The following is a 144179-nucleotide window of genomic DNA, read 5'->3' as shown; positions in this document are numbered from 1 at the left end:
GGAATTCATTAAATTAAGATCTCAATATAAAAAACGCTTCCGAAACTCACTCGCTGAGCTAAATCAAACATTAGCAGCACTGGAACAATCCAACAAATCCGCCCCATCTAAATCCCTATCTAGACAAATAGCCAACACTCAGGAATTGCTTCGCCAATTACATGCTCAACAATACAAAATTAATGCACGTAAATTGCAACAAAACTATTACCACATGGGAAACAAAGCAGGCAAATTACTAACCAACAAATTGAAATCTAAATATCTTCAGACGAAAATCCCCTACATTATTTCTAAATCGAACTCAAAACTTTACAACCCCAATAAAATAGTGGACGAATTGTCCTACTACTACGAAGACTTGTATAATCTACAAACACACACAGATACCCACACGCCCAACACTGACGAAATCAACCACTATCTAGCACAGATAGATCTTCCACAAGTCACGCAACAACAAAATGATTTGCTATGCGCACCCTTCACAGAAGAAGAAGTAGCAGCAACCATTAGATCCCTCCCAAAACACAAAGCTCCAGGTCCGGATGGACTCTCTAACTACTATTACATTACTATGGCACAGCAGTTAATTCCCCACCTCACAAAAATTTTCAACAAAGTTCGAATTTCTGGATCATTTCCGAGAGAAATGCTAGAGGCGTTCATAATAACCCTGCCCAAACCAAACAAATCACCAACAATTTGCAGCAACCTACGTCCTATATCGCTCTTGAACGCAGATATTAAATTATATGCAAAACTAATTGCTAACAGATTGAAACCCCTGTTGCCCAACCTAGTCTCCATAGAACAAGCAGGCTTTGTCCCTGGTAAACAAGTGGGAGACAATACCAGATATTGTATGGGTTTATTAGAATGGGCATTCAAAAATAAAAAGAAAGGTACTTTTATGGCTTTGGACGCTGAAAAGGCTTTTGACCGCCTGAATTGGTCATATATGGAACACACACTATCAGCGTTTCAATTCTCAAGCCATTTCATTAAGAGCATAAAGGCCCTTTACTCGTCACCTTCCGCTAGAGTCTTCAATACAGGATTTACCTCCCGTACTTTTTCCATAAAAAATGGAACAAGACAGGGTTGCCCCCTATCACCCCACATTTTCATCCTATGTCTGGAACCCTTGGTTAGACTTATCAAACAGGACGCCTCAATTCCTGGCCTTCTTACACCAGCAGGGGAAAAAAAGTTAGCGCTTTTTGCGGATGATATCATGCTATTTCTCACTGATCCATCACGATCAATCCCCTACGTGGTAAATACCTTGAAGGCATAGGGTAGAATATCGTATTATAAAAACAACATCACTAAAACACAAATACTCCCTTTCAATTTGGACTCTAATACGCTTGATGACCTTAAAGCCCTATATCCCTTTGAATGGCGAAAAACCTCGATCTCCTACTTGGGGGTCAAAATAGCTCATTCCCCGAAACAAATGATCACAGAAAACCACGTAGAGGCCTTAGTAAAACTTTCCAAACAAGTGGAAACATGGGACAAAGCCAACGTGTCTTGGCTAGGTAGAATTACTTCACTCAGAATGATGGTAATACCTGTCATACTATACCTGTTTAGGACGCTGCCCATCGCCCTTCCTAATGCACTCCTAAAACGTTTCCAGAAACTATTAAACGCTCACGTCTGGAAGAAAAAACCCCCGCGAATCTCCTTCAAGTCCCTATGGTACCCTATGGATAAAGGTGGCCTGAACATGCCTAATATTAGAAACTACTATATAGCAACGGTTCTGGCTCAGGGAATCGATATAATAACGTACAAATCCAGCCCAGTATGGCTACATCTCGAGGAAAGATGTGGCGATATACGGCGCATTTCGTATGCTCTGTGGTCCACCCAATTCCCTACGTCGCCAAACATGTTATCAGCTTCTAAATTTTTGCTAAAATCATGGAAATCTTGGAGCCCCCTGTTATGTCCGGGTACAGAACTGCTATTTTCAGCTCCATTACAGGCACTCACGGCTATATCCCCAGATTTGCCCATACAACAATGGGTTTCCAAAGGTATATCACATATTCACCTATTATACTCAGTTAAGGGGTTACTTCCCTTTCCTACTTTACAAGCGAATTTTGACCTACCCTCGAGGGACCTTTTTGTATACTTAAGAATCAAAAACATCCTGCAATCTAGATCTATAAAATACATCCACTCTCTAGCAATGAGTAAATTGGGGCATATATGCTTCACAGCTCATAAAAAAGCATTTGTTATAAAACCTCTTTCTTTTTGCTACTCGAACCTGTCGATGAACGAGGAAAATGTTAATGATAAGTTACCCTATATGCTTAGATGGGAAAAGGATCTAGACGAAACATTCCCTATGGCTAGTTGGATAAATGCTATAACTCATACTAAACAAGCATCTAAATGTGTTACTCACTGGGAAGCGTTTTTCAAAATATTAATGAGGTGGTACATGACCCCGTCCAGGTTAGGCAAGATTTACCCAGGTTCGAAAACGGGTTGTTGGAGATGCGAAGACCCTAATGGGACATTGAAGCATCTATTCTGGGATTGCAAAGCCCTACACTCCTTTTGGTTAAAAGTTCAAAGATTAATCACCTCACTCAGTGGTCACATTCTCCCACTGTCACCCGCTTCCTACCTCCTCCATTTGACACCTGAAGTACATAATTTCTCCTCCAGGGCGGCGGTATTAAATATCCTCATAGCAGCCAAACTCAGTATTGCGGCCCACTGGAAAAGCAATATATGCCCTACTGTTCGGGAGGTAGTGAGACGAGTCCACACCACCTACATTTTTGAGAAAGAATGGGCACATAGGGGAACCAATCCAACTTTCCTCAAACTCTGGAATAACTGGGAAGCCGTTGCAGCAAACGTCCAATAACGTTCTCTTCGTAAACTCTGATACATGGGTTATTTAACCTTCCCCCCATCCTCCCCTTCTCCCTCTTTCCCTGTTTATAAAATTACGTAGTTTTCCCTACACTTTTGTAATACTACTTTGGGAGTTTCACTTATATAATTATGGTTCAGGATACTATTCATTTGTATGGTGTTAGATTGTCAAGCTCTATCATTGCACCTTTAAGTGAAACAACACAGATAATAGGAAAAATTTTCTTATAAAACATCCATGCAAACTGTATTACGCTACTCCATCTCCCCAAGAGGTTAAATATGTGACGAGTCCCTTGTCAATGTGCTCTAGGTGTGTAGCTACTAAAAATTGTTAAAATTATTGTGTATTAGGATGGACTGATGAGTTCATTGTCGTTATCACAGTAAATTTCAGGAGATAATTACGGGCATTTTTGTCCTATGTTTCTCCTTTATATATCACCAATGTGTAAAACTGAAAGGCTCACCTTTCTTCCTAATAATCTGATGTACCTACTGAACCCTGTTATACCATGATATATTTTACGTGTTTAAAAATGATATTTGGATGTGATGATTTCAAATTTAAGATGGTGTATTATGTATTGTTTATTATCCTGTACAATATACTGCAAAACATAGCATTTGCTGTTCTGTAACCTATTATATGTGTTCTCTCCCACATTTTTTTGCAAATCAATAAAAAATATATATTGGAAAAAAAAAAATTCATTAACTAACTATTCCCCACTCCCAGGCCAAAGGTAAGCAAGACGTAGTGGGGAATAATGTATTTTTTTTTTAATACCTCACTCCCACACTACAGTACCACAACATACCCTACCACCCACCAACACACACTAAAGCCCCTTTAGTGTCCTCTATCTCACCCTCAACACACACAACAGCCACTGTCTGCCCCAACAGACAGAACAGCCACTACACTACAGGAAGGGAGGGGAGCATTGAAGAAACTGGCCATGCGGCAAACCCTGACTATAGATAGGGAAAAATAAATTGTAGTTACTACTATGATCACTATTACCATGAACATTCAAGTTTTATTTCATTCTCTATCGCACACCTAATTATCATTATTACTTATAAAGTGTCTAAAAATTCTGTAGCACTGTACAATATGTGGACTTCGAGACATGGATTTGCAAGAAGATGTGCTGGCGCACAGGAACAGAGGGTGTTGAGGGCCCTGTTCAAACGAGCTTACACTCTAGAGGACAATGACAACTAATTGCAAACATTTCACCATTTTGGAAATAGCATAGTAAATCTGGACTTGCCTTGTGTCAGGATTCGAACCTGGGAACTTGGCAGTTCTGGTGCTTTGTCTTACCTCTGAGCCATCTCTCCGCTTCACTGTTTCCTGTATCTAGCCCTGTCTAGTATCTAGTACTAGAAGCTGGACATTCGTTGGAACTACTCCTGCCACTCATGTTACACCTGAGCCTGATGTCTCGTTAGCCAGGTATATAACACTGCCTTTCCCAGAAGGCAGTGTCAGTTCCTTGACTCTGGTGATCATTCTGCTGTTTTGTGTTCTCCAGTTTATTATTGACCTCTGGCTTGTTACTCCGATTATCCTGACTTCTGGCTTCCTCTGACCCTTGGCTTCCCTCGACTATTCTCCTGGTTTATTGTTCCTGTACCGCGATTTGGATTTACCTTGCACAGCCCCCGTGCACCGACTCACAGGTCAGGTGAATTCTTGCCTGACCACCTTGGCCTGTGTTTTCTTGCAAGGGTGAGCATACTTCTCTGCCTGCCGGACTCCCAACCCAGGTAAGACCCTGACACCTTGATTATGTATAACAAACATACATAGTTTATGGCAGATAAAGCCAAACTAACCCATTTAGTCTAGTATTTTTTTTTATTATTTTTTTTATCAAAACACACATCTTTTAATCTTGATTTTGTTTTATACTCAAGACAGCTGTATATCGTTCTATGTTCTTTCAAATGTTCTTGAACAAACAGGCACGGCCTATCTTGAGTCCTTAATGTAAACCGAGTCGTGATTGCAGGTGATGAAGGCCAATCCTCAATTAACGCATTGCAGCATTTAGAGGAAGTGATCTCAGATCACAATATCCCAACAATTATGAACCATACCCCACACTAGAGTAGAGCTACCTGCAGCAGCTATTGCAGCTCCTGCCCTTGACCTGTACCTGGGAAGCCCGGTCCCTAATGAACCCCAGGGAAGTCACCCACACTGCTAGATAAACACAGAACTGCAGAATAAGCCTCAGATTATTCACCTGATATAAACAGTCCACACACACAGTCCCCACAAATGCAATGCAGTGGTTATAGTGTTTGGAGTGTACCTTTAAGTAAGTGCGTATGTTCACGTGTGGCTCAAAGTTTTACTTATATATCTCAATAGGCTATGTTACCTAAAACTCTAGTTAATTATTTTAAAAAAGTACAGCAAATGTATTTTCCACATTTTTCTAAGCAAATCTGTGTTTCTACATTTAACATATATATTTCAGAAATGTGACATTTTCAGGAATGACTCAAGATCTTTCTTTTGGCTTCAACAAGACCTATCATGTTTAATTGTTAAAATCCTTATAAAAACCTGCCTATATGCTGCATTGGTATTTTACCGAAATACCTAGAAATGCTAAAGGTATACATAAGATGTGAGGGAAAATAACTCTCTAGAAGAGTGGGAATACCAGGAGCTGGCTCGGTGACTAATGGCTAAAATACTACTAAATAGAGAATAAAAATATAAAAATATAAATATGTGGTACTATGCCTTTAAATCTGGAATAGACAAAGTATCCCTATAAATGTGCAAAAATGTGAATAAAGGTGCTATGAGTGGAGATCTCAAATAAACGTAATATCCCTTTAAATGTGCAAAAATACAAAGAGAATGCTGCTATACCTTTAAATATCCTTTAAGAATGTGCAAACATGCAAAGCAGTGCTATATAGGGGGGTGATAAAAAAAAAAAAAAAATTTTTTATATATATATATATATATATATTATATATATATATATATATATATACACACAAAAAGGAAAAAATGAGAGACCAAATTCTCTGCTGGATGACCAACAAATATGTATGAAACTGGTGTCTATATCCCAAACAACATGAGGGATAAATGATACCTGTTGCAAATAATATACTTAGTAAAAGATAGAAGTAACAAATAAGCTATACAGTACAAGGAACTGTTAGCTTTAGGCAATAAAAACAATATATCGCTGGAAAACTGAAGCATAAAACTGGATCACTTCATATAAAAAATGCCAGTTTATTGAATATATTAAAATAACTTGGAAAAAGTTAAATATAATAAAAATACAGGTCACACTAGATTCAGAAGTGCATTACCAGACTGATGCATAGAAAAATAACAGCAAGGACCTTCGGATTGTTAAGGATGGATACGGATTGTGATGATTCAATATACAGCTGCCGGTGAGGATGGCTTGTGTCTGTGAGCACGTCCCGAGCAGGAGCCTCACTTCAGGGGACGTGCAGGACAGATGCCTCCGGTGGCGGTACTTTCCAAACAGGTCCTGCGTATGGAGATTAGTGGTGCTGCTGGTACATGCGTCTGATCCCGTGTGTTGCTGGGACGCCTGTCTTACGCGTTTCGTAGGGAATGGGCCCTACTTCATCAGAGACATAAGTCACCGAGCCAGCTCCTGGTATTCCCACACCGAGCCAGCTCCTGGTATTCCCACTCTTCTAGAGTTATTTTCCCTTGCTCTATATAGGTTTTTAGTGAATCCCTATCATTACCAGTTTTCGAGCAGCTTAGTGCTAGTCCGTCTCCCTCTCTCCTGTGTGGTACATTAGGTACACCAGAACCGTTCTACATACATAAGATGTGTATCCCTTTTAGTGAATCCCTATCATTACCAGTTTTCGAGCAGCTTAGTGCTAGTCCGTCTCCCTCTCTCCTGTGTGGTACATTAGGTACACCAGAACCGTTCTACATACATAAGATGTGTATCTATGCTTTCGGTAAATGGCACAATCTTTCATCTTTGCATCAGCCATTGTTAATAGTGAGTGCGCTGGATCTTGTGTATTGCATGAATTGGCCCCCGCGGCACCCCATTTATGCATGTTCAGGTGAGTGCAGCCCCTTTTTTTGATATATAGATAGGAGTCTAGCCAACTCCTTGGTTTTGCACCCCTCCCTGTCACATGTGCCTCATTCCAGGGCTCATTTAACCTTGTACTGCAGAGAACCCCGGATGGAAAAAAAAATCCCCAAGTAATTGGGTTAATCTCATAGGAGCAGACATTAGGCTGTCAGAGTAGGACCTGCCAAAAATGGGGTACATTGACATTGTGGCAGGCTTATGCAATGTATGATCATATAATGTAACTAAACCCCCATTATTTTTGCCTAGATTAGGGGTTTAAAAAAAAAACCTAGTAAAATCTGCGAGCTTTGAAGTTGCTGTACGAGAGTACAGGCTAAAACGCGGAAGGCACCCAGACCACTTCAGCTTAATGAGGTGGTCTGGGTGCCAGGTCCCTCTAGGATTAACCCTTTTTTTAAATAAACATACTGAGGGTTAATCCAGCCTCCAGAGCCTCTAGTGGCTGTCTCATTGACAGCCGCTAGAGGCGCTTGCGTGCTTCTCACTGTGAAAATCAGTGTGAAGACGCCAGCGTCCAGGGGAAAGCATTGTAAATGCTTTCCTATGCGACCGGCTGAATGCGCGTGCGGCTCCTGCCGCGCATGCGCATTCAGCCGATGACGCGAGGAAGGAGGAGAGGAGGAGGAAAGCTCCCTGCCCGGCGCTGGAGAATGGTAAGTGTTTAACCCCTTCCTCTCTCCAGAGCCCGGCGGGAAGGGGTCCCTGAGGGTGGGGGCACCCTCAGGGCAACTATATGTTTTCCTGGCACTATAGTGGTCCTTTAAGGAGAGCAAAAAGAGTGCAGGAGAATACCGAGAACAGACAACAGCTCACATAGCTTGCTCTTTGGTGGGATCCTGCTCAGATCTCAAGTTGTTTTTAGCTCATCTTGTCCCATTACCTAGACCATTTGCATATCAGACTGATCCCACCCAAAAAGGCAATCCAAATCCAAAATGCAGGCCTGCTCTCTCTACATGAGAGATAAAGCATGATTGTTTGATTGTTTGAGCCTTGTTAGGCCTCGTCAGTGGGATATACATTTTTAGTTATCTCCGCGGCTCTATTCACCCCAGTCAACAATGAAATAGCATTTACTGGGTTGAAGAAATAAGAAACTGCACTTCTCTGGAAATAAGAGTTTCTCTCTTCTGCCTATAAAAAAAAACTAGCAGAAATAATTTTAGCAGACTTTTAAGTCTATATTTTCTACATGTGTTCCATGTTTGATTTCAGTTTTTGCTGACTTCCCCGTGCCCGCCTGCTGATCTCACATAAGGTGTGCACAACTGTACATGTCAAAAGAACAAGTTGGAGATGTCAGATATTGAAAATTAAGTAAAACTATCCCTGTTTTACAAATGAGGATCAGGGGGAGGCTGATTGCTGTGGTATTTTTTGAGAAGTGAGTTATTTGTCACAATGAGAAGTGAAAAACGGTTCAGGTCTTCACTGCACCATAATCTGTGCGACGATCCAAAGTTATCGCTCTTAGAGAGACTTTTTTAAATGTCCCTTAACTAGTATCTATAAATACCGGATAATGAGGATATAGGTCCATCTGGGGTGCACAGGCAAAAGGCTCTGGCAAAAACGGTAGAAAAGGAGTCATGCAATGTCCCGGGCTTAGTGGTGTCAAATAAATGGGTGATAATTTTCAGCCCCACTTGGCCATTATCAAACCTGCTAAGGCACTGAAAACACACTTCTAGGAAAGAGATTCTTAGATGATGCGTTTCTCATTACAATTGCCCTTAATAGTTTCCTGACCTCCATAGCCCAGGTCGCTTTCTGTCCTACCACTGTACGATTTTTTTCACACACCATTTCTACTACTAACACAGGCTTTTTATCCATCAATCCCTATGCCCCTCTGACGTTGTCATTTCTCTTGTGTGTCTTTACCCCTTTTACATAAATTGCATCTTATCTTCCATATGTAAATTACTTGTTAGATATACCAATTTGAATGCACTGCGCAATATTGTTGTGCTAAATAAATGCTAATAATAAAAATAAAGTAAGCTAAAGTTGTTTTGATGCTTAGAGTATTCTTTTAACTGGCAATAAAACACATAGAATGGAAATAATTCAGCCTGGAATCAGTACAGTTGAACATCTAAAATAATAAAATATATAAGACATATATTGTCACTTTATTAACATGTATGCAATCTCTTTTGAAATAATAAAAAAATTAAGCATTTGATAGTGTTTTGTGTTTATATTTTCGTCTGGTTAATTCAACTTTGCCACGATGATATCATAACATTTTTCTAAATAACACCTACACAAGATATGAGTCATGACTCCTTTGCAAGATTTTCTATATGAAATAAAAAGCATTGGAAATGGGAAATGCTGAAATGTGATTATCCAGTGGAAAATTATCCTGGGAAACATACTTAAAAAAAAAAAAAAAAGAAGCCTATGTGAGAAAACACTTCAGGATTCTAAGACAAGGGGAGCATTCGGGGACTTCATTAGATAAAATGAAAAGAGCAGATCATGACTACATTGTTTACAGAGTCAAAGTAAGTAATTATTTTAAGAGGTCGCTGAATCACATTCATGTGCTGAATCCAGTGGGATACTGCCTACATTGAAACTCCTGTTCTGTTGGCCTGTTTTTTTTGTTTTGTTTTTCGCTGGTGTTAAGTCTTCTGAGAACACCAGATAAAAGGCCCCGAAAAGTGCAGCTTTATCATGTATTTGCAATGCGCAAAACCCAATCCAGTGCATTCAATTTCCTGACCATGCAACAGGATTAGTAGTGCTGTTGACTGTGTAGATAGCACCAGAAAATTAAGAAAAAAGATGGTGGTGCGCAAGAAGGAATGCTTCAGATACGTTTAGCTCAACTCAGCTGCACCCCAGGCCCCATACAGCTGGCAGACGTCACATAAGGGGATTGTGGACCAGGCAGGGAGGAGGGATAATATATTTGTATAATGTTATCATATCCCCTCTCAGGTGACGTTTTTCTAAACTAGAGAGGTTTAAATTTGTTAACCTTTCTTCATAGCTGATATGTTCCATTCCTTTTTATTAATTTTGTAGCCCGCCTCTGCACTTTTTCTAGTGCCATAATATCCTTCTTTAGAACAGGTGCCCAAAATTGCATAGCATATTCAATATGTGGTCTTACCAGTGATTTATAAAGAGGCAAAATTATATTCTGATCCCAAGAATGAATGCCTTTTTTCATGCATGTCATTGCTTGTGCATTCTTTAGTTTGACAGTTATTGGTTTATTGTCACCTTCCACTGCCTAATGTGGGTCAAAAACATATGTATATGCTCTGATCAGCAACAACATTAAAACCACCTGCCTAATAGCGTAGATCCCCCTCATGCTGCCAAAACAACATGATCTGAAACAGGTGGTATGTGTCAAAGTAACATCCACATGAATGCCAGTACCCAAGGTGTCCCAGTAGGACATTGCCCAGAGCATGACTGTGTTCTTTCTATAGTGCATCCTGCTGCTATCTGATCCCAAGGTATACAATGCACACGCACCTGCTGAGAAAAATGCATCCACCTGATCTAAAAAAAAGTGATTCATCAAATAATCCAACCTTATTCTATTGCTCCACAGACGAGTTCTGACACTCACATTCCCATTAATGGCATTTTAGGTGGTGTGCACGGGTCATCATGGGCACTTTGACCAGTCTGCGTCCCATACGCAGCTAACTGCAATGCATTCTTTGTCCTGACATCTTTCTATTAAGGTCAGCATTAAGTTTTTCATCAATGTAAACTACAGTAGCTCTTCTGTGTGATAGGCCAGCCTCTGCTCCCCGCATGCCAAAGTGAGCCTTAGGCAGTCATGACTCTTACACTGGTTTACCGGTTGACCTTCCTTGCACCACTTTTGGTCGGTACCAACCACTGCATATCGGAACATCCCACAAGACTTGCCATTTGGAGATGCTCTGACCCAGTCGTCTAGCCATCACTCTTTAGCCCTTGTCAGAGTCACAGATCTTTTTGCGTGCCCATTTTTCCTGCTTCCAACACATGAAATTGAAGAACTGATTCACTTGCTACCCAATATATCCTACCCCTTGACAACTGCCATTGTAATAATAAAATCAATGTTATTCACTTCACCTTTTAAAGGTTTTAACGTTGTGGCCAAAGCAGTTAAATTGAAAGCAAAAATAAATTCAAATTTTTTTTCCAGTTCGGCTATTTTGATATTAAATTTGAAATTCATTTTGAATTCTCATTCTCAGTAAATGATTCTGATACACACACACACACACACACACACATTCACATCATTTAGTTCCTTTACAGTATTTTCACACAAAAAAACACAATCTGCATTATATAGGGATGTCCATTATACATTGAAAGAGTCATACCACACCAATGTTAGTCTCTTGTCAGAAAGCTAAAATGCATGTAAAAACCACATACCTTTTTATTTCTTGGTAGGGTGACAGTATCTGGACAGTTTTTAAATAAAAACCTGGAACCCCCAGCCATTACCTCAGGTTAAAAGGATATGTTCAGTGATTGTAATGTCGAGATAAGAGCATCTTTCAAACAAACAAAGTGGGTCGGAGTATATGTTTAACTTGTAAGTCTGGAAAATTCCTGAGATCCAGGGGTTGAAGCATTATTCTAAATCAGAAACTGGGGCATATGATAAATCAGCTGCTGGGAAATGCAACTCACACAAAGCTTGCAGATCACTGTTTAGATGAGCTTTGTCAGCCCTGGAGTCCAGATCAGCTAGCGAGCCATGCTTGCATACTTACGTTCTCATGATAGAGTACACTGCTAGCTGATCTAAAGCACTCTGTCTTTGTACCTGGGAATTAAATAGTTACTTAGCGAGCTTTTTGTTTTCCAGAACCAACAAATAAAAGTAATATATAACGCAGGGAGAGTTCTGATATACTTGTGCATGCGTTTTGTGTGAGAACAGATACAATCTTTCATGGAGTAAAGCAAACATTTATAATGTTTGTTTATAATAAACAAGACAGAAAATGACATATATAAAGGAATGCAGACCTCTATTAACAAATTTATACATATGTCTCCTATTTGTCTTTTCTTTAAGTGTTATTCAATAAACTGTGAATTGCATAGAACCGAACGTGGTTTTAAAGTGAATTTTAGACTATAGTAGTCAATTTGGAAAATCTCCTATGTCTGATTTCCTGTAAAGTGTCTGCATCTCTCTCCAGTGTTTTCTATGTGTCTGCCTTTTGTTTCATTTCAGTGTTGGCTTTGTTTACCTTTGGTTTGCAGGTTTGCTTTTCTGACTTTGTCCTATACTGTATCTGCCTTGTCAATCTTTTTTTCTGACTACCCGGTTTGACCTTGTTTAGAGACCCTTGAGCAGTATGGGAACAGATACATTTTCTAACACTCAGTCCTCATTCTCCTTACTTCTGCTCATTGTGCTTTTCTCAAAGTACTTACTCATCTGAGCAATGCTCTATCTTCTCCTCTTATCCCCTCTCCCCCAGCATCAAAATATCTCATTACACCCACTTCCCTCAACAACTCAATGACATCTACATTAATCCATCTTAGCTACACTCTCCCCTTCTCTCATCTCATGCCCCGCACTCATTTCTCAATTTTTTCTCTCCTGCTCCCACCCAATCTCACCCTAGAGCCAGTCCATATAAAACCCATTCACACCTGCTGTCACTCTCTCCTCCTACTTGTGACATCTCTCTTCACCTCATCTGTTCAGGGCCGGCGCCAGCAGGAGCTTTACTGCTCTGCTTGTTTGGCTACCCCTCTATGTTTTAATAATTCTACAAATTGTGCTGCCAGCCATGTTACCGGGTGCTGGTCAGTAGACATGTAAGTGTCCCTAGCACCCGGTTACATGGCTGGTGGCACGATTTGTAAAATTATTAAAACATAGAGGGGCGGCCAAACGAGCAGAGCAGTAAAGCTCCTGCTGGCGCCCCCTTTAAGCAGCGCCCTAATTGTAACACTGGTCCGGCGGCATCTACTTCAGCCTGCTCAGCCAGGCCCCCCAGAAGCACTCCCATTACCGTGGAGGAGCTTCAATTCCTAGCTCTCGCCCCTTACCCTGTACGTGGGGACAAGTGGGCGGGAGCATAGCAGGGACGGGGCTGAGACGCAGTGAAGGTGGCCAGGCGCAGGGAGGCGGCCAGGAACACGTGACAAGTAATCAAATATTAACAATATATGTGTAATGTGTATAACAATAAAAGTGTATGTAGGTGAATACACATTTCTGTAAGTTTGTAGTATGTGTGCATTTAATATAATGCGTTAGTTCAAACCTAGGTTAATACTCTTGGGTAAACATGAAAATGTAATATATTGAAAATCAAAATGCAAAACCTAGGCAGCACTAGTCATGAAAGATTGTATCTGTTCTCACACAAAACGCAGCACTAGTCATGAAAGATTGTATCTGTTCTCACACAAAACGCAGCACTAGTCATGAAAGATTGTATCTGTTCTCACACAAAACGCAGCACTAGTCATGAAAGATTGTATCTGTTCTCACACAAAACGCATGCACAAGTATATCAGAACTCTCCCTGCGTTATAGATTACTTTTATTTGTTGGTTCTGAAAAAAAAAAAAGCTCGCTGAGTAACTATTTAACTCAGTTGATGAAGTTTTTAAAGTCATATATGTTTGTCTACATTTTGCAATTTAGCTTTCTGTTAATTACATTTCATTATTTATATTACGAAAGATGAAAAAAATAAACCTATTTTAACCCCTTAAGGACGGCGAGCATTCTATGCCGTCCTTTTTAGGGTGGCTCTAAACTCCATAGAACGTCATAGAACGTCGGCGGGGGAACGGCATAGAACATCCCCGCTGTTCCCCGGCCAGTGATCAGTGTTGCTCCCAGTCTGAAGGGACTGCCTGACAGCCCAGACAGTTCCCCCTCGACAAAGTAGGCCCCCGCGGGCCATGTAATCGCTCAGAAAGTGCTGTCTGCAGGGGGACCGGCAGTCTTTTCTGCTTCTGTAAAATAAAATAAAAAATGTTAATAAATCAAAATATAGTGGAAAATTTATTCATACTTACCGTAATTTTCTTTTCCTGGCTATTATTCATGGCAGCATATACATCATGGGTTAGCTCTGCCCATTACAGCTGATAAGACAGGAAAAACACCAAAGGCTTTAAAAGGAGGCTCCATCCCTAAGGTCCTCAGTCATTAGCAAGCTTTACCTTTTGGGGGCGTGGTTATGATAATAACGCCCCCAATCATATAAAAGCCCAGTCTGCCCTAAAAACAGTGCCCTGTTGTGGTTTCTAGTGTGCCTTTTGTCCCTAGTGTCCCTTTAGTGCGTTCCTGTATCCTTTTGTGATAGTTCTTCGGTATTGACCTGGCTTGCTCTTGACTATTCTGATTTCTGGTTTCCCTGTCTCGACTTCGCTCCTTGTTATCGTGTATTTCTGGCTTTCCTTGACCTTGGCTTGTTTCTGACGTATCTTGTAGTTATCTCTTTTATCCAGCTATTCTAAAGACCAGCTTAGGGACTTTCTTTCTGTCTCTATTTCTACTGGTGGTTTTCACTCTGCATGTTGGATTAAGTATTACACTGATACCCTTAATTACAGGTAGAGAATGGCATTAATAAGCTTTCCCCTTAGGCAGGATCTCTGGTGCTAAATGCAAGACAACCATATCCTGTTGAAAATTAGGGAATGGGGGTTCACAGGAGAAAGCCCGGAGTTCACACATCCTCCTTGCTGAGGTACTAGCCACCAGCAACAGAACTTTTCTGTGCTAACATCATGGAAGCTCTTGCTAGAGTTTTGAATGATGGTTTAGTCAGAGCCTGTAAGACCAGTGGAACATCACATATTGGCTTCAACACTCTCAGTGGAGGCTTGAGTTTAATTGCTACTTACATGAAGCAAAGCACCAGGGGCTCTAATGCTCAATGGGTACCCTTCGGTACAGGTAGAGAAGGGCATTGATACGTTTTCACCTTAGGCAGGATCTCTTGTGCTAAATACAAGACAACCATATCCTGTTGAAAATTAGTGAATGGGGGTTCACAGGACCAAACCTGGAGTTCACACATTCTCTTGCTGAGGTACCAGCCACCAGCAACAGAACTTTTCTGTGCGAACATCATGGAAGCTCTTGCTAGAGTTTTGAATGATGGTGTAGTCAGAGCCTGTGAGACCAGTGGTACATCACATATTGGCTTCAACACCCTCAGTGGAGGCTTGAGTTTAATGGCTGCTTACATGAAGCAAAGCATCAGGGGCTCCAATGTTCAATGGGTACCCATCAATGTGGAAAGTGAAGATATGTGCTCCTCTAGAGTGTTATAACTCTAGAGGAGCAGGCCCGACTGAGGAGTAATTCCAATCTCTATTCTTGAGACCAACAGACAAATGCATACCAAGTTTTGTAACTGTAAGGACTGTAAGAGGATATTAATGACTGTTTCAGGGATCCCTATACTTATAGAGACTCCCGCATCAACACCAGAACTTGAGGATCTTGGTGTATCAAGGGACCTTGCAATAGGTCTGGATGTACTGGAATTTCCCTTGAAGGTTCCAAATTTATCTTACTCATTTTGAATTACCTTGTTGAAAACATCCGTACATCAGACTAAAATTCCAAATTTAGAGTCAGCGTATCTAAAATCTAGAAAAATACTTCTGGACCTGGTAGTTCCGAGAAATGGCCATCAGATCTACGTAGGGTATCAGTCAAATCTGAGTCAACCCTGAGGATACATCGGGACATAGTTTATATTCCACCTTGTCCACAGTTACTCAGCTCAGGTAATCTTCCATTGTATTCTGAGCCCCTGGTTGTTCTTCTGTGCCCTGATCATCATGGGCTATAATTCCCTCATCAATAAGTGGCTGTGAGACCCACCTTGATGATTGATATAGGATACAGTCGAAATCCGAGCTTATAGTTGATCAATGAGGTTCTATATATGTATTAAGGCAATTTTGCCTGGATTTGTGGGAGGTGCTGGTTTCCACTCCTAGCCTACTTAAGGCACTCCCCTTACCTTGCTCCTTACCGTTCGAGGTCCGCGTTGAATGAGGATCCACTTCCGGGTTTTCTTACCCACGAGTTTCTCCGCTGCAAGCTGTGTCCAGGAATCCTGTTGCAGGCCTTTTCCGTCCGTCCAGCTTCTTACCCCGCTCTTCGTCGTAGATCGCGTCCCAGGGACTCCTAAACCATAAGTCAGACCTACCTGTCACGCCAGGATCGGTTCCCACGGCGCACGGTACAGCACGGGTCCTCGCTTTACGTTTTTCTCTCTGCTATATCGCAATTACACAAGCCGTTTCACGGCTTCATTTCGTGCGGTTGTTCGGCCAAATCAGGCGTATTAAGTGAAGTGATCATTTCGCACAAACTGTTCCCTTGCTACACTGAACAATTATCATTTCGGTGGTGTTTTCCGTTCGGCACTTTATTCATGTTATATTTAAGCACGCTTGCTGTTTGCATAAAAAAGGGCATACGTTTAAACTATTCGTCCTAGCTTCTGGTTCCCTTCATATTGAGTTCGGTTATTCTGCTATGTATTACGCATAGATCTTTTTCGTGAGTTACATTTCATCATTTCATGTATATACATTCGGTTAAATAGTTGCTTGTTTTAATAGACAGTGTAGTGGAGAGCTGATTTCCCACAGCCTAACTCCACCAATATATCCAGAGAATGCAGAAACAAGTAGTAAATTCCAGAGAATATCCAGCACAGTCAGCAATCAAATCCAATAATATCCCATCACCTTTCCCAATCACTGGACGACACAGTATCAGAAGTAGAACTCAGGTTTAATGACACACACTCTGCTTTTATGCAATTCTCCCCTGCAAGGGAGACACCCACATACAATTATGAATTGCCCAATCACACAATGGTTACATCCCACAGATTCCCTCCCCTTAGCCTGAGAGGTAACCCAATTATACGTACAGTTTAAACATACATTTTACCCAACTTTCATAACTCTAAAACCATACATCCAATATTAATAACAGTTTCATATTCTTAATCAGCACATTACAAATACAAACATACCCAAAAATCATTTGAATCCGTTCAGCCGTTCGGGAGATAGGTATAAGCCACTTTTGACCGACCGCAGGCACCTTTTCATGCCCAAAACAGTTCCATGGATTTGGGCTGTGCGGTCGGTCTATTTTACACCGTGAAAATGACTAAGTCCCATTCAAACGAGCGTTCGAATCTTCGAAAGGGACTTAGTCTCCAGCCGCAGTGTCGAAGACGGTACGGGTCAGCGGTGTTCGTGCATTTGGGTAGCCACAAACTGTTCCATAGATTTGGCTGCACACATCGCTGGCCGCATTCGAATAAGTTAAAATGGCCGCCGCCACGTGTTCGTCGAATGGCGGCCACTTCGACGACTTTGGCACTTCGACGACTTTGGCACTTCGACGACTTTGGCACTTCGACGACTTTGGCACTTCGACGACTTTGGCACTTCGACGACTTTGGCACTTCGACGACTTTGGCACTTCGACGACTTTGGCACTTCGACGACTTTGGCACTTCGACGACTTTGGCACTTCGACGACTTTGGCACTTCGACGACTTTGGCACTTCGACGACTTTGGCACTTCGACGACTTTGGCACTTCGACGACTTTGGCACTTCGACGACTTTGGCACTTCGACGACTTTGGCACTTCGACGACTTTGGCACTTCGACGACTTTGGCACTTCGACGACTTTGGCACTTCGACGACTTTGGCACTTCGACGACTTTGGCACTTCGACGACTTTGGCACTTCGACGACTTTGGCACTTCGACGACTTTGGCACTTCGACGACTTTGGCACTTCGACGACTTTGGCACTTCGACGACTTTGGCACTTCGACGACTTTGGCACTTCGACGACTTTGGCACTTCGACGACTTTGGCACTTCGACGACTTTGGCACTTCGACGACTTTGGCACTTCGACGACTTTGGCACTTCGACGACTTTGGCACTTCGACGACTTTGGCACTTCGACGACTTTGGCACTTCGACGACTTTGGCACTTCGACGACTTTGGCACTTCGACGACTTTGGCACTTCGACGACTTTGGCACTTCGACGACTTTGGCACTTCGACGACTTTGGCACTTCGACGACTTTGGCACTTCGACGACTTTGGCACTTCGACGACTTTGGCACTTCGACGACTTTGGCACTTCGACGACTTTGGCACTTCGACGACTTTGGCACTTCGACGACTTTGGCACTTCGACGACTTTGGCACTTCGACGACTTTGGCACTTCGACGACTTTGGCACTTCGACGACTTTGGCACTTCGACGACTTTGGCACTTCGACGACTTTGGCACTTCGACGACTTTGGCACTTCGACGACTTTGGCACTTCGACGACTTTGGCACTTCGACGACTTTGGCACTTCGACGACTTTGGCACTTCGACGACTTTGGCACTTCGACGACTTTGGCACTTCGACGACTTTGGCACTTCGACGACTTTGGCACTTCGACGACTTTGGCACTTCGACGACTTTGGCACTTCGACGACTTTGGCACTTCGACGACTTTGGCACTTCGACGACTTTGGCACTTCGACGACTTTGGCACTTCGACGACTTTGGCACTTCGACGACTTCGGCACTTCGACTGCATTCGAAGTGCCAGTTTAAACGTTGTAACACTGCTCCCAAGTATTTAAAGGGCCAGGAACAGCATACAAAAATCCATTGTGCCCAAATACACTTCTTAAAGGGTTAATACACCCCAGGGCCATAGTCACGGGGCAGGAGGCTAGCAACCAGGCTTCTCCAGTTCACAGTGGCGAGGTTGGATCCGCCACAGACAGACTATTTTCATTTCTATTTAAAGGTATCACTTATGCTATCAAAGTGCATGAAACCAGCTAACATTTCTCAATGGATCATTTTGACTCCCACGCTTCCATTTCAATTAAAATTGACTCAGCCTACGTTACAGGCCTCATTTCCTTGTTGTTAATTTTACCACATGACAGGAGGCTTCATATTTGCATATCTTTCTTTACTGAAAACTCCAGCAGCATAGAAACAGTAACAACCAATCAGAGAAAAGATATGGTGCCCATAAAAGGCCCTGTCTATGACATCACTTCCTCTTTCTTTGCTGCTCCAGCCATCAACAGGTCAGAGTAATCATTACTTCTCTATCTATATACCTGTCTTATCAATTATTCCATAATGCTATTGTACTTTATTCTCACCCTGACTACCTATAACCTGTCCCTTTCCTTTCCTATATCCAGTCCCCTGTTTTTCATCGAATTTGTCGGATTTATTGTTTAAGTGTATTTATATGTTGTCTCCGTTCGGCGGTCCGCGGGCGTCACGGCTGTCCGTGCCACACTCGCCGCGCGGACCTGCTCTCTCTACATACAGGGGGCCGGGTGGGGACGGGTGGGGGGTAGCCGGGGTTAATTTTGCTGTTTGCCGCGTTTCTTCTTCCAGCCCGCTCGCAGCCGCGAGCGGGCAGTTCTTACACACGCGGCCGGCGGCCATCTTGGATCTCGCGGCTCGCGAGATCCGCGACGGCCGCCCTACCTCACACACGGCAGTTCGGAAATCACCCGACCGCCGCAACGCACTAGAGCTGCTCCAAGACTTGTTATTGCAGGAGAGTGAATGCACAATAATCATTAGCTCCTAGTCTGTTAAGCTGTGCCTGTCATAGGGATAAACTGGAATTTATTATATTTGAAGGGACACTAAGCTCCTTGCGTAGGTTTTGGTGGAAGCAGGCTCAGGGTCCTACATAAAGGATTGCTCTTAAGGCATTCTTTTCTGCCCCAATTACTGACTCACTTGCAGTTTGTATACCAATATCCAATATATAAATATATACCAATATATAAATATCCTTCCACAAGCCATCTAAGGACCCTTTTTTCTATACGGAATCTATGTGAAGGATGTAAAGCATGCACTATTTATGATTTATGAAGGCTGTGGAGTGTATTGTTGTACACATACTATTTAAAGGATCCCTGCAGGGACATTTAACACATTACACCTCCCCTCAGGGGATCTGGTATTACTATACCCTTCTGCACTGTGATTTTTTTCCTCAATGAGTTCAACTCCCCTGTTCAGCAAGAGTTCAACCTGCTGTGTAAGTACACACTGGCTAGAGGATCGTGTGCTGATATTCTTTAACGTTTCCCTGTTGCGATTTTTTGCCACAGTGCCTGCCAACAGTGTCTGCCAAACATATATTTACATGCAGGCATTAAAGGAGACACAATGTTTTTCCTATACCTCAGGATCTTTATGTCTTTGTACCTTACTCAGGGTCATTCTATATTACTACACCCTGCACAGGGTTCTACTATATCACTATACCCTACAGGAATTACCCGATCACCGCGCCCTGCATCTGGATTAACCCCTTCAGGGTTTCCCCTCTCTGGGCACTTTCATTTATGGATACAGTTATAATTATTTACTCTCATGGATATATCTCTCATGGTGCCTTACAATGGATGATTATATGTTGAGCACACAATCTATGTATTATTGTGAAGCCATACAATATCGCAGTTGTTATACTAAACATATACTGTACCTATAACAAGATCTACTATATCTCTGTACCCCACAAAGGGCATTTTGTATTACTGTACCCTACAAAGGGTCATATTATATTACTGTACCTGACGGTGCAAATCTATGTGGGTGTCCTCTGAGTATTCTTTCATGGCACACCACCTGGGGTGACCCCCAGATATGCATGCAAGGTCATTCATAGACCATTACGTTGATGTGGATGCCCTCTGGGTATTTTTCATGGCACTCCACCTGGGGTGACCCCCCAGATATGCATGCAAGGTCATTCATAGACCATTACGTTGATGTGGATGCCCTCTGGGTATTTTTCATGGCACACCACCTGGGGTGACCCCCCCAGATATGCACGCAAGGTCATTCATAGACCATTACATTGATGTGGGTGTCCTCTGGGTATTTTTCATGGCACACCACCTGGGGTGACCCCCCAGATATGCATGCAAGGTCACTCATAGACCTTTACGTTTATGTGGGTGTCCTCTGGATTACCACGGCACACCACCCGGGGTGAACCCCGATAGAGTGCACAAAGTTCTACGCCTCAACTTTATCACTGATTACTGCATACATATATGGATGCTCAAACACTGCCTGGCAGTTTTACATTAAAGCATCAGTACCACCTTGCTGGATACGATTTGCAGGCAGGATCATGAGTGTACTGAGTGTATTGCGGAGTACCCTTCACAGGGATACATATCCGTACATTTACTGTACCTGGCGTAAATATTGAACGTGGGTGTCCTCTGAGCAAATTTTCATGGCACACCACCTGGGTGTGGCCCCCAGACATGCATGCAATACTTGCAAGGTGCCAACAACAACTATAATGTGGGTGCCCTCTGGGTTACCATGGCACACCACCTGGGATGACCCCAGTCGTATACACGTGGACCCTGCGATTGCAGACCTTATGGGGGCAGGTCCCACGCGCTTCTATAATAAGCCAGTATAGTTACATCCGTGCTTACAGCTCTGGCGTGCATTTATGGTGCACCCAGCTAACCGGACCAGCTCTACCGGTCAATCGCGCCTACGCCACAGCTCCCAATAGCCGGATTAAACTAATGGAGGTGACCCCTCTACACTTGACACGAGTATTTCATACGTTCAGACAACCTGATGCAGGCAATTCAAGCCGCTTTACCTGGGTGACCCCCAGTGCTACCGGGAGTCTAACACCCCTACGGGCTGACCCTCAAACACTACTCCCACTGACTACTATCTCCCAACAGGATGAGAACGGGTCATGGAGAACACTCTCAACCCCCTAGGACTTCTAGCCTACTCAATGGAGTATGTTTTTTCTTGTTAGGAGCTCTGCCCCAAACTGCTTGCTGGAGACCTTCATGTCCAAGTAGATATCCACCACGCACGTTGGACATAATAGATCACTCACACGAAGACAACTCGCCATCTGAGGAAGTGGAACGTAAGATCGACTAGTATTCGACCCAGAAGCACAAGACCTACTATTTGACGGTGGGAACTCACCCACCACACTAACTTTAGCCCACACCTCCCTGAGGCAAATCCTCCACACCCCTTCGGGGAAAGGTGTCTTTTTTGGGAGGACTGGTCGGTAGCGGAACCGAACCACCAACCGCTTCATCTACTAGTGAGTCAACCTATCATCAAGGGAACTCCTACGTGGTATACAAACGCTTCAGGATAGGGAAAATCTACCTTCTTCTAGATCTCCTGAACGATAGCGACTGGTTTACACATCGGGACCCTGAGGACACATACTTGTCAATATCCGCTACTCTAAACTATCTAGTTTTCCTCCGATCCCAGTGATGAGGACTAACACAGCAGTTTACGACGCTGTGGTACCCACAAAGCTACTGAAGCCGGTGAGGGCTCACATCCGCGAATTTGGACGTGCGATGTCCCGTGTACCTGGAGGACTTGCTGACCCCTTGCGAATCCAGACTACGTTTGCAGTCAAATTTGACGTTCACGTTCTGGACTTCACGGGTTTTTTGTTTGGTAGTACGCAGACAATTGCTCCCCCATCTGTGTCGGGTCAGTTCCTCGGTTTCGACATCGGCTTGGAGAACTACGTTACGCGTCGGTCCCCAACAAGATCACCCCTATACGGTTGGATGTCGGACACGATCTAAGGTTGGATACGATTCCTCTCAGAATATTCACCGGATTGTGGGATTCCTCTCCTCCTCTCCTCCTCCATACAATCGATATCCCCTGACCCACTACGCTACGGGGCCATACAACGACTGCTGGTTAGATACGCACACGCCGGTCACTCATGCGACCACTGTCGGCAGAAGTGAGGACGGAATTTCGATGGTGACTACTTCACTTGCAAACTTGGATCGGCGAATCAATCATTTACTCTTCCTCCGGATGCGTAGTGGTGGATGAATCCATTCAAACGGACCCAACCGCTCTCCGCAATGGCAAGGGTTATTTCGATACACACGCACACACAGGATATCGCTCCTGACACTCCTCGGACAATGCCAACCGTGGTTCCCGGATCACCTGGGGACATCTCGCGAGGACCCTCTACCACTCCCTACCTTCCCTCTATTTTGACGGGACCTCAAGGGGAAGCCCACTTCTTTGTCATGGAAGGACGACTGGCACTAGTGGACTGAACGATTTCAGGGCCTCCTGAAATGTCCACGACCTATTGCATCAACTAAAGACCTCTGATGGGACTCAGGCCCCCGGCACCAGGAAATGCTATATTTCTGCCTGTCCGGCCTGGAGTGTATGTTGGGTGGAAAGGGATTCCGATCCCTTTACCGCACCTACCCCACCGATCCTTAACTATCTGTCACACCTGGTCTCGTTGGGGCGGTCATATCGGTCCCTCAACGTGATCGGATCTGCCATATCGGTGGCGCACGTTCCGGTACAGGGCGGACCAGTAGGTCAAGATCCACCGGTTTGTCGACTGATACGGGGTGCCGAATTATCGAGACCCGGCACCCAAGTATTCACACCTCTGGCAGGTGAATGTGGTGCTGTTATTCCTTGGGGGAATAGCAGGACAATCCTTGTTTGTCACGGAAACAACTTTCAGCCAAAGTAGCCCGCTTGTTATGCTTCGCCTTATTTAGACGGGTGACAGACGTTAGGGCTTTCGATATGGATGGTTTCCTCTATCACACCAGATGGGATTACCTTTACCATAGCGAGACGAACTAGTCCAGTTCATCTTCGGTGTCATACCCATACTTTGTGTCAGACACCAAACTAGGTGTGGTCGGAACGCTAATGGGGTGTACCGAAATCATTCCCCTTCGTATTCATGCGACGGGTCTACTCCTGACTTCTTACGTGGAATCTCATGGAGAGGTGCCTACCACTGCACTGGCTAGATGGAGCCGCGGGCTATTGCATCTAACGAGCGTCGAACCTTGTTTCGGAGCCCACTCGGTCAAGGGTGCGGTGGCCCCACAAGTCCTTTTCGGCCGACGCTTCCCTAACCGACATTATACGATGCGCGGTTTGAGCGCGAGAGGGTACGTTTAGAACGCTCTATTTCGGCAAACATCTCATACTTCCTTCACACTGGTCAATTCTAAGCTTTAAAAATGCAAATATGAAGCCTCCTGTCATGTGGTAAAATTGAAGATTATACTAGCTTTAGTGTACTAATAATCTTAATTTTAGTAATGACAGGAGGCGAATATTTCCCACCCTATAGGATCCCTCCCATGTTTTTCTCGTGTTTAACAGAATATGCCCTCTATGTTCAGGAAGGTAAGTACGTTATGGTTGTATGTTTGCTACTTAGATATGTGGCTTGAGAGACTTGTATAGGTTGAATAATTAGACATGTACCTTGAATTATGTTGTGTTTACAGATTCTTAAATATCATTGCTTTAGAATTAATATATATTGATATGTTACTCATTCTAGTATCCATTGGTATATCAGATTCTTAATGTTTATTGTATGCGGACAAGCTACCACGCCAGAGTCCTTTCACCTTTTTCTTTTTCTTACAGCGTGAACGTCTTCTCATCAAGACAAAGACTCACCTTCCATAACTCTACATCACGGAACTACTGGAGTTGATTATTCTAATATGTTGTGGAACTGTTGACGTAATATGATTATGTTTATTGTTGATATTTATTGTTTCGCTTCAAAGAAAGAGGAAGTGATGTCATAGACAGGGCCTTTTATGGGCACCATATCTTTTCTCTGATTGGTTGTTACTGTTTCTATGCTGCTGGAGTTTTCAGTAAAGAAAGATATGCAAATATTCGCCTCCTGTCATTACTAAAATTAAGATTATTAGTACACTAAAGCTAGTATAATCTTCAATTATGACACATACATAAGGATATAGTTTCCTTTTTCATGCATGCTCGGGTTGAATCACACTGATCCAACCAATCATACGTCTTCTAATGCACAGTAATATGCATATATATATATATATATATATATATATATATATAATAAATACACAAGATCCAGCGCACTCTCCTATCTACTAAACAGCAACTTCAATGTCGACAGACTTTATTAGTCTGTAAAAGTTTTTTTTAAAAACACCTAATCTAGGCAAAAAAAATGGGGATTTAGTTACATTATATGATCATACATTGCATAAGCCTGCCACAACGTCAATGTACCCCATCTTTGGCAGGTCCTACTCTCACAGTCTAATGTCTGCTCTTATGAGATTAACCACTTACTTGGGAAAAAATTCCATCTGAGGCTCTCTGCAGTACAAGGCTAAATAGGGACCTGAGATGAGGCACCTGTAACAGGGAGGGGTGCAGAACCAAGGAGTTGGCTAGACTCCCAAATATATATAGGAAACATGGGGGGATGGTTGCACTCACCTAAACATGCTTAAATGGGGTGCTGCTGGGGGCCATATTATACAATAAATACACAAGATCCAGCGCACTCTCCTATCTACTAAACAGCAACTTCAATGTCGACAGACTTTATTAGTCTGTAAAAGTTTTTTTTAAAAACACCTAATCTAGGCAAAAAAAAATGGGGATTTAGTTACATTATATGATCATACATTGCATAAGCCTGCCACAACGTCAAGAGAGCCTCAGATGGAATTTTTTCCCAAGTAAGTGGTTAATCTCATAAGAGCAGACATTAGACTGTGAGAGTAGGACCTGCCAAAGATGGGGTACATTGACGTTGTGGCAGGCTTATGCAATGTATGATCATATAATGTAACTAAATCCCCATTTTTTTTGCCTAGATTAGGTGTTTTTAAAAAAAACTTTTACAGACTAATAAAGTCTGTCGACATTGAAGTTGCTGTTTAGTAGATAGGAGAGTGCGCTGGATCTTGTGTATTTATTGTATAATATGGCCCCCAGCAGCACCCCATTTAAGCATGTTTAGGTGAGTGCAACCATCCCCCCATGTTTTCTATATCTATATCTATATCTATATCTATATCTATATCTATATCATCAATTTTATGTTTCCCTTACACACTGTTATTATAACACATATGCTATTTATACATAGGCCACGGCCTCCCTCAACCCTTCCTCTTATAGATGTTTTTATTAAAGCCACGGCATCAGTTTTCCTGGGCAACATATTTTATATTTCCATGGTATATCACAACATTTCATTTTATAAGTCATACGCCAGCAAGCTTTAACACATCGCTGGTACAGGCTACAAAGACTGTTTCTTTCCAACAATCCACACTCATCATACTACTCTCTTTTACCCGTTTCAGGCTGTCAAGCTTAAATATATTTGCACCACATGGTTTTTCCTGTGAGATTTGTCATACTACCAGGTACGTACACCTGCTCATATGTTATTCTACCATACATTTAATTTCTTCCCCCCTAGGTTAGAGTACTGGCAATAGGGTCATAGGCTTCCCAATAGGTATTTACCCCTTCTTGGCAGTCGCCATCAGATAGTGGTCCTGCGAGGCCAACACCCCGCCACAACGTATCAGAGGCAAACACCCATCGGGCCACACGTTAGCTAGCCGCCTCGCATGTTGCATAGAGAGGGCCTCACCTGTCACTCCCTTCCCCTGTTTTTCTGTCTTACAGTCACGAGAGGCCTAAAACTCCTACCACTACGACGAGTGGCCTCAAATCCTCTCGCGACAACGCATAGATAGAACCTCTCAAGCCGCTTGGCAATTAGCAGGGCCTCACCTGTCACCAAACAAGTATAATGCTTCGCCATCTGGCTTAGCTAGTCTGCCAGTACAATTTGGTGGTTTTCATACACTAATAAATTGTTTTGTTTGTAGTATGTCTCAGGAAGGGGTAGAGGATTTCTCCCTGCCTAGCACCCCGGCTAGAGCTGTCACTCCCACACAAGGAGGAGAGCTAGCTAGTCCAGTATCTATCAGATCCTGGACGATCCCTCGTATAACCACGGAATTGAGGAGACGGCAAATCCCCTACCCCGCTACAGCAAGGAAAGCAGAACTTTTCAAACTGCTACGTACATCAACTAACAACATGGATGCCGGGGAAGGACCTAGCCAGTCCAACCCAGGAGACATACATTCCATGTTGTCTTCACTCATGGCGTCCAAGAGCAAGGTCAACAGAGACTCATCATTGATTTGTCGGCTCCACACTCATCGGCCAACCCCAGTCTTAACTCCCTCATACCCTCCGAGGAATTCTCCGTGCAATACACCATCTTAGATCACGCTATTACCGCTATCATACAAGCAGGGGTTGGAGCCTGGCTTAGTAAGACCGACATTACTAACGCCTTTAAGTTACTGCCAATCCACCCCACACTGTGGTACCTGCACGGCATCAAGTGGTCTGGGAAATACTATTTTTTTTTTTCTCCGATTTAACTTTTGGGTCCAAAAGTAGCCCAGCTATTTTCAACACATTTGCCGAAGCATTGTGCTGGTTACTATTGAACATAGCCAGATGCCCTACGGTATTACATTACCTGGACGATTTCCTACTGATCGAGGAAAATACTTCCCCTCCAAGTAGTCTCAAAGCTACCACTAAGCTATTTGAGCAACTAGGTGTACCTATCTCCCCTAAGAAAACAGAGGGGCCAGACACGATTATCACTTTTCTGGGTATTCAATTAGACTCAGCCACAATGCAAGCGAGCCTACCACACGACAAGATAGAGAACATTCTTACTTACATCAACAGATACCTTCAGCTCGGTACTTGCAACCGCAAAGACCTACAGTCCCTGCTGGGATCACTAAATTTTGCTATGCGTATCATACCTCAAGGCCGCTCCTTTATATCAGGACTATTGCATCTTTTTCCACTTTTCCTACATGACACACACAGGTTGTCCTTAGATACCCAAGCTACGGCAGATCTAAACATGTGGAAGAGATTTTTAACCACTTGGAATGGTAAAAGTGTGTTCCTCCCTCAATTGACTGACTCATCTCCTACCATTTGGTCAGATGCGGCATCTACCACAGGTTTTGCAGCAATTTTTGGGAACGATTGGCTTTGGGGCAGCTGGCCTTCAGCAGTTCAGGATTTGGAAGGTTTTTCCACTACCTCAGCTCTTTTTGAGATCTATCCCATCGTGGCAGCTGCCGTAGCATGGGGTAATTTATGGGCTAATATGCCAGTTCGTTGTTACTCAGACAACCAGGCAACCTGTCACATCATCAACAAAGGTCGTTCCAAATCCCTTACGATCATGAGATTTCTGAGGAAACTCACTTGGTTGGCAGCTTGTCATAATTTCTTTCTATGTTGTTTCCATGTTCCAGGTATATGTAACACAGCTGCTAACAATTTGTCTCGCTTTAAATTTCAGGCTTTTAATCAAGCACTCCCGTCAGCTGCGCCCACAGTCACCACCACTCCAACATTTCAACAACTCATACTGGACTAGAAACCATCATGCAGCATAGCAGGACATTGTCCCAATTAGCACTATCAAAAAATACACACAAAACATACAACAGGGCTTTTACACTATTCAAAAGATTCCTTCTGGAACATAATATCATGCAACCATTTGTTATGACATCTTTTTGGGGTTTTGCTTCTTTTTGCCACCTTAAACTTAAAATGTCATATAACACCATCAAACTCTCTCACTGGCATTCAACACCATATGCTAATCTTACACCCAAATAACAATAGTTTCATGGCCTCTCACCAGATCAATACCATACTCAGAGGCATTCAGGAATCAGAACCCACACATACAGCACAGAGGCTACCCATAGATAACCATATCTTCAAAGCATTGTCTAACCTGCTTGATTTAAAACCGTTTGACACAATACAAATTCTATCATAAAAACAGCAATATACATAGCTTTCTATGGATTTCTAAGACCTAGAGAGTTCCCTACAACCACCACAACCCCATCTACTCCTATCCTCCTCTATTCCCACTTTACAAAACACATGGATCATTACATCCTGACTTTACCTCACTCCAAAACCAGTCAGCACATACCAGTAAACATTCCGTACTATCCCACACACAACAGATGGTGTCCCGTCAGGGTTCTTGATGCATACATACAGCATCATAACTTACTACCCTCACAACCATTACTACAGTTACAAGGTTCAGTACTCACCACTACAACCTTCATGACCTACGTAAGGTCCTTGCTCACTCAACTGGGCCTCAACGCAACTAACTACTCAGGGCACTCCTTTCGTATAGAAGCAGCATCCACAGCTTCCAGTGTCAACATTCCAAGTCATGTTATAAAAACACTGGGGCACTGGAAGTCATCCGCTTATTCACGGTATATTCCGAAACCAGTACAAGAATTAAGGGATGCTTTCAAAAACATGTCTGGTTGATAAATGTATCTGTATTGGTTGTCTGTAATAAATTTGATTACTTAATTTTTGCCCTCTTCTTTCTCAGTCCTACCTCATCGCCGGTTCCGGCACACCACAACCGACTTGCTCTTTTTACTATCCTACATTAATTGTGGTATTTCACACTGTACTATCTTAAGCACCTAACACAAGTATTAAGGCAATTTTGCCTGGATTTGTGGGAGGTGCTGGTTTCCCCTCCTAGCCTACTTAAGGCAGCGTTGAATGACCCTCCCACCACACCACATTTTACCATTTATTTCCTTTCTATTTCTTTTCCTGGGTAGGCCCTCTTCTATCTCAGGCCTACCTCATCATCGGTTCCGGCACACCACAACCGACTTGCTCTTTTTACTATCCTACATTTAATTGTGGTATTTCACACTGTACTATCATAAGCACCTAACACAAATATATATATATATATATATATATATATATTTTTTATTTATTCTCTCTTTCCAGTTACCAGGTAAGGTGTAACTCCAATGATGATGACATCGTCAGTGGCTGGCTCCAATTCATCTTTCTCTTGTTGAACCAAGAAAGGAAGGTCGTTTGAGGAATCCTGAGATGCCTTTTGGGCCCATCTGACAAGTCTGATGGTGGAAGCCATGATTCCTAGTAGTTGCATACACTTTCTTGTTGTTACCAAGCGAAAATGAAGAAACTAGAAAATAAGATTTCCATAATCTGTGGAACTGTTCCTGAGAGAGGGGAAAAAGCAGAGTATAGTATTTTCCACTCAGAAATGTCAACCTCTGAGCTGGTGTGAAACTGCTTTTCTTGATATTCATCAAGCAGCCAAACTTCAGGAGTTCTAAAAGAACTATATCCCTCTGTGTGCCTGCCTTCTGTGGGTCTGCGGCTACCAGAAGTAGATCATCTAGATAATGGAACCAGGTGGTGTTCTAGACTCTCAATATCACTATAAGTACAACCAGTACTTTGAGAACAGGTTATTGGGGCTGCAGAGAGGCCAAATGGTAGGGCACTAAATGGGAAGTACTCTTCTGAGATAATGCCAAAGATCTAGGTTATGTGATAGTAAGCATCCTTGAGATATATAGAGATAAGGAAATTGTTCTTCCAAATTGCTGGAGATATGGAGCTGATTGACTCCATCCTGAAGACTCTGACATTCAGCCTTTTGTTGGCCTTTTTAGGTCCAGTATAGGCTTCCATGTGCCTTTTCTTTTGTCATCAGAAGAGAGGTGAATATTGTCCCTGGAACCGCTCTAGTTATGGGATCTAGGAAATCACCTCATCGCCCAGAAGGTTTCTTACATATTCCTTCAGTGCTATATCTTTTGATTCATCTGTCTATATCCATCTGGACTATGGATACCACCCAAGTCTCTATAATGTGACGAGCCCAGGTATGTCTGATCAGAAAAAATAAGTCTCCTACTACTGGAGGACACAAGATCATTGCTGAAGAGCAGAATGACTGCTTCATAGCTCTATTACAACCTTGAAAGGCAGGCTTACCAACTGCCATGAGTTACCTCTGGAGTATTCCCTGCAGGGTCAGTAACTCCATGTATCTCCAAAATGCTGATCACTGGTGGTTCTCCTGTCCGACCATGAGGAGCTGGTATTCTTGGATCTTCAGTCCTGAGGTACAAATACCTTGCAGTCCTCAACCGCCTTTATAATGGATTCATCCAAAGCTTCCAAACAGCAGCTCCATAAAAAAAGCAGAGTTGTCAAGCAGTTGCATCGTCCCACAGGCTACTCTGGAAATCGGTGCATCCATCTTAGGTGGTGTAGTCCAGGGGGTAGAAGTACCTTCCTCCAAAGGGTAAAGTTTTGCCTCTTTTTCTTACCTCTAAGGCCTCTGAAATACCTTGGAACTTCCTTTGTAAGCCATGCCCGCATGGCATGTGGCTGCAAAGGTAAAGGTGATGCTAAAGCGGCTATCTTCTGGAGACAGCCAGTGCATAACTGTTTTCCTTCCAATGCTTTCCCATCAAAACAAGAACATGGTGTGGATTCAGACAATACCTTGCAACTTCCTTTGTAAGCTATGCCAACATGTCCTGTGGCTGCGAAGGTATAGGTCATGCTGAAGTGGCTACCTTCTGGAGACAGCCAGTGCATAACTGTTTTCCTTCCAATGCTTTCCAATCACAATCAGAACACGGTGTAGATTCAGACATCAAATAAACAATAAATAAATCGAAAATAAATATTACCTGTGGCAAAGTACTAAGGTAAAAAGGCACTATCAAATTCTATTACCAAGGAACCAGTCCAACAGATTTAAAACTAGCTGAAAACAGCATTTACCCATGTCTGGAGACCCTGCAAATAGTTTCCAAATAAGTTTGGGATGTTTACTGAAATTTCCCCTCCATTTTAGGTACTCTCTGACAATTGCCCTTATCCAAGATGGCTGTAATTATGGCCATAATTCAAGTCATTGGTATTGGGCCCTTTAAGGCACAAGCTGCACATGCACGGGCGTCTTCCGAGTGCATTTGCCATTTAGAGACTGGGGAGAGAGTTCGGTCTGCAGCATACATGGCCGCTGAACACCCAGGGAACTGGGAATAAATCTCCGGGACTGAGAGGAAGCATAAGACATAAAGTAAAAGTACCTGCAAGGTGATTAAAAGGCAACAAGGTGCAAAAGTCAAAGTTTAAAGGCACCACATCCTAAGGCATCATAGTATAAAAGGCATCACAGCCTAAGGGACAGCTGCATAATGCACCACAGTTTAAAGATATCACAGTTTAAAGGGACACTTCAGGCACCCAGACTGGTCTGGTTGCCAACTCCCACTACCCTTAACCTTGCAAGTGTAATTATTGCAGTTTTTTATAAACTGAAATAATCACCTTGCAGGGTTAACTCCACCTCTAGTGGCTGTCTATTAGACAGCCACTAGAGGGCACTTCCTGGATTATAGCACAGATTTTCTGTGCTAGAGCGTCGCTGGACGTCCTCACGCTGTGTGAGGACCTCCAGCGTCGCTTAATTCCCCATAGGAAAGCATTGAAAAGCATTTTCAATGCTTTCCTATGGAGAGCTCTAATGTGCATGCGCATTAGGTATCGCCGGTGGGCGAGACTGATGAAGAGGAGTAGCGGCAGCGGAGGAAGTGACTGAAGGAGTTTTCACCCCTTCAGCAACCGGGGATAGGAGGTGGGAGGGAGAGGGGACCTGCAGTGCCAGGAAAACTGTTTTCCTGGCACTGGAGAGTCCCTTTAAAGGCATCATAGTATAACGTCATTACAGCATAAGGAACAGCTGCTTAATGCCCCACAGTTTAAAGACATCACAGCTTAAATGCCTCACAGATTAAATGCATCACAGTATAAAAGCATTGCAGCATAAGGCACAACTGCATAATGCACCACAGTTTAAAGATATCACAGTTTAAAGGAATCACAATATAAAGGCACCCTAATGTAAAATACACCATAATATAAAGGCACCCTAATGTAAAATGCACCATAATATAAAGGCACCCTAAAATAGCAAAAACAAAGTAACGAAGAGAAAAAACATACATGTCCATAAGTGAAGGGAGAAAATCGCTCACATCCTAAGGGCTGTAGGACAGAAAAAGACTGAGGACCTTAGAAATGGAGCCTCCTTTTAAAGCCTTTGGAGTTTTTCCTGTCCTATCGGCTGTAAGGGGCGATTTAACCCATGATGTAGAGAAAGAGAAGACTGGGATGGGTTAACTAAACAGCACTCCCAAAACTCAGTCCCAATACCCCAGTGAGAGCTGCTCCATTAGTGTCAGGCAATAAATTACTAGTTAAGGAGCATGGAAAGGACTGTAATTAAAATAAAAATAATATATCTTTATTAGTCCCTATTTAGGGAAAAGGTCATAGGATAAAGTGAAAAGTGTTTATACAGTGTTGGTAACAGTAAAATAGGATTGCTTGCTAAATTGCAAGGTTTACAAGAATCACACAAAATAATGGCCACCTAAGTGGTCGTTTAGATACTGGTAACAATTGCTATATACTGTTGCTACAAATTATTTGCAACAGAGTATCGATAGTACCCTGAAAGTATAAATAGAGTGGATAGTGTAAACGCTGAAGAAAGCTAAATACAACCACTGATATAATGGACTAAATATCTCCTTGTGCAAAATGCTCACATCCTAAGGGCTGTAGGACAGGAAAAAGACTGAGGACCTTAGGAATGGAGCCTTCTTTTAAAGCCTTTGGTGTTTTTCCTGTCCTATCGGTTGTAAGAGCGAATTAACCCATGATGTATATGCTGCCATGATTAGCCAGGAAAATAATATATGTATGTGTGTATATATATATATATATATATATATATATATATATCTATATATATAATGTCATACTAAGTGTATTTTTATATTAATATATTCATATATTAATATAAAAATACACTTAGAATTAAATTACACACGTATATATAAATAATATATAATAACTATTATATATATATATATATATATATATATATTTATCTCAAAATACACTTAGAATGAAATTATATATATATATATATATATATATATATATATATATATATACATATACACAGTCAGGTCCATAAATATTGGGACATCAACACAATTCTAATCTTTTTGGCTCTATACACCACCACAATGGATTTGAAATGAAATGGACAAGATGTACTTTAACTGCAGACTTTCAGCTTTAATTTGAGGGTATTTACATCCAAATCAGGTGAACGGTGTAGGAATTACAACAGTTTGTATATGTGCCTCCCACTTTTAAAGGGACCAAAAGTAATGGGACAGATTAACAGTCATATATCAAACTTTTACTTTTTAATACATGGTTGCAAATCCTTTGCAGTCAATTATAGCCTGAAGTCTGGAACGCATAGACATCACCAGACGCTGGGTTTCATCCCTGGTGATGCTCTGCCAGGCCTCTACTGCAACTGTCTTCAGTTCCTGCTTGTTCTTGGGGCATTTTCCCTTCAGTTTTGTCTTCATCAAGTGAAATGCATGCTCAATCGGATTCAGGTCAGGTGATTGACTTGGCCATTGCATAACATTCCACTTCTTTCCCTTAAACTCTTTGGTTGCTTTTGCAGTATGCTTCGGGTCATTGTCCATCTGCACTGTGAAGCGCCGTCCAATGAGTTCTGAAGCATTTGGCTGAATATGAGCAGATAATATTGCCCGAAACACTTCAGAATTCATGCTGCTGCTTTTGTCAGCAGTCACATCATCAATAAATACTAGAGAACCAGTTCCATTGGCAGCCATACATGCCCACGCCATGACACTACCACCACCATACTGATGAGGTGGTATGCTTTGGATCATGAGCAGTTCCTTTCCTTCTCCTCTTCCTATCACTCTGGTACAAGTTGCTCTTGGTCTCATCTGTCCATAGGATGTTGTTCCAGAACTGTGAAGGCTTTTTAGATGTTGTTTGGCAAACTCTAATCTGGCCATTCTGTTCTTGAGGCTCACCAATGGTTTACGTCTTGTGGTAAACCCTCTGTATTCACTCTGGTGAAGTCTTCTCTTGATTGTTGACTTTGACACACATACACCTACCTCCTGGAGAGTGTTCTTGATCTGGCCAAATGTTGTGAAGGTTTTTTTCTCTGGTCTTCCGGGTCTTTTGGTGTTGCTAAACTCACCGGTGCGTTCCTTCTTTTTAAGGATGTTCCAAACAGTTGATTTGGCCATACCTAATGTTTTTGCTATCTCTCTAATGGGTTTGTTTTCTTTTATCAACCTAATGATGGCTTGTTTCACTGATAGTAACAGCTCTTTGTATCTCATATTGAGAGTTGACAGCAACAGATTTCAAATGCAAATAGCACACTTGAAATGAAATCTGGACCTTTTATCTGTCCCTTGTAAATGGGATAATGAGGGAATAACACACACCTCGCCATGGAACAGTTGAGCAGCCAATTGTCCCATTACTTTTGGTCCCTTGAAAAGTGGGAGGCACATATACAAACTGTTTTAATTCCTACACCATTCACCTGATTTGGATGTAAATACCCTCAAATTAAAGCTGCAAGTCTGCAGTTAAAGCATTTTTAACTTGTGTTGATGTCCCAATATTTATGGACCTGACTGTATAAATAAATAAAAATAATACAAAAATATATATTTATCCATATATAATTACATAAATAATTTCATAAATATACGTATATATATTTAAATTGTATGTGCATATTTATGTAATATTTTTCCAAAACTAAGTAATTTTATTGATTGCAATTTGAGAGACCTGCCTGACAACTCAGGTCGTAAGTCCAGATAATTTAATTTGCTAGCACTATATTCAACCCTGTAACTTTCCAAGACCTGTACATGGGAGGTACTGTTTTACTCGGGAGACTTCACTGAACACAAATATTAGTGTTTCAAAACGGTAAAACCATCACAGCAATGATATTGTCAGTAAAAGTGACGTTTATCGCATTTTTCACACACAAACGGCACTTTCACTGATATCATCTTCAGCATCTGGCAACGATACAGTCTCAAATGAAACATAACCAATCTGGCAATTTTCAATACGTAGAGACTGAAAACTGAAACATGCTATATTTGATCCCGTAACTTCCCAAAACACCATAAAACTTGTACATAGGGGATACTGTTGTACTGGTAAGACTTTGCTGAATACAAATATGTGCATTTTATTGCAGTAAAAGCTAACAGTATTATGCCATCCACAGTTAAAATGCCACACAGAACTAAAAGATTTTTTCAAAACCTTAATCTCTCACTTTTTTTTTAGATTTGATTCATAATGAATTATGTTTCATATATGAACAGTTCATGTGAAATGATAGCCCTGTTTCTCCTGAACAAAATTATATATAATAAGTGTGGGTGCACTTAATATGAAAAAGGTGAATTATGGTTGAACAGACATATAGCACAAATTCCAGTTTTTGTTTGTTTTGTTTTGATCATAACGCGTACAACTGGCTCAGTCCTTAAGGGGTTAAAGGAGTTCATTACCTTCTCCACATAGCTTTGATAAAACAATTACATTTCAACATATCATTTTCAGTTTATTAAGTATTTATTTTACATGTATTAAACAAGGAGATCATGTACCCCCTGCCCCCCTTCCCCCCCGCCCCCCCAACTCCACTCATTTATTTATTTTATCCTACACAAGTGGTTTCATTGTTCATTTGTTTGTTTTCAATCAGGTACTTATCTTTCTCAAATGTTTTTGTTTGTTTTTTAGCCCCATCACCAGGGACTTCCACTCCAATGAACATAAATCAGCACTTGGATAGTTAAGGTAGGTCCTCCGCTCCCAGGGATGACTCAATTGTGGCCAGTTACGCCACGCGCTGCCGTAATCTAAAACATTACACATACCGATTGAGTTTTCCATCTGTATTTTATAGTCATTGGTATTTAATTTGCAGGATGAAAGTTCTAGAATATCTTTTTCTTCTTAGTGCCCCCTATGCTCTCTGCTGCTTAATAGGAATGATAGAAGTATAGGAGCTATAGTCCTTATGGGCAGGTCTGCTACAGGTCAGAAGATGCTATTTCATCCATTCTACAAACAATAGAAGGGAAGGCAAAGTTTATCTGTTTGCGAGAACTTGATCTCTGAGTGGGGGTTTTCAGAAAACGGCCAGACCATGACTTCATCCTTTTCTGCAGAGCCAAGATTTCTTTGTCTTTGTAACTATTTCAGCCCTGTTTGGTCTAACTAAGCAGGAAATAAATCCCTAAACACTTAAAGTCATTGATGTCCGGAGCACCAAAACATTCAGAGCCCAATTTACATCCCTTTAGAACTATAATCATAGTAATAGCCTAAAGTTTGAATGCATCCTAAGAATGCTGTTTCAAAAGTTTTACGAACTTTTCAATGTTTATGGTTTGGGTTTGTTTTTTTATGTTGGGTGGGATGTCCCTTTATTGTACCTTGCTCACACATCCTGCTTTGATTAATCAATATTTTACTGTAGACACCATAGTCTGACCTTTTGACATTACTCTTTCAAAAAAAATAAAAAAAAATAAAAAATCAGTTAAACATTTTTCTGCACCATTTTCAAAACACAATTAAATGTTCACATTTAATTGGTACATGTAATGAACACAGTGTTTTCAAACACATACACCTTGTGGCGGGACCGCTGCCTTACTGTGAATTGCCCTCTCCTATGTGTGGATGTGCTCTTCTGGAATGTGTGTTTCCCTTTTGCAATTTTCCCCCTTTCTGTAATTTTAACCTTAAATCATGCAAATTACTTTTTAAGCACACTGATACCCCATTTTAAATGTTTAGTTGTAATTTTCACACCTACGTAACGAAGTGTGAAAACCACAGACCGCAAGCTTCAACCACGTGGGGGTGCTCCGGCGCACGGAGCCCCTGCGCCGGACCCCCTGATACTCCATTTAGAACGTGTAGTTAGAACGTTAAACCACAGACCGCAAGGGAAACAAGTGGCGCGTGCTTCCCCTGGGTGGCCGCCGGGTGGCCAATGCCATTAAGAAAAACTAACTTTGGGTTGTCCTGATTCCTGAATATCTCTCTCCACTACTTGCGGTTTTGTCCTAATGAGCCTCTACAACAAATGCCATAGAAGATTGAGTGAGATCTACCCTGTGTTTTTTTTTGGTTTTTTTTACAATTTTCAAGGTGTTCCTTTGCATATATCTTTGTGTTTTTAAGAATAGCCAATATTGGATATCAGTTGGTAACAGCGAACCTATTTTCTATTTATGTATTTATTACTTTTTTGCTATATACCATTAGGAGGTTTCCCATTCAGCAATTTCTTTGGATGAATGGACAATTGATTATAATATTTTTTTTCAAGATTTATCTGGAAACCTTTATTATTGTATTAATTAACTTGTAAAAATCATCTTTTCTGCATTAATCTGGGTTGTTGGACTAAGATATTGTTTTGTTTTCGAGGCTTCCCTGTATGCAGCATTTCAACAGTATTTATTAAATTCTTCGTTGCCTGTACCTCTATCAATCTATATGATATGATGATTGCTATGATATATGTACCAGAAAGGATTCCCTAAATGCACTTTGATCCCTGGTTGTTTGGCTGTCCGTACATCCCCCGTTCGTTTACCGAACCAACTCTGTGTGGTCCCCTTGTTAGCACCTCCTTATCACCAACTACCGCTGGCTGTTAACCACAAATGAGCAATTAGTTCAAGTGCTTTCCCTGTGTGGCCACCGTTTGTATAACCGAATCCACATTCTCCAAGAACTGGCGACCATTTTGTCTCCTGAACGCAGGTAGCGGTACATGGTCATCCATGGCATAGAACTGTAACTCGGATACATGACCCAGTGAACACCCGGGAAACTTGTACCACTGCCTCGCGCAACTTCCTGAACAGTTAGGAGAACGGCGTTCGGGAGGCATGAACTACCGAACGGGGGATCATTCTCTCCCTAACAGCCAGGGGGAGCATTAGTTGGTGTTCGTGTGAGAACCCCCGAAAGATGACCGGTCATTGCCTTGTTTTCTGTGGAACTATTTGGGGGCATCACCTCGTGGCCGACCAGTCAAAACTTAATTCGAATGGCGTTTCTAAACCACCAAATGGATCTGAGTGCTGTTTTGACAGAGTGGGCGCTCAGACCCCAGCTATTCACTGATATATCTTTTGAGGGGTTCCTATGTTCTTATAATGTTTTTTAGGGTGATTTATGATATGTTCTGTGTTTTCCTGTAACTGAGAGATAATTGAGTTACAGTTTTCTCACTCAATTATCTCTCAGAAACAAAGACTCCTAGTAAGAAAACCCTTGTATTTTTGATGTGGAAACCCCATGATAGCGGTCAGTGCATAAAAGTCGTGTGTGGCCAAAATTAAATCAGTTGTCTCCCAGAACTATGTGTCGTCTAGTTGCTGGGGAGAAAAGGTCTTGGATTATTAGTGCTTCTTTCACCTTTGAGGAAGGAATAGCGGAGATACCTAGTCATGGTATCGGAGCTCCGCTACAATATACTTTACACTGTTGATTACATTATAACCTTGAGAGCTTGTTGTTAGCTCTTTGTTTTTTGTTGTTGTTTTTTTTTATTCTTTATTTTGAGTTTTTCAAAGAAGATACAATTATTAGGTGGGTGCACCATAACAGGGAGAAGTAACAATTCATCACAGAGAGTGGGGTAAACAAACAAAGGGGGTGTATAACAAAATAACAGTGTATAGTACAATTTGATACGGTTGTGTGATCGTCACACAGTTGGATTGCCATTTAGCCATATTTGCACGGCATTGGTGTTGGGTGAATGTGTACTGCCTAAGTATCGGGCAGCGTAGATTGTATGGTCGTCATTTGGTTAGTGCGGGTTAGATGTAACCATTGTTGGTGACAGTTTTGTGAACGTGGTGTTCTCTCGTGGCTGTTTGCATGACTGTTTCCTTTCGCCTGGTATAAGAGGATTTTACGTGTTGCTCAGTTTTGGGGCGTAGGAACTGGTCTTGTATGTCATATTGTACATATTTTGTTGTTTTGGTTTTGTCCATGGGTACCTAGTTGGTTGTAAGGTGGGCAGAGTATACCTTTGGAGGCCATGAAATGTGTTGGGTGGGGTTACGCCAAGGGGTACACTGTAGAATTTTGTGTCCGTGTGTCACTTTAGCCTTTGAATTTTATGTATGTCATATGTATTGGTTATGCAGAGTGCACCCTGAGCTCTTTGTTCTTTTATTGTATTTTTTTTTTTTTTTCGATTCACCCATATTGGTTTCCTGTACGGTCCCGATACATTTGTTCTAGTACCCTTAGTTTCCCATTAGAAATTTGTAACCCACCTGTCCCCATTATTAAGTTACTGGCCATTTAATTTCTTTTTAATAGAGTGGAATAATGCAATATTACACTGGGATACGTTCCAACATGGTGTTGGAACGTAGGAAGCAATGGACATTCACAGTCATGTGATCGCGAGTGTTGTTTTTTGTCCTTTTCATAGATGCTTAGCTGAATCCCTAATATCCTGTATATTTTGCTGTTTAAGAAGGGTGATAAACTGGGGAAAACCACCTGGGAAGCTGCATCATTTAAAGTTAAGTACCACTATATGTGGGAATATTCATCCACTGTCAAGGTCAATTTTTATTTTTTTTGTTTTCTAGTAACCTAAACATTGCATTTTTTTCTGCATTTTGTGTTCTCATTCTTTTATTCTTTTCTGCTATTTTTATATCAACCCTTATAGAGTGGTTTTGACTGTATCTAGCGCCCAGTGCTTAAATTTCGCTTCGGGAAATGCAGTTTAGTATATGTAGTTTGGGTTTTTTTTTTTCAATAGAGATCTCAAGACAAAGTAGACCTTACTTTGTTTTATGTAATTTTCCTACTGTTGAAAAATCTTGACAAGAAGGAGCTACCGCTGTTAAGCTTTGTCAAGCCCTCAGCTGTCACTAGTAAGGGCTAAGGGGAAAAATACTTTGTCTATGCAGTCCCCTGTGGTCTAGCGGAATCCTGCACACACATCAGTGTTGTATTCTCGAGAGTCCGGCACTGATGTTTGGCTCCTGGCAGATGAATCACCAAGAGCTGAAGAAGATTCACTGAAGAAGATGGCGGAGGCTGCAAAGGACAGGTTCAGGTAAGGAAAGCTCACTTTCCCTACACTCCAAGGGCAGAACACTGCAAGCAGCATAGTCACCATCGGGGTCTTTAGAAAATATGCAAAGACCACAGAAGGTGACAAAGCATGTTTATAGAACATAATTCCTGACATCTTTTGCCACATTGCATTTAGGGTGTTTAAAAATATGTGCAGACACTGTTGTGTGAGATTTTCCATGCTTTGCAGCTATTATTTTACTGGAAAGTAAATAAGGACAAAACGTTAAACTCGTATAAATTTGGCCCTATTCAAGGTTAATTTGCCTTTTAATGACCACACACATATTACAAGAAAGTGATTGTTCAGGCAACAATCTCACAAATGGAAGCTGTAATAAATCCTTTTTAGAGCTGCAAAAATATTGTAGGATTTAATAGCAAGGCTTTAGACACTAAAGAGTAAGCAGCACATGGCGCGTGCCTCATAACCAGGCAGGATGATTGATTTTCCATCCCACCACTTCCATCCATAAATAGGGGCAACAGGGTCGAAGGTGCATTTGCCTTTTTGTAATAACCTGGATGGTTTTAGCACATGTTGGAAAAAACACGTCTTATGTCTGTCTATATACAGTGTGTTTACTAGTTCTGCTAGCACACCTGGGACTTAGACATCTTTATTCCTAGACATGTATATTTGAAGACTGGTGGAATGTAAAAAAAGTGAAAATGTGTGTGTACTCAACCAAGACTCTGAAATTATAAATCCTAGCCTAACTCAAACTTTCTTGGCAAATGTGAACCTGCATCTGAGAACCTCTCCTGTCTTTGACTACATGAAGTTCACCTTCAAATAAGATTTTCAGTAGTTTGTAATTTGGGCTTCATTCACTAAACCTAATAAAAAATAATAAGAAATTATAAATTATACTCAACCTTTTTCTCATCCTCGTACCTGTCCACATCTTTGTCTCCTGATTCTTTTTATTCTTATTCATAAAACGAATTAAAAAAAAGTTTAGGACAAAGCTAATAGTAGTTGTGGCACTTTGTGACCACTTAAGTACATTCAGACATGAAGATCGCAGATTGGCCTGCAGTGTACTTGATTATCTATATTTTTTCTTTATCATCCCATGTACGAGACAATGCACCACTGATTAAATGTATTGTATTGTGATGTTTGTCACTGTAATATAACACACTATGCTCTCTTACTTCTGTACTGCAGTATCCTTGAACACATAAAAAATAAAAAAAATAAAAAAATTGAAATGATAAATTATAGGCAAAAAAAAATCAATTCCATTATCAGACATCCCAAATAAGTAGTTTAGTAAAAAAAACAAATTATTTGGCAATGTTGCTGTGAACTTTGGAAATCGACACCCCCTAATAAGGTTATAGTTCTTAAAGGCTCAAGACTAAAGCTTGCTGTAGTGGTGACGGTGACCATCCCTTCATCATAAGGAGTTAAAGGCACGATCCACTACCCAAATTAGAAAATAAATAAATAATTAAAACAAAAAAAAATCACTATTTAGTACCTGTACCCCCAAAACATGTATGCGTTTAATTATGATTTTTTTTCCATTGGGTATATTTAAAGATAGCTGGATTGGAATGATAGATGGACAGGGATGGAAGGATGATTTAGAGTTATGGAAGGACACCTGGGGTGAGCCAAGGGACTGTTACTCCTAAATATGAGATTTTGTGGCACACATGTGGATGTTGTTTTAATTAGTAACTCTGTTACACACTCCTTTCATATGCCCTCCTCTTTCCCTTGTCTGGGTGGGCATCAATTGTAAATGTAGCCCTCGTACATTTAAGTAAATATGGTCACTAACAATGATTATTAACTACAACATAGCAGATATTTGTGGACTACAATTTCCAATAAGACAAACCAGCAAAAAGAACACATTCAGGAATTGCAGTTGCGTTCGGACAAAATATTCCAAAATGATCAGCCAGCCTACCGAAATGCAGTTCTGTACCTTGTGTGTGACTCCATACATATGTTTAATATGTATTTGTAACCCTTTGGGGTTTATTCATTGAACACTGAGTTGTAATGAATGGAAATCCTAATTGCTAAATTTAGAGAAAAGTATCCATTTTGGCAAATTCTCAAACTCAGATATAATCACTTGTGTGTGTATATATATGCTTAGTAATTGGAATGTATTCATTTTAATTCAGTGAATAATCACCCTTATGTAATTTTGCGAATATAATGTGTGTGACGGCATATTGAAGCTGTGAATGTGAACCTGTGTGCAATGTATGTGGCAGGGTAGGATTGGCAGTAGTAAGTTACTTGGTATGTTTCTGAGAATGTGTGAAAATGGAAGGGATCTAGACTGTGTGGTGACGGGGAATGTAACAGGGTGTGTGAAAATTAATTGAGAGTGACATGGGGATTATGTGACTGGGTCGATGGGGGTTAGTGATAGGTGAGTGTAAATGTTTGGTGTGTGGCAGGGTTGAGGTGGTGGTTAAAGGGACACTATAGTCACCCAGACCACTTCAGCTCAATGAAGTGGTCTGGGTGCCAGGTCCCTCAGGTCTTAACTCTGCAGATGCAAACATAGCAGTTTCAGAGAAACTGCTATATTTACATTTGGGGTTATGCCAGTCTCTAGTGGTTGTCTTCCGGACAGCCACTAGAGGCGCATCTGCGATGCTGGAGGCATATTTTGCGTCCATAGGAAACCATTGAAAAATGCTTTCCTATCGACAGCTTGAATGTGCGCGCGGCACTTGCCGCGCATTTGCATTCGGCTCTACTAACGTCGGCAGAGGGAGCTGACGTCGGCGGGGGGGGAGAGGTCACCAGCGCCGAGGGAGCCCGGCACTGGATAAAGGTAAGCTGCTGAAGGGGTTTTAACCCATTCAGCGCCACGGGAGGGGGACTGTGAGGGTGGGGGCACCCTCAGGGCACTATAGTGTCCGGAAAACCGCATTGTTTTCCTGACACTATAGTGATCCTTTAATAACAAAGTGGATAGGACATGAATGAGAGGTAAGATCGAGGTTAATTATATGGTGTAAATGAGTGTGTGTGTGTACTTTTGTGTGTTTGTGAATGAATGGGGGTAAGAGGGTGATAAATGACAGGTGGTAGGTGAGTGTAAGTTATTTATGAGAGGTGGGTGGCAAGTCACAGGGTTGATTTTTAAATGTACATTAATTAAAGCCAAGGTGGGAGTTAAGTGACAGAAAAAAAGTCTACATGGGCTGCATGGTGATCTGGTGGGACTCTCTGATGTAAGGTGTCAGCAGACCTTTAAGACTGATGGCAACATTTTTCAGGTAGGGACTATGGTCTTCAAAATCTACCAGGGAAATAGTTACAGAAACTGGCAAAAGCTGATTTAACATGATCACTGAGTTTTTTTTACTATAAACCTGTGAGGTTCTGGGCTGGTCCATGCCACAGAGGAACTACGTGATGCACGATAAGCCTTTCACACGTTAGAGAGGGGTCTGAATTTATGATCCTGCAATTTAAAGTTGCTGCTAGCTCACCCAACCTGTTTGAAGCAACCACTCAATATTTATGGGTCTATCATAGTACACAGGTCAGGAGCAGCAGCTTCATCAGATGAGAAGTCAAGCCATTTAAAAGAGGGGTTTTACTTCTTCTGATTAAGGTGTTTGTGGGGGCAGGTATGTTGTTTGGAGTGTTCTTTCAACAGTTACATAAACATTATTTACAATAAACAAAAAACGTCAGACCTCGCAACTGTCCCAGGTTTGGCAGGACTGCCCCAAATTGAGGGTTCTGTTACACCATCCTGGGTAAGCTCCCTGGTGTCATTCAGGGATACCAGGAAAATGTCCCCAGTCATTACACCTATCAACCCATAATTGGAAAGACATACTACTCCATAAGAATAGCGTATATCATGTTATGATGACATAGAAGAATAAACTGAAATAAGGGCCAGAATAACAGAGGAGCTTTTTGTGAAGCAGTTCTAGACTGTTACAGGGATATACCCTAACACGCATAGTCTAGGACAGGGGTAGGCAACCTTCGGCTCTACAGATGTTTTGGACTACATCTCCCATAATGCTTTTACAGCTATATTGCTGGCAAAGCATCAAGGGAGATGTAGTCCAAAACATCTGTAGAGCCGAAGGTTGCCTACCCCTGGTCTAGGATATCAATAGCAGACGTATTATAGGACCTTAGAGTGGCTTAAAGGGATACTTTAAGTGCCAGGAATACAAAGCTGTAATCCTGGCACTATAGGCGTCCCTTCCCTTGAACCTCCTCACCTGGGTGTATAACAGGCTACAAAACCCTTTATTTACTTACCTTATCCCAGCACCAATGTTCCTCAGCACTGGGTTGCGGCTCCTCCTCCTTCTTGGCAAATGCATTAGACTTCCTCATAGGAATTTAATTAATGCTTTCCTATGGGGAAAAATCTGAAGCTGGATGTCCTCATGTAGAGCATCATGTCAGTTATCGGACCAAAGGTCTGTTAAGATCTAAGGCAGACTTAGTGCTGCAACGCAAACATTGCAGTTTAACTGGAACTGCAATGTTTAACATTGCAGCACTAAGTGCAATAGGGGCACCACACCCAGACCACTTCAATGAACTGAAGTGGCCTGGGTGCCTAAAGTGTCCCTTTAACGTACAAAAGAAAGAAATCAGTCAAATACAAGCCTAGGTCAGGATAAATGTATAAACTAGCCAGATAAGGGTTACAGAAGTACTCAGAGTCAAAAACTAGCCACGGTCAAAATCAGAAAAATGTAATAGGAACAACGAACACACTAAACGTGTAGTAAGAACAGAAACCACGATCAGGCACAGTAAATGGGAGCCAAAAAAACATATATACTGTTAGGTCTGATTTGATTTGTCCACGTCACACCTGCATGAATGGGGACACTGGAATGACGTGGGCAACGTAGAACTGGAAATTATGTGGTTCCCCCTTGTGTGTCTAAGAATGCTATGCTCTCAAAAGGCAAGCAGCATTTGCTTCTTTAGAATTCGGGCAGTGCCAATGGCTTACCAGTTGTGAGCGTGCAGCCAGCACGGAACATTGGTTAGTCGCACCAACTGGGTAAGTAATGCTACATAGATCTAGGCTTTCAATTAGGCCCAATGCCCTGTGTCATCCAATCACATTTCCTGTAAGTAATTTTGTAGCACTGATTTGATACATTATATTTTTTATCTATTTATGGTAAAATTAATTAGATTACTGGCAATACAGCGACACTCTAATCATTATGTATCAGAACTGTCTTTTTTTTATTTATTCATAGCTTCTCAATTGCTGTTTAGTATTCAGTCTGTAGTTTGCTAGGTGGGTAGATTTCATGTTGTGTGTGCAGCCTTAACACCAGATCTGGAACATTGCCATTGCATATGAGGGAGAATCCAGAGGCTGTGTGGACCAGTACTTGGATTTCTATATGTCACCCACAGTCAATGACAACTACTATAATAATGGACATGTAAACTCGACTTCTGACATTAGACCCATCAACATAATCAGTTACATGGATATGGGAGGGGATAAACACCTGGTCGCGCAGACTCGTCTTTTGTCTTTTTTAATGTTTTATATGTATACGGGGGACATAGAGTAAGATCATATATAGATAGTAGACAGATTTATAAGTATTATATGCCCTACTAGATGCATTATGTCTATATGAGTTGTTGGCTAAATATATCGAAAATATGATTTTATCAATTTTTGGATACCCAAAACATGTCCCTGAAGGATTAAATAACATGTGTATGTTGTCCAGGCATTGCATTTTAATGTTATAAGTGCATTCTAAAATTACATACACATAAAATGATGTTATGATAAGCCAGCTTGGGTTCACCGGAGCATCGAAGGTTCATTGGTTGATTGCAGTTCACAGTTTTCTTACAATAGAGGAAATAATGCATTTTCTTGAAAATATGATTTGTATTGTGACCAAACAGTATTTTTTTGCATTGCACATGAAAACATGCTATCACTTCCTCAAATGAAAGGTTATAGTGGAAGGCGTTTAACAAAGTAATTTGATTATGTTGCATAAATGACAATACTAAATATGTGACTTTTTTTTTAATTCAGTGCTTGTTCAGATGTCACCGTTTATTAAATTTTTAAAACCTAAACAAAAATCAACCATATCTGCGTAAAAACACTCTCAGGGTCAGTCACTAAATGGTGATTTGTCAGCAATTCAAAGTGAAATGAAAATTTTAGGCTGAAATAGTGAACATGGAGAATTGTAAAACTCGCTGAATGTCCAGTTTTCATTCTGAGGGACTTTCTACCGTCAAGCTTTGGGGGCTGGAATTCCAGGGAGCCATCTTACCATATAGTGTTAAACCATTTAATACTTAACCCTAAAAGGGACACTATAATGACAGGAACACAAACGTGTGTTTCTGACAGAGTTCTAAAACCATTGTTTAGGTAGTTGGCCCCCCCTTACCTCAGGTTAAAAGGGTGATTTTTCCTTTTTCCAGCATTGCGCAAGGCTCGTCACGTCTTACCTCATCACAATTGATGATCTCAGCCAATCACAATGATTTCCCTAGGAAAGCATTTGATTGGCTGAGATTATTAGTTTTGATGATCTCAGCAAAGTAGGAGGTTGAACGCTGATAATATATTTGAACCATTTCACCAATGGATTCAGTGAAACCTGTTAAATGTTAGCAAAACCTATAATAACCTCTCCCATTGTAAGTTTCTGAAGAATTGTGCAGTATGGGTAAAACATATAATGTACAATCTGATGTATTTCTGGTCCTTTATTTGTGTTTGCTGTTAGCCAGCAGATGAAGAAAGCCTGGTCATCCTTAACACCTCTTGGCTACCATAGCGAATGGAGCCTCTGGAGGTTTTGCCATAGCCGTTTTTGCTATTTAGGGGCACTGGGCCAGAAATGGCCTGTGAGGGTAGGGGGGGGGGGGGGGGCAGGCAGACAGCCTACTTCCTTTCTACGATCTCTGGGGGGCATGGGGGATGGCACGGTCCCAGATCCCTCCCTTTCCAACCCCTCTTTTTCCCTTCTATCCCCGGCAACTTGTAACATGGTTACAAAGCACAGCATTGATACAGGGATTGTTGGAGTTGGGCATAACCAAAAACCTCTTTAACCTACCCCTCGGCCACCTGAGACTCGGATTAGCTGCCAAGTCCTAGTTTTAAATGTTTGCTTGGTTCTTCAATGTACATTTGCTTCGAATCACGACTCATGCTCGATTTCTACTTGTCTAAAATGTATTGTTGCATGTCCATACTCTGTTTCAATTATCTTGCTGGTTGGCACATACATATCTATTATTGTTATTTTCTCTATGGATAATGCTGACTATGTATTATCGTCTGCTTTAAGATTAATAAAAGATACCTGAATGGCAAAACCATAAGTAGAGTGTGCGTTCAAGGGGATAGAACAGTATAATATAAGCAGCAAGAAGAATAGATTGATAAAATTACTCAGCATGTGTAATAAATCTAAGAGGAGCAGTGGAAAAAGTTAATCGGATATGTCAGTTTTATATAAATTATAAAAGAAATCCAAATACTGCCAATGTATGAAAATGTTGCATAAAATGCGAACGTGGGGGAATCCATATGGGAAGACAAGGTGCTGTATGACAATACTGTATACCTGTAGAAATGTGGTATGCTACATAAAAATAAATAGTTTAAAAAACACACCTCTAAATCAGGACGGAGACCAAGTTCTCCCTGCAGCCAGACCTGCATTCTATGGCATCTGAGATCACTTCCTCTAAGTGCTGCAAAGAGTAAATTGATAATTGTCCCTCACCACCTACAATCACTGCTCAGTTTGCAGATATCTATAAACCCACTGGGACTCATGTGAGGCCAGAGCCTGCCTGTCTCGGGCAGCCTTGAGTGCAGTGGAAAGGCACCTCAATATCCATGCATGGCACACAGGGCCGCCATCAGGGGGTGACAACCATAACGGTTGTCACGGGCCTGGGGGGCCCGGTCGCCCGGGCCCCACGCCCCACGTGTAGCGGCGGAATTGCCGCCGGTGCAGTTGCACCGGCGCCCGCACGCTGATGGGGCCCATCGGGTGGCCCATGCACTTAGGGCCACCCCATGGGCCCCATATCTTTAGGGGCCCGGTCAGCGCTGTGGCCGTGGTATAGCGCGACCGGGCCCCTTTAAAAACTAAATTGCCGCCGCAGCACAAGTGCTGCTGGGAGGAAGTAGTCACTTCCTCCCAGCTCACTCCGCGCGGGAGGAGGGAGCGCCCGCCCGACAATGAAGAGGGAGAGCCAGCCGACTGACAGTCCCATCAGGCCCAGCCAGCCACCCTCCTGCAAAGACAAGGTAAGAAACAGGAGGGTGGCTGGAAAATGAGCTCTGTGTGTGTGTGAGTGTATATCTGTGTGTATGTCTGTGTGTCTGTCTGTCTGGCCTGTGTGTCTGTCTGTCTGGCCTGTGTGTCTGTCTGTCTGGCCTGTGTGTCTGTCTGTCTGGCCTGTGTGTCTGTCTGTCTGGCCTGTGTGTCTGTCTGTCTGGCCTGTGTGTCTGTCTGTCTGGCCTGTGTGTCTGTCTGTCTGGCCTGTGTGTCTGTCTGTCTGGCCTGTGTGTCTGTCTGTCCTGTCTGTATGCGTGTGTCTGTGTGTGAATGTCTGTCTGTATGCATGTCATTATGAATGTGTGTATGTCTGTCTGTATGCATGTATGTCTATGTGTATGCATGTCATTATGTGTGTGTGTATGTCTGTCTGTATGCATGTATGTCTATGTGTATGCATGTCATTATGTGTGTGTATGAATGTCAGTCAGTGTCTGTATGCATGTATGTATGCCAGTATGAATGTATGTATGTAACTATGTATGTCTGTATGTATATCTGTATGTCTGTCTGTCTATCTGTATGCATGTCATTATGTGTGTATGAATGTCAGTGTATGTATGTCTGCATGTCATTATGAATGTGTGTCTGTATGAATGCATGTATGCCAGTATGAATGTCTGTATGTATGTATGCATGTATGTCTATCTGTATGCATGTCATTATGTGTGTATGAATGTCAGTGTATGTATGTCTGCATGTCAGTATGAATGTCTGCATGTCAGTATGAATGTGTGTATGTCAGTATGAATGTCTGTGTGTATGTCAGTATGAATGTCTGTGTGTATGTCAGTATGAATGTCTGTGTGTATGTCAGTATGAATGTCTGTGTGTATGTCAGTATGAATGTCTGTGTGTATGTCAGTATGAATGTCTGTGTGTATGTCAGTATGAATGTCTGTGTGTATGTCAGTATGAATGTCTGTGTGTATGTCAGTATGAATGTCTGTGTGTATGTCAGTATGAATGTCTGTGTGTATGTCAGTATGAATGTCTGTGTGTATGTCAGTATGAATGTCTGTGTGTATGTCAGTATGAATGTCTGTGTGTATGTCAGTATGAATGTCTGTGTGTATGTCAGTATGAATGTCTGTGTGTATGTCAGTATGAATGTCTGTGTGTATGTCAGTATGAATGTCTGTGTGTATGTCAGTATGAATGTCTGTGTGTATGTCAGTATGAATGTCTGTGTGTATGTCAGTATGAATGTCTGTGTGTATGTCAGTATGAATGTCTGTGTGTATGTCAGTATGAATGTCTGTGTGTATGTCAGTATGAATGTCTGTGTGTATGTCAGTATGAATGTCTGTGTGTATGTCAGTATGAATGTCTGTGTGTATGTCAGTATGAATGTCTGTGTGTATGTCAGTATGAATGTCTGTGTGTATGTCAGTATGAATGTCTGTGTGTATGTCAGTATGAATGTCTGTGTGTATGTCAGTATGAATGTCTGTGTGTATGTCAGTATGAATGTCTGTGTGTATGTCAGTATGAATGTCTGTGTGTATGTCAGTATGAATGTCTGTGTGTATGTCAGTATGAATGTGTCTGTGTCTGCATGTCCTTATGCATGTGTGTCTGTATCTGTTAGTATGTGTCTGTCACTATGTACGCCTGTGTGTCTGTATATGTGTGTATGTCTCAGTATTTCTGTGTCAGTATGTATGCCTATATGCGTATCGGTATGTGTGTCTGTTAGTATGTATCAGTCAGTGTGTGTGTGTATCTGTGTCCTTTTGTATCAGTAAATGTGTTTGTGTCTGTGTGTGTGTATTCCTGTGGGCGGGATTTGGAGGCGGTCTCTGGGGGCGGTTTTGGAGGCGGGCCCCCAGGGGCCCAGACCCTGAGCTCAGTTAGGGGCCCCAAAATTTCTGGTGGCGGCCCTGATGGCACATGTGCCATAGATTACTGTCCCAGGTTCTATGGCATCACTCCCGCTCACTGCAGGATAAGGAATGTCACAGAGGCAAGGCTGAGAGCAACACAGAGAGGGAACCATGCCACCATTGGACGTCTGTTGCTAGTATCTTGTGTGTGCTGCTGAAAATGTTTTTTTTTTTTTATATATACACATTTAACTCTCATTTTGGTATAATAAATGATAAAGACATGTATAGTCTTGGTGCCGAAGGGGTATGTGCAGTGATTCTTAATGATAAACTTCACATACAGGATGCCTGTACCAAGACCACTTCAAGCCATTAAGAAGTCAGGGTGCGTGGAATAACCGTTTAAGCATCTTAGAAATTCATAAAGCAATCTCAACAACCTCCAGATTGTAGTATAATGAAATCCAATTCCTTAAATGAAGCGAACATAGCTAGGTTGTGATTACAGCTGATTCACTAAACACCAAATTGTAGTGAATTAAAACCTAAATGACAAAATTTTAGTTAAATTAGCCAAGGTAAGACTAAAACTGAGCTGGTGATCTTATTTTCACAAAGTTATTTATTTTTGCAATTCAGATTCAATTTCACTACAGTTAGTAATAATGTGATTAATCCTGTATGGCTACTATAGTCCCCCAAATCCTCCATTTTAGCCTACAATTCACAGTTTAGGTCATTGAACAAACCTCAACATTTTCAGTAATTTACACATGAAGTATACCCATCTCTGCATAGTTTTGTTATCATGTCCAACCCATTCAGTATAGCAATTCATGTACAGGCATACCTCGCTTTACATACACTCGTGAGTACAGACATACCCGCGAGTGTACGTAAAGGTGCCTCGTGAGTACAGACATTTCCGCGCCTCTTCTGTTTGCGAGTGAACATTAAATGGAAGGTTCTATTCTCGCCCAGTGCAGCTCAGTTCAGTGTCATTGTAATGCCTACTCCTAGCTGAACATATATATATATTTTTCTGCTCATACATTGTCCATATTGTGCAATCGGCGCCATCCAGTGAAAGGGTTTACCCTGCCATTTTCTAGAACTATGACTTAGTAGCTTAGCTGCATTAGTCACAATTCTGAGGATTCAAAGTTAAACCATAAATGCTGAAAGCGATGAAGAGGTGTTTCTAAACAAAGTGTGCAACTAAGCTGCTAACAAATACAAATTGGCACTGTATTGACAGAAAATGGCCCAGTGGGCAGGTTTATTTTACTTTTCCTCACAGTTTAAGGTTGTCAGATGAGTAAAACATTAAAGATAAATGGTACAAACTGGAATGATTTTTTTTTTTTTTTATTGTTTGTTTTCACTGAATAAAAGCCCACTGGGGGTACAGACATACCCGCGAGTGTACGTAAAGGTGGCTTGCGAGTACAGACATTTCCGCGCCTCTTCTGTTTGCGAGTGAACATTAAATGGAAGGTTCTATTCTCGCCCGGAGCAGCTCAGTTCAGTGTCATTGGGTCAAGAACTTTTCACACCTTCTGACATGGCACAGGTTAATCATCTCAAATTTATAATGTCGACTCCTAGCTGAACATATATATATTTTTTCTTCCCATACATTGTCCATATTCTGAAATCGGCGCCATCCAGTGAAAGGGTTTACCCTGCCATTTTCTATAACTATGACTTAGTAGCTTAGCAGCATTAGCCACAATTCTGAGGATTCAAAGATAAACCATAAATGCTTAAATGAATGATGAAGAGGTGTTTCTAAACAAAATGTGCAACTAAGCTGCTAACAAATACAAATTGGCACTGTATTGACAGAAAATGGCCCAGTGGGCAGGTTTATTTTACTTTTCCTCCCAGTTTAAGGTTGTCAGATGAGTAAAACATTAAAGATAAATTGTACAATCTGGAATTAGATTTTTTTTTTATTGTTTGTTTTAACAGAATAAAAAACTGGAAATCTGCAGTTGCAGTATCAGCTATGCCTGTAAATGAATATTGCAATGCAGTACTTACATACATTGGAAAGTGAAAAAAGGTTCACTGGAAGTACATTTTCTTTTTACACACATGCATTGTGTACTGAAAACTTGGGTGTGCCTGTATTAGCAAACAGTCCCATATACCAGTGATTTCCAATCAAAGTGCCATAAAGACTTGGACTTCAGGGCAGCAGTAAGTTGAATGTTTTTCATAAATCATATTTTCTTAAATAAATGCCAGCATGAAAATAATGACTTACATCAGGCAATCAATCAAAATGAACAAGTCTAACTGTCTACAGGTAAGCGCATCCCTCTAATAACGGTATAAGTAACGGTGATATTGCTAAATGGTTAGAAAGTATTATAAACGCAAAAATAAGTCGGGGTGTGTTGGCCCAGAGTATGTGAGAAGCTCCTCAAACTGTACATTATAGCGCCCTGTCACTACTCACTCCGTCCATCCCTGTCTGCGGCAAAGTCCGGCGCCCTCCCTCTTTTATACTGGGGGGGCTGTGCAAGCCCCTTCGGTGACGTCACGGCCCTGGTTCAGCCAATAGAGGAGCCCGCCCACTATCAGTCCAGCGCCCCCCACGCTGTGTGCTGTGTGTCGGTATATATACAGTGAGCGGCAGGGTTCGCTCTCCATCCCTAGCTCAGCACTGCACCGCTTGCTTCTCCTGCGCTTTATTGACTATCCCTGCCAGACTCGCTACTCTCCCCCCGCCCAGCTCCTGCACCAAGTCCTGTTTTTTTTATTTGGGAAATGTTCCAGTGAGCGGGCACTGCTCAGTCCTTCATTTATTATTACCCCGTTTTAAACACCGCAAAGATGCTCCGGGGGACCCTGGTCAGGCTGCTCCTGGCTCTGTGTGTGATATCTGCCCTGCAAGCAGCCCCAGCCAACGAGAGGCGCAAGAGCCGCAGACAGGCTCAGTCCCAGACTGCTGTGGAGACATATCAAAGTAAGTAGAGGGGCTGGGAGGGGGCACTCTAATTCATGGACCCAGGATGAACACTATAAAATCATGGGGGAAAAGTCGTTTATAATTCTGGAGCTCAGTAGGAGAGTACTTCAGTATTCAATGGAGCAATTGCTGTGAATGTGTTTTTTTGTTTTATTTAATATAGTGTGTGTGTGTGTGTGTGTGTGTGTGTGTGTGTGTGTGTATATATATATATATATAGTTTTTCCAACCTCTACACACCAGTTTCGAAACTACGCTACTTTTGATGCTCTGCCAGCCTGAGGTTGGCTAAGCATCTTGGGTGGTGGTGTGTTTTGCAGAGACCAGGCATTGCTGATTTAAAAAAAAAAAACTGAAGAAAGAATAAATAAATAAAATATATATATATATTTTAATGTAAGCCTTACAAAACCAGCAGTTCCAGTGAAGCCATAAGGAGGCTACTGTTGTGTAACTAAGTTGTTAAACTTTCTTGCATGCTTTTACATTGTTCATCCTGTTATTGTCATCCCTTCTGCCAGTGGCCTTCCATCCTCAGATTTGTTCTTGAATTGAAAAGGTAAAATTATGTTTAGAAACTGGGCAAAGTCCAGACAAGTAAGCCCCTGCTTTAGAGTCCCCATCAGTGTTACTGTATTCATGGTTTTGTAAGATCTTTTGTGTTATCGGGATTCGATTAAAGACTTTGTTGTAGGGGCTTTGTCAGTGGAGATCTGCATTTTGTTTTTAATTTTTTTAGTCTGTTTTAACTTTTTGTAAATAGTTCCCTACCTAAAATTCTTAATCTTGTTCTCACTGGTCATTCTTTTGAGTCCCAAAGAGTTAAGGCAAATGGATCAAGTAACGACTCACTAAAGACCATCTCTGGATCTAAACTCCATCACTTGCAAATTGGTATGCGTCATCCTAAAGGATTTCCCTTTGTTTCAAGTTACTTACGTTCTCCTAAATGTGAGCTCTTGGTAGATTGTGAAATAGAAGTCAGTGTTTTTTTCTATATGGGGTATAGTCTGCGCCATATACACAGTTCTTCACCAATTACATTTTAGGACAAAATGGCTAAATTTGGAAATCTCTCACAAGGCAGTTTTTTTTTTTTTTTTTTTTTTTTTTTTTTGTAAATTTTGAAAATATACTCTAAACTTTTAATTTATTTTCATTCCATTTTGTGAATAAACTTTTTTGAAAGGATGTATAGAAACATAAAAATCTGGTTTGTGAAAAGACTAAAGGCACTGCCCTGAAAACTGATCTATCCTAATGCTGCTACACTTAGTGTTTTTACTTTACCTGCATTAATAAAACAAAAAAAATCAGTATTGATTAATAAGATTCTTTTGGTAATTTTGCGACTGTGGATATATATATATATTACCCTCAACAGTGGAGCAGTCAGAAACTTCACTTTATTCTTTGATTATCTCCTACATATCCTAACCTACACCAACTAATACATTTTTGTCTCGTCAATAAAGGACTTCTTGGAACCTACAGATAAAGCTTTAAACTTATCTTGGACTGGCCCCACGCTAATAAACACTCACCGTAATTGGCAACGCCGCTTTAGTCTCCTTGTATAGCTTATTCTTTTGCAGCTCATTTAATGATGGTCTAGGTGATAACAATGTTTTCTTTTCCTCCCATCAGTGGACATCAAGTAGTGTAGACAATAGGTACTGTGGCATTAAAACTCTCATGATATAAACTTATCATGGGATTTGCAGCTCTACTTCAGCCAGAGCCAATTATTTAATAAGCCTGTAGTAGCCCCCTTGGACTATATTTAATTGGTGCCAGAGAAAACAAAGGGTTCGGAACAAATCGTTGGATAGCTGTAACTAATTTTTTGGATGCAATTGTTTTGCCCTATATGTATTCTCTAGAATTGTGTGTAATCTATTTTTTTCATTCTAATGTTTCCTGTTCAATATGCATTTCTAGAAATTACTCCAATGTTCCATTTGATTCACAAGTTACATCTCCTTATGCATTTGCCACTTGCATAGCCCAATTTACTGTACTTAGCATGTCTAGGGCTTGTTGTATAATTTTTTTTTTATTTTTTTTTTTACTACTGCCTTGTGTGCTGTCACTCATGTGGATTTGTTACTATTAAATAAAAAAAAAAAATAATAAGGTTTTATCTGCACAATGCAGTGTTACTGTTACATCCCCTGTGGTTTGCTTTGACATGAACTAGAGCGTCAGAATAAGTTGAAAAGTATATACCCAATGGCTAGAAAAACATCTAACATCACAATTGTGTGATCTTGTGCCATGTTGTATGGTTAAAACACCACTAAATTGCAGGTTCCCATTAGAAAGTATTTTTTAACTCCTTTCTTGTGGTACATCCACACCAAATGAATTCCACTAAATGTCATATCTTTGCAGTTCCCCCTTGCCAGATGTAATAACAGTAATGTGTAATTCTGTTTCTGGAGGGAGGAAATTAGTTTTCCAGAGGAAGAGAGAATATCCATTAACAGGATTGTAAGCTCCTAAACTCATGGGAAAAGTTCTGCTGTGTTCCCACGTAGGGAGAAGAATTGGAGTGGGTTTGCCAGTTGATCTCTTGTTCTGTCACTGGGTTTGTGTAGCCTGAGGGAATCTAAACACTTTTTTGTTTTGTTTGTTGTTGTTGTTGTTCTGCTCAGGCACACTCTAAGACTGCTTGTTGGGGGATGCTGGATGTCATTATTTGTGCTTAAAATAACCATTTATGGGAATCTGTCTCCCTTTCCCACTACAATAAATGATGCGATTGGTTTGTGCTGTAAATTTTTTTTTTTTTACTTTTTTTTTTATGATTTGTTTTCTGGGCCTTTCTTTTGAATGGTGGAAAAAAAGCCTCTTGGCATTGACTATAGTAATGCCATCTACTATTGTACGTCAGTCAGTGCATTAAAAATATCTAAAATTGCACATTGGACTCTTTGCCATATAGAATGTGTAGAATTCACTTGGTCAAAAACACTTTCCAGTCTAGCTGAGATCAGTCTACTACCTCCATGGCTAACTATAGATGTTTATTAAAGCTTTAATAGTACATTCAATTGTGACTATCACTGGAAAAAGCTTAAGAGGAGATTGTAAAGAGCCACAATTATGAAAATCAAAGTACTTTAAGTGGCCATATTACTAGTGCCACTGGCATGAATAGTCCCCAGAACCTTCCCCATTCTTGAAAGCAGTGATAACTTTTTTTTTGTTTTTACTCTTTCTAAATGGGTTTTGTTTAAAATACTAACTGTTATCTTAAGTCTCTAAAGAAAACAATTAGTATTTTAAACACAACCCCTTTATAAAGATAAAGTAATGTGTGGCATTATGCCTGAACATCCCAATGAGACTTTGGTGTAAATGTCCAAATAAAAGTGTATTTGTGATCTGTAGTGTCCCTTTAATTGCAAAAATCTTATTATTATTTTTTTTTAATAGCTTGATTTATTTTGATAGGGATTCCTGCAACACTGCAATGTTAGATTCTGGTGAAATTTGACCTAAAGGGTTTTTATAAAAAAAACTGAATGTTTTGAAGAAATTTCTAGAATAGATTCAGAGCACTGGTTCTGTATTGTGTTTGGGAGGCTTGGATTTATGGTACCTTTTGAAGGCACGCATGCTGTACCCCTACACACTCTTACACAACTTGCATTGCTTCTAACATGCAGTCGCGCACATAAGTACCATCTCTGGCTCCCATAGACTGTGTGGACAAGAGGGGGCTTAGAGAGGTAGAAGCAATTGGAAAGAATCTGCCATCACCAAGTGCAGGGGCAAGCAACCCCTGACACTCCAGATTTTGTGCACTTCTTTAATCATAATTCTGGCAGAATGACATGGGAGCTGTAGTCCACAACATCTGGACTGCTGAAGGTCGCCTATCCCTCACCTAGTGTAAAAATCCTTGCACCAGCCCCTGGCTCTACAATATGAATGGATCAGACTGATTAAATTGCTGTGATTGTGTATTGCAACATAGAAGTCAGACTTCAATAACTGCACACTCCAGGCACTGTGACGTTGGCTTGTTGATTAGACTAGAGTGCAAGGAGAGCCCTTGCACACAATTGATTGGAACTGCAGCAAAATTAACAGCTGATATAAACCTGCCCCTCTAAGTATCATATGTAAGAGGAGGAAGCTATACTTCCTCAAATGCTTGTCCTAAAATTTGCATGGGGTGGGCATTCTGTACAATTTCCAAGCTCTTCTTCCGGCTCATTCACAGCTTACTTTGAGAAGGCCTGAGCCACGATAGCACCCCACTCACAAAACTGTATTACACAACAAATAGAGCTGTGAGTAAAGTGGCTCTCAGACTGTTAGCAGTAATTTTATTCATTACGTAGAGTGAACGGAATAGACTGCTGAATTACATACTCATAGATGCGTTAATGCTCTACTGAACCATATGTAGTGTCTGCTACTCCGCTTACCGTATATTGCATCGATGCTTGTAACTTGTTAAAAGTAGGAGTCTATATTGCACAGTTGTGTTTGCAACTTTGTAGCAACAACATAGTGCTCTTGGGGTTATTTATTATTATTTTTTTTGTTTGTTTGTTTAGAATGACTATTCCTAAGAGTCTCTATGCAGAATAGCTTTGAATAGTAAGAGTGAATTTGACAGGCTTTTTAGAGGGTTCTTAAAACTTCTCTAAAAGAGTCGAGGCAGTATAGCATTAAAACTACAGATTAATGCCCATGCTTTTGGCAGTAAATGTTCAACCAAGTGTCATCACCATATAGCGTGTGGCTATTTTTTTTTTTTTTTTTTATTCCTGAACCCTTATATCAGTTTGAAAAGTTCAAAACTGGTTGGTGTAGGTATCCAGTCTTGTGCAAAGTTAAATGCATGTCAACAATCCTACCCCAGTTCCAGGTTTACTTTAAGATTGAATTACAAGACGCATGTTTTGTGTTTGGCTGCAAACATTATTTTTGAGGCTATTGTCCTGGGGCTTGGCATTCTTTGTTTATGAAATGTGGATTTGTAACTTCCTTTCTACAGTATCAGATGTTTCTTTAGTATCGTGAGATTAGTGGGGTATTTTTTTTTTTTTTTCCAGCAATTGTTCACTTTACTAGTTACTATGGCTCTTAAAATATAAAAAAAAAACACCCCTATATGTTCTGATGTGTTTTTTATTGTTTTACCACAATTAAACTGTTAGTCCAGGGCAGTCTCCTGTCTGCAAGTCTGAGGACACAGTGCACATATTTAACAATTGCTGCATTCTGCCAGTCTGTCACATTATATGAGAAGCACTGAATCCAGTTTCTCACATAGAAGCATTGGATGAACACAGCACCTGCATTCTGACACCAGACATCAAACTCCATTATAAATCCAATCTATTTTAGTTGAAAGCCCCTAGTGCATGTCTGCATTTTGCAGTTTTACATGCCTACTTGAAGCTGACAGTGTGGTTTCTTTGAAATACCACAGATTTCTCTTGCAAGGTTAAAGGGAAAGTATCTATTTTCCAAAATAACTTTCAATTTTTTAATTAAGATCAACGGATTTTGGTGTTTAAACGGTCTCCTTACAATGTATTTGCTGTGCTGATCTTGGCAGATAAATTGAAAAGGAGCACGATATGGGAACCATTATATTCTCAACCACAAACATTTTAGACTCTTGGCCCATTCAATTTATTTTTTTTATTTTTTTTAACCAAGCCCATTACTACGATCTGTGCATAACCGTTTTTGCACTTCAGTTTTCCCTTGCAACTTTGTGAGAATTTCCTGTAAACACCTACTGGCCTAATGGAATAAGTTATTATACGCCAACAGTTGCTAATTTGGTTGAAATAACCAAATCCTTTTGCTTACTACAGACGGCTGTTACGATGGTGGGAAACTTTATCAGGTTAACCAACAATGGGACCGAGTTTACCTGGGCCGCACACTGGTGTGTACCTGTTATGGTGGAGGCAGAGGCTTCAACTGTGAATCTAAGCCCGAACGTGAGTCCATACCAAAAGACTAGAGACTCTACAGATGTCACAATAAATTGCTTGGTTTAAAACTCCTTCTATAAAACTGCAAATCAATATGCTTTAGAGTACACAGATCATAATCTCATTGCATTGTCAACCCCTGTCCAGTTACCAAAATTATGCAAATGTGTTGCTTAAACAACTTGATCTCAGATGCATATCGTTTCTTTATAAATCTTTAAAGCAAGCCCTCCTCAACATTTTGTAGATTTTTAGTGTTTCCAAATTTTGATTTAGTGTATGTTTTATTACCCCGCCCACCCCCCACATTTCTCAAGCAGTGTTGGACTTTACTCTTGGTATACACCTTGGAAAGTGTAACTACTATTAATACTACTTCCCTTAAATATATGTATTTTTCAGGTTTAATCTCTTAAAAAACAAACAAAAAAACACTTGTAAATTTTTTTTTATAGACACTTGTACTGTAATTGAGGTTCTATTTATGTCAGTGACATTTTCTTATTGATTCCAAAACAGCTGAAGAAACCTGCTTTGATAAACACACTGGCGTAACTTACCGGGTTGGTGAAACATATGAACGTCCCAAAGACAACATGATCTGGGATTGTACCTGCATCGGAGGTGGTAGAGGACGAATCAGCTGTACAATTGCAAGTAAGGCCCTTAGAGTGCAGTTAATCCTCTAAATTTTGTCTTGCACACATGGTTTATTGTGATGCATATACATTACTCTTAGATGCCTGACGTGCTTGATGTTGAGATTGAAATTTATTTTTTTGCAAAGAAAATCTACATCTGCTTCACATAAAGAGCTTATCATCTGTATTTTGCTTTCTGAGAAACCATTATGATAACTTCATATCTATCTCCCAGAGTGTTTTTGTTTTATCTTTGTATTAGCACCTTGCCATTTGGATAACTGACTTCTCTGTGATGTGTAATTTCATGTTTTAGTATTCTAGTGTGATGCAAATCAGCCCTTTTGTATAGCCAGGAGGCTGAAGGTGTTAATGTGCTATTTCATGGGGTGAAGCCAGATGTTCCTTCAATTAGTGGAGGATGTTGCACAGGATATTAAGTCTATGCTTGCATGCCAAGAGCAAGGCTTTCTGCAACAACAAAATGTTTACAGTTTAAGATACTTGATTGATCTGTGGTGGCTACCTTTTGGCACTTATGATCAGTCTGACATTGGTGCTTTAAACTGAACCTAAAAATAAGAATGTCATATAATGGCACTTCAGTCTGCCTCTGTTTTACAAAGCTGAGGAAATGCCATTGTGACACACAAATTATGGTATATTCCATTATTGTATGTTTTCTGTTATCCTATGTAACAGCTAGTTTAAATTATTTTTTTTTTTTTTAAAGATTGTTCAATTTGCTGTCTTTCTCCTGTCCTTGTAGATCGTTGTCATGAAGGCGGGCAGTCTTACAAGATTGGAGATACCTGGCGCCGACCGCATGAAACTGGTGGCTATATGCTTGAATGTGTGTGTCTTGGCAATGGCAAAGGCGAATGGACCTGCAAGCCTATTGGTGTGTACTGGCATTAATCTTCTTCAGGAATTGCCTTTTTATAAAGTTTTGACTGGTGCGCATGTTTGCTTTGATTGAATATTTCTGCCTGTAAATGTTCTTTCAAGTCATAAAACTGAACCTTGCACCTTAAAATAAGGCATGGTTATATAAGAAATGCTGAGACAGCCAAACCTGAATATGAATTTAAATGTATTTTTATTTTTTGTCCCCTTTCTGCAGCCGAAAGGTGTTATGATAACACAGCTGGAACATCTTATGTGGTAGGACAGACCTGGGAGAAGCCATATCAGGGTTGGATGATGGTGGACTGCACGTGTGTAGGAGAGGGCAGCGGGAGAATTACATGTTCTTCTAAAAGTAAGTAGTTAACTTGAACTAGACATACACAGAGATCTAATTTTGTAGAGCATTTTATTTATTAAAAACATTCTTGAGTTTAGCCACGCAAGTACAGATAACTTTTTATTTTTCCATTAAAGACCGATGCAATGATGAAGATACTAAGACCTCCTACAGAATCGGGGATACTTGGAGCAAGACTGACAACAGAGGCCACTTGCTACAATGTCTCTGCACAGGCAATGGACGTGGGGAGTGGAAGTGTGAAAGGCATTCTTCTGCACAAGCAACTGGTAAGGCGTAAAATAGCTTACTCTGCATTCTGTGCATTGACTGGTTTTTGAGGATCACATGGCTTACAGGCAAAGCAAACTCACATTGTGCTGCAGGACAACCCAGATTTGGTTGATTTGCTCAAGATTTCACTAAACATTTGTACACTGAATTGCAATTTGCTTGTAATCTATAGTTTTTTTTGTATTTTCTTAGGAACAGGCACTCATGTCTCCAAAGACTCTGTACATGCTACAATCTACCTAACTGAAAAACAGAATGAACCTCATGGCCACTGTGTCACAGAGAGTGGCCTACTGTACTCTCTTGGCATGAAATGGGTCAAAGCTCAAGGCTCCAAACAGATGATCTGTACATGCCTTGGCAATGGAGTTAGCTGTGATGAAACTGGTGAGCAGCATTATTTTTCATACGTTTAGTGGACTACTTTTAAAGTCTTTTTATCCACGTTTTAAATTGCGTGTGTCCGCCCAGAGTGAATTCAAATCTTTGTTTATATTTATCTTTGCCAGTTGCTGTTGTTACATACGGGGGTAATGCAAATGGTGAGCCCTGTGCCATTCCATTCACACATGGTGGAAGGACCTATTATTCTTGCACAACTGAGGGACGTCAAGATGGAAAGCTATGGTGTGCCACCACCTCAAACTATGACCAGGACAAGAAGTATTCCTTCTGCACAGACCAGCGAGGTAATTTCCACATTTGCAGCTATAAGGGCTAGTCTGAGGACTTTCCACAAGAGTTTGGAGTGTTTCTGTGGGAATTGTTGCCCATTCATCCAGTAGAGCATTTGTGAGGTCAGGCACTGATGTTGGACGAGTCTGGTTTGTAATCTCCATTCCAGTTCATCCCAAAGGTGTCTGATGGGGTTGAAGTCAGGGTTGTGTGTGGGCCAGTTAAGTTCTCCCACAGCAAAAAAAATCCAACCATGTCTTTATGGGCATTGCTTTGTGCTCTTGGGCACAGTCATGCTAGAATATAAAAGGACCTTCATCAAACTGTTCCTACAGTTAGAAGCCTAGCATTGTCCAAAATGTCTTGGTATGCTTAAGCATTAAGATTTCCCTTCACTGGAAGTAAGTGGTCTAGCCCAACACCTAAAAAAACAGCCTCATACTATTATCCTTCCTTTACCAAACTTTACAGTTGGCACAATGGAGTCAGGCAAGTAACGTTCTCTTGGCATCCACCAAACTCAGACTTGTCCATCAGACTGACAGTGTAATTTATATTTACACTATTAGGGTCCACTGGCAGCAGGCTCCACACCACTAGATCTGATGCTTGGAATTGTACTTGGGGATGTGAGGCTTGAAGGCAGCTGCCTAACCATGGAAGCCCATTCCATAAAACTCAGTTGAAATTTTATGATATTCAGGCCATTGGAAGTTTAAAACTCTTCAGTGATGGAATCAGAGCGTTGGTGACCTTAACACACAATGTGCGTCTGTATTTCGTGGCCACACTGACCTTTTTGTGGTCTTCTGCTTTGTGGCTGAGTTGCTGCTGTCCCTAAGTGCTTCCACTTTCAAATAATACCACTTGGCGTTGACTGTGGAATATCGAGCAGGGATGAAATATTATGAACTGACTTATTGTAAAGGTTGGCATCTTATAACAGTACCATGTTTCAATTCACTGTTTCTGAAAGACCCATATAAAAAAATAAATGTTAAGCAGTTAGGTTAGGTGCATGATTTTAAACACCTGAGGCAATGAGTCTGCCAAAACACCTACATTTAAAAAATGTAAGGTGTGTGTGTACATTTCATGCATGTCTCTATCACCCGAATTAATGTCTTGTTTTATATAGCTATAATTTAACCATGGAGTAAATCCGATGAATCATTCTATGGTACACTAATACTGCTAAATTTTGTTGTTGTAGTACTGGTACAGACCCGAGGCGGTAACTCCAATGGTGCTGTTTGTAGTTTTCCATTTTTGTACAACAACCGCAACTACACAGACTGTACTTCCGAGGGACGTCGTGACAACATGAAGTGGTGCGGTACCACAGCCAACTATGATGCAGACCAGAAGTTTGGTTTTTGCCCAATGGCAGGTAACCAGTGCTTAAAATCTGTCAATTAAAATGTTTTATGTTTTGTAATATGAATATCTTTGACCCTTTAACCCCCAAAATAAAAATGTCCTATAGTAAAGCATTAGGCTATTGCGCATAAGCGGTAAAATGCCATGCTGCACCAAATTGCATCTTTTCATAGAGATGCATCTCTATGAAGAGTGTTCAGCATCTCAATGCAGTGCATGGAAACTCTGAACATCTGAGTAACTGCCTCAAGAGGTATTACTATGCTGTAATGTAAAAACTGCCTATTCTCTGGGGCAGGCTGTAGACACCAGAACAACAGCCTTAAGGTATCTCTACATGATCACAGGAGAGGATCCTTCCATCATTGAAGCATTCAAAGTTCTGACTATTTATTACAAAATAATGTTTGTTTGTTTTGGTTTTTTTTTTTAAACCAAATTTTCTCTGATAGCTCATGAGGAAATCTGCACAACAAATGAGGGTGTTATGTACCGTGTGGGTGATCAGTGGGACAAGCCACATGAGCAAGGTCATATGATGAGATGCACCTGTGTTGGAAATGGACGTGGGGAGTGGACTTGCATTGCATATTCCCAGCTTAAAGGTGACAACCCCTGAGATTTTACAATGTAATGTGTGGTTTGTGTGGTTTTTTTTTTTTTTTAATTAATTTTATTTTTTTTATTTGTTTAGTGGGGGTTTTTCTATTTATTTATTTTATGGCGGTTTCAAAGTGCAAGATGGTTAGAACTTTTTGAATTGGTCTGTTCGAAATCAGACACGTTATTTATTTAAGAAAAAAAATAATTTGAGGGGGAAAAAAATGCATGTGTTCTAATTGAGAATTCTTAATTTAAATTGATATTCCAGTCTGGATTTAAAAAAAAAAAAGCGTTACTTTACAACAACTCGAATGCAGACAGGTCTTAATTACGGTCAATCCTACCTAAATGATTCGACAAACAAGCACACCCCCGAAGTGCATCCTATGTGATTTTATAACAACCCTGTAATCAAGTGAATATTGAAAAATGACAGCATAAGAGTTGCTACTAATAAACCCTAGAATGGGGTAGAATCCTAGTTGGGTGCCAGGACCAATCCTCACCAATGCCCTTCTCTGCCCAAGGTCTGCAGTCCTCACCAATGGACGTTTCTGGCTCTGTTGCCACAAAGGTTTCAGGTCAATGGGGCCAATATTAGAGACTAAGAATGCGAAGAGTAGCCTCCTATTGTTAAAACTGCACATACCAAGATCTATTGAACCATTGTTACTGATGTAATAATGTACTTGATGTTAATCTCCCAAGGTGTATGAATGTCTACTGTGATTTCAATGCCTTCCCCTTCCTAGCCCACCCCTTTCTCTCCGTTCTGTACCCCTACCCCATGTTTTCTCAAACCATATAAACAAAGTTGGGGGAAAAAAGTTTACTTTTTAGCATCAACCATTTTTAGCTTGTTTGGTTCAACACTTGATTTTAATATGCCACTTCACGAAGTATTGGTTTGGTGGTGAGTGGATCTGCTATTGGGGATATGGTCTTAAAGTTCAAATGAAACCTAAAGGTGAACATTTGTTTGTGTGTATATAATGTGTATACAATTTTTTTAAGATCTGCATTTAGAATTCTTGCATGATCTGCAGACTTAAAACTTTGCAACGTCTGAAGTGTGTTCTTACCATCAACAACACTTTTAAAGCAGGAGCTCAGATTAAAACATCCATATAATCTTTTTGGGAAAACAAGTTGGTGGAGAATTGAATATTCACATGTACATATGTTTGCAATCTTGTCTCATTAGTTTTTGAACAGTGTTTCTTTCCTCTTAACAGATCAGTGTATTGTGGATGGTATTGCCTATGATATAAACCAGTCTTTTAACAAACGTCATGATGAAGGACACATGATGAACTGCACATGCTTTGGACAGGGGCGCGGAAGGTGGAAGTGTGATGCCGTGGGTAAGTAAACTGTATGCATTAATACATGCATTTAATGTGTAAACTAAGTTTGGACGCTCCAGCACTGTAGTACAAATTCTCAACACTTTTTATTTTTTTTTTATTTTTTTTTATTACATTGAAGGGGGAAAAAAAATCACCCAATACTGGCAATTCTAAAGACCCCTACTAAATAGACTATTGGGCAAGTGATGCATGTTACGGCCTTTAATGGCTGCCTGTGGGATTAAATATTCCCTACAAGTTTTAGTACTTGGCACCAGATGTTGTGGGTTAAAGTTACCCTTTTGCCATCTAAATAGTGTGAATTATGACTACTTGGAGAATATTGGTTTCCCATAGTTTAACCCCTTAAGGACACATGACATATCGGACATGTCATGATTCCCTTTTATTCCAGAAGTTTGGTCCTTAAGGGGTTAAAGGTTTTGGTTTTTGTGCTCCTTATCCCAGGTTCTAAATCTTTATCTAGAATACAATCTGTTTCTGAAAGGCAGCCCCATCCTAAATTCCAGCTTTGTGCCATTCAGAAAATATTGTTTCAAGAATTGCGAATTCACTTTTATGTTCTTTGTCTCGTCTCTTGTCTGCTTTAACTCAAGACCACTGTTCTTCTTTGCATATGCACTTTGTATATGTGGCATCCATTTGTCATAATGTTTGCAACTGTTGCCTTTGAAAATTCAAGGTTTCCTCGTCTGTGACTGATTCACTTTTTTATGGCCTCCTTTAATCCCAATGTGTACTAGTAATACACTATGTGCTGTTTATGCAGGTCAATACCAGAGAATTTGTCTGTTTTCATTGGCAATCCTTCAGAGACTCTTAGGACTCAGTGTAAACATAGCTTCAGTGGTCTTTTGTTCCTAACCCCTGTAAAACCAGTACTATGGATTATAAACTGACCAAATGTTACCTGGAGCTCACAGTATCTAATAAAAGTGTTTAAAGTACATTGTACATGTTCTCGGATAATTTCAAGCCAAACATTGAGTTTTGAGGGGGAATTTGTTTTTTTGTTTTTTGGTGTTTGTTTTTGTGCTCACTCTAAAAAAAACAAAGTCCAGTGCAATGAAAACTTTATGTATCACAACTGATGGCAGACTAAATTAATAAACCTAGAATTTCTTTAACTTTAAATAACCTTGATTTCACTGGAGCCATCTTGCGTTTGCTTGCACTGGATACACCATGACAAAAACCTAATTTAAAGCGCTTTTTACACTGGTAAAAGGACTTGTGTATGTCTTATGTGAACAACTTGCTTGTGTACAGGTTTTATCTGTGTAAATTTAGGGCCTCACAATTGTCAGCTATTTTTTATTTGTTTTCTGCCCAACCTTCCTTTATTGAAATTTTTTTTTTTAACAAAATAATCTTTATTTCTATATTTTATTTATGTATTTTTTATTTTATATTTTTTTTTCGGACTTGACTATTGTTTTTAGACCAGTGCCAGGACAAGGAGACTCTCCAATTCTATCAGATTGGTGATTCCTGGGAAAAAAATGCAAATAACGTGAGGTACCAATGCTACTGCTACGGCAATGGAATGGGAGAATGGCATTGCCAGCCCCAGTCTTACCCAGGTACACATTACATTATTCTATACAAGAACACTATTAAAATTGTATATATTTAGAATAATTGCATTCTTATTGTAAAGGGGGTGTGTGGTTGTGTTTTTTTTTTTTTTTTTTTTGTATTTATATTTTTTTTTTTTGGGGGGGGGGGGTTATAATGCTGTAGCCTGTTATGCATCACTTGGATATGGCTGCTGACCTATTGTTTTATTATCCATTGTACAGCACTGCAGAATTTGAATTTGGTGCTTTTATAAATGGTTATGCATATTATTGTCGACATCCAGAGTTCTTTTTGTAAACTGGATGGTTCTTGTGATGCAACCAAAGAACAAAGTTCGTTCTAAGGTCCATTCTAGCCATCCCTTTCCAGGAAATTGCAAAGCAAACAGTGATGCCCTGTGTATGCCCCTTCTTTACCTCCCACTTTTGATTGGAATGAGTTAAAAGGAAAATAGTTAACCATTAAAATTGGCAACTGTTGGAATTTGAACCTCACCTTTGTACAATAAATATGGCATCACTATATGTGTTAAAGGATTTCTATAACTAAAATGCAAGTGTTTCTAGAACATGATTCTGGTTTGCACCTAGTAGTTTTTGGTAATCTGGACAAACAATTGTTTAATGGGATTCCTTGCTAAAGGTTTTGCAAACCTGTAAGCGCTGGTAACACAGTACTGTAATGTCCCCAATTCCTTTCTTTTCTGCTGTTGTGTAACCAAACTGTGTACACTAGGGGTACCAAAAAAGTAGATCCACAGATGTTGTAGAACTAAAATTCCCATGATGCTTTACATGGCTTTAGAATGCCTTTTTATAAAAACAAAGCATAATGGAAGCTGTAGTTTTAAATCATCAGGAGGACTACCTTATGGGCACCCCCCCTGGTTTACACGATCAATTCAATTCTATAGTCACAAATTCAAGGAAAACAAATGGTAATGTTTGCAAGAACGAAGGAGATTTTATCCTCAAAAGTCTGTTCACACAGGCTCTGCAAATAAATGGAAAATGTGAACTCCTCTCTTGTGCCAAGTTGTTGGTGTTTTTAAAGATCTGTTAAAATACCAACTTGGTGTTCCCTCTCGCCATATTTTAAAACTGGTTTCCTACTGTGTATATCCTGCACTTTTCCAAATTAAAATGTTTAAATGGAAGGCAACCTATATAAATAAATAAATAAATTGCAGCATGACCCCAAGTCAGAACGTGAAGTTAATCGGGGTCAATGAGACCCACAGAACAGTTGTAGCTTTCCACAAATCTTGTAAAGCAGATATTTCAGTTGAGATACAATGTGTTGAACACCTTTTTTATCCTACAGACTTTTGTGAAATAGCATTTGCATTCCAAAGTAATCCAGGCAAAGCAGCATACAGTTGGGAGAATGACCAGAGAGTCTGCTTGCAATATGTTTGTCCTGAGCTTTTTGCTTACTCAAACAGCAGTGTTCCTCTCAAGGACAGACTGTCCACGCCAACTTGACATTGCATTTTGAAACCAGTGCAGAGTTCAACCTTGTATTGGAGAGAAATGTAGATCTATTCTCCCTCCCCTCCCCCCCTCTCCCTTAATCTGCATATAGCTGAAACATAGCAGTATGAAAGCGGTTTGTGTATGGAGTCACTCCCTCCCCTGCTATATTATGTGCATAGCAGTTCTCACCTTCCTGTTGCTTTTCCAGGAAGTGGTGGGCTTCCTCAACATTGTTGGCATACTGTATGTTGCGGCAATTATACTTTAAAGGAACATTGTAGCATTAGGAATACAGAGATATTCCCAACGTTACCGCCCTGATGCCCATTTTCAATTCAGTCCCCCTTCCCCCTGTGAGTGTGGTTTAAAAAAAAAAAAACAACCTTTTTTTTTATTTTAATTACTCCCATTTTCTGCTTCTGCAACCTCCGCCTTGGGTTGCGTCATCCTGGAGACATGCATAGAGGATGAAGGGGCAATCCAATGCTACTCCTAGAGGAGAATTAGGGGACCTTAGGAGCTTGTGAAGTACTTGCTGCGGTGAGCCTAAGATTGTGCCATAGAGAATCATTGAATACAATGATTCTCTGTGGCCAACCATGACAGCACTGCGGTTACGTCATGAGAGTTGGGCTCTCATACTCAGAGGGCTTGGAGGTGTAGCTTGAAGTTGTGCTTCCAAGCACTCTAATTGGAACAGCAGGAACTACCTCTAGTGGCTGTCTGGTAGACCGCCACTTGAGGCAATATAACACTACAATGAAAAAATTGCAGTTTCTCTAAAACTGCAATGGTTTCAGCTGCAGGGTTAAGGGGACACGGACAGCTGGGTGTCTATGGTGTCAATTCTTAATCATAACTTGTAAGTTCATGCAATATATTGTAATGGCTAAGATTATCTAGTTGGAATAACTAATATATAATTTGTATAACCTATTTGATAAATCTAAAGCAAATGTATAAATATATATATAATTTTTTTTGTTTTACATGATTACATTTTTATTTTGAACGACCCCATGTGAACACACACACTTGCAATATATAATGTAATATTCCCTTGTTATCACTCGACTTGGGGATTGGAATATAAACTCCAGTTGGAAAGCCTTGTTTTACGTAGCCATCATGGAAATTTTTTTTTTTTTTTTTAATTAGTGGAGTGCCAAGGATGGCCAGCAGTGCCCTACTTGCCCTGCTGTCTTCTCTATTGCAATAAATTGATTAAATAGATGTCATGCTTGTTAAATAGAACTTTGTTCGCATGTTTATTATTCTACTGTGTGGGTGTGTGTGCTGTACAATGTCTGCTTTGGTGTTTAACTTTTTTTTTTTTTTTTTTTTTTTTATCTCTTTCCCCAACAGCTGGAACTGGACCTGTGCAGGTATTAATTACAGAGCATTCCAACCATCCAAACTCACACCCCATCCAGTGGACCACTCCTCAATCCACTCACATTCAGCAGTACGTCTTGCGCTGGAAACCTGTAAGTCTGCTCTTGCTCATTTAAGGTTGGATCAAGAAACAAATGCAGTAAACTCTACTTTATGGATTTGGTTATTTTATTTTTTATTTTTTTTTTTTTTTAACTCCAACCTCCTTCATAAATCTCTAAATCGGGGGTAGACAACCTATAGCACTCCTGGTATTGTGGACCACCTCTCCCTTAATGCTGGCAAAGCATCAGGGGAGATGGAGTCCACAACATAGAGTGCCAAAGGTTGCCTACCCCTGATCTAGATCGTCTTGGAAGAGTAATGTTTTTTTTAAAGAATTTCTGAATCACCAGCTTAACTATATAATTGGTGTTGAACAAAATGTTTAGAGATGTTAGAAGTTTGAAAATTGGTCATTTTAACCTCATTACTTAACTGACTGACAAATATATTTTCTGAAGAATTTTGCCTTTACCTGGCAAACACCCACTTATTTTTGAGATCCATAGATAATATATATATATATATATATATATCAGGCCGTTTGAATGTTTTAGCTTTATTCTGCGCAGTAGCTTTTGATCACCCCATTCTTGCTGTGAAGTAGCCCGTCTCAAAGCACCATTTGCATGCACCTGTTAGTAACAATCTTTCACTACTTTCTGCTGCTCAACCTAACCTGCCTGCTACTGCATTTTCACATAGAACAATTGCAGGCAAGGTAGGTGGAGCAGAAGTTGTGTCAGATAATATAGTTCAACACAGCATGGGTGCTCCACCAGTTAAAAGGCACATTTTCTCCACACAGTAAAAATGTATATATTAAATAATCATTACATAAATGTAATGCATTTTTACTTTGTGGAGACTTTTTGTGCATTTTAACTGGTGGAGCACCCATGCTGTGTTGAACTATATTATCTGACACAACTTCTGCTCCACCTACCTTGCCTGCAATTGTTCTATGTGAAAATGCAGTAGCAGGTTAGGTTGAGCAGCAGATAGTCCCATTGCAATAGCCGAACAGCCAGATAAAGTTTCACGAAGACATTTTTTTTTTTTTTTTTTTATATTCTTTATTTTTCTTGTGCTTGTAATTACAACATGCTTGCAGTGCCAAGACGGTGTGTACAAGTTATTCAGTGTCATATAATGTCATGGCAGAGTAAACGGCACATTCACATTTTTAGATAGAACAAGCTTGGTATATGAGGATAAAACTGTTATAGCTGAGTTGTACATGCGTAGTTGAGTAGTTATTATGCTAATATACGATTAGTAAGTTACAGGTTTTACAAGCTAACTTCGGGTGCAGATTTCTCCACACTGCTTTAATGAACCACCAGGGGGCAGCGAGTCCCTGAGCTTGCCGGGCAAAGCATATATTTAGGCTTAGACATTTTTAAACGTTTTCCCTGCAGTTCTGCAGTGATTAAATCAACTGTATTAAAATCATAGATGGTATGAGAAGGACAATGCTAATCTAAAGAATATACAGTGCTTTGCTAGACTGACATTACACAAGGTTAGCAGCTGCTTAGTTGCTCCTGTAGCTGCGCTGGGTCGGCTGTCGTCCTGGCCATCAACAAGTCCCTTGTGTGTCCTGCTGGTTGTGTGAGCGCTTCAGTACTTGCCGGCCAGGGGTGCGATCGATTTTGTGTTTATGCCAGCATCAGCCTTGGGTGCAAGAGAGAGCCTGCATGCTGTGACCATTGCTCCTCTTTGTGTGGGCAGAGTGAGAGTCCTGGTAAAGTCCCCCTAGGTCCGCCGATAACTCAGTGAGTTGTAGCTTCCGATTATGTAGTTGGGAGCTTGGTCTCCGGCTTGCAATGGGTGCGGCGGCCATCTTGGATTTTGCCACGCGGTTTTTGGGTGATCATGCTGCCGCTCGGGTGATAGAAGCCATCGCTGCCTCTCCGGTGGGGTCTGGGATAACCCCCCCAGCCCACAGGGGGGGGAGAACGGGGCCCTCAGTAGGCGTGCGAGAGGTCCCGCCGGACTAAGCACGGGAGATCGGCCGCCTCTCCCGCCAGAGCCTCACGGCAGGCCTCAGTCCCAACTGCCCAGCAGTCAGCTTTACCGGCAGGACGGGGGCTGATATTGACGTCGAGGGTAGTTGCTTGTGTCCCCTCTACCTTCTTGTGGCTGTTGATAGTTTGTTTCAGGGAAAAAAGGTATTTATTGCCTGCTTTTTCCATTTTCATAGCAGAGCCGAGTTGCCCCACGTCCGTCCGGCTCGGCGGTCAGGCCCCGCCCCTCACGAAGACATTTTTAAAGTGAAAATGTGAAAGTTGTCCTTTTTTAAGGCTCAAACTAAAGGGATATTGGTACAGTGAAACTTGTTGAGCAATAGCAAACCTTGCCTAGCTTGGGTCAGATTTGATACAGAATTGCTTATGTGAACATACCACTCACCCCTCCCCAAGCCAGGTGCAGGGCTTCACCATCCGTGTTGTCAGCAAACCTTTTATTAAATGTCAATGTGAATAGGCTTCTATTGTGGGATTGCTCCGATGGAACTTGCCTGGGAGACTGTTGCAATACTTTGAAGGGGATGAAGTAAGTTTAGATGAAAAATGCAAAACTAAGTTGCACCCTCACGCCAAGACTTCAGACTTTTTGCTCTCCAATTTTAGATTCTTTTAGTTTATTGTCAAAGTGTGTATACATTTCCCACACCGATAAATTCTATATCTACAGTCTACTTGCCGGAATATGCATTTGCTGCTTAATTTGCAAGCAGATTGTTAAGATTAAATATGCTCCTATATAACAGTGCCCTGTGTCCAGTCTATAGAATACTGGTCCATTTTAAGGAACATAGATCGCTTAATTACCCTGTTCTTGTTTTTAAGTAATTTAAAGCTGGGGTTTATGGTTCTGCTTGAACACCTTGTAATGTCAAATTTTATTTGCTGCATTGTCATACCTTAACTAATAATGTGATAGATTTGTATAATTTAGTGAAGTGTTTTTGTTTTGTTTTTTATTCTAGAAAAACAAGGAAGTAGGTTGGAAAAGAGCCACTATTCCAAATCACCTGAACTCCTACACAATCTCTGGTCTGAAACCTGGAATTATATATGAGGGAGAACTGATCAGTGTCGTGCAGTATGGCCAAAACGAGGTCACACGATTTGAATTCACTACCACATCCACAACGCTATCCAGTGAGTGATGCCTTTTTCTAAGAGTATCATTTGGGTATAAGCAGAGAAAGATTGCCACACATGCCATCCCAAATTTTGCTTACTATGATGCTGTTACAGTCAAAGGATCATGCCTATGATCTTACTAGTTTAAAGAACTTTTTAACGGCTTAACATTTTTTTACTATAAGTTAAATCAAACTGCATAAGCTTTTGATATATTGTAACCTCTTCTTGTAAATGAAATGCCACCCCCACTCCGTCTCTCTCTCTCAAATTGGTTAAGGGGGAGGATTACTTAAAGTAGCCCTTAGAAGTGTTTTGGGTCAATAAATCTGCCTCTTTAGATAACATCTGTCTAAATGTTTGCTTTGTAGATACATGAGTAAAGAAACAACACTTTCTTTATGCTGAGTAAGGTCTAGTGATGGTCCCTTTCTGTCTCTGTTAAATGTGTGTTAATCTCTGCTTCTCAAACCATCAGTTTTTTGCCCTCTAATGGATAACTTTGTCTTTTAGCTTAAGGGGAAAGTTCCACAGTAGGTTTCTTGTGTACCACACCCTGGTTTTCATGGGTAGAAAAGTTGCCATTTATAACTTATCAGGGAAGATTCTAAATGTTGCTTAAATCAACATTTGTTCCAATTTTTAAATAGCTCTTGTGTTTCTTGTCTGAAAGTTATGGAATGGTGTGTGTGTGCGATTATTTACAGGAGAAAATGTCACTTTAAACCGGCTGCTACACAAATTTATTTGGAGCTACTTTCTTCTGCAGCAAAACTGATATTGAGGTATTAAAGGGCCGCTATAGGCACCCAGACCACTCCATCTCATTGAAGTGGTCTGGGTGCAGTATCCCTGTCCTGCTTTTCCCTGCAATGTTTTCCTTTGCGCTGGGTCGTGCTCCTCCACTGACATTGGCTGATTGGGGATGTGGGGGGGACCTGATGAGCATGCTCCATAGACCTTCTCCAAAGAAAAGCAATTAATCATTTCTTTCCTATGGGGTTTTGATTGATGCTGGATGTCCTCCTGCAAAGCTTGAGGACATCAGCGCAATTTTACAGAGTCCAACTCTGAATCTGCAGGAAGCGCCTTTAGTTGGCTGTCTGGTTGACTGCTACTAGAGACAGTATTAACCCTGTAAGATAAACACTGCAGTTTCTCTAAAACTGCAATGTTTTACATTGCAGAGCAACGTGGGACAGGGACACTGCACCCAAACTAATTTGGTAAGTGAATCAAATTATAATTTATTTTCTAAATATATAAACAGCCCCATGGATGGTGGTGGGGAGGGGGGTGTGTGTGTAGGGGAGGACACAAGGCAGATGGATTCTGTAGTGTTATGAATACAAATACTAAAATGTTCATTTTAGATGTCAGTCAAGTTGTTTTGAATGTCTCTCAAAACCTCCACTTTGCACTCTAGAGACTTTGGTTTGTCTTTTTATATCCCTTTTTTTTAATTTAATTTCCCCCCTTTATTTTGCAGCTCATACTGAGGCTGGCGAAACTACACCCCCTCCTTCCGTGGTGACCATTTCTGAGGCTGTTACTGAAATAACATCCAATAGTTTTGTGGTTTCCTGGGTCTCTGCCTCCGATACAGTTTCAGGATTCCGCGTGGAATATGAGCTCAGTGAACATGGAGACGAGAAACGCTATTTGGGTGAGTGTATACTCAAGTTGTCTTATTTGTATTTAATTAATCCCTATCTCATGTGAAACAGGCGTAACCTGCACTGCAATAGCTTGTGAGCTATTGATTGACCAGTCAGAACAATATTTCATTGCCTATTCGAGTCCTACTAGATTGCAGAACCTGGGAACCGGTTATAATAAAATATATATATATATATATATATATATATATATATATATATATATATATATATATATATATATATATATATATATATATATAATCTCTATCTCCTTAATCAGTCTAACTGCTTTCATATCCTTTGAGGTAAGGGAAGAAAACGTTGCCTGGCACCGAATAATCCAATAATCGGTGTCAAAGGCATATTGTAGGCTTTTTGTCCTTTTTCCACCAAACCAATGTTGTGTAGGACACCATATCTTCATAAGAATACCTCGGCCAGTATAGAGGCTAAGACCCAGTGTAAGACTGGAATTTATGTAGCAGAATGCATCTTCCGATATCCCTGTGGAATACAGACCTCAATGTTGGCCTATGGTTCTTCTACTTCCTGCCAGCAGGAGCTCCAATGAAAATTCATTACGATTATTTTATTTATATAGCGCCAGCAAATTCTGTAGTGCTGTACAATGGGATTAGAGCCAGAATAAAGTAAATGAGGATGCAATCAGTTGCGCAGGAGCCTAAAAACATTTCGATGTTTGAGTTAAACATTGAAGCGTTTCATTTGAAAGAAACTTGTTGGATTCTTGGATATGAGTAGATACACTTGCTATTCTGCTGACTACATTGTCATGCTGGAAGAGTTTGTTGTGTTGTCGTCTGTACTTTTTAATTTGGTTAAAAATGCAAAAATAGTTTTTCTTCAAAAACCTAGTTTAATGTATTTGATAAAAATTAAACCTGCAGGATTCATTGCCGTGAGTGAATTTAAAATAAGTCGGACGATTATTTTTATTTGACATTTATATAGCACCAAATTATTTCCAAGCGTTTTACAATATTCTAAAAGGGAGAAATTTACAATATATAAGACCATTACAATAGGTTGAGGAGTACCCTGCCCAAACAAGCTTACTGAAAAGCTCTTGTTCTACAAATCATTTGCGTTATAAAATGTAAGTTTTTAATATATGGGAATCTAGATTGCCATTCTACCATCCACTTTAACTTCCTGCCCTGACCACCAGTAAATGATTTGTGCTAGAGCCAATATTTTCATAAACCACATCCTTTTTGCGGTTTAATATCTTGAGTAACATTTTTCCCATCCTTTATGGATTTTGTAGATCTTCCCAACACGGCCACATCTGTGAATATCCCAGATCTCCTGCCTGGCCGTAGATACAATGTCAACGTTTATCAGATAACCGAGGAAGGAGAGAGAAACCTTATCCTGTCTACAACTCAGACAACCGGTAAGTAAAGCTGTACCTGCAGCAAAGGATGGAATTCGGCCCCCTATGTTGATAAAAAGGTTAGAACCGAAACTGTTGCTGTTTTCAATAGCTCCTGTTAAACATTAGGAGTCTCAGTAGCAAGTATGCAGGTAAACCCACATTGACTTTTCATCTTAGTGAGCTGATCTTATCAAGAATGTTTACTTGGCTGTCTGTTAAAGAATTGTCAGATAATGTCATTTGACGCTCGTTCTGAAAATTCTGGACTCAGGTGGTACACAAGTATTTTAATTTCCCTTTGTAATTTTCTAGCACCTGATGCACCTCCAACATATGACGTGAAAAAGGTTGATGACACCTCCATTGTGGTCACTTGGAGCAAACCACAAGCTCCCATTACAGGTAAAGACATTGGACGCAGTATCTTGTACGTTTTTTGTTTAGACTTGAGCCTTTAAAAATCTGTTGGGTTTTAGTGGCTTCTCGCTGTAGTCTCATGGTTTGGGTGATTTTGTAGAATGATGACCCTAAATGTTAACTGTATATACATTATCTGTTTCAGGTTATCGGGTTGTGTATTCTCCAACACTTGAGGGTAGTAGTACGGAACTGATTCTACCTAACACTGCAACTTCAGTAACCTTGACTGAGCTTCTCCCAGGCATGGAATACAACATCACAATTTATGCATTAGAAGAAAATCTTGAGAGTATTCCAAAAACTATCCAGCAGGAGACTACTGGAACACCAGTGAAAGGTAATGGTAACAAAGCTGCTTTTCAGTATGTCAGTGTTGGACCAGAAGGGATACAAATGCCCAGAATTTCCTCTTTACTTGGGATTACGGTCTGCAAAGAAGGTGTGTGTGCAATCTCTTAGTAAACATAAATTGGTTTGGTAAGCAGGCGCAAATCTATTTACAGCATCTCTGCTTCTAAAAACTGTTGCATTCAAACCACTTCAGTGCAAGGATTTAGGGCTTTGTAGCATTTGGCTTCCTGCCCCAGTCTGTCTTGACTGGCCTCTCATCCCAGTAGGTTTGCAGTGGTTGAAAAATTCCAGCACTTCCTCTTTTAAATTGCAAAAATGAATACAATAATCAAAATAGTGATGGGGTTTGTAGATCTTAATAAGATTATTTTTCTTTAGAGAAATTTGAGTCTTGATTCAGCTCTAGTAGTTTCTTTTAGATTGTATTCTAGTAGCCAGCAATAGCTAAAAGCTTCCTCTGGGCATTACGATATATAGGTAGGATATTCTTCTACTGAACAATCCTAATTTAATATTAAATATAATATATTTATATAATATTTAATATTAAACACTCCCATTTACTGGCTGCAGAAAAAAACCCAAGATTGGCCCCTGCAGTGTTTTCATGTTGCCAACTCTCATTTACCAGCAATGCAAGTTACCGAATCACTCTTAAAACACGTGGGTAAGCTGGCAATGAATTCTGCAGGCCATTTGATGTTTACAGTACAGGAGAAACTGCTAGAATAGCAACAACACAAATTGCTGTATTGTACATGAATTCCACATGTAAGTGTTTTTGTTTTTTTTGTGTGTTTTTTTTGTAGTTAGCATCTCCTCACCAACAGACTTACAGGTTGTGGAAATAACAGATGTAAAAATTACCATAATGTGGAGCCCTCCACCAAATGAGGTGACTGGGTACCGTGTCGTAGTAACACCAGTTGGTACCACCAATGCTGCTCCTCAAAACCTCCCTGTCAGCAGAAATACCTTTGCAGAAATCTTAAATTTAATCCCTGGCACAACTTACTCATTTGAAGTATATGCAGTGAATCGTGGTCAGGAGAGCAAACCTCTCATTGAACGGTACACAACCAGTAAGTACGGTGCAGCTCTTGTTTTCGTGTTCCTTCTGCAGCATTGTAAATTATATGGCATAGTATGGTATTATGATTGCTTTTTGTACAGTGTCCTGGAACTTTAATATATAATCCTTGAAGTATGCTTGCCTTGCATGGGTTAATCAAAATCGCTATGTCTCCAATTTTAAACGAATGTGTGTAGAAGCTTGTGTTTTTTTTTTTCTTTTTGTGTAGGCAATCCTAAATTGTACATATACTGTGTGTGTGTGTGTGTGTGTGTGTGTGTATATGAAAATTTAGCAAGTCATTCAATGTGTGAGTTGGTTCTCCATATTGAATAGATGAATATTATTATTCTTATTATATTTTTTATTTTTTCCCCTTCCTTTCTTCTCTCTCTCTCTCTCTATATATCTATCTATATCTATATATATATATATATATATATATATATATATATAACAAAAGAATGGGATAGCGTGCGACTGAAGTTTTTAATGTCGCATAGTGGATGTTTAAGCTGTAAAATACTGAAATCTGTTACCTGATAAACCTGGGTGCATCCCATTATAAACAAATTCCAGTGTGTTTTTAGACTGATGTGATTTCATTTAATTTATTTTTGCCTGTCGTCTAACTTTTTCCTTTTTTAATTTACATTTTATTCACGCTTTAGTGGATAACCCTGTGAGCATGTTTTCATAGTCTAACTTAATAATTTTGGTATTGCCATTATGGAAAAAAAGTGTTTTTATTACTTCCAGAACTGGACGCTCCAACTCGCCTGAATGTCCGTGATGTAACAGACTCCACTGTAATCCTCACTTGGACACCACCCCGTGCTCAGATTAGTCGTTACCTGCTTACAGTGGGTCAAACCCGTGGTGGGCAGCCAACTGAATTGTATGTACCCTCTACTACCACACGTCACAAGCTCAAGGATCTTCTTCCAGGGACAGAATATGTAGTTACTCTAATCGCTCTAAAGGGAGGTGAACAGAGCACCAGGGTTTCTGAAACCTTTTCAACTTGTAAGTATGGAGGCCAGTTTAGAAACGCCATCTGTTTTAAGTAATGCATTGATGCATTAACAGTCCTCCTAATATTTAAATTTTTCACCCCTTTATTTATTTTTGTACAGAGTAACTGAGCACATACTTTTACATTTTCATAATTTGTAGTTTGGAGTCTAAAGTGTACTTACTTTAAATAACCCAGCTAGCTAAAAATTAGAAAACTTTGTCGGATGTACAGACCATAGTGGAACATTCTGTGAAATGTATCTTTTGCTGTTGAACCACTTCAAGCAGTCTGCTGGATGTAGGTTTAAGCAACCGCTTAAATTTGGTGAACCAACATCAATGAATAGTATTTAGACTAAAATATTTTCAAGAGATCCCTTGAGTCAAACTGGTGGTGCTTTTGATCCTATAAATATGCATATCTTTCAGTCAATTTCCCATAGCTAATCCTGATGCTCTTTTGCTTTTGCTTGCTAGGTAAGAAGGATGCACACAATTGCCTGCCTTAAAGGATAAACTGGAAATTGCTTGTTCCCTTGAAAGATGATTTAAAATCATTTATTTTTTATTTATTTTTAGAATACTATTTTTTTAATTTTATAGAGACCATTTTAGATATGCACTTTGTTATAGTTTTGACTCGTCAAATCTTTAGTTTAGTTTTTTTTTTTTTTTTTTTTTTTTTTTTGTTGGGGAAGGAGAGGTTTTTTGTTTTTAAATTGGAGTTCCTACCTATGACTATTGATGATTTATGGTCTAATCCAGATATTCTGACTCTTATATAACCACTATAGCAATATGTATCTATTTGGATTTTTCTTATACACCTATGTCTGCAATTCAAGGTTGTTTTGCACCTTGCTCAACCAGCTTGCTTTCTTTCTGCAGTGGAACCGGTGGGCTCAATCCCTCATTATAACACTGAGGTCACAGAAACCACCATAGTCATAACATGGACCCCTGTGCCAAGAATAGGATTCAAGGTGAGTTCTGTGGTTTTTGTTTAATAATGTAAAAAAAGTGTTCATTGGCTAATATTTCTAAAAGGTAATGCAGAACCCCTCTGTTCTAAGATTTGGTGGATATATATATTTTGTTTTCATGTTTTAACAGACCATACGGGATTGAGTTATATTGTATAGCTAATTTTAGAACTACCTTTTTTTTCTATATCATGCTTTCTGGTTCAGCTAAATGGTAAGTGTTTTTTTTTTTTTTTAATGTAGTAGCATGACCCCATGATCTTCTTTTTATTTTATTTATTTATTTATTTTATTTATTTTTTTTTACTTTAAGACTTTTTACTTTATTATTGTATCTAAAATTAAACCCACACCTTTATGTATTTCTCCCTACTTTGCAGCTGGATGTACGTCCAAGTCTAGGTGGAGAGGCTCCTCGTGAAGTCATCTCAGAGACTGGCAGCATTGTGATCTCTGGCCTGACACCTGGTGTAGAATACACATACACCATCTCTGTCATCCAAGACGGCATTGAAAAGGATACTCCTGTTACAAAAACTGTTACCACTCGTAAGTATTTTATGTAGCTTGCTGACGTCCAGTTCCTTTTGTAACTTATAGAAGATACAGACTTCCATTACTCGCATGTTTTTCCGGTTTTCTTAAGTCTATTAATGTTTTTTTGTATACTTTTAGCCCTTTCCCCACCCACCAACCTACGCCTCAGTCCAAGTCAAGATAGTGTTTCCTTCACGGTCTATTGGGAGAGAAGTACATCACCAGGTAACAATATGTTGTCTCGAAAACTTGTGTGGTAAAAAGCAAACCATTTTAAAATGTATCTACTTGCATATATACAGCAGTCTTTATTTTAATACCATCTTGCTTATTATGGTATCAAGTATATCTTTACACTATTCGCTTGGGGTACACACCATTTGAGAGAGGACTTGCGATCCCATGGACTATTAGGCTTTGAAGTTGCTGTGCCTTTGTTACTTTGTAATTAACACCTATATTTAAACTTACTTTTTTTTTTTTTTATTGTATTGTCACAACTTTCTTTCTTTTGTGTTCTCATTTTAAGGGGTGACTGGATACAGAATAACAAACACACCCACTGATGGGCACATTGGCAATAGCCTAGAAGAAGATCTGGATGCATCCATTACATCTTATCTCTTGGAGAACTTGACTCCTGGGGTGGAATACAATGTTAGTGTCTATACTGTTAAAGGCGATGAGGAGAGTATTCCTGTCTCAAAGATCTTCAGTCAAGGTAAGTACACACTGTCCGATTTAGCCTTAATATTTTAAAGTTTTTTTTGTTTTTTTTTTTTATTTATTTTTCTTGGAATTAATGTACCTGTTAACATGGCTCTAACCTAGAGTATTTGAACACAAAATAACAGTTTTATGCTTAACTTGCTGATCTCAAAGTACGTCATGTTAAATGTGAACGCTGGCTGGGAAGATGCAAATTAAACAGTTCCAAAAAAAGCTTGAAATCAGACCTTTTTTTTTAGCTGGTTCTATCAATAATTTATTTGACTCTATGCCTAATCCTTACTAAGAATGCTCTGATATCAATTTCAAATGCATCTGCGTTATTTGCTTCTCAAACCTGAAATTGTGCCAATGTGTGTCTAGATATTGTAATTTTATGTTGCTGAATTTGTATTTTATTAGCCTGACCATCTTTAAGGTGTGGTGCTGGTCGGTATTCATGATGGGACATATCTGTTCCACTCTCTCCATAAAGCCAAGAGAGAACCTACTCCCAAATACTGCTGCAGTAAACAAAAGTGGCTAAAATGGAGCATAAAAAATACTTTAGTACTGGAATAGTCCAGTTAGGTAACATAATTTTCTCAAGTTAGAAATTGTTCCACGTAACTTTGGCATCTTCCATATTCTGTAAGTGGCCTCTTCTTGAAACACTCTTCTCTAACCCTAATATGCCCACACATGCAAATAAACCGTTTAAACAGAGGTGAAATGTTATTTTAATTGCGCTCTCTCCTAAATTTGGTAAATCTCTTACCAGTAGAGCACATTGGCTGCACATGTTGACCACATGTGCAATTTGCAAACATGTTCTGTAGAAAAACATCCATTCTGTTATTCTTAAATTTAGTTTTGACACACGTTGAGTATCAAATGCTTTAAAATTGTGTTGCTTTGTCTGTTAATTTAATTTTGCAATCCTTGACTGACCTGCTTTGCCTCCACTTTCAATCTTCTGCCTCTACTCCTTTTTTGCTTCTTCCTTGCTCACCCTGCCAGAGGTCCCCCAGCTCACTGATCTAAAGTTTGTTGATGTAACCGACTCAAGCATTGATCTGAGATGGACACCAATTAATTCCACTTCCATAATTGGCTACCGAATCACGGTGGTTGCTGCTGGAGACTCTGTCCCAATCTACGAGGAATTTGTGGGCCCAATGGATGGGCACTACAAAGTTTCAGGACTGGAGCCCGGCATTGATTATGAGATCAGCGTGATTACACTCATTAGCGGCGGAGAGAGTGTTCCGACCACAATCATACAACACACGGGTGATTGTACAAAGCTTGCAAGTCTGCAAAGGAAGGCAATCGTATTGCATGGGATCACCAGCAGTATAGAAGCAAAATTGTCTTGGGAGAATAGTCTTGCTTAATCTATTTCAGTAGAGGGTAGCTTCTCCAGTGCATGTAAAGAACGACAAAGTGAGAAATTATTTCATGCTCTGGTATTTCTAATGTGCTCCATCGTATTGCATTAATAAGCTTTACTATGGCATTTGTTATATGCTGAATGTTTAACAAACTATGGAGTATCAAATGGCATTTGATTTGTGGACGACCTATTCTGTCACATAAAGTGGGGTAAATGCAAAACTTTTAATGTGGAGTCAAATTCAGGGCATGCTGGTGACCTGCTTACTTGATTGCCTTTCCGTTGTGCACGTGAAATAATGGAGACCTTTTAACATGGGTGCATGTATTTTTGGTTTAACATTTTTAAGTTGTATTGTACAGTTGTATAGCTATAATACAAGATTGCAGGATGTACTTTTTAAAATATTTTATTGGTTTAAAGGCAAACCTTCAGTACTACTCATCATGCTTATTGTACATTTAACTACCCATGATATGGGTTTCTTAATTCCCCCTTTAGTTTATCATGCACGCAATCTTAAAATCTATTTGCCCAATGAAATGTTTTTTTATTTTTTGTTTTGTTTTGTTTTTATTTATTTTTAGTGACATTTTGCTAGTAAAGTATATATCTATCATCATACTTAATCCACTCTTGATAGAAAATGTTCAACAAGCAAGTACGTTTGTCTTTAAATGCCCAAACAATCTTGTACATTCTGCATGGCCTATGTGCATGACATTTTGCCTGATTCTACATTTTTAAGACTTGTTTTCTATGAATTAATTTTTATTTTTTTTATATTTGCTGCTTTTTCAGCTGTTCCACCACCTACAGACCTTCGTTTCACCAACACTGGTCCTGACTCCATGCGTGTCACCTGGACTCCTCCTTCATCTATTGAGTTATCCAACTTCCTTGTGCGCTTTTCTCCACTCAAGAAGGCCGATGATTTGACTGAACTAACAATCTCACCATCTGACAATGTGGTGGTTCTAACGAGTAAGATTCTAGACGGGCTGGGGACAAAATGTAATGAGAGATGCGCAGCGATATTGATGTCTAAAGGACAACCATATTTCTACACTGGTCTACAGATTTGTAATGATTTACTTTGTTTTATTTCTTTATTTAAGATCTGTTGCCATTCACGGACTACCTTGTCAATGTTTACTCTGTTTATGAGGGACGAGAGAGCACACCTCTTAATGGAGTTCACAAAACTAGTAAGTACTCCTATATAATTTATTTTAATTTTTCAATGCTTTCCTATGGGGAGCACTAATGCGCATGTGCGGCATTGCCACGCATGCGCATTAGGTCTACCCGGCCGGTTGGCGGGTTCAGTCTCTCCCACCGGCCGACGTAATACAGAGGAGGAGCGTCAGTGGAGGAAGAAGCAGCGACGTGGGACATGTCGCTGCATCTGGTAAGTTACTGAAGGGTTTTTCACCCCTTCAGCAACCAGGGGTGGGAGGGAGAGGGGACCTGCTGTGCCAGGAAAACGGATTGTTTTCCTGGCACTGGAGTTTCCCTTTAATTACAAACCATATGATCCCCAAAATCATTCTAAACTGCTACTAAAATAAAGATATTCTATCCAGAGTTAACATTCTCTCACATGCCCTTTGGAACCTGCCAGTTTTGATGTGGTAACCGCTTCCTGTGGTTTGGAAACTTCTGCGCTGGCTATTCAGATTGTGATTTTTTTTTTTTCAAAAAACTTTTACATTTTGAGCACTCCCACCACATATAGAGACATGTCCCTTGTTGTCCACAACCACTCTAACAAAGATAACTCGGATTTTTACCAATTTTATTCAGAAAGACAGACAGGGGAGGCGTGCCATCTAAACAGGATTTTAAACCTCTTCTCTTGAGAGAGCATGCATATAGAAACTTTTGATGGAGTTTCCCAGATATCTCTAGGGATTTTCTGTGATATATAATTTAATGGACCCCATACTGTAGGTTTCTCACATAAATAATTATATAAATCAGAGATAAGGCCTCTCCTTAGTATTCCTATTTTGCATATTTCAAATTGTGATTTTTATGCCATGACGTAAAAGCCTGAGGCTTTGAGTTTATGGGAGAAAGCTATGTTAAATGGATGTTTTGAGTCAAGTTGCAGATATCTTTCCTTGAGGCTTTGGATTCCTGCATTTTAAATTGTTACTGTCCCCAGACATCTAGTGAGATGAAGCAGAACATCTCCATTGGGTGTTTAACTCACTGGTTCAACATTCAGTTTGCTGGTGTATTCAGTTATTTCTAATTTTTAACAATTGGTTAAAAGTGTAAAATACAAGGATTATACAGGATTCCACAAAATCTAAAATGTATGGAACCCCATAGCTAAATACTTGTCTTTTATAGCACTGGACTCGCCAAGTGGAATTGACTTTTCTGAAATTACTCCCAACACCTTCAATGTTCACTGGATTGCTCCTCGCGCTCCCATTACTGGATACAGAATCCGTTACCAACTGGAAAGTGGTGCTGGGCGTCCCAAAGAAGAGAGGGTGCCTCCATCAAGGAATTCAATCACCCTTACCAACCTGGTTCCCGGATCGGAGTATATTGTCAGTATTATTGCCATTAACGGTGCACAAGAGAGTATAGCACTTGTTGGCCAACAAGCTACTGGTAAGATTTCTGCATCATGGTTGGTGTGACATGTTTGTTTTTGGTCGTCTGCTGTACTTTCTCACCATTTTTTTGGGGACCCTTTCTTCTTTTCCAGTATCTGATGTCCCAACGGATCTCACAGTCACTTCTTCATCTCCCAACACCCTCACTATATTCTGGGATGCACCTGCTGTGAGTGTACGTTACTACAGAATATTGTCTTCCCCAACAGGTGAGTTTCAGTAATTCAAATTTTTTTTTTATCGTGGATGGAGTATATGAAATTGAGCGCTCTAAGCACCAGAAGGACTACATTGTATTGTAGTCTTTGGGTACAAACACACCCTTATAAGTCCAAGTTGGTCTGTTCCTTGGCAGTAACAAGCCATAAATGATGTTAATCAACCCCGATACCTGCAGCCTCACTGCCCTTCACTGTCCGATGGACCACCATTAAGCACCACAAGCATTCCAGTTCACGAAGTGGTAGTGTCCCTTTAATTTAAGGGAGTGATGCATTTGTCTGTCTTATTTATTTTTGTTCAGGAACATGGGTTTCTTGGACATTTGGTCAAATTTTGTAATTCTTTGTTTTTGATTTTCAAAATGTGTAATGTAGGCAGCCGTGGACCAGCTCAGGAGTTTACCGTACCTGGTACCTACAACACTGCAACAATCAGAGATCTGCAGCCAGGAGTAAACTACACCATCACTGTGTACGCTGTAACTGGCCGAGGGGACAGTCCTGCTTCTAGCAAGCCAATTACCATCACTTACATGACAGGTGAATAGAGAGATACATGTTTTTGTAATGATGACGTCAGACATTTAAATGTAGTATATGTAAATCACTATACTGCCTAGCTATGCATACACCACTGACGGTCTAATAACATTTTTGTTTTATATGTTTTGTTATCTGGGAAGTGGTTACCAACATTGTAATGTCAAATGTTGTGCCTACTATTCTGCAGATGTTGACCATCCAACAGAGATGCAGGTTACAGATATCCAAGAAAACAGCATTCATGTACGTTGGACACCTTCTCCAGGCCCAGTTACTGGATACAGAGTTACCAGTGTCCCTAAAGGCGGACATGGAGAGACCTTTTCTCAGATTGTCCCTTCTGGTAGGCTTGTGTTTTTTTGTTTTGTTTGTTTTTTTAAGCCGTTATATGGCCATCATTGTGTGAACAAACACTTGAGTAAAGAAAAACATAATTTAAGTCTCTGTACACAGATTAAGACCTGTTGGCATAGAGTAACTGCAAAAGCTGCAGGGGGCATGCATTTTGAAGCGTTTTTTTTTTTTTTTTTTAAATCGCGACATGTAGTAATTCCATTCCAACAACTCTAAAGTTTACGTGATTCTAATATTAACATAAGTTTTTTGTGTAGTAAGAGGTGTTTTCCCTTTACTAGCTCTCATAAGAATATAATCATGCTAGTAAATTGACAAAAAATAATCCGCAGTAACAAAAAAGCACATGGATTAACTTTTTTTTTATTTTATTTTTTCCCCAACAGATCAAACCGATATTACAATTGTGGGTCTTTCTCCAACCGTTGAGTATGTGGTGAGCGTTTTTGCCCAGGGTAAAAATGGAGAGAGTGAGCCTCTAGTAGAGACTGCAGTCACCAGTACGTATAATCTGCTCGAATCGTGGAATTTTTTTTTTCCTTCACTTTAAGCAGTCTCCATGAATCCTGATTCTCTATGCATCTACCAAATTCTAATAACTGAAGGGGAAAAACAGATCAGAGTATCTAGAGCAGGAAACGTTCAAAAAAATTGCAGTCTTGTGCTGCTTGAGCCATTCTCTCAAACGACTATCGAGCTCTTAATCCCCCACACATTTATGTGAGTGGAGACCGGACTATTCTCTGTGTACTAAAAAATTTTGCAATCTTGTACCTTTTTAATTCTTGTCCTCAGTCAAGACCCTTCATTAATCAAGCAAAGCTTCCCTGCTACTTTGTCATATGGCGCTTTAGAGCGATCTCTTTTGGGCAGTGGGCATCAAGTTTACTTTTTTTATTTATTTATTTTTTCTTTCTTGGTTGTGCAACTGATTTAATGCTTGTGAGTGCAGAAACCTAGCTCTATTTAATTGTCCCTAATTTGCACAATGCTTAATTTTAACATTGGTGGTATTCCAACTAATCTCCTTGGCATAACTGCAGACTTAGCCAGGGCACACTGTGTTCAGTGCATTCATGTAACAACTGATACACTGACAATACACTCCTTTTTGGATGATGCTCCTTTTCAAAACTAGAGGAACCAATATTCTAGTCTTGCTGTTCCACTTGAGTTTTAAATATTTAAAAGATACTTCATAGATGTCTGCAGTAAGTCAATCCTGTGCAAACATAATTTTTTTTTTTTTTTTTTTTTTTATTTCATTTTAATATTTTTATAATTTTAGTTGGCCAATTTATATAAAATGTAATTATGCATGTGAAAAACAGCTAAAGTGTAGGAAAAAAGTGCTTGGGTAAAAATATTGATTGCAATTAATTATATATTGTAATATAGCTGCTTTCCCTCACAGCACTTTGAAACACTTATGTTAATTATGCATGTTGGCTCCTTCATTCTTGTAGTTGAGACTTTATTTTTAAATAATCCTCCACCAATGGGAAATCTCTTTATTGAGTACCCTTGCTAAAGCTTTCTAAACTACATGACTGATGGAGCTAATAAAAATAGCTGCAGCCTTTTAAATTTTTTTTATTTTGCTTTTGTCTTGCTATGGCATTGACGGGGCTAACTATTTTACTGCCAAAATGGGGGTCTATTTGAAATAGACTGCATGTCCCCTCTGACAGTGAAAGGGCTAGTGATATTTCTCCCCATCAGCCTATTTGAAAAGCTTATCTCTGCTGCTAACTGCTTTCCTGGTTAATTTGCCTGACAGACCTTGACCAACCTAAGGCACTGACATTCACTGATGTGGATGTCGACTCCATTAGACTGTCTTGGGGACTCCCAGAGGGGCAAGTCACCCGCTACCGGGTCACTTACACAAGCCCAGAGGAAGGAACAAGAGAATTATTCCCTGCTCCAGATGGTGAAGATGATACTGCAGAACTGCACGGTCTAAGGCCGGGCACCGAGTACACTGTGAGCATCGTGGCATTGCACGATGAAATGGAGAGCAAGCCCTTGATTGGAATCCAGAGTACAGGTATATCGGTCGCATGAGAAATCCGGTTTCAAGCATTTGGCTCTTTTGATTTCCATTTTCTTTCTGGGTGCATGAACCAAACATCCTTCGTCCTAAATCCGACATCATAGTCTTCACCTCTACATATACTTGCTTAATACAAGCAAATGTCACATGAGGGTTTTTTTATTTTTTTTAAGCACTAAAATATCTGAAAATGTTGATCCTTTTGAGCCGTAAACCGCTATTGTTTTGCAAGTGCTCCTGTTTCACAGTCTTCAGAAGTATATTGCCTTTTAGAGGCACCTGGCATAATTATTTATTTATTATTGCCATTTATATAGCGCCAACAGATTCCGTAGCGCTTTACAATATTATGAGAGGGGGGATTTGACTATAAATAGGACAATTACAAGAAAACTTACAGGAACGATGGGTTGACGAGGACCCTGCTCAAACTAGCTTACAGTCTGTAGGCTTTGCGCTATGTTGTATAAATTCTGTTTGACATTTTTTGTGTGTAGGTGTCTTACTGTTTTCATGTTTAAGGTTTTTTAATTAAAGTTGTGCATGATTAATATTTTAAACGTGTCACCATTTTTCACTTGACAAGTGATATTGGATCCTACAGCTTTCCACACCTTCCATTAATTACTCATTTGTTTTCTAATGTGTTTTTTACAGCTCTACCTGCTCCTACAAACCTACAATTCTCTCAAGTCACACCCAGTGGCTTTACAGTTAGTTGGCATCCACTCAATGCCCACCTCACTGGATACCTTGTGACCGTCAAACCCAAGGACAAAACTGGACCAGTAAAAGAAGTTTCACTTTCCCCTTCTACAACCACCACCTCGTTTAGCGGGCTGATGGTAAGTATTGGTCTATAAATGTGGCAAAGGATGTATACATTCTAATTTGAAACATTTATCCATTGAGTTTTTTTTTAATGTTTTTTTTTTTTTTTTTGGGGGGGGGGTGGGGTTGTACTTTCACCCCTACATTCTTTTATCTTATAACTGGTTAACTTTATTGGACTTTCCTCATTTAGGTTGCAACCAAATATGAAGTGAATGTATATGCTGTAAAGGACAGTTTACAGAGCCAGCCACTGCAAGGCATTATTTCCACCGTTGAGAGTAAGTAATCAGAAGTCTTTGCATGTCAACAAAAAAAAATCTACTAGAAAAGTCAGCAGACCATTTTCTCTACACCTTGTCGGTAATATTGTAGATGATGCTACAAATGCAGTTAGGGATTCTGAGTAGGGAAATATAATGTAAATCATGACACAGCCTTACTACTTGCATTTTTAATTTTTTTTTCATTTTATAGATGTGAGCCCCCCACGTCGGCCACGGGTCACTGATATAACTGAGACAACTGTAACCATTATCTGGCGCACAAAGACTGAGACAATTACTGGCTTCCAGATTGATGCTGTGCCCTCAGGGGGTCAGACACCCATCCAAAGAATCATTAGCCCAGATCTCCGATCTTACACTCTCACAGGTAAAAATGCCACTGAATCAGTTCACCAGAAACCATAAAGATTGTTTGAGACCCAGCTACTCTTGGTCTCATTCTTGGAAGAATCCGCACTATCCCAGTCTTGTTAAAAGCAAGACTCTTCTACTCTTGGGGCTATAAACTATATAAATGACAATCCTTCTTCCCATTTTAGGTCTTCAGCCAGGCACAGACTACAAAATCTACTTGTACACCTTAAATGAAGATGCTCGCAGCTCCCCTGTGACTGTTGATGTATCTACAGGTAACCTAATGGCAATGTCATGTCAAGTTGATTATCTCACTATATGAAAGTTCTGAACTGTGTATGGATGTATTGCTAGAGAACTACTCGTTTTGATCATCTGCTTGTATATAAATCTGTTTTTAGCTGTGGACAGTCCTTCCAACCTGCGCTTCCTCACATCCACAAGCAATTCATTGCTCTTCAGCTGGCAACCTCCTCGTTCCCGCATTACCGGTTACATTGTAAAATATGAGAAAGTTGGATCAGTGCCCAAGGAGCACCTACCACGCCTTCCAGCTGGAACTACAGAGGCAACAATTACTGGTAAAGGGCCAAATGTGCCAGATTTTAATAAACATTCAATGTTCATTCCAAGTACAAACCTATCCCCCCCCCCCCCCCCCCCCCCGGGCTGGACACACACTCAAAACTACAACGTATCAGGAATTTTCTTGGCAGGTCAAAGTTAACTTAGTGAGGTTAATAACAGGCTATAGACATGTACCCTTTAGCAAGAGACCAGAAATGGTCTTCTAGGCATATAACTAATGGGGGGAAAATTGGTAAAAACCATAACTAGGTCTGTGATTACTCCTAACTCACTCTTCTCCAGAAAAATAAGAACTTTCTCCTTTATTTTCTACAAACTTTGCAGGCCTGGAACCTGGCACTGAATACATAATTTATGTAATTGCTGTGAGGAACAACCTAAAGAGCGAACCGCTGACTGGACGTAAAAAGACAGGTACAGGCATTAATGTGATCTCTTCAGTAAGGATTAAGGTTTGTCATGTCACACGGTATTTGTTTAAAGGTTCACTTGACATTGTGCTGAGAATTTTTAGTCCTGGCCAGAGGAGATTCATGGAAGGTGGGGTTCATTTTGGTATTGCTGTATTGTTACTTTTGGGTCTGAAAGCATTGAAATTACAAATTACATAGAAGTATGGTGTTTTTGTCTTTGTTTTGAGTACGTGTACACTGCTTATGCTTGTTGGAAAAGCCATGTGTTTGCCAAGTGGCATTTAATCTAGTGCAATCTAATATCCTATTTGCTTTTATAGAATTTTATTTTGCTTCTTTTAGGTTAGATGCATAACTGGTAGATTTTCACTGATTTAATTGCAACTCTGATTATACTTGGACATTCATATTGCAGGTGTTGATATTCTACATTAATTGGTAGCGCTATCCTTTATCTATAAAATTGGTGACAAGATTTCTGCTGCTTGTCTGTTGGCACTGTAGTTTTGAACTGCAAAAAGATTAAACAGATGCTAAGCTACAAATTGTAACTACCAAATCTACAGCTTACATCAATCATGGAGTTCAAGAGGACTATAGTCAAATTGTGCTTTAATTTAATGCTTATTAGGCAGCTGTGCACAACAATAGGTATGATCTCTGTGTAAAACACAAGATGCTTTTTAAGGTCTATGCGTGCTGTATTGCCATTTAAGAGGTATCTGGAGCTCTAAACATAAAATCCAAACCACTGAGTGCAAGAAGAGTATTCAAAGGATTCTAAACTTGTCTCCTAAGCTTGATATCATATTCATGGTTTCTTTAATCTAAATGATTGAGAGCTTCCTAAATAAAGTAAAAACTAATTTTCTCACAAACTGAGCTATAGTAAGTGTAGACCAAAAGCATCTCTTACCTACTGTTGTAAGTGTATCTGTACCATTTTGGTTTTCTGTACCGGTACCACTGTCAGCTGCCTGCTTTGACTAATGCTTTGCTTTTATCGCTCCTAACTCTTTGGCCAGATGAACTCCCCCAACTGGTAACACTTCCACACCCTGGTCAAGTTCCTGAAATCCTTGATGTCCCCAGCGTCCCCAATGTAGAGAATACACCATTGGTCACTCACACCAATTTTGACAGTGGTAATGGTATCCGACTTCCAGGCACCAATGGGCAGCTGCCAGTCTCTGGCCATGAAGGACAAATCATTGAAGAACATGGCTTTAGAAGACAAAGTGTGCCCACCACCGCAGTGCCTCTGAGACCAGGGCAACATACCCCTGGGAAGAATGTGCCAGATATAGAGACCAGACGCCCACTATATAGAGGAGATTATGATGAACCTTTCCCTCATGGCTTAGGACCCCAGCTCAATGAAAGTGTCCTTGAGGAGGTGTCCTCCCAGACCACAATCTCATGGAGACCAATGTTGGAAACCACTGAATACATAATCTCCTGCCATCCTGTCGGACATGACGAAGCTCCACTGCAGGTAAAGCCTTTACTTCTTTTACTTTTTAATATATAAAAATGCAATCTAGCAATACTGAAACACTAGAAAAAAGTACGCAAACATGCATCCTTTATTCTGGACTTCTTGTAGATTTTTACAAACTCCAACGATCTGCCTTGTATGGCTTGTTCCTGATAAATATTGAAATGTGTAAGCTACCACTGCTTATTTTCTGTACTGGTTCTATTTAGTTTAAGGTTCCAGGAAGTTCTACTAGTGCCACACTGAATGGTCTCACCCGGGGAGCCACTTACAACATCATTGTGGAGGCATTGAAAGGACTAGAAAGACACAAGATACTGGAAGAGCTGGTGACAGTCAGCAATACTGGTAAGTGTGCATACAATTCTCCTTCTTCCAGGTCACTCTACAGCACAGTAAAGTGTAATATGTTACGTATTATCTGAATATATTGCTTCACCCATCACTTTTAAAAGCAAATTGTGTTAAAAGGCAGCCCATACAATGTTTTAAACTTTGATTCCTTCACAGGCTTCAGTTTTTTTTTTGTTTTGTTTTTAATTAAATACATTGCTTGCTGTTGGTTGTGAGCCTTCCTCCTTGGAATACTAGAATAAAAAATGCTTTGCCTAATGGACAGTAGGGTGAGGTATAAACTATTTATAAATGTTGCACATTAACTTTAGGATGTGTATGTATATAAAAAATGTGATATTTATTTTTTGTCCTAGTTCCTTCTATTGGAGATTTGACACCCACAGAAGACACCTGCTATGATACATTTACTGGAGCTCAGTATACAATAGGACAGGAATGGGAACGTATGTCAGAGTCTGGATTTAAACTTTGGTGTAAGTGTTTGGGATACGGCAGTGGACACTTCAAATGTGACTCCTCCAGTAAGTATTGTACTTCTTTCCAATTACTATTTTTTTTTTTTTTATATAACCCTACTTCCATTTACAGCAAATCTGAGGAAAGGTCTTTCCTCATTCCCTACTGTCTGCAATAAACAGTCTTTTTGCTTTACTAAAGTAGTTAAATATTAAGTATTGGGGAGCAGCCTGATAAATGTAAAATAGTGTAGCAGGAGGTTCTCTTAAGTGTTTGCTCTCACAGTTCTATTGTTAAACAAAGTTGGAAATGCTCAGGGGAAAGTCAAGTTGAGTAATTTCATCCAAATCTTGTGGTATATTTTGGTTTACATTTTGTAAGTATGCCCTCTGAAACCACTGTAAGTGATTGCATTTCTTTCTGTGTGATTTGAGAATGCACCTAATCACTAATATTGTTACCCTAATGAATGCTTCCAAGTTCATCTAATATAAAATAAAAATATATTTTCAGACTAAGATGTGTCTCGCAAATGACAAACTAGCACTGTATTGGCAAATATCACAGGTTTTCTGTAATTTATAAAGATCTGTAGCGATCAAAAATTGCAAAATGCAACTTTGTCTTTGGTTATGAACACAAGTGCATATATAGCAATAGTTGGAATAACACTTCTGGCTGACACCATTTTATTTTTCCACCCCCCACCCTTTCTTTCCCAGAATGGTGCCATGATAATGGAGCAAACTATAGGATTGGGGAGAAGTGGGATCGTCGTGGAGAGAATGGACAGATGATGAGCTGTACATGTATTGGCAATGGAAAGGGAGAGTTCAAGTGCGAACCTCGTAAGTAACTTTTTTTTTATATACCCACCCACCGCAATACACTTCATGCTCCATGGAATATTGGTATTGTGCAATCTGCATGTAGTAGTGTAGATACCAAGACCTTGAACCATGTGATCTTTTCCATCAGCCTTTCAAGATGGCAAAATATGCACCATAAAGTATTCTTCTGATCTTGAATTAGTGCATATTGGCCTTTTATTTAATGATGGGCCTTCTACTCTTTTTTTTTGTTTGTTTGTTTGTTTTTTAACTGACCGTAGTAAAATGAAGTCAATGATGGAGTACTTGTCTTTACCTTGATTAAAGGTTGGAAGTCTGTCTTAACCTAGAACTTACATTTGTGACTGCAGTGTATTCATGACTATGAAAGCTATAGAGGGGGGACACACTCACTCACACTAGCATTGGTAGAAAGCCATGTACTCCTGCAGGATTGCTTTACATGACCAGATCTTTGCTGAACTGGCATTCTTTGGACCTGAAATGAGTTAATCTTGCTTACTGTATGTAATTCTCCACAGATGAAGCTACATGTTATGATGATGGTAAGATGTACAATGTTGGTGAGCAGTGGCAGAAGGAATACCTGGGGGCAATCTGCTCATGCACATGCTATGGAGGACAGCAGGTGAGTCTCTTTGCTAAACAAGCTGTGAATTACAGAACATGGAGCCATGTTGGCATGATGTATGGTTGTGCAGAAGAGTCATGTGGAATCCTTTCTAATCCTTGATGATCCATTGGTCTAAAGACCTACATTGTTAGGGGATGACCTAAACGATTTGCTGTTCCTGAAGCCTCAATTTAAAATTCCCCCTTTTCTATACCTCTGCATGTTTGCATTTTACATAAGTGATGTCAAAATTCAATTTTCTATAAAATACTGGCAAACCTCCCCCACACCAGGAGTTTTTTTTTATTTTTTTTATTCCCCAAATTATTTTCAGTACAGTAGGAGACGTTTGCGCAAAACAGTCTGCTACAAATCTCAAGAGTTTCCTGTGTCTAGACTTTATTTTCTTATGTAACTACAATACTATGCACACAAATTAGAATCTGGATCACTGTCAAATGTTGGAAAACACAAGAGGTATTGTGTTACCCCACAAAGGCCAGAGTATCCTCACTATGAGATTTAAAACTGTAAAATTCAATTAAGAATAATGGTGTATCATATACTGTTATATTGGACAGTGATATAGCAAGTTGCAGCATACAGAGAAAAATAAATGCCTAAATCTTGGACTATGATCATAATCTATAGTGATTTCTATTCATATAATCATGTTGGAGCAGGAACCGTATGTCTCCTTTAGTCCTTTTTACCCTGTCGTGACCTTTGTAATTCATAGATTATGCACACCTATTTTTTTGTGATCTTAGATCTTTAATAAAGCTATGCATTTTTTTATTTTATTTTTACGGCTCTCCTTATCTAGAAAGATATATAATTTTTTACTTGGGACCTAGCTTCATATGTGTTTGATATTTTTACTCCATTAATAAAAATTAATTACCATTCTTTCTAAACACACAAATTTTTGTAAATTAAAAAAAATAATAATAATTCCCTTTGTCTGGACCTAAAAATAACACATTTCAGATGCACAACTAAGAACCCATCACTTCAGCTCAATATTGGCTTTTACTTGCTTCCTTCTGCTCTTAAATGACTTACCTTTTTCTATTTCAGGGTTGGCGTTGTGATAACTGCCGCAGGCCAGGTGTAGGGTCTGCCCCAGATGGCACAAGTGAACATACTGTGTCACAGTTTACCAGATACCAGCCAAGCACCAACTTTGTAAGTCTTGTGCAACTACATGAAAAGTCTAGTTAAACAACTAACATGTTTCCACACTCAAATCTTTAATCTAGTTTTTGTAACCATTGCTTTGACAATCAGTTGCTATAATAGGGGATGTTCTGTACGTGTGAAGGGTCTATGCTGCCAGTAATTTTTTTTGTAACTTGCCTTTTTTTTTCACCAGAATATAAAATGCCCCATCGAGTGCCTCATTCCCTTGGGTTATCATGACTACCCCGAACATTCTGAACAGAGAAAGAACTAAAATGGCGGAACAATCACAAGTACATTTAGAGGATGTGTGAAGCAGTTATACGGACAGATTTGAGGGTAGTGGTATACTCTCCTCCTAATTGGCAGGCAATCCCAAAAAGCTTCAAGTTCCACCTGAAGTATTTGCTGCCATTCAGTATACAATGATTGTAATTTTTATGCTTTTTAAATTGATCAGGGAAACACAAAGGGAAATTGATGGGGTTTTTTTTATTGTATTTTATACATTAACACTGAAGTGCCTTTTAACATTAAGGTAGTAGTGAAACAAATACTGTACAAACATCTAGTTCAGGGAAGCCTGAAAACACACCTTGCCATGCCGTAGGGTATGTTTGGATGGAGTGGTTAACATTACAGGCAAATGTCAAACAGACCATTCTGCTTTCTTATATTCCTGATGCATCACAAAAAGCCTGTATCTGAGAAATGCCTTTAAACTTATACACAATCTTAATTCCTTTTCTGCACATTCATTGCAAATACCCAACATTCTGTAATGTCAGTGTTATTTATCAGTGCTTCCTCTTCAGAGGATTCCTTCTATTCTACTTCTGGAAAAGTAATTCTAAAGCCTAGAAAGTGATGGCAATTGAATTTGATGTAATTATGGTTGGTTAATTTTTTTTTTTATATACTGTATGTGCCAAAGCTTTTACTACTGTGGAAAGAACTCTTCTTTTAATAAAAATCTTAAAAAAAATATTTGCAGTTTTTGTGTATGCATGCATTTATTAGTAGTATTATTTGTATAGCGCAAGCATATTCCATGGCGCTTTACAATATTATCAAAGGGGGAGTTTAACAATAAATGAGACCATTACAAAAACTTAATAGGAACAATAGGTTGAAGAGGGCCTGCTCAAATGAGCTTACAGTCTATACATGTATATGTATGTATTAAAAAAATAAATAAAAGTGCAACCTGTACAAATACTTTGGATAGGAGTAGGGTTGATAACTGGAGGGCAGAGGGGGCGAGCGCATGTTTCTCCACTAGAGAAACATAGGCTTGTTATGTAGTCCATAACATTTAAATGGCCATACCTCTGTACCCAAGGGATCATTCCAGAAAGCATTCATTCTATGCCCTTGTTGGATATGATGGAACTGTGAGCTCTGTAAATGGCTGATCAAGATGCAACAGTCTCATAACGAGCAGTTTCAGTGAAGCTTTTTTACAGAGACTTACCAAATCTGCCACAAACAGATTGAGGACTTTTATTAGAGCCAACTACCCACTTGTACACTACAGGTTTTGTACCGATCTAATTCAGTGACCTTTTTTTGCATGTTGCAAAATGTGGATAGATCACTGATCATAAAACCAAAAAAACTAGACTTTGGAGTATTGGATCTACCGTCTTTTCCTGAATTACATTTTCCCCCGAAAAACGCACTAGGGCTTATTTTGGGGGATCTCTTATTTCAGAGAAAAATGGTAGCAAGCTGGTCTACATTCGGGTGAATTCCCCTGAACATAGACCAGTTTACTAGCGTATGGAATCCCGCAAATCTGTTTGGGTATTGGCGTTCTGAGAAACTGCAATAATTACCTCAGTTAACTCCTACTCTAGTGGCTATCTACCACTCTTAGAGGAGCGGAACGTTGTCTCCACTTCCTTGTTTCAGATAAAAATACTTTCTTTAAGAAGAAACCTCAGGTGTGCCTGGATATTTATTTTCTCCATTTGAAGACCTTCTCCATGTCTGCTGAGAGTGCTTGGATAGTGTTATCCCTCGCCTCTCTTTGGGACAAAGGGATACCTGAAGTAATTTGGACAAAATGTTTGTGAAAAGTTTTAGGTCACAATTCAGTAGGAATATGGGATGGTAGTTCACACATTCTTCCACTTCCACTTCCACTTCCTTGCACTCTTTGGGGATCAGGGTATATTTGTGGCTAGAGTCTGCGTGGGGATGGAGCCTCCTTCATTATTTGAGTGTATGCTCTCAGGAACCAGAAAATAATATGGCCATGAATTGTTTGCCATACTTGACTGTCAATCCATGGGTCCAGGGCATTTCCCTGTTTGGTGGTTTTTAATGGTAGAGCCAGTTCCTCTATGGTGATTGGTTTGTCTGAGTCAGGGTTAGACAACCTTCGGCACTCCAGTTGTTGTGGACTACATTTCTCTTGATGCATTGCCAACATTATTCCTGTAAGAGCATTCTGGGAGATGTAGTCCATAACAACTGGAGTGACTAAGGTTACCTATTCCTGGTCTAGGTCATGGGCAGCATCCTCTGGGAGATGAATTTGTAAATTTTGGCCAATTTATGTCCGAATCTGTCATGTTGGTGTCCGCGATTGGGCGTTCCGGGTCATCTATTATGGAGTATAGGTCTATATAATAGGCACGGATGGACTTGGCAATCTTATTGGGTATATATTGCACGCGGCAGTCTATTTTGGCAATATAAGGAACTGCTCTCTTGCAAGATATTTTCTTCAAAATATGGGTGAGCCTCTTTCGGGTCTTCAATGCAATAAAAGGGTCTGAAAGTAGACTTGTGAAGTCTCCAGCTGTGAGCAGTAAGGGTAATGTCAGTTGAGAGGATCTGAGAGTGGCCTGACCTCGTGGCCGTCCCTATGTAAGTCCGGTGCAGGTTAGTAAGATAAAAATGTGGGGGGGGGGGATCCTGATGATCATGGCGGAGAGTCGCATTCCTGCTTGAGCTCCCACACAATCCTGATAACATAAGCCCACCGCAGCCTTTTATGTGAAGAAAAGCAACAATTTCAAGGGCACACTTGCTCCTCACAATTGAAGGCATGCAGCAAAGAGTCTTACAACCTGAGTGAGATCTGCGGGTACCAAGAGTAAAATTGGGGACACAGCATGCATCGATGCTCCCACCAACGCTGCACTTGACATCCTGGACAGGCACTTCAGGGCATTCTGGAAGAAGCTGGAGCATCGGTTGCATCATTTATATTTATATTTGTATTATCCATATGATATTTTAATTTTTTATTTTCTAGTATATTGTATACAAATTTTAGAAATTCTCTGTTTATAATAAATATATATTTTATACTTAAACCTACTTTGCTGCATCCTGTTGGAGTGATTCCAGAAAGGGGTAGTGTCACCCCACAAATTGACACTAGGCTAATATACTTAGAGCCGGTTATCAAAGGCTCTAAAGAAGGTGAGCAATATCATATTTTATTCACATTTGACATTTAAAGTATCTGAAATACTACGCTCAGATTGGATTACCTGTGCCCCTTTTTTTCTACCCAACACGGAGGAAAATACACACACGTATATCGGGAGAGAAGGGTCGTGTGGTCTACCCAAAAAAGACACCGACACTAGGAAGTTTAGAGCCTTAGATCTGTAAAAGGCTCTAAAAAATGTGAGTGGATTCAATTCTATATCCGGCATATTCACTATCTAATTTAACCCACTTTAATATACTGCACAATTATTTGTATATTTTCTCTTTTTTCTTTTCCTATATACAAGTGAGAAAAAGAGGGTAAGTGCAATAAAAGCACTTTTCACTTTTATATTTCCAACTATACCTAGCGCTACACTCATAGAAAACTTAGGTTTTCATTGTTGTTTTTAAAGATTAGAAAATGTAGTCACTATCGTTAGGATGCATGGCGCGCCAGCAGTCCACCAGTCTTTGGTCCTTGAGATCTGTGTGTATGGACCTTAGGATATGTTGTGGGAAAGACAATGTGCCGAAATGGGGTTTAAAGCAAAATTAAAATCCTCCCCCTTCCCAGCACTTTGCAGCCCCCTGCAAATCCCTTCAAGAACTTGTGACATGGACTTTAGGAATGTGCAGTCTCTTGTTTGGCATATAGAGGTTCACTAGGGTGTATGGTTTGTTTGGTATCTTGCCCTTGACACAAATGTATCTGCTCTTCTTGTCTTGTAGTGTGTCCTCATGTGTGAACTGGAGAGACCTGTAGATTAAGATTGCTGTACCCATGGGCGTAGGAACCCCAACGAATCTGGGGGGGATAGCATTTTTACTCGCTGGGTATATTCTTATTCCGTAAATTAGGAGTTGTTTATCCCATTGTACAGCGCTACGGAATTTGCAGTCGTTATATAAATGATTAAATAATACCATTAAAGGGTCACTACAGGGAAGGGTTTTACTTACCCGGATACAGTGCTGGGATCCTCCTGATTAGAACCACCCCTACCCTTCCCATGAATATTAGAACCACCCCTACCCCTTCCATGCACAAAAGAACCCCACCTACCCCTTCCACGCATATTAACCCACTACCCCTTCCATGCATATTAGAACCCACCCTACCCCTTCTATTCATATTAGTACTCCCCTAACCCCTTCCAATAATTTTTCTACCTCCCCCCTCCTCCCATCCATATTAGTAGCCCCCCTAAACCCTTCCAATTATTTTTATACCTACCCCTCTCCCCCTATCCTTATTAGTAGTCCCCCTAACCTTTTCCAATTATTTTTCTGCCATGTTAACTAACGCCAGTGCTGGAGTGCCGCAGTGTTTACATTAAAAGGCCTGCAGGGACAGGCTATAGACACCAGAACCACTACATTAAGCTGCAGTGCTTCTGGGGACTATAGTGTTTCTTTAATGTGAGGTAAATTAGAGATTAGTGCCACGAATAATATGCTAGATTGCCTACTTACAACCAGATGAGGATGATGATGGGCTCTAGCTGCAGTCTGGCTCCACTGGTCTGGTGTAGAACAGGCTCTCTGGAGGCTGTTTGTAACTGTGGTCACAAAAATGAATGTTCTGGGAGAACGGGAAGCAGCTCCATTTTTTGGGGGCCCTTTACACAGCTCAAGGTCTGGGTCCCAGGGTCCACCTACATGTTCCACCAGTTTGTTCACAGGGGGTGGAGTGTGTAGGGGATGTCCTGATATGTGTGTAAGGAATGCATTGTGTGAATCTGTGTTTGTATGTGTAAGGGGCTGCAAGGTGTGTTTCTGTGTATGTACGGGATGCAGTGTGTGCGTCTGTAAGGGGTGCATTGAGTGTTTCTGTGTGTGTAAGGGTTGCATGATTGTGTGTGTGCACGGGGTGCATTGAGTGTGTGTAAGGAATACATTGTGTGTTTCTGTGTGTGTAAGGGTTGCGTGATTGTGTGTGTGATGGATGTCAATCTCTCTCCCTCCCTTGTCACTCTCTTTCTCCCCCTCCCTCCCTCCCTCGTCACTCTTTCTCCCCCTCCCTCCCTCGTCACTCTTTCTCCCCTTCCCTTGTCACTCTCTTTCTCCCCCTCCCTCCTTCCCTTGTTACTCTCTTTCTCCACCTCCCTTATCACTCTCTTTCTCCCCCTCCCTTGTCACTCTCTTTCTCTCCCTCCCTTGTCACTCTCTTTCGCCCCCTTCCTCCCTCCCTCCCTCCCTCCCTTGTCACTCTCTTTTTTCTCCCCCTCCCTCCCTCCCTCCCTCCCTCCCTTGTCACTCTCTTTTTTCTCCTCCTCCCTCCCTCCCTTGTCACTCTCTTTTTTCTCCTCCTCCCTCCCTCCCTTGTCACTCTCTTTTTTCTCCCCCCCTCCCTCCCTTGTCACTCTCTTTTTTTCTCCCCCTCCCTCCCTTGTCACTCTCTTTTTTCTCCCCCTCCCTCCCTTGTCACTCTCTTTTTTCTCCCCTCCCTCCCTTGTCACTCTCTTTTTTCCCCCCCTCCCTCCCTTGTCATTCTCTTCCTCCCCCCTCCCCTACCTCTATAGTAGCGTGGCCGAGCCCTGTATGGTCCGCGGGTACAGGGAGATTTTGTTTCCTGTACCCGGCCGGACTAACAGGAAGTGCACACTCAGTGTGCACTTCCTGTTAGTCCGGCCGGGTACAGGAGACAGATGCTCCCTGTACCCGCGGACCATACAGGGCTCGGCCACGCTACAGTTAGGGAGTGACAGGAGGCAGCGCTTCCCTCCTGTCAGCCCCTCTCCTCATGCTGCGCCCGGGCGGTGCGCCCTCATGGCAAAGCTGCAGCCGCCTGAGGCTCTCTGCACAGCACCCAGGCAGCTGCAGCATGAGGGGGGCCGGCGGAGCTGGGGGGGATTTCCCCATAACCTGTCCCCCCTGCATGATTTGCTCAGGGGGGGGATGCCTCCTCCCCATCCCCCCCGGTTCCTACGCCCATGGCTGTACCCTCTGGGTTGTTACTCATAAAACACTGTGTATATCGGTGGTCTGTCATCTTAGTGAGTCTATCTTCCTTAAAGTATGTTTCCCGGATACTTACTATGTTTGCTTCTGGCTATGGAAGTGACTTGAGGCAGTGGGTTGTTTCTCTGGTATGTTAATGCCGCTGGCGTTGATTGTTGAATAATAAGAGGTTAATAGAAGCATGTACGTATGCTGGTTTAGAAGCCATCACCCAGGATAGAGGAAAGTTATTCACGAGTGCCCCGAGGGTCAGTAAATAAGAAAAGGGAAAAAAAGGGGAGGGGGTAAACCAGTCAGCTCACAGGGACTGCACTCCAACTATGTTGGCAATGGGGACGAGTGTCAACCAGGGTGTTCCAGGCCCAGAGAAATGTAACAACACTAACACAATGTACCTGAGATGCTCCATGGCCCTAGCACCATAACCAACACAGGTCTTCAAGTATTTTGAAGCGTGGATTAAGTGAAACTTTTGCACTGGGTAAGTACTATCAGGAAATGTCATGCCAATAACAGTGGTGTCTTAACCATCCTGGATTTTCCCAGGCTCTATGAGAAGCATTGGATTAGCAAGCGATTAATTATCAGACATTTTGTTGAGCATGGCCCTCATCTACCTATTGTTCCTGTATAATTTTGTAATTGTCTCATTAATTGTTAAATTTCCCCTACCTATAATATTGTAAAGCGCTGCAGAATACGTTGGCGCTATATAAATACCAATACCAATAATAATAATAGATGAGTTTTTAGTTTGTTTTTTTGTATTTTTAAATTCTCTTCCTCCTTTATGAGGAAGGACCCAATAATATAAACAAAAAGTAACACTCTTAAGTATCCCTATGTTCCTTTTTTCATGAACTGGCCATTGAGAAAATGAAGTATTTAAGCCTTTGATGTAGTATTAAAAAATATTATTTTTTCTTTTTATGTAACGAAAGAAAGCATTGCTTTACAATGCTGGGATATAGCCAATGTACTTTCAGACATAGCAAGCATTCAACACTACATGACTAGTGATGTCGCGAACAGAAAATTTTCGGTCCGCGAACGGTGGACGCGAACTTCCGCAAACGTTCGCGAACCGCCATTGACTTCAATGGGCAGGCAAATTTTAAAACCCACAGGGACTCTTTCTGGCCACAAAAGTGATGGAAAAGTTGTTTCAAGGGGACTAGCACCTGGACTGTGGCATGCCGGAGGGGGATCCAGGGCAAAACTCCCATGGAAAATTACACAGTTGATGCAGAGTCTGGTTTTAATCCATAAAGGGCATAAATCACCTAACATTCCTAAATCACAATGGAAATGGATTGACACCTGACATATGACATGGATTGACACCTGTCCTCAGAGACCCTGATACACACTGACACAGAGCAGAATAGGGACTGTTCCCCCTACATAGGGTCACTTGGCAGATATGGATTGACACCTGTCCACAGAGATCATGATACACACTGACACAGAGCAGAATAGAGACTGTTCCCCTTACATAGGGTCACTTGGCAGATATGGATTGACCCCTGTCCTCGGAGCCCCTGATACACACTGACACAGAGCAGAATAGGGACTGTTCCACCCTACATAGGGTTACTTGGCAGATATGGATTGACACCTGTCCTCAGAGAATATGATACACACTGACACAGAGCAGAATAGAGACTGTTCCCCCTACATAGGGTCACTTGGCAGATATGGATTGACACCTGTCCTCAGAGCCCCTGATACACACTGACAGAGCAGAATATGGACTGTTCCCCCTACATAGGGTCACTTGGCAGATATGGATTGACACCTGATACACACTGACACAGAGCAGAATAGGGACTGTTCCCCCTACATAGGGTCACATGGCAGATATGGATTTACACCTGTCCTCAGAGACCATGATACACACTGACACAGAGCAGAATAGAGACTGTTCCCCCTACATAGGGTCACTTGGCATATATGGATTGACACCTGTCCTCAGAGCCCCTGATACACACTGACACAGAGCAGAATAGAGACTGTTTCCCCTACCATAGGGTCACTCGGCAGATATGGATTGACACCTGTCCTCAGAGCCCCTGATGCACACTGACACAGAGCAGAATAGGGACTGTTCCCCCTACATAGGGTCACTTGGCAGATATGGATTGACACCTGTCCACAGAGATCATGATACACACTGACACAGAGCAGAATAGAGACTGTTCCCCCTACATAGGGTCACTTGGCAGATATGGATTGACACCTGTCCCCAGAGCCCCTGATACACACTGACACAGAGCAGAATAGGGACTGTTCCACCCTACATAGGGTTACTTGGCAGATATGGATTGACACCTGTCCTCAGAGATTATGATACACACTGACACAGAGCAGAATAGGGACTGTTCTCCCTACATAGGGTCACTTGGCAGATATGGATTGACACCTGTCATCAGAGATCATGATACACACTGACACAGAGCAGAATAGAGACTGTTCCCCCTACACATGGTCACTTGGCAGGTATGGATTGACACCTATCCTAAGGATCCCTGATACACACTGACACAGAGCAGAATAGGGACTGTTCCCCCTACACATGGTCACTTAGCAGATATGGATTGACACCTGTCCTCAGAGACCTAATTGTGTAATAATGGTAATACTATTACCTATTATATAATATTGGCAGGGGCAAGGAAATTCCCTCTAAATAGATGGGTATAGGCAGAGAGTATGGAGACCAGTGTGATAAAGTGTCAATAAGGTGATATAAATGTATCACAGACACACAGCCACCCTTTCTCTTAGCTAGTTTCCATAAATGCTGGATAGGTAGAAGGGCTATAAAGACTCAGAGAGAATCCTCTAAACTAGCCCTAATCTCCTTAAACACCTTCAAGGGTGTTCTAAGCTAAAGCTCAATCTAAACGTTTAGATGACTGCCTGATTTCCCATCACAGATGCTGGCTAGGAATAACAGTGTGCAAGACAAAGAGTGGGTCTAAGTGCCCATAGTGCAGTAAAGTGTCCCTAGTGAAGTGAAAAAGAGAATAACGAGCTGGCGCCCAAGAGAATAACGAGCTGGCGCCCTATCAGGGGACGTGTATATGGCATCGATTTTAGGAACCGGGAGATGGAAAAAGATGCTTGGTCGGTCCTCCTACTTCAAATTTGGGGCACTGCGCGTGCAATCTAATGTGCCACCAGATAGGAGTGGTGTGTTAAATAGTACTATTCCTATCAGTTTAATCCCTGTTATGTGCCTTTTTTTTGGTTTGGTTTTTGAAGCCACAGTGCAGCACCAGAGGGCCGAAAAATTAGGCATGTACACATGCCTGAAAAATTAGGTATTGTTGCAGCCGCTGCTGTAGCAGCGACCATAAAAATTGATGTTTGTTTCCCAGGCAGAAAGTGCCCTAAAACATTGCGGCTTGAACCCTAGTTGGTGGCGGATAAGTCACGCAAGTCAACCGGCATTCAGAGCTAAAATACAGCAGCGTGTGGACCATTTTTAGCCCAAGGCAGCTCATCTCATCAGGCCTTTTTTAGTCGAATGTATCGCCCAGTGTCAGTCCCTTCGGGATCCATCCCTCATTCATCTTAATAAAGGTGAGGTAATCTAGACTTTTTTTGACCTAGGCGACTTCTCTTCTCAGTGACAATACCTCCTGCTGCACTGAAGGTCCTTTCTGACAGGACACTTGAAGCGGGGCAGGCCAGAAGTTCTATCGCAAATTGGGATAGCTCAGGCCACAGGTCAAGCCTGCACACCCAGTAGTCAAGGGGTTCATCCCTCCTCAGAGTGTCGATATCTGCAGTTAAGGCGAGGTAGTCTGCTACCTGTCGGTCGAGTCGTTCTCTGAGGGTGGATCCCGAAGGGTTGTGGCGATGCGTAGGACTAAAAAAGCTCTGCATGTCCTCCATCAACAACACGTCTGTAAAGCGTCCTGTCCTTGCCGTCGTGGGAGGGGGAGGATGACTTTCACCTCTTCCCCTGTTAGATTCCCGTTGTGCTGTGACATCACCCTTATACGCTGTGTAAAGCATACTTTTTAATTTATTTTGCAAATGCTGCATGCTTTCCGACTTTCCGTAATTTGGTAACATTTCCGCCACTTTCTGCTTATACCGGGGGTCTAGTAGCGTGGACAACCAGTACAGGTCGTTTTCCTTCAGCCTTTTTATACGAGGGTCCCTCAACAGGCACGACAGCATGAAAGGTTGCACAAGGTTGGATGCCGAGCTACTCATTTCCCTTTCCTCCTCCTCAGTGATCTCAATGAAGGTATGTTCTTCCCCCCAGCCATGTACAACACCACGGGTACCAGATAGGTGACAACGAGCACCCTGGGATCCTCCTCCTCAAAGCAACATTCCTCCTCTGACTCCTCTTCCTCACAATCCTCTTCCAGCGTTTCTGCAGGTCCAGCAAGCGATGCTGATAAGGCTGTTTCTGGTGGTGATGGTGACCACAACTCTTCCTCTTCACGCTGATCTATGGCCTGATCCAGCACTCTTCGCAGGGCACGCTCCAGGAAGAAAACAAATGGTATGATGTCGCTGATGGTGCCTTCGGTTCGACTGACTAGGTTGGTCACCTCCTCAAAAGGACGCATGAGCCTACAGGCATTGCGCATGACCGTCCAGTAACGTGGCAAAAAAATTCCCAGCTCCCCCGAGGCTGTCCTAGCCTCCCGGTCATACAAATATTCATTAACGGCTTTTTCTTGTTGGAGCAGGCGGTCGAACATTAGGCGCAAATCAAACACCTCACTGGCAAGTTGTTTCGCCGCTGGATATCTGCAAAGTGCGCCATGGCCGTGTAGGAACGCCTGAAATGGCCACACACCTTCCTGGCCTGCTTCAGGACATCCTGTAAGCCTGTGTACTTATGCACAAAGCGTTGTACGATCAGATTACACACATGTGCCATGCACGGCACATGTGTCAACTTGCCCAACTTCAATGCCGCAAACAAATTTGTTCCGTTGTCACAAACCACTTTGCCGATATCCAGTTGCTGCGGAGTCAGCCACTTTTCCACCTGTGCGTTCAGGGCGGACAGGAGTGCTTGTCCGGTGTGACTCTCTGCTTTTAAGCAAGTCAATCCCAAGACGGTGTGACACTGCTGTATCCGGGATGTGGAATAGTACCTAGGGAGCTGGGGGTGTGCCGTTGATGTGGAGCACGACGCAGCAGCAGAAGAGGACTCAGCCGAGTAGGTTATGGAAGAGGATGGAGTAGGAGGAGTAGAGGAGGTGGCAGCAGGCCTGCCTGCAAGTCGTGGCGGTGTCACCAACTCCTCTGCAGAGCCACGCATTCCATGCTTGGCAGCCGTCAGCAGGTTTACCCAATGCGCAGTGTAGGTGATATACCTGCCCTGACCATGCTTTGCAGACCAGGTATCAGTGGTCAGATGGACCCTTGCCCCAACACTGCGTGCCAGACATGCCATTACTTCCTTTTGCACAATTGAGTACAGGTTGGGGATTGCCTTTTGTGAAAAGAAATTTAGTCTCAGACTCCACCAGCTTGTATGGTAAAAGCTGGCGGGCTAATAGTTCAGACAAGCCAGCTGTCAGACGCTGGGCAAGGGGGTGACTTTCTGACATTGGCTTCTTACGCTCAAACATGTCCTTGACAGACACCTGACTGTGGGCAGATGAGCAGGAACTGCTCAAGGCGAGAGACGGAGTGGCAGATGGTTGAGAGGGGGCAAGTAGGACAGCAGTGGTTGACGTGGCTGAAGATTCTGGACCAGGAGGAGGATGGCGGCTTTGAGTTTGTGTGCTGCTTGTACTCATGTGTTGATCCCATAGGCATTTGTGATGTGCGATCATGTGCCTACGCAAAGCAGTTGTACCTAGGTGAGTGTTGGACTTCCCACGACTCTGTTTCTTTTGGCACAGGTGTCAGGATCGGGACAGGGATCCAACACGCAGAGTACAAAGAGTAGCAGATACGTATACCGGACCTTAGAATGGCCGGACTAACATAATACTACGTATAGAATGGTCAGGGACAGGCCGAGGTCCAGGGAACGAGAAGACAGGTAAACGAGAGACAAGCCGGGTCAAGGGTAACAGAGAAGACAGGTAAGTAATAACAAAGCCGGGTCAGAACCAAAAGACAAGAGAATACAAGAGCACTGTGTGACTAGGCTGGCTAGAACCACGACAGGGCAATGAGCAAATGCTGAGAGCTCCCTTAAATACCCTGGTTCTAGAGACTAATCACGCCTCCGCCGAGACCTGATTCGTGTCCGGGATTGACTGACAGGTCGGGCTAGAATAGCGTCATGACGTCGACTATAGAGCGTCACGTTACAAAAAGGCATAGCTCTCTCGCGGCCGGCGTTTACATGCGCGAGGGGACCGCGAGGAACGGGAGAATCATGCCGTCTGGATGGAAAAACGTCTAATTCTCTACCCGTCTCAGGGGTAGAGACTACAGGTACCCTGACAGTACCCCCCCTCTCAGAAACGCCCACCGGGCGGAAGGAACCGGGACGAGATGGAAAGCGGTAATGAAAAGCCCTGCGAAGACGAGGAGCATGGACATCCTCCTGTGGTACCCAGGACCTCTCTTCTGGACCATATCCCTTCCAGTCAACCAGGTATTGGATTTTCCCCCGGGAGATTCGAGAATCGATGATGGAGTTGATTTCGTACTCCTCCTGACCCTCAACCTGAACAGAGTGAGGAGAGGAGACCTTGGAGGAGAATCTGTTACAGATCAGGGGTTTTAGCAAGGAAACATGAAAGGAATTAGGAATACGTAAGGCAGAGGGGAGCGCTAGGCGATACGCAACAGGATTAATTCGATTCAGAATCCTATAGGGTCCAATGTAGCGAGGAGCGAATTTCATAGAAGGTACTTTCAAACGAATGTTTCTAGTACTCAACCATACCCTATCACCAGGTACAAAACTAGGAGCCGGCCTTCTGCGTTTGTCAGCGTGTTTTTTATACAGTATAGAATTATGTAGGAGAATTTGTCGAGTCTGATCCCACAACTTCTTCAGATTGGCAACATGAGTATCAACCGACGGTACCCCCTGGGAAGAAGGAACCGAGGGAAGAATGGAAGGATGAAAACCATAATTCATGAAAAAGGGGCTAGAGCGAGTTGAATCGCAAACAAGATTATTGTGTGCGAGCTCTGCCCAAGGAATCAGACCGATCCAATCGTCCTGGTGTTCAGAAACAAAACAACGCAGATATTGTTCAATCTTTTGATTGGTACGTTCAGCGGCTCCGTTAGACTGAGGGTGATAAGCAGAAGAAAAATTCAATTTAATGCCTAGTTGAGAACAGAATGATCTCCAGAAACGTGAAACAAACTGGGAACCTCTATCAGAAGTAATCTCGGAAGGTATCCCATGTAAGCGAAAGATCTCTTTAGCAAAAATCTCCGCCAATTCAGGTGAAGTCGGAAGTTTAGGTAAAGGCACGAAATGAGCCATCTTGGTAAACCTATCCACCACTGTGAGGATAACAGTGTGCTTTTTCGAAACAGGCAAATCCACAATAAAATCCATCGCCAAACAGGACCAAGGTTTTTCTGGAACTTCCAGGGGATGTAAGAGACCACAAGGAAGCGAATGAGGCAGTTTAGTCTTAGTACAGACCTCACAGGCTCCGATAAAATCCTTAATATCCCTCCGCAAGGAAGGCCACCAGAAATCCTTAGAGATCAAGGAATATGTTTTGCGAACGCCCGGATGACCAGCCACCTTGCTCTCGTGAAGACACTGTAAGAGCTCCAGTTGGAGTTCAGGAGGAACGAAGTGTCTAGACGCAGGAGTCAGTCTAGGTGCCAGATGCTGCAAGCTCCTGATCTGATCAAGAAGCGGAGAATGGATTTTGAGAGTTGTGTTAGCGATAATATTACACTTAGGTACTATAGAGGATAAAACCGGCTCAGATATGGCAGAAGGTTCATATTGGCGAGACAAGGCATCAGCTTTAGAATTCTTAGAACCAGGCCTATATGTGAGTATGTAATTGAAGTGAGTGAGGAATATAGACCAACGGGCCTGTCTCGATGATAATCGTTTAGCCTCCCCAATATAGGATAAGTTTTTATGATCCGTCAAAATGGTAACAGGATGCAAAGTCCCCTCCAATAGATGTCTCCACTCCTTTAAAGCCATGATAACCGCTAGGAGTTCCCTGTCACCAATGTCATATCTGCTCTCAGTACCCGATAATTTTTTGGAAAAATACCCACATGGATGTAATGGTTTATCCACACCCAACCTTTGGGACAGAATGGCACCTATACCCGTCTCAGAAGCGTCAACTTCGAGTAGGAAAGGCAGAGTAGTATCAGGGTGAACTAAAATTGGTGCGGAAGCAAACAGCTCCTTGAGAGTCTTAAAAGCCAGAAGTGCTTCAGTAGACCAATTCTTATTGTCAGCCCCTTGTCTGGTCATATTGGTGATAGGAGCAATAATAGAGGAGTAACCCTTAATGAAACGTCTGTAATAATTAGAGAAACCAATAAATCTCTGAACGGCCTTGAGACCCTTAGGTAAAGGCCAATCTAAAATGGATTGGAGTTTCTCCGGATCCATTTCAAACCCCTCTCCAGAAATCACGTAACCAAGAAAGACAGTCTGGGATTGGTCAAAGCTACATTTCTCTAATTTGCAGTACAAGCCATGTTGAAGAAGTTTGTGCAAAACCCTTCTGACCTGTCCGTGGTGAGTCTCAATATCCCTGGGATGTATAAGTATATCATCGAGGTATACAATAACACAGTCATGTTGAAACTCCCTAAGAACTTCATTAATTAGATCCTGAAACACCGCCGGGGCATTACAGAGACCAAAAGGCATTACTGTATACTCATAGTGCCCATAACGAGTATTGAACGCAGTCTTCCACTCGTGTCCCTGCTGAATTCTCACCAAGTTATAAGCACCTCTGAGGTCTAACTTAGTGAAAATCTTGGAACCCTTCAATCGATCCAAAAGCTTGGTGATCAAGGGAATCGGATAGGCATTTCTAATGGTTATCTTCTTCAAACCTCGGTAGTCAATGCAAGGTCTTAAAGAACCATCCTTCTTTTTAACAAAAAAAAATCCAGCCCCAGCAGGGGAGGAGGATCTCCTAATGAACCCTTTGTCTAGGTTTTCACGAATATACTCCTCTAAGACTAAGTTCTCATTCGTAGACAAAGGATATACATGACCCCTGGGGGGCATAGTACCAGGGAGTAAATTAATTTTGCAATCAAAAGGCCTGTGTGGTGGTAAGGTATCAGCCTTTCCTTTGTCAAATACCACCTTTAAATCTAGATACAAGGACGGTATCTGTACTTTAGTAGAGTCGGTAGAGTTATTAAATGTGTTAACAATACAAAGGGGTGACACTCTCTTTAAACATCTCTCTTGACAACCCTGACCCCACGAGACTATTTCCCCTGATTTCCAATCTATAATGGGGTTATGTCTCTTCAGCCAGGAGTATCCCAGGACTATGGGAACAGAAGGAGATGAAATGAGTAGTAGAGATATCTCCTCCTTGTGTAGAATACCAGTAGTTAAGTTAAGAGGTGTGGTTTCCCAGAAAATCACAGGCTCAACTAAAGGTCTACCATCTATGGCCTCAACAGCCAAGGGTGTCTTCCTTAACTGGGATGGGATAGCGTGTTTGGTGAGAAAAACTTGGTCGATAAAGCTCTCAGCAGCTCCGGAGTCTATCAATGCCATAGTCTCTAAAGTTCCCTTCTCCCAAGTTAAAGAGACGGGTAAAAGAAGCCTGTGTTCTTTGTAGTTATGAGTAGAGGACAAAATAGAAACACCCAAGGCCTGTCCTCTAGAGAAACTTAGGTGCGAGCGTTTCCCGGGCGATTGGGACAATTCAAACGTAAGTGACCTCTGACTCCACAATACATACACAGTCCCTCCCTTCTCCTGTACTGTCTCTCCTCTTCTGAGAGGCGAGTAAGGCCTATCTGCATAGGTTCTGGAAACTGTGGAGTTTTGGTTTCAGGGCTTTGAAATGATGGAGCTAGTCTAGAGGAAGGTCTACCGGTTCTATCTCGAGTGTTCTGCCTCTCTCTTAGACGTTCGTCAATGCGAGAGATAAAGGAAATTAAGTCCTCCAAATTCTCGGGAAGCTCTCTCGTCGCTACCTCGTCAAGTATTACATCGGATAATCCGTTTAAAAATACGTCTATATAAGCCTGTTCATTCCACTTAACCTCTGCCGCCAAAGACCTGAACTCTAGTGCGTAATCCACAAGTGTTCGGTTCTCTTGTCTAAGGCGCAACAGTGATCTAGCTGCATTGACTTTTCTGCCAGGGGGGTCAAAAGTTCTTTTAAAAGCAGCTACAAAGGCATTATAGTTATAGACTAATGGATTATCATTCTCCCACAACGGATTAGCCCATCTCAGAGCCTTCTCAATGAGTAAGGTGATAATAAATCCCACCTTTGCCCTATCAGTAGGGTAGGAACGGGGTTGTAGCTCGAAATGGATACTGATCTGGTTCAAAAAGCCACGACACCTCTCAGGAGAACCAGCATAACGTACAGGTGGGGTAACTCGGGAAGAAGCACCTACAGTGGCTACCTCTAGCCCTGAACTCACAGGAGGAATAGAAGTATTACGCATCTCCTCAGGTGGATTATTAGGACGTGATAGTAACGCCTGTAGTGCTAGTGCCATCTGATCCATTCTATGCTCCATGACGTCAAACCTAGGATCAGGAGAACCAAGCTGACAGTTTGTACCTGCAGGATCCATTGGCCCTGTCGTAATGTCAGGATCGGGACAGGGATCCAACACGCAGAGTACAAAGAGTAGCAGATACGTATACCGGACCTTAGAATGGCCGGACTAACGTAATACTACGTATAGAATGGTCAGGGACAGGCCGAGGTCGAGGGAACGAGAAGACAGGTAAACGAGAGACAAGCCGGGTCAAGGGTAACAGAGAAGACAGGTAAGTAATAACAAAGCCGGGTCAGAACCAAAAGACAAGAGAATACAAGAGCACTGTGTGACTAGGCTGGCTAGAACCACGACAGGGCAATGAGCAAATGCTGAGAGCTCCCTTAAATACCCTGGTTCTAGAGACTAATCACGCCTCCGCCGAGACCTGATTCGTGTCCGGGATTGACTGACAGGTCGGGCTAGAATAGCGTCATGACGTCGACTATAGAGCGTCACGTTACAAAAAGGCATAGCTCTCTCGCGGCCGGCGTTTACATGCGCGAGGGGACCGCGAGGAACGGGAGAATCATGCCGTCTGGATGGAAAAACGTCTAAGTCTCTACCCGTCTCAGGGGTAGAGACTACAGGTACCCTGACAACAGGTTGCAAATGGCATCGCTTTGGTCAGAGGCAGACACACACAAAAAATGCCACACTGCTGAGCTCTGCAATGACGGCATTCTGGTGGTGGACACAGCATGCGCTGATTGGCGTGCTGTCGGGCTGACCCCGGGTGCCAATGCATGCTGTCTGACTGTGCCACTAGCTCCTTGCGATGACCTCCCCCTGCTTCCAACTTGTCTCCTCCTCCTCTCTGTCTCCCCATCTGAACTTTCGCCCTGTTCTTCTTCTTGCCGAGCGGGCACCCACGTGACATCCATGGACGCATCGTCATCATCAACTGCTTCACTTGTATCTGACAACTCAGCAAAGGAAGCAGCAGCGGGTACAACATAATCATCATCACACCGTACGTCCATGTGTGTAATGCTGCCTGCCTGAGATATATCCCTGTTATCTACATCCTCTGGCAATAATGGTTGCGCATCACTCATTTCTTCAAACGGATGTGTAAATAACTCCTCTGACATACCAAGTGAAGCGGCTGTGGTGCTAGTGTTGGTGGTGGCGGCAGGCGGGTGAGTGGTATCTTGAGAGGTGTCCGAAGCTAAGCTGGAGGAGGATGGTGCGTCAAGGTTCCGAGCGGAAGCTGTAGAAGATTGGGTGTCCTGTGTTAGCCACTCAACTATGTCCTCAGAACTTTTCAAGTTCAGGGTACGTGGCCTCTGAAAACTAGGCATTATTCTAGGGCAAAAGGGAATCACAGCACCACGACCACGATGGCCCCTGCGGGGTGGCCTGCTTCTGCCTGTCATTTTTTTTTTTGGATTATCTATTACCTTGTATTGTTGGACAGATTAGCAGTGTCTTTCTAATACAGAACACCTCTGAGGCTGTGGGCCAGAGTGAAAAGCGGAACCTATGTGCAGTGGTACACACAGATACACACTAACACACAAACATTCTCACAGCTACACATTGACACTCACAGATACACACACATATACACACACACATACACACTGACACTCGCAGATACAGATACACACTTACACACACATACACACTCACACATACACACTGACACTCACAGATACAGATACACACTGACACTCACACATAAACACTCACACTCACAGATACAGATACACACACTGACACACTGACACTCACAGATACAGATACACACTGACACTCACACATACACACATACACACTGACACTCACAGATACACACACAGATACATACTGACACTCACAGATACACACAGACACTCAGATACACACACATACACACTGACACTCACAGATACAGATACACACAGACACTCACAGATACACACAGACACTCAGATACACACACATACACACTGACACTCACAGATACAGATACACACAGACACTCACAGATACACACAGATGTACACATACCTAAACATACACACTGGCACACACACAATTTGCAGATTCCATAATATTACCACCCACCCTGCCCCTTCCATACCTTTTGGTTGCAGGGAGGTGACTTTCTGGGGCTGGCTGATCCTGGCGGGAGTCTGAAGCTGCAGAGCTCTCCCAGCTGCCTCCTCCTTCTCTCTCAGCTGCCTGCAGCCTGTGTCTTCTCAGCCCGCGCGGTCTGTAAGCTGGGAGTAAGTAATAGTCACTTCCTCCCAGAACTCCCTGCAACTTTAAAGGGGCCCGGTCTGCCAAAGGGCTGCAGCACCCAACTGAGCCCCTAATGAGGTAGGCCTACAGATGGCAGCTGCACTATTTTCAGGGGGGGGGGGGCTTGGGGGTTTGGGCAAGTTGCCGGCATTTGGGCCCCCCCCAGCGACGCCACTGAAAGGGAAATTACACAAATAAAGAGAAGAGATTAAAAAATAAAAGAGGTAATACTCGTGTAGAATTTGCATTTATTACCAAATATAATACACATGCAAAAAAAATAGAAAAAATCCTTAAAAAACATTGGGCCATCTTAAAAAAGGATGAAATTCTAGGTAATGTTATCCCTGAACGGTTATCTATAGAAAAGCTGATAATCTTAAAAATCAATTGGCACCTAGCCTCTTACCTATACAAATTACAAATTCTAATAATAATTTTTTACTTTCCCATAAAACTCCAGGTTTCATAAATGTGGTACCTGCTCTACATGCACTTATCAAAAGAAAAAGACCATAACTTTTACAGGTACTTATACTAATAAGACGTACACTATTAAGAAATGTATACATTGCACATCCACATATGTAATTTATTTATTGCAATGTGGATGTGGAGCACAGTATATAGGCAGAACCACTAGGACATTACACACTAGATTCCGAGAACATTACAATAACATTAGAACCAAAAAAGTTGAACATAGTGTTCCAAAACATTGTAACACGTGAACACTTTTTAATTGGTCCACTTTTATTGTTATTGGTATATAGATTCTATTAAAAAACATTGGAAAGGAGGAAATAAAAGGCATGAGCTAGCTAGAAAAGAGGCACAGTGGATATATAATCTAAAAACCTTAGACTGGTTTAAACCGAGATATTGATTTAACAGGACTGCTTTGACACTCTTTTTACTATCTGTTTAGACGTTTGTTTTTTTTTTGTTGTTTTTTTATTCTTTATTTTTGTTGTGCAGGTAGGTACATGTCATTGACAAACGCCACAACAGCGTAAATATATAGTCATACAGGCTTAACAGTGGCATGAGTGTGTGCACATTTTTTTTTAAGTATTAACAAGCTCAATAAAACATTTAACATTAGCGGACAGTAACTGCACAGTAGTTTAGTGTGTGTGTGTGGGTTAGGTTTACTTTGCAGGAAACTATTGCAGTATATTGAATGCTGGAGTATACACATCTGCCTGAAAAACAAGGCTGGAGGTTCAAGTGTAAGAGCGACAGACATGAAGATTGTTAATTAATTAGAATAGGTAAGTAACAAAATAAGCTAGCTAGGTGAGGTCTGATGCTTGGTTGCCGCTGGGTACTTACATTTACGGTGACCGGGGATAGCCCTCATGATGCTAGGGACAAATGGTGCTAAATAACACCTTATACAATACATTTGTGCAGGTCGGCTGACTTGGAGGCTAATTGTAGATTATGCTAGCGCAGTGTACCTATAATCTTAATTTTATTAAGGACAGGAGGCGAGTATTTTGCATAATCTTTCTTTACTAAAACTCCAGCAGCACAGGTTTAACAATAAAGTTTAGTGAAAAAAACATTGCCATAGGGTATAAAAGGCCCTTCCTCTTGCATCATTTCTTCTTTCTTTGGTGCGAGATAATCATAAACATATCCTGCTATTACAATAAATAATGATAACGACGAAGAATCAGACTGTAAATGATCCAAATCCCGACTGGAAGATTGTCGTAGAGTGCGAAGACGATCCCATGTATTGATCCATGAAGAAGAATCAAACTGAAAAGAAACAAAAGACGTGAAAGGGATTTGGAAATGAACTGTTTGTCCTCATTATTATTATTATTAGCATAATCACTATTACCGTTTATAAAACGCCAGTTTATTCCGTAGTACTTTACGTAAAAGGAATTTATCAGATGAGACAAGAATATTTTAACCGAAATAGGTAGCTATGATAGAGACATTAATATAGTCAAATTGTATGTATTAGGAAATCATAACAGATAGCAGTCGTAATTTCAAGATGTGATATGAAATAAACCACGTAATAAAGAGATAACCACACCCCCTGAATTCAAATCTTTTATTGAAGTACAACCCAAGGAATGGTAATTAGGGAGGGAAAAAGCAGGGTGGGAAAATACTCGCCTCCTGTCCTTAATAAAATTAAGATTATAGGTACACTGCGCTAGCATAATCTACAATTTTATAACAGGACAGGAGGCTTCATATTTTGCATTTTTAACGCTATGGAACAACACAGGATGTGTGAAGAGTCCGAGGAAGTAGATCACCCTGAAATTCTCTTCTCGTGACCCGGCCAATGAACATCGGCGAAGGAAGATGCGTCGCGGATGTCTAAGACGCATCCATGACCCGAATGACTGATAACCAATCGATCACCGCAACCATATGAGCAATGGTCAACGTGCCCACTCGGTAAGGTGGTGGCCATAACTGGTGTGAAAGGTATAGTATACAAGGGGAGAGAGAGAGGCTGTCTCGATTGTGAGATTCCTCGAGGGTTAGTTGGAGTGAGTATCCAAATCCATAGGACAAACCCGTAGGAATAGAGAGAACCACGACTAAGACCCATAACCGAGTGTATTCCGATACTGGTTCTGGAGCGTATGACGCCTCGCAGAATACGAAAAGTCCTGTAGTGGAACATGAGCCGCCAAAGTCTCCGATGGTATCTTGTGGGTTGTCCGTAAAAGGGAGACAGTGGAAGGGCAGTGGATAGCCCAGAATGGAGTCAATAGGATCGGGAGCCCCTTCGATTCTGCTGTAGTGGCGAGGTGCGTGTCACCCAGATCTCCGTCATGCGATGGTGACCAAGGAGTCCCGTTGTCAGTTGTTGTCACGAAACAGGTAATCTTCTGAGGGAACCCTAGTCATAGGGTAACCTTGCGTGTAATTTAGAAATGGTAAATGTCCTCCGATATTATTAGAGTCCGATACCAGACTCCGTCCAGGTGTTTTGTGTAGTCGGTTGCCGCGATATTGTCCAAATGTAGGAGAATACAACTATCGGATCTGTCCCAGGCTAGCTGTAGGTTGTCGGTAATCTCGACGCCGGCCGTCTCTTCTCCAGATCATGGTTCTCTGGTAGGGGTATGTGCAGCGAGCCTTCCAGCCCTAGAGACTGATTGTCGATTACGTGTGTAGTAAGTAACGTCTTGTAGTCTAGATAGGTGAGGTAGTGGATTCCCTTGTGGCAAAGGGCGCCATGACCGGTTATAAAGGATTCTTGGGTACCATGGGTCGTACCTTAATGATAGACATGTGAATTGATTTGTTTGGTCCCGTCGATGAAAAAACAAAATGGACAAATGGGTCCCTGGTGTGACTATCCTGGACGGGTATGTGTCCGTCCAATCCTAATGATTGAACCCACCTAGGTGTGGGGAAGCTGTAGGATGGTACCAGAATGGTAGTCTCCCGACTACTGTGAGCATAAAATGATCCCTGAGTTAATCAGTGACGTCTGGAGCGAATGCCCAGCGCTTCTTGGAAATAAGTAAGTTTCCTCATATGTGAGATTTGTGGTCCTCCAGTATCCATACAGGGGTGGTACTGGAAGATGTGGACTTCGACCCCCAATGGTCGATCAGGTATCCAGATTAAGCATTAGTTCATTGAGCTAAGTTACCCTACTGGGTCGTTCAGCCCAGGAGTATAGAGGAATCCTGTGTCCTATCCTTCGGCCATCCGGAGTATTCTAGCCTCCCTACACGAGTAGAGGTAGCTTCCTTATTTCATAATAAGGTAGACCGCTGCCCATGGTTACACCATGAGAGCGTTGAAACCGGAGAAATGTAAGAGTATAGCTGTTTCTCAGTAATGTTCTGTTGTTGGGGTGAAGTGAGTGAGGGCGTGCGACCCGGAGTCGAACACACAGTCTCCTTGTCCTAGGTTTTGTGGCTACAATTGTATAGATCGTGGATGAAGGCCTGGCAACCCCCATTTCGTCGATCTCTGTGTGTTGTCTGACCGTGTAGCGGTCAAATCCGTGGAGTCTCCGGAGATTTCCTTAATATGTTGTTTGGATAACTTTCCGGCACATCGAGGTTCTGTTCCCAGGCTTGATGTAATTATTTGGAGAGCCCGTGATGGAATACTTGCACTTGTCCTTTGTATATGGGTGCTTGGCCACGGGCCTAGTAGCTCATGAATTCATAGGCAGATGGGGTACCATGGTTCACAGTCTCTGCAAGACCCTGACCCAGCCTATTGGGGATTGTTGTCTGCATTGAGGTTGCCACTGCAATTAACCTAGGCTGAAAGTCTTGAGTGAGAGGTCGTCTGTTGACCTTTCCGTCTGTTGAGTATATATATCTATATATATATATATATATATATATATATATATATATATGGACTAGGTACATGTGTAAATGTGTTAGGACACCTAGAGCACCTCCGGCCATAGTTCCATGTGGAATGCGCATCTGCGAGTGGGGGAATAACCCCAGTAGTAAAGGGGTTCGTCCCAATAATAAAGTGCACAGAAGTCCGCAGACGAGTGTTGGAGTCTGATTACTGCAACATTTTTCCCCTTCCTCAGTGAGGAGTATGTGGATCACCCTAGTCGTATTGTGGGTACCATGCATAGAGTCATATATACATATGATATAGCAGGGGGTGAGCCTGCGTGCACTGCGACTCTTAATGATATAGCAGGGGATGAGCCTGCTTGCACTGTGACTCTTAATGATATAGCAGGGGATGAGCCTGCTTGCACTGTGACTCTTAATGACATAGCAGGGGGTGAGCCTGCTTGTACTGTGACTCTTAATTGTATAGCAGGGGATGAGCCTGCTTGCACTGTGACTCTTAATGATATAGCAGGGGATGAGCCTGCTTGCACTGTGACTCTTAATGATATAGCAGGGGGTGAGCCTGCTTGTACTGTGACTCTTAATTGTATAGCAGGGGATGAGCCTGCTTGCACTGTGACTCTTAATGATGTAGCAGGGGATGAGCCTGCTTGCACTGTGACTCTTAATGATATAGCAGGGGATGAGCCTGCTTGTACTGTGACACTTGAGCCTGTGGGGGTCGCCTCCTATAAAGGGGTCACCCCAATAAAAAAGTGCACAGTAATCCGTTGGTGAATGCACATCTTTGAGTGTGGGGGTCACCCCAGTAGTAAGGGGGGTCGCCCCAATAATAAAGTGCACAGAAAATAACGTTTGGATAGTTTTATTCTGGGGACTTCTGTAAGGAAGTCAGTGTCTTCCGTTTCAGTGGCCGTTGCGGTGTCGGTGTCTGTTTTCGGGATCTGCACCAGTGGCAATAGCCTTCTCCACTGAGGCAGCCACCGCCGAGTTTATCATTGACTGGAAGTCAGATGGTGGTGATTGTGGTGAGTCACTCAACATGAAGTAGTGGAGTATTCCTCTCTGTGAAAGACAGGAGAATGTCAGGTACTGAAGTACGTGAGTAGTAGTACAGTCGGCTTCCACTAATGACTGGGGGTCATCCAGTGTTATCTGACCCGAGACCCTCAGGTCGCATGGGATCGAGTGGCCTGAAGAGGTGGTCACCCTCTGTGCGACCGGGATAAGCGGTCGTATAAGTGGGCCGCACACGTCAAGGGTGGAGGGCCTGTTTGGTTTGGGGTTCACCCAACAATATATGAATTGTGGGGCCTGTACATTTGCAATTTCCTCACTCCTTGGTAAGGAGGTGCGTGGATCACCCCAGTCGTAGTGTGGGTGTCCGATATTCACGGCATAGAGTCATCTTGTTAGTGTATGGCAGGATGTTGAATCTGCGTGCACTGTGTCTCTTTGAGCCTGTGGGGGGTCACCCCATCTGAAAGGGGGGTCACCCCTGAATAAATCCTGCACCGAGTGCTGTATGGCTCCGCTTGGGGGTCACCCAGCATAGGGGGTCACTCCTGTTATGGTATTGGCAGGAGCGTGAGTGGGGTTCACCCCCCAACTGAGAGGGGTCACCTCTGTATAGACACTCTGCAGAAGTGTAATGGCTAATGTACAGTGCAGTTTGTTATCAGCAATGTTCCACAGTAAATTATTGTTTAATGGAAATACTTAACTATACATATCCAACGTGTGAGTCATAACCGCTAGGGGCGCAAATGACAGTCGTGGGTCTCGCAGGTGCAAGATCTAAGAAGGCCGCCGTTCGCGCCAAAACGACAGCGCGGCTAGCAGTTGCGGCCCGCCAGCGTGGATACGAAAAATACACAGAAATTAATAGATCACAAGATATAAATCGTGAACACATTCTCTGGTTACCCAAATAGGTGATTCCTATTTTATCTACTTCAGTGGGGATAGAACCTGTGAACCATAAGATATGGACAGTGTACTGCTAGTGTATTAGCCCATTGAGCTAAACTAATGCATGAAATACATTGTGAAACATCTATATATACACATACATACACAAATATATATTCCAATGTGATAATAAGGTGCACTCACAGGACTTTTTTCAGTAACTTACTTTATTCTTAAGAAGTGAATTCCATGTGAAAATATCATAAATCGACGTTTCGACCCCTATAGGGTCTTTTTCAAGATCAATCTTACAGTGTACAACCATGCATATATATAGGTGTTTACTAATAATCACTTACCTAAACGGTGTGTGTGAACAACGCTCCCGCTCGAAAATCCGAAACCCGGAAGTGATTCTGTGCCACCACGTGACTGCGTGTGATGACGCGTGTGCGTCGTTGCCAAGCAACGGGTCTAAACAAAACATAGCCTCCAATGGAATGCCTATTCCGCGGGCTGCGAACAGCTCTAGGGGGGCTCGATCGTGATCCTAAGTGCCAGTGACTGAGTGGTACCTGCCAATAGTAATTGGCAAGGTCCATCCCTGCTTCCCCATGGAGGATTACTGTAATACATTATCTGGACTGTCCGAGAATTAATCGAGAATTAATAGATCACAAGATATAAATCGTGAACACATTCTCTGGTTACCCAAATAGGTGATTCCTATTTTATCTACTTCAGTGGGGATAGAACCTGTGAACCATAAGATATGGACAGTGTACTGCTAGTGTATTAGCCCATTGAGCTAAACTAATGCATGAAATACATTGTGAAACATCTATATATACACATACATACATACATATATATATATATATATATATATATACATATATATATATATATATATATATATATATATATATATATATATATATATATATATACATACACACGCACACACACACACGCACACACACATATACACATGGTGCTATGTATATCACAGCTCCTGACAGGCTTGAAAAACCCTGTAGGAGAAATGAGAGCATTCCAGACCGTTTGAATCACGGTCTGGGAAGGTGGCTGGCCGCCCTGGATCTCGCGGTCTGCGATACCCAAAATGGCCGCCGTTCGCGTGCAAATCTTAATGCCGGTAACGCGGATTCCCACACTCCCCCTCCCGCTGACCCTAACCAATGCCCCAGTCCCTGGTTTGATAAGCGCGATCGTGGTAACTTGCCGCGATCGCGAAATGAATGACAGGGAGATAGTGAGAGGGAAGTAAAGGTAGAATAGGTGGGGATATAGGGGAGAAAGGGAAAAATTTCAGAAAATAAATAGTGATAATCAAATATAGAGACAATCCATCAAACACAATGTGAATGTAAAACCATAGTAAGAATGGGCAGAGAATACAAGATTCTGACAGAGTAAATTGTGGTGGAATCTCGGTAAAAATAAATTTAGTAGGCCGAGATTACCACGTGGCATGTGTACGTGCATATGCTGACGTATCGATCAGTTGGTTGCACGAGGCAAGATACGATCAGTAGTGTACGGAGCATGTGCAAGAATACAGGATGTAGTATTCCCCCTCCTCCATTGTGCTGGACAAGCCATGCGGTCAAACAGGAAGTTAATTCTTATTTGTGTTGATTGGTCAAGAGAATGTGCGGGTGGAGCTTAATATGGGAGGAGTTATATGCCTATATAAGGAGCCTGCACTATTGTCCGGGGCTCAGACTTTGCTGTATTTTGGTGACATTAGTCCCTCTGAGTCCCGATCGGTGATCCAATAAAGAATCTCTTCCTTCCTGAAGAAACCTGTGTCCATCTCTCTGTGCTTGGCTTCCGTCAGTTTCTCCGGTATCATTTGGTGCATTGGCCGGGAAGCTCATCGTTCAACGGTAGCTGAGAGGCAGAGGCGTGAGACGGTCTATCTTTGCCCACGTTCTCTACGGCTGCACCCCTGAACTTCTGCGTGGACCTCCCTTCGTCTCGGCGCCACTGGTCTGTTGTCCAGGAGATCATCGGCCTCTACGTGAGAAGTGCTGGGGTGTCCCCGTCGATGAGTGTGAACTCAGGTTCAGGAACGAGGAGGTAAGACAACTGCTGTTTTAGACGGCAGGACCCACTAGGGGTATACCAATTGTGCGGTAGGCCCAAAGGGGTTTTGAATCTGTGTATCTGCCCCCTCTGTCGGAGGGAAGGAGCGAAGGCGCACCGCTCGATCGAATGCTCTTTAATCAGACCGTTTGATTTGGTTAGTCAGGCGGGGTCCTGGTGTAAATAGCCCTAGCCGGACACCGGTGTCTTGTCTAGACTAGCGTTCTAGGGTGTATATTACGTTCGCTAGGTCGGAGGGACCGGGAGACTAAGCGGCGCCTGTGTAAATTCGGTTCGCTAGTTCTCATCCTATCTGGGCTAAGTGGGAAAGCGTGTAAATTTGGAACCCACTAGACTTTTGATAGTGCGACTAAGAGGCGCCTGTGTAAATTCGGTTCTCTAGCTCGCTATATATGTGGTGATTGGGCAGTGTGGCTAACCAAAACGGGTGTATATAGTTTTAGGTAGTCCATTCAAGGTACTGGCCAATAGTTTAGTTGGGAATTGTAAATGTGTTAACGATTGTTTAGTAAAGTGTATATCTTGTTAGATAGCGCGAGCTCAGCCGTCTAGCGAGAGTGTTAATAGTGTGTTGCTGTATTATAGTGCACGGTACCATAACCCTGTATATTTACTGACACTGTATATAAGTACTAATCATTGTCGTCCATTGCATGTTTAACACCATAACCACTAATAATTGTATTGTGACCTTAACTTGTGCTTTGACCTATGCTAACCGTACTGTAACCGCTATTTGTAAAAGACGATGTTACTGGGGTGTGTTATAGACGGGTAATTCGTATATAGAGAATTATAGCGTGGGTGACTGTATAGTTACGCCAAAGGGCATAATATTGATTATATAGTTAACAGAAAATAGTATAGAGGTGGCGCTAAAGGGTCAAAACGGTGGGTGGTGCAGCCAAAACCAAGTATATCACCACTATATATACTTAAAGAAACATGTACAACCAAAAAAAGTTAAAGCGCTCACACACACCAGATAGGAGTGATTACCTGAAATATAGCAAATAGGTATCTCCTCCTTAATACACAATGATTAGGTTGACTAATGGAAAATCCCTATATAAAAAATATAAACACAAAGAGGGACATAGTGCAACCTGTATACTGAATATATTACAAAGGGAAATTAGAGATGGAATCACTCACACTTTTATGAGCCGTTTAGAAGTAGGCTCAGGACTTATACAGCTTCCATGTCACTTAAATGGGACATGCACATTTCCTTTAGTCCTCAGGCCAGGTTCCCCTTAGGTCTCAATGAACATCAAGTTTGGAGTCAAGAGTCAGGAGCCAGGAGCCAGGAGCCAGGAGTCTCAGGATAAGTAATTTATTTTAACAAAAAGTTAAAAGATAGGTAATAAAAAGCAATATTGCACACACAACGCGTTTCAACCAACTGTTTGTGGTCTTCCTCAGAAGAGCACCTGAGGAAGACCACAAACAGTTGGTTGAAACGCGTTGTGTGTGCAATATTGCTTTTTATTACCTATCTTTTAACTTTTTGTTAAAATAAATTACTTATCCTGAGACTCCTGGCTCCTGGCTCCTGGCTCCTGACTCTTGACTCCAAACTTGATGTTCATTGAGACCTAAGGGGAACCTGGCCTGAGGACTAAAGGAAATGTGCATGTCCCATTTAAGTGACATGGAAGCTGTATAAGTCCTGAGCCTACTTCTAAACGGCTCATAAAAGTGTGAGTGATTCCATCTCTAATTTCCCTTTGTAATATATTCAGTATACAGGTTGCACTATGTCCCTCTTTGTGTTTATATTTTTTATATAGGGATTTTCCATTAGTCAACCTAATCATTGTGTATTAAGGAGGAGATACCTATTTGCTATATTTCAGGTAATCACTCCTATCTGGTGTGTGTGAGCGCTTTAACTTTTTTTGGTTGTACATTGATTATATAGTGACTGGTGTAGCAGCTGTGTGTGTACGGGAATTCCCTGAGTGTTTATTGTTATTGTGTACGTTTCACTTGGTAACCGTACCACGTGGTGCTGTTGCCAGAGGAAACGGGTGTGACTGTTGGATAGTACGCGTGTATAGTATTCGTTGTCGACGACGTTCCATTGTTAAATATGGGTGCGTCGCAGTCAACGATTCCGGATCCCTTAGGTTGTACGGTGAAGAATTTTAAAAAGGGATTCAAAATTTGTGATTTTGGGGTTAAAATGTCTCCTGTACGTTTGGTCACTTTGTGTACTAGGAAGTGGCCTACCTTGGTTGCGGCATGGCCACCACGTGGCAGTTTGGATCCAACTCTGGTACAGCGCTTACACGTGGCTGTATCAGGTAGGCCTGAACTTTACGGCCAGTTTCCTTATATTGACTGTTGGAGACAGGCCGTAAATGACTCGCCAAAATGGCTCCGGACATGCCACGAGGAGCAATGTCGCCTCATGGTAGCTAGGACTTGTTCGTCCACTAGGACTGGTGTTAGGCCCATTTTGGACACGCCCCCTGAGTCCGAGATCCCTTTGCCGCCCCCTTACTTTCCGTTAAGAGGAAGTGACGCAAACGCAGGAAGTCCTGCAACCCTCCCCTCATTACCCCCATCCACTTCCGCTTCCTCCTCCAGTACAGGATCCACCCCCCCTCGTACTAAATCTCCCCTTCCGGAACCAGATAGACCAACCCCCATTAAAAACGAATATCCTGATTTGGCGCCACTTCAGACTTCCGGTCAAGCTTCATCTAGCTCGGCTCGAAGTGTTTTATTTACAACCTTTTCCCAAAACCAAGCTCCCACATCCCCATACCCTATTTCTCCCCGACTGGAACCTATGACTGACGCCCCTCCACGTAGCCCCATACAGACCCGACAGTTGACCGGTGCCCAACAATTAAGACACTATCAGATGCCTCTTCGTCTGAATCCTGGGTCAGCCTATATCGATGCCGCAGGCCAAATGGCACATGCTGACCCAGTCTTTGTATATGTCCCATTCACGACAACCGATCTTTTATACTGGAAGACCCACAATTCCTCGTATACTGAGAAACCACAAGCTATGACTGATCTGTTCACCTCAATAGTACAGACACATAACCCGACATGGGCTGATTGCCAGCAGTTATTAATGACTTTGTTTAACAATGAGGAAAGGACAAGAATAAATCAAGCGGCCATTAAAGCACTAGAGGATAAAGCCCGTACTTTAAACCAAGCTAATCCAGCAGCATGGGCCGCAACACATTATCCCAACACCGATCCCGATTGGAACGTAAATGGTGCTGATATGGTTCAACTCAGAGCCTATAGAGACGCTATAATTGCTGGCATGAAAGCCGGAGGAAAGAAAGCCATTAACATGTCGAAGACAGTTGAGGTGATTCAGAAAAGCGATGAAGCGCCCAGTGTCTTTTATGACCGATTATTGGAGGCATACCGCTTGTATACCCCCTTTAATCCGGAAGACGCAGATAATTCCCGAATGGTGAACTCCGCCTTTGTCAGCCAAGCTTACGGAGATATTAAGCGCAAGCTACAAAAGTTAGAAGGGTTTGCAGGTATGTCAATCACCCAACTAATGGAGGTAGCGAATAAGGTTTATATGAATAGGGAAACAGAAAGCAAGAAAGAGGAGGAGCGCAAGATGCGTAAAAAGGCTGATATGCTAGCGGTAGCGATCGCAGGCGTAGATAAACGGGGCCCAGATAGAGGCAATAGTAGATGGAGTAGGGAGCCTTTGAGTAGGGATCAGTGCGCGTATTGCAAGGAAGAAGGGCATTGGAGGAACGAATGTCCGCAAAGAGAGCAGTACGAGAGAGACCTACCCAGGGCAGGCTACGGAAACTTTAGAGGCAGAGCGAGAGGTAGAGGAGGCCCCGGAGGGAGTAATGGTTATAGAGGGAGTAATGGGAACAGAGGAAGTGTTAGGGAAGACAGGTATATTCCAGCAGCGCAAAGGTCCCGCGATAGAGAAGGTAGGGACTTCGTAGGATTGGCTGACACGGTCATGGAGGACTATTGATACCGACCGGGCTCCATCCCCCTTGGTCGAGCGGAGCCTATGGTCGATGTATCAATAGGGGGAAAAAGGAGTGCGTTCATGATCGACACTGGTGCTGAACATTCAGTGGTGACTAATCTAGTTGCTCCTCCATCTGGAAGGACTATTACTGTGATAGGAGCAACTGGAAGAAGTGCTGAAAAACCGGTTCTTAAAAGTCGACTCTGTACACTGGGAGGCCACGTAGTAAAACATCAATTCCTTTACATGCCTGAATGTCCAGTCCAATTGCTGGGACGTGATATGCTATCCAAATTACAAGCGCAGATTACGTTCCTACCAAATGGAACAACATCCTTAAAGTTTAATGGACCTTCAGGTATTATGACTTTATCCGTACCAAAGGAAGAAGAGTGGCGACTTTATACAGTGTTGACTAGCCAAAACCCTAGGAGTGATGAGACATTATTTAACATACCAGGAGTTTGGGCAGAGAACAACCCACCAGGACTGGCCCGCAATATTCCACCTATAAAAATTGAACTAAAACATGGGGTTTATCCAGTGAGCCTAAGACAATACCACATCCCGCAGAAGGCTAAGAAGAACATCCAATCCTATCTGGATAAGTTCATACGGTATGGTATCCTAAAATTCTGTACTTCCCCCTGGAACACCCCATTGCTGCCTGTTCAAAAGCCCGGTACAGATGAGTATCGACCTGTGCAGGACTTGAGAGCAGTCAATGATGCGGTTGTTAGTATACATCCAGTTGTACCCAATCCATATAACCTGCTTGCTTTAATTCCGGGCGGGGCTACCTACTTTACAGTCTTAGACCTCAAAGATGCCTTCTTTTGCCTCCGAATTGCCGCAGAAAGTCAATGTATTTTCGCTTTCCAATGGGAGAACGCTGTAACGGGCTCAAAACACCAGATGACTTGGACAAGACTGCCCCAAGGGTTTAAAAATTCACCTACCCTATTTGGTTCAGCCCTAAGTCAAGATCTATTGGATTTCGAGTCCATCCCAGGAGAGTGTGTATTGTTACAATATGTAGATGACTTGTTGATAGCAGCAGTTACAAAAGAAATCTGTCAGCAAGCAACGCACAATCTACTACACATTCTCTGGAAGGCAGGATACAAGGTGTCTAGAAAGAAGGCTCAGTTGTGTTTGCCAACTGTCAAGTATCTGGGATTCCATATCTCTGAAGGTCAAAGAATTATGGGGCCAGAGAGAAAAGAAGCTGTCTGCCAAATACCAATACCCAAGAATAGAAGACAAGTGCGAGAATTCTTGGGGGCAGCAGGCTTCTGTAGGATATGGATTCCCAGCTATGCGATACTGGCAAAACCTCTGTACGCAGCTATCAAAGGTACAGAGCACGACCCCTTCTTATGGACCAAAGAACAGCAAACGGCATTTGAAGATGTGAAGAAGGCTTTGATGAGTGCCCCAGCATTAGGTCTACCTGATCACACACGACCATTCTACCTGTATGTACACGAGCAAAGAAGAATGGCTGTGGGAGTATTGACACAGTACTTGGGATCATGGCAAAGGCCTGTTGCCTACATGTCTAAGCAATTGGATGCAGTGGCCAGCGGACTTCCACCTTGTCTAAGAGCCGTAGCTGTAGCCGCCCTGCTAGTAGCTGAAGCCGATAAACTCACTCTGGGTCAAGAACTTTATGTACGAGTCCCACATGCAGTACAGACGTTGTTGGATTACAAAGGAAATCATTGGTTTAGTAATAGCCGTATGACCAAGTATCAAGCAATGTTGTGTGAAAACCCAAGAGTGCATTTAGAGACTGTAAACACCTTAAATCCAGCTACCCTTTTGCCACAACCTACTGAAAGTCAACATGATTGTTTGGAAGTAATGGATGAAGTATTCTCAAGTAGACCAGATCTTCGTGATTTTCCCATCCAGAACCCCGATGTTCAATATTATACCGACGGCAGTAGTTATGTGAAAGAAGGGATCCGCTATGCAGGATATGCAGTGACAACAATAGACAAGGTGATAGAAGCTCGGCCACTGGCGAAAGGAACATCAGCACAAAAGGCAGAATTAATAGCACTAACACGAGCGTTACAATTGGCTGAAGGTTTAAGAGTGAATATCTATACGGACTCTAAGTATGCGTTTTTAACCACTCATGCCCACGGAGCTTTGTATAAAGAAAGAGGACTACTGAATTCAGAAGGCAAAGAAATCAAATACGCAGCTGAAATCCTACAACTATTGGAAGCAGTGTGGGAGCCGAAAGAAGTCGGTATTATTCATTGTCGAGCGCATCTGAGAGGAGATGGTGATGTAACCAAGGGAAATCGGATGGCAGATAGTGCAGCTAAGCGTGCTGCTGAATCAGGAAGACAGGAGTATGTGGGGCATATAGCTGCTCTTATACCAACTCCACTGTCCCAATGGACTCCAGTTTATACAGCTCAAGAAGAGGAGTGGTTAAAGACTGAACCGGGAAAGTATTTGGAGAACAAGTGGTATCAGCTAGAAGATGGAAGAATAGTCATACCAGCATCACTAGCGGTAGAAATTGTCCAAAATTATCATAACGGGACACATTCTGGGAGAGACAGTACTGAAGAATCTCTCAGGAAACATTTCTACATACCAAGATTGTCCAACTTGACTCAGGCCATTGTACGCAGATGTGTAACGTGTGCTAAAAATAATGCAAGACAAGGACCAGTAAAGCCACCAGGAGTCCAGTTTATGGGGGGACTCCCCATGTCCGATCTACAAATAGACTTTACAGTGATGCCTAAATCGGGTGGACATCGTTACCTGCTGGTAATTGTGTGCACCTATTCAGGCTGGGTAGAAGCATGTCCTACTCGTACAGAGAAAGCAGGAGAAGTTGTGAGATTCCTGCTACGAGAAATAATACCCCGATATGGACTACCCTGTTCTATAGGATCGGACAATGGTCCAGCTTTTGTTCATCAGTGCCTACAACAACTGACTCATATGCTTGGTATAAAGTGGAGGCTTCATACGGCATATAGACCCCAGAGTTCTGGTAAGGTAGAGAGAATGAATAGAACTATAAAGAACCAGTTGGCTAAAATGTGTCAGGAAACCCAACTTAAGTGGAACGTTCTCTTACCCATAGCTTTATTGCGAATCCGCAGTACCCCTACCAGAAGGATGGGCCTCTCTCCTTTTGAAATCATGTATGGGCGACCACCTCCCGTACTTGGTAACTTAAGGGGGGACTTGAGTCAGTTGGGAGAAGGAATTACCCGGCAGCAGGTTGTAGAGTTGGGTAAGACTATGGAGGAGGTACAGAAATGGGTACAAGATAGATTACCTGTGAATATTTATCCCCCTGTTCATAGTTATCATCCAGGAGATCAAGTGTGGATTAAAGAGTGGAATAATGTACCGTTAGGGCCCAAGTGGAGAGGTCCTTATGTTGTTCTTTTGTCTACCCCTACAGCGATAAAAGTAGCCGAAGTGACTCCGTGGATACATCACTCCAGGGTTAAACCAGCAGCAGTCGATTCTTGGCAAGTTACAGCAGATCCAGAGAATCCCTGCAAGATCCGGTTAAAACGCACTACTCAGTCGGAGTAACGAGGAATCGTGTGGATTACAAATTTTATTGTTACAGGGAGTGAGTGAGAAGGCCATAATAAAGCCTGTCCGCTCACCAACGTATAATTTATAAGCCAGGAAAGTCTCGAAGGGACACCTGTGAAGACGAGCAGAACTCCATTCCCTGCAGCCCTCACATCCTGGAAGCTGAGGCGCCTTCGCACGGACGAAGACTGAGGATGACGGCGAAAGATGTGCTTTTGATAGTGTTTATTTATATGTGTTTTTATATTCAGGAAGGTAGAGGTACCGACACTCCTAGCTGTGAGGTATGCATTAAGACTACGAGAACAGGTAACCATATTTCCCAAACCCTAATCTGGCATTCACAATACGAGTGTAAAGGAGATGTAGCGAGATGTAGATACTTAAATATAGACTATAGTGTGTGCCATTTAGGAGTAGGAGAACCTAAGTGCTTCAGTCCGGAGTATCAACCTCGTACAATTTGGTTGACTCTCAGGAATGGAGATCCTCAGGGGACCCTAATTAATAAGACGGTATTAGAATCCGTACATTCTTCGGGTGTTCTGCTATTTGATGCGTGTAAAGCGATATCGAGTGGTAGAAAGCCGTGGAATGTATGTGGGGATCTTAGATGGGAGAGGACGTATGGGTCTAATGATAAATATATTTGTAGTCGGGGACAAAAGCCGTATACATGATAAGTTAGATATATGAGCAAGTCGGTTGTAGTGTGCCGAAACCGACGTATCGGGTAGGCCTGTAATAAAAGAGGGCCCACCTGTAATAGTAATATGTATAAGGGGAGAGGTGGGAGGGATGAACCAGGCAGCATCAGCCCTGTGGTGTAGGGGGCTTGAGTTTAAATAGCCGGGTAACCCCTCCCACAACTTCAGGCTACGCCTTCCAATTTGTAGTCGGGGACAAAAGCCGTATACATGATAAGTTAGATATATGAGCAAGTCGGTTGTAGTGTGCCGAAACCGACGTATCGGGTAGGCCTGTAATAAAAGAGGGCAAAAAGTTGAATAAGATACCTTATTACACATCTTTACGTTGCAAGATTCATAACGGCTTGTCCTACTCAAATCTAGCTCTGGTTGTGGTATGTATCTACTATTATACTGTGGATTTCCAGCGTCCTAATGTTTATGGTGTGAGCAGGGACATTTTTCTGGAAGCAGCTGATGCTGCCCTGATTCTGGAGGAATGTCCCGAAAAGGCATTGGGGTTGAGTCCCCGCCTAGTTAAGAGGGTTCTGAGGTACATTATGAATGTGAGTGGTTTGCCCTGCAGTTAAATAGGGGCATATTGAGATTTGGTCCTGTGAGTGATAACCTGTAAAGGTCTGACATTTTGACCGGCACCTTATTGCCCGTAGGATTGTCCCTACGTATTACATATGGCAAGAGGATGTGAACTGTTTGGTACTAGGATGGGCACTTAAGACATGGTGTAGCCAGCCAGGTAAGTTTTGTAGTGTTAAGAGAGATTTTATAAATTGTGTGGGCAAAAAGGAGAGGAGTGTCGCAATGGTGACTAGTGAACGAATATTGGTTTTATGGTAATCGGTGGTAAACTTGTTGTAAAGGTGAAATCTCTATTGTATGCTTGTGATGTATAATCAGAGAGGGCAGCTCAATCCAGAAATCTGCCAAATGCCATGAGGCGAGTTAGTGCAGTATTAAGCCATGGAATGTGGGTATAGCCAGCTGCTTTATTGTCAGAAAATCACTTTACTTCCCCTATCCGATCATACCTCCCCAGGCCTTGTAGGCGGCCTCTATGGGGCAGATTCCAAAGAAATGTTGAAGAGGAATAGAAATTCTTTTTTTTTTTTTTTTTTTTTTTTTTTTTTTTAGTCTCAACTGGCCAGGCAACTCAGAACCAAAAGTCACCAAATTGGCTGTGAAATCAGTGTGTGCGGACGCATTGGTCCATGTAACTGGGAAATGATGAGAAATGGCGGGAATAACCTGGCCCCCAATCCAATGTGGTATGAACCTGAGCCATATGTGTAGGTCTGCTTACAACTAGTGCCAGAATGCAACTGTCGGTGGGAAGAAGACTCAGCGGTTGGGAAATAAATGTGCAGAATAATTCTCATGGCAAACCTCAATGTGCCCAGTAGGACTGTAGATCCATTCTCCCCCCACCCTTTCCGCTTGTTCTTCAGAAGGAAAGGTTCCCAGGACTCTGATGCGCTGTACCTTCTCTGTAGGTGGACATGTTCTGTAGCTTATTAGTGTCAAGATGAATGCCTAAGAAGGTCAGTTTGTGAAAGTGGAACCCATAGTGAGGAAAAGTGCCATCGTCTTGTGAATACTAACCAGAGCAGAGTGAGGGCGTTCTATCATGAGGAAGTTATCTAAGATAACCGGTGACTGCAGGACATTCGCTAATATTGAGTGTTAGTCAACATAGTGTGTTAGAAAATAAGATAAACAGCTTGGGGTTACTCTTTGCTCTAAAAGTTACACGTGTGGGAAATTCATGACAATCCCTCCATAAAATGCCATGAACATGCCCTTGGGATGGCTGAATAGGTAGAAGCTTGGAGGCATAGGAAATGTCTGTCTTGCCCACCCAAGCTCTGGTCAACCCCTTTGGCATAGTGCTGGGAGAATTCCTTAGAGGAAATCAATGAGTTGAGGCTAGGGGTGGGTAATTAATATGGTTGAATACCTTCTTAAGCAACGTGATTGAGTTGCGGGGTCTATTAATGCAGACAGAAGGTTTTGACACTCGTGAATACCGGACAGGAGTGTGACCAGACCTGTGTGGAACTGGTGTGTGGAAACCTTGATGTAGAAGTCGACTGAGTGACAGAAAGGCTGTGCTTAGAGGTAAAACTCCAGGTTGTCGATGCAAACCTTCTCTATGGTGAGGAGAAGTAGAGCCACTTACATCACAAAAGTCTGAAGGCTAGGATGAATTCTGGGATAGTGAGTTTCTGATTGAGTCTGGGATTCTGGTGTATAGAACGACGTACAGATCATCGTAGTAGTAAGACTTGTACTCTAAGACATCGTGGGAGGCAATCAGTAAGGAGACTAAATTAACCTTTCCAGATGTCTTTGCGTATGGTCAGGGACACAAAGTATGAGGGAGTAATAATGTAAACCGATGTGCTAAGGGAGGGATTTGAAAGGATAACATAACCATGAGAGGGGTTTGGGAGTCCTGTGGCTGGGATGTGCATCAGTGCCTGTGGAGATTCCAGTCTCTGTAGTCCATCGTTGATGTTATGTATGGAGGCAAGTAGAGTGGATATCAACGGTTTGACTTCATGTGATTTGGACTAGTGGGCAGGGGCCACTGAAAGGTGTGGCAAGAACGTTGGCCTCTTGGGGACTGTAAAAAGAGTCAATATAAGAGGCCATGCTGGGTGAGGCCCTAACTCGTAACCTGGAGAGGTTGATGTGAGGCGTTAGCTATGTGTTGGGCCGAGGGGCGTGTACCTCCATATGCGGATGAAGATGGGTGTTGGCCTCACGGAACTGATAATGATGAGGCTAGTTACTGGCATAGCTGGGTACCAGGCCGATAGCTGACATAGTGGATCCGAGAATGGGACGGGTAATGGGTAGTAGCAAGGTGGGTAAACTTACCTTGCTTGGGGTAGAATGTGGTTTCCTTGCCAGAGGAATGAGATATTGGAGAACCTAAAGGGAAATGATGGTGGGAGGCAAGTTGGAACTGGAATTGGGCTTGACTTACTGTGAACGAAATACGCCTGTATAATCGGGGTGGTTGTTCTTGAGGCTGGTCTATGAATAGGTAACCTGAGGACATAGTTGTTAGAATCCTGACCCTACGATGGTGGGTACAAGATTCATAGGACATAAATCAAATATCCCTATAAGTGAGTAGGGTGAGGATCCTAGGCCATTACCAGAGACCATGGGGAGTGTTTAACCAATACTGCGACAATAATGGGGGATAGGCAGAGTCATGAGTGACCGCTAATTGGTCCTGTGACTTCTTAAGCTAAAATACATATAGGGGGATATGGAATACCAAGCTATGATGGCAGTTTTGAGCTATCCCGGTAGGACTTAGAATATTTAATTATGGTCGTGCCAGCATGGGAAGGAGGGTGTATGTGTGGGGAATTAAGGATCCCCGGGCGTGGGCCTGTGTACGGCCTGGCAAAGGAATTGCGTGCCAGCGTTGGCTGATGTAACATAGAACAGTTAGAGTGGAGTTGCTGTAGGTTTAGTGATACAAGGGTCGGTTAGGATGATGAACTTGCTTGAGTAGAATATAGCAGCAATGAGTAAATAACCTTTGCATAATACGTGATTATTTTGACGTAGAGTCAGGGGGAACATATGATGGTATGGTAAAGCCTGGTACACTAGGGTTTGTCCCAGGGAACATGACGATACATATGAACATAGGAGTGTGGCGTGTTACAAAAAAGGTTTAGCGAATAGGTGATCGTCCTCCAAATAAGTAATATACCTATCGTGGGAGCAAGTATACAGATTGGCCATAACACATGGTAACAAATGTGAACGTGATGACTGCCTCAGAACAGTACCAGGTCCATAAGTGATATAATAAGACATATGCGATATATGATGGTAATGCTATATATGTAGTGAATATTAAATGCTTACCAGAGCTGAATTAGTAATGGGAAACTGACAATATCCATGCACAATCGTAAATCATAACAAGAAACATAGCAAATATAACAGAACTACAGGGGGCATGTAAGGATAACTAGTAGCAGGCTAAAGAACCTGGACATTTCATGTATCAGGGAACAGTGTAAAACTAACGAATTGGTACTATGATTGTGGTGGCCGTTGATGGAAGCATGGAATGGAAGATGGAAGCATGTAATTGAGATAGACGGGAGACTAGTTTGGTAGAAATTTGACGAAAAGAAACTAGCAAATAGGAATGGAACAAAGAGCAGGCAGGAGTAGGTGAACTGACTTAAGTCCTGAACGGGAAAAAGTCCAGAATATACGGTATGTAAAAACGTAAACGTGTGAACAATTGTGTGTTCATGGATTTGGCCCGTACAGGCAGACTCACGGTTCGTGGATTTGACTGGTACAGGAAACAAACGAGAGGTCAGCTATGTGGCTGGAAAGTACCCAGACTTGGTGGACACGGAGGTTTGGTCCAGGAAAAGGCCCGATAAGCCGGTAAGGGGTCTCATAGCGCCAGCGAGAACGAACAGCCAGTTCTGGAGAGGAGGTGAGTAGTCTCTGACTGCGTGTGGCTGGAACAGCGTGATGGGAGTTGTTGGAGCAGGGAAAACTTGGTCCGATCAGCGTGGGAGTCAATGACCGCATGTGGCTGGAACAGCGTGATGGGAGTTGTTGGAGCTGGGAGAACTTGGTCCGATCAGCGTGGGAGTCTGACCGCATGTGGCTGGAACAGCATGATGGGAGTTGTTGGAGCTGGGAGAACTTGGTCCGATCGGCGTGGGAGTCTGACCGCATGTGGCTGGAACAGCGTGATGGGAGTTGTTGGAGCAGGGAGAACTTGGTCCAATCATCGTGGGAGTCTCTTACTGCATGTGGCTGGAACAGCATGATGGGAGTTGTTGGACCAGAGAGAACTTGGTCCGATCGTCCTGGGAGTCTCTGACCGCATGCGGCTGGAACAGCGTGATGGGAGTTGTTGGAGCAGGGAAAAACTTGGTCCGATCGGCATGGGAGCCACAGTAGGCCCAGACCAGCTTGTTTGGAGTTTTAGGCAGTCTGTGTTGATGACCTTTGAACCGGAAGTAGTCATGAACCAGGCAGCATCAGCCCTGTGGTGTAGGGGGCTTGAGTTTAAATAGCCGGGTAACCCCTCCCACAACTTCAGGCTACGCCTTCCAATTTGTCCCAGTAGTAAAAATAAATATGTGAGTCCTAGATGCCCAAATAAAGACTATAACTTTTGCCCATATTGGTCTTGTGTGGGGTGGGCGACTTGGGGACAGACAGTAGATAAAGACATGATAGTGACTAAGTTGCCGACTAGCCCATATTGTAAGTCCATGGAATGTAATCCCATCCATGTACTTATAAATAACCCCGATAAGTTCTTAGACAAATATGGCAATTTATTTGGGTTTCAGATATACGGGACGGGTTTAGATCCTGGGACATTATTGTTTATAGGGATAGAGACTGATACGGTATCCTCCCAGACTCATCAAGTATACCATTCCTTTTATGAAGAGATGAGTATAGATAATAAGATCCCCCATAATGCTAAAAACCTGTTCATCGATTTAGCCGAAAGTATTGCCGGTAGTCTTAATGTTACCAACTGCTATGTGTGTGGAGGTACTAACATGGGAGACCAATGGCCTTGGGAAGCAAAGGAGGTAATGTCCGGTTCTGAGGCAGTTGACCAACTAATATCTACACAAGCCGATTATCATATGAGTGTTAGAGGTAAATCTGAGTGGAGATTAAAGACCTCCATCATAGGTTATGTTTGCATAGCAAGGAAAGGAATAATGTATAATACTTCTGTAGGAGAATTAACTTGTCTAGGGCAAAAAGCTTATGATGATGATACAAAGAATACAACTTGGTGGTCGGCTTCAAATGTCTCAGAACCACCTAACCCGTTTGCTAGATACGCCAATTTAAAGGATGTGTGGTTTGATCTATCCATCACATCTACCTGGAGAGCCCCAGCAAATTTGTACTGGATCTGTGGTAAGAAAGCCTATTCGGAGTTGCCACAGGACTGGGAAGGGGCGTGTGTGTTGGGTATGCTCAAACCATCCTTCTTCTTGTTACCGATTGAAACAGGTGAGACTTTAGGTGTTAAAGTGTATGATGTGAATCATAGGAAGAAAAGGGGACCCATAGAGATAGGCACCTGGGAAGATAATGAATGGCCTCCCCAGCGTATCATAGATTATTATGGGCCAGCCACGTGGGCTGAGGATGGTACCTTTGGTTACAGAACCCCTATTTATATGCTCAACCGTATTATAAGATTACAGGCGGTGGTTGAGATTATTACTAACGAAACATCACAGGCGCTCAATCTTCTAGCGAAGCATAACACCAGGATGAGGACAGCAGTCTACCAAAATAGATTAGCCTTGGATTACCTTTTGGCAGTAGAGGGAGGTGTATGTGGGAAGTTTAACCTGAGCAATTGCTGTCTTCAAATAGATGACGAAGGGCAAGCAATAGCTGAGCTTACTAGCCATATGGTTAAACTAGCGCATGTGCCTACTCAGGTATGGAAAGGGTATAATCCAAGTAGTTGGTTTGGTAGCTGGTATGAGTGGTTTGGAGGGCTTAAGGCAGTGGTAGGTGGAGTCCTACTAATTTTAATGTTGTGTCTACTCCTGCCGTGTCTTATACCCTTAGTAGTTAGGTCTGTGCAAAGCCTGATAGAAAATATAGCAGAGAGGAAGGCTGCTGCACAGATAATGGCAATTTATAAGTATAAGGCTTTAGATCAGGGAGAACCAATGCAGGAAGATGAGTGTTAAAAAGATTCACATCATAAGATAAGTCTGGTCTGGTTCAAGGTAACTTGCGGTGTAAGCAAACCAAGGTTAAGTGATGCCTCAAGTAATTGTAAAATATCAAGAGGCATCAAAGGGGGGAATGTGGTGGAATCTCGGTAAAAATAAATTTAGTAGGCCGAGATTACCACGTGGCATGTGTACGTGCATATGCTGACGTATCGATCAGTTGGTTGCACGAGGCAAGATACGATCAGTAGTGTACGGAGCATGTGCAAGAATACAGGATGTAGTATTCCCCCTCCTCCATTGTGCTGGACAAGCCATGCGGTCAAACAGGAAGTTAATTCTTATTTGTGTTGATTGGTCAAGAGAATGTGCGGGTGGAGCTTAATATGGGAGGAGTTATATGCCTATATAAGGAGCCTGCACTATTGTCCGGGGCTCAGACTTTGCTGTATTTTGGTGACATTAGTCCCTCTGAGTCCCGATCGGTGATCCAATAAAGAATCTCTTCCTTCCTGAAGAAACCTGTGTCCATCTCTCTGTGCTTGGCTTCCGTCAGTTTCTCCGGTATCAAATGTAAATTCCATAGTAAGAATGAGCAGAGAAAGGAAACTCTGACAGAGTAAATGTAAATTCAACAGTAAGTATGAGCAGAGTAAGGAAGCTCTGACAGAGTAAATGTAAATTCAACAGTAAGTATGAGCAGAGTAAGGAAGCTCTGACAGAGTAAATGTAAATTCAACAGTAAGTATGAGCAGAGTAAGGAAGCTCTGACAGTGTAAATGTAAATTCAGTAGTAAGTATGAGCAGAGAAAGGCAGCTCTGACAGAGTAAATGTAGATTCCATAGTAAGAATGAGCAGAGAAAGGAAGCTCTGACAGTGTAAATGTAAATTCAGTAGTAAGAATGAGCAGAGAAAAAGAAGCCCTGACAGTGTAAATGTAAATTCAATATTAAGTATGAGCAGAGAAAGGACACTCTGACAGAGTAAATGTAAATTCAGTAGTAAGAATGAGCAGAGAAAGGAAACTCTGACAGTGTAAATGTAAATTCAATAGCAGAGAATAAAATACTCTGTCCTGTCTGACTGGAGCAGCAAAGAAAGAGGAAATGATGCAAGAGGAAGGGCCTTTTATACCCTATGGCAATGTTTTTTTCACTAAACTTTATTGTTAAACCTGTGCTGCTGGAGTTTTAGTAAAGAAAGATTATGCAAAATATGAAGCCTCCTGTCCTGTTATAAAATTGCCGGTTTCAATGGGTAACTCTAAGCCATGTGTCGGGCAAACAGGTCGTTAAGGATAAGCTGTAGAGTAAATGGCGTGCAGCCAAAGCCTGAGGCGGCTTAACCGATGCCCACTAATGGCAACCCGCCAGTCCTAAGAAACCTGAGTCTATCGTCCCGAAGGAGGGAGCACCGCCAGCCCTTGGTGCTTGTGTGCTTCCCCGATGCAGTATAATACATGTGGTAACAGTAACATGGCGTTGAAAGTGCGTGCACAAGTTTTATGTTTTATGTGTGCTTCATGCTGTACAGTTAAGTCTAGGTTAGACAACAAATTGTGTGTCGCCGTTCTGAAAACAATACTAGACAGGAATGCAAGTAGAATAAGGTAAAGAGTCTGTCACTACGTATGCCAGGCGTGTCTAAGTGAGTGTGTCATCAGAGTAACGCTTAACTATGCTTAATTTACCAAGCTAGTGTACATTTTGTAGGCATTGTAATCAGGCTTATTGAATTATGTATGGGATTAACAACATGCTGTATATACTTCAATGAGCTACATTAACTAACATTAAAATGTGATGCAGTCATATGCTTATAGAATATGCTCAAGTTAGGTCTCTGAAATGTCCCTGGAGGCTCCCTCTCAGATCAACTCCTTGAAGCAGGGAGGCTACTATGGCAGAACTATAAAGCAAAATTAAGATTTGGGTCATCCTTATGCGTTGTGTGTTTGAGAGGGGCACATACATTTAAGAGGAAGTCCCATCACCCCTGGCCCCTGGTCTATCAGCCGACTCCCGTTGCGGGTATCCCGCTGTTGGGCAGCTCAGTGAAGTATGTCAAGCCTCCAGGCTCCGGTCTCGTCTTGTAGGGCTGGACGGTCCCCCGGATGTTGAATACCATGAGAACAGGAGACCTTCGACGAGGTGCAGATGTATGTCTCATGCGTGACTGACTTTGGTTGTGCTGCTGCTTATGCCGGGGTGATGTTTGGGGCCTGGTCTGCCTTCTCCGTGGGATCCTCTTCCCTGTGGGGGCCCCGGGTGTTTTCCTCGTTCGTGACATGCGTCGTTTTGGTGCGGGCTGCTTGCCTGTGGTGGGGCTTGTTGCAGTGCCCGTCTCTCCAGCTTATGCCAGAATGCCGCCAGGATAGCCTCTAGCTTTGTTTGGAGCGTGGTCTCTGCGTTGTGAGCGTGGGTGCGAGGGAGGCACGAGGTGTCCGCCATTAGGAATGAGTCGTCCGTAATGTTAGTCGCTTGCCTGCTGGCCTGCACCTCCACCTCTCCCTTACTGGGTGTAGCTCTCTTGGGTTGGACCGTGTTCACCCCCAACGGTCACGGGGGGGGTAACGGGATGCCCGCCCCACCAATGCAGTCACTGGGTAGCCCCGGATAGGGAGAGCGGCCGCCTCCCCCGCCCGGTGCACACAAGGCCGCATACTTTTGCAAGTGTGGCTACTCGGTTTTCACCGGGTCACTGACCCCTACTACCATGCCCTGCAGTGTCAGGCTTCGGTGTGGGCTCAAGATGGTCCCGAAATTAGTCTGAGTGAGGCCGTGTTTCGCCTTTGATGCCAGGATTGTGGAGGAGCTCCTGTGAGACATGTCTGTCCTCCATGACAGTCAGGCCCCGCCCCCCTTTAGACGGTTTTTGGGTAGAATTTAATTACAACCTTTTTCTTACTCTCACTTGATGGGTTCATTAGATTATTTTTTGAGTGATATATGTATATCTATATATACTTTATACTAATCTGGGTTTCTCTTTTTTGTAGACTTTTGAGAAAGTTCTGTATCCTCTGTATAATATATCTTTTGTGTTATGTGGAATTTCCATTTTGTGGTTGATATGTACATATGGGCGGATTTACATGATACCTAATTTTTGAATACATTTTTCCATTTTTTCTTTTCTTTTTTTTCCCCCTTTTTTTCTTCTTCCCCCTTTTTTCCTTTTTACATATATAGTTTTTGTGGTATATATATATACATATATATATATATATATATATATATATATATATATGTATTGTTTTGATATATGTATATATCCTTTTAACTTTAGTTGTTTTTATATATACATGTGTATATTTCTTTAAATTTTGGGTCTTTTGTGAATCCGCATATATATTCTCCTTTTGTATTTTGCATATATGTGTTTTATTGTTTGATGACATATATGGACATACATGTCCAAGGTGACAGTGGGTTGGTCTATTTCACCCACTGCCATCTCAAACTTCTTTTCGTTGGTTTCTATTCTTTTTTTTGTTGTCAATCTTTCTTTTTTTAAGGCATGTGCAATGGGGTACAGAATAAAGAGAGGGAAATGCACGAGTGGTATACAGTATAGGGTTAATACATCGTTAACAATGATGAATTACATTTCCTGTATAGCAATGCCTAATTTTTATTTTTATGTTGGTTAACGAAAACATTTTATAAACATAAGCAACGTCTGTCTAGATAGCCTATGCAATGCAAGGTTTTGGATCTGTAGTACTATAGCTAAGCATGTGACAATGCGATTAATGTGAACACACTAAGGTATAACGTAGCTCATAATATATAACTCGCTGCACCCATAGGTGAAAATGCTAGACACAATAAACTAGGCACAGGCTTCTACACGGCTATTTAAACTATGCAAGCAATCCTTCTGACCTGGTGGTTCACTACTATGTAATGCTTGTTTCCTGAGATAGTGAGCCTGTCGGCTATGGTTTTGCACTTAAAGTATCATGCTAAGTAAACCACCTAACCCAAACAACATTGGTAATGCCTCTGACTGTGCTTATAGGGACCGTAATAGTATGCATGTGTTAATGGTTGTCATATTGGTGACCCCCACAATCCCGAGTAAATCATGTTAAACAGTGTGGTCATATCCCTGTTATATGGCACCAGTTAATAAACAGAGTCATTTATCAAAAGCACAACAGTCAAGGAGTATATCTACGGTATGTGGGTGTGCAGCTGCTGTTACTATCTGAACAGTCCTCAGAGTTTAGATGCGGTCTGGTGATCATCCGATTCCTGTCATCGGCAGCTGTGATGCTTGAGCAGGGATGTTTGGGCAGCTATCCTCCATGTTTCCCATGCTTGGCGTTATGACCGTAAGCGTTTTAGGGGCCGCCAGTACAGCTGTGCCGCGCGGGCATGTGGAGGCCTCGTCCCAGATCCGGGCCTTGTTGCTGGTCAGCATCTTCTACCCACAGACTCGGGAGCTCCACGAGACCGTGTCTTTCCCTCTCCGGGTGCAGCGGAGGGCCACGTTGTGATGTCGCCGCCTGCGGCGTGGGGTCTTCATGCGGTGTGGGCGATGCATTGGAGGGAGTCTCCGAGTGACCACCGGCCCGGGTGGTTTGTCTGCCAGAGCAACGGTTGCTGGAGTGCTTGGG

At 41.8% G+C, this 144179-nt stretch overlaps 1 protein-coding gene across 6 annotated transcripts; it reads left to right on the top strand.

Moving 5' to 3' along the window:
* Window positions 1-53861: 53861 nt before the first annotated feature.
* On the top strand, window positions 53862-97791 carry FN1 (fibronectin 1). 6 transcript variants are annotated; one of them, XM_063429972.1, is made up of 46 exons: window positions 53862-54190; window positions 60043-60171; window positions 60685-60822; window positions 61576-61707; window positions 61930-62067; window positions 62190-62342; window positions 62539-62733; window positions 62856-63035; window positions 64235-64411; window positions 64854-65006; window positions 66240-66368; window positions 67817-67957; window positions 70796-70917; window positions 73863-74037; window positions 75512-75688; window positions 76972-77100; window positions 77395-77484; window positions 77645-77839; window positions 78663-78935; window positions 79685-79951; window positions 80831-80925; window positions 81306-81474; window positions 81601-81687; window positions 81992-82183; window positions 83191-83463; window positions 84368-84550; window positions 84685-84774; window positions 85928-86197; window positions 86295-86411; window positions 86799-86963; window positions 87154-87309; window positions 87707-87820; window positions 89101-89370; window positions 90034-90221; window positions 90401-90488; window positions 90685-90861; window positions 91034-91123; window positions 91250-91429; window positions 91761-91850; window positions 93214-93344; window positions 93557-93695; window positions 94058-94225; window positions 94883-95008; window positions 95533-95639; window positions 96705-96812; window positions 97000-97791. In XM_063429972.1, exons 1-46 carry the CDS (start codon window positions 54058-54060, stop codon window positions 97078-97080), a joined length of 7080 nt encoding a protein of 2359 aa, XP_063286042.1. In that variant the 5' UTR covers window positions 53862-54057; the 3' UTR covers window positions 97081-97791. The 6 variants fall into 6 exon arrangements, with proteins under 6 accessions (XP_063286042.1, XP_063286039.1, XP_063286038.1 ...); XM_063429969.1 differs by having other exon boundaries at window positions 93016-93344; XM_063429968.1 differs by having other exon boundaries at window positions 92875-93344.
* Window positions 97792-144179: the final 46388 nt, after the last annotated feature.

The sequence above is a fragment of the Pelobates fuscus genome, chromosome 8 (genome assembly GCF_036172605.1).
Source record: "Pelobates fuscus isolate aPelFus1 chromosome 8, aPelFus1.pri, whole genome shotgun sequence".
Lineage (NCBI taxonomy): Eukaryota > Metazoa > Chordata > Amphibia > Anura > Pelobatidae > Pelobates > Pelobates fuscus.
This window is presented reverse-complemented; position numbering and strand designations above follow the sequence as displayed.

Coding starts and splice junctions, on each gene's coding strand:
- FN1 (XM_063429968.1), top strand. CDS start 54,058: ATGCTCCGGGGGACCCTGGTCAGGCTGCTCCTGGCTCTGTGTGTGATA. Junction 62,343..62,538: donor TTCTTCTGCACAAGCAACTG/GTAAGGCGTAAA, acceptor GTATTTTCTTAG/GAACAGGCACTCATGTCTCC. Junction 90,222..90,400: donor CCTCGTTTAGCGGGCTGATG/GTAAGTATTGGT, acceptor TTCCTCATTTAG/GTTGCAACCAAATATGAAGT.